This window comes from Quercus lobata, chromosome 4, assembly GCF_001633185.2.
Source record: "Quercus lobata isolate SW786 chromosome 4, ValleyOak3.0 Primary Assembly, whole genome shotgun sequence".
Classification (NCBI taxonomy): Eukaryota; Viridiplantae; Streptophyta; class Magnoliopsida; order Fagales; family Fagaceae; genus Quercus; species Quercus lobata.
Genome location: NC_044907.1, coordinates 53925815 through 54069993, shown reverse-complemented (window position 1 = coordinate 54069993; position 144179 = coordinate 53925815). Strand labels below are relative to the sequence as shown.

The following is a 144179-nucleotide window of genomic DNA, read 5'->3' as shown; positions in this document are numbered from 1 at the left end:
ATGAGACCTCTTTCTTACAACATGTGAACTCACATATTGTAAGAGATATGTCTTATAAGACCGTCACGTAGATAATTTAAACCAAACATTGAGTTGAAAAAATAACTAGTTTATTGTTTATTTAACAAAAAGAACTAAACATAAAGTTTATAATAATATATTCATAAAGCTAAACGGGCCATCTTATATTATATTTTAAAAATTGGACTCCCTTACATTTTTTGTTAGGTTTTTTTATTTTTTTATTTTTTAATGGACAGATGGGTAAGGGGGCGACCAACATGACAATCTTATTTGGGCGTGACCATTGTACTATAGTAGCATCCTATCCGCTAGGGCACAGGGGGACCATGGTAAGCCATATGTTGAAGTGATGGATTGTAAATTGTGGAAAAAAAAGTGGCAAGATCATGTTAAAAAAAATGGTGAATTGCGATTTACATTAGACCACTCCAATAAATGTGAAAAAATTTGACTAAAAATACTATAATTTTTTCTTTGGTAAAACTTATACTATAAATTTTACCATATAATATTAACAAAGTAACTTAATAATGAATGTAATTGATAAATTTCAAAACATAATAAATAAATATTTGAATTATCTTTTTATTATTAGTTTATAAAATATAAATAGAAAAAATTGTGGTAATTTTATGCTTTCTTTGTAGTATCTGTAAGATTTTAAGAAAACATTATGTGGCTCACATTTAAAAGATAAATGAAAACTCGTGTCTTAAGGATTTTATTTGTGAAAGACGTTATGGTAAATAATAATTTCTAAGTAACTCTCAATTGGTATAACCCTTTTAGTTAATAAAAATCTTGAAATTACAAATTTTAAACTCCTTGATAGAAGAAGGGTTATGGAACAAATATTAATTTAAAAGAGTTCCTAGTCTAACTTATATATAAAGTCTGTCTCTATCAAAAGGTAATATGTGAGGTAAACTGGTAAATGTCATAGACTAGAAGACACATTTTATATATATACACTATCATATAACGAGTCTTTTTTTTTTTTTCTCTAAACACTTAAACAACTATGGCTAAAGGTATATTTATTTTGCACTGCAACTCTAAATTTTATCTTACATTTAGTATCAAAGTCATCCTTCATCCTATGTTGTTTATGATTTTAGTTAATGAAAGGCGTAAATACACTTTTAGTCTCTACATTTTGACTTTTTTCCATTTTAGTCCCTATATTTTATTTTTACCATTTTTAGTCCCTAAACCAATTAACGCGGGACATTTAAGTCCTTGAAGCACTATTTCGTCACCAAACTAACAGAAAAACTGACAGATTAATAAAATAATAATAAAATTTCTAACCTTCTTATTTTTTTAAAAAGAAAAGAAAATATTTTCAATTAATTTTGTTTCTCTTTTTTTGGGAAGAACATGAAGAACATGTTTATGTTCTTTGTGTTCTTCTCTATAATCAATCTCCAGCAAAAAAAAAACCCTAAACCCAAATCCTAACCAAACCCCAAACCCATATCCCCAGTAAAACAAACCGCAAAAAAAAAAAAAAAAAAAAAAAAAAAACCTAAATCACCACCACCGAATCAAAGAACATGAAAATCAAACTCAAGCAAAAGAATAGAAACAATTGAAATCTGCCACTAAAAAGAAAGATTAAGGCCCATGAAAAACAACCCATCGATGACGCCACTCTTCGATCCACTCCGCCAACACCCTTCACCACTCTTTGCCTCCACTCCGTTGGCACCCTTCGCCTTTGTTCTAGTGGCACCACCATCAGATCTTGGCCCATATTGTCGTCGGAGAAGTCGCTGTAAGGGGGCCAAGGTGAGCCTTGTCACCGTTGCTCCGTCGCTCATTGCTCGGATCTGGTTTCACTAGAAACGCCATTGCTAAGATCTTTGATCTGGAATCAGTGAGAGTGAGTGGGGGCTTTTTTTTTCTTCACGATCAGGTTTTTGGGATGGCTTGGGGGTTGCGGTTTATGGGTGGGCTGTGGTGGCTGGCTGGCTTTTGCTAATTTTTCTCTCCGATTTGTGATTTAGGTGGCTGGAGGTGGCTGTGGTGATTGGGCATGCGGTGGTTGGTAATTGTTAGCTCGTATTTGCATTTTCTAGTATTGAGGTCAATCCAAACACTTGAAAACCCCAAATCACCACCATCGAATCAAACACTTCTAGCATTAGGGTTTGTTTTTTGCTTGAGATTGATTATAGGGAAGAACACAAAGAACATGAACATGTTCTTCATGTTCTTCCCAAAAAAAGAGAAACAAAATTAATTGAAAATATTTTCTTTTCTTTTTTAAAAAATAAGAAGGTTAAAAATTTTATTATTATTTTATCAATTTTTCAGTTTTTCCATTAGTTTGGTGACGGAATAGTGCTTTAAGGACTTAAATGTCCCACGTTAATTGTTTTAGGAACTAAAAGTGGTAAAAATAAAATGTATGGACTAAAATGGAAAAAAGTCAAAATGTAGGGACTAAAAGTGCATTTACGCCTTAATGAAATTTCTATTATTTACAATTGCCATATATTTGTACAGTAAAAGTTTGTATGCACTAATTTAATTTTGAGATGAAATTTAAGTTGTATTGAATGCAAATATAGAGCATGTGTACTCTAAATCCTAGAGAACAAGTTTTGTTTTGCATCTTTATTGGTATATGTGTAACGAATTACCATTGAGCTTTGAGACTGGAAGTATTAATTTGAAATTCACAAGATTATTATTTATAAAGAACTGGATGGGTTCAAAGATAGATATGTTGTAGGACTTTGTTTTCTCTAATCTTAAATTGTCCAAAGATAGTATTTGACAATATGCTAATGTGGACTAGTGGGTAATTTGACTAAAATACATGCCAAGGCACTTAAAGTGTTCATAAATTTGATTTTGATTTTGATATTCATCAAGTGCTCATCCAAGTATTTATGTTTATTTCCTGGATATAAAATCTTAATTATTTGGAAAATAATTTGTGACAATATGGTGGCTCATATGACAAACATGCCTCAATAATTTGTACAATTTTCAATTGTAAATTGCTTTAGAGACTATTTTTGTGGTCCACTATATTTGGCATGATAACACAAATCATTTTTATGTTTTGGAAACCGTAACGTTTTACAATAAATTATGGGGATAAATGTGTTGCATGTAAGTTTGCAACTATTTCATAAAGTTTATTGTTACATGTGAGATTTGGATCATTGAAGTGAGGAATTCGTTTAAGCGCATTTTAGGTTTCTTTGCACTTATCATGTTGTGAAATATTATTTCATATCAATTTTGGGTGCATACTGTCATGATCAACATGAGGATTTGTTGATCTTTATGACACTATTTGAAGTAGTGAAAATCAAAAGGACATGAGAGTGGCCATAGCATCCTAAACCATGATGATAATCACATCAAGAAATTTTTATAAGATCTCATTAGGAATAAAGGCATCTAAGTGGCAATTAATTCATGAAGATAATGACTTGGCCCCATAGGGAAATTATTATTTTTATTATTTAATTGGAATAAAATGGTGATGTAACATTAAGATGAGATTTTTCCTAGGCCCATAGGTATGGAAAATTTGATTCTTAGTGTTTATATATACTAGTTTTATGAATAAAGTTTTATAGCAAATCTATGCATGATGTGCCTTTGCCCATAGGAAGGTCGAATTTACTACTAAATTGACATTGGTTAATTTAGAATTAAAGTTTAAGTTTCATAGCATTAAAGTTTATTTTCTTTTGGTTTGTGGATCTATGCTTTGGTACTCATGTGGATGAATCACCCATCTCAATGAATAAAATATGTCAAATGAGAAACTAAGTACGACGGTGAAAGTGCTCTAATTGCTCAAGAGTAAGAACTTAGGATTTTATTCCTATAAAGCTAAAGGTGTTGTGAAACCTATTAATATTAATTTACAAGATCCATTAAGGAGGTTTGACTCCCAATAATAGTTATACTTTGCAAAAGTTAGGCATATAGGTATCTCACTAATGGTATATAAAGGTTCACCAACTTTGTTGCGTCATTTGGTTTTACTAGGCACATTATTAGTCAGTGTATATACCTTAAGATCAATTGGAGTAAATGTATTATTTTTACACCTAAATATGAATGACATACTACTTGGAAGTAGTGATCTAATTTTGTCATGTAAGATATCCTATATGCTATGAAGCTATAAGACAAGCATTATGGATAGGTCTTAAAGTTGTTGATTTTATGACGAGACCTTTAAAGATTTTTTAAAGATAACTCTACTATAGTTTTCTTCTCTAAGGACAATGATTGTAAAAGCCGAAATAAACATATTGACATAAAGTAACTCAGTCTAAGAGAGAATTTTAAGAAACTGAAAGTGTCCATTGAGTTAAAATTATTGACCTAATGTATGTTAATTTCATAACTAAAGATTTACCAGCAAAACAGTATAAAAATCTTTTGGACATATGGAACTTGTTATCTCATTTGGTGTTTAATTTCTCTCTAATTATTTTATGTTTTGGTCACATATTTGGTTAGTTTTGGAGTAGAAAATATATGAATTTTTTTTTGCACATAAAGTATATGTATTAAGTTAGATATATCTATGGAGATATATAATGATGATATATCCTTGGAGATGTATAAAAGAGGACCTGAATGGCTAATAGGTAGTCCATTCATAAAGAATTAATGGCTCATAAAGTACTTATGTAAGGATTAACATACATTATAATACATAGAAGGAAGTACTCATTATAATTAAGGGTATTATCGCCATGATTCATGTATTGAATTCTTTATTTGAGTGGGAGCATTTCACAACTAGTTGACGTGAGTAATATCATGGCCACATTAAAGTTAATACATTTATCAAGTAATTTAAATGTCAAGTGGGCCAAGTGGGAGAATGTAAGATTTTAAGAAAACTTTATGTGACCCACATTTAAATGATAAATGAAAACTCATATCTTAAAGATTTTATTTGTAAGAGACATTATGGTGAATAACAATTTCTAAGTAACTCTTAATTGGTATAACCTTTTTAGTTAAAAAAAAAAAAAAAAAAAAAAAAAAAAAAAAAAAAAAAAAAACCTTGAAATTACAAGTTTTAAACTCCTTGACGGAAGGAGGGTTATTAAAAGGGTTTCTAGTCTATCATATATATATAGCCTATCTCCATTAAAAGGAAATATGTGAGGTAAAAGCCATAAACTAGAAGACACATTTTATATATACACTATCATATAGCGAGTCTTCTTTTTCTCTAAACACTTAAACAACTATGGCTGAAGGTATATTTATTTTCCATTGCAACTCTAAATTTTATCTTACAATATCATGAAACGCAAAAGTGTTAGCCATGAGAAAAAAAGGGTTGTGGTGCTTGCAAAAGAAATTGACATCCACAACGTGAACTCCAACAACATCATTGACTCTAAGTAATGAGATCAATGACATGTCACAATAGAATAAAACTATTGACAAAACATTTTGGCGAAACTACAATATTGGTCTCTTAAGTTTACCTTGTGTACGCAATTGGTCCCTTAAGTTTTCAAAATGAGCAATATAAGTCTTTTTACTAACCGCCATTAACGGTGTTACTTATGTGGTTAACGGAACAATAACTTGACATTTTATTTTAATGATGTGGCATATTTTTAAGGTTATTACTTGATAGATACAAATACCTCAGTGTACTCAATCCACCGAGCGACGGAGGGATCAACCCAGTAACTGAGCTAGACCTTAGATCGAGCACTTGGAGTGCATTAAGTCTTTGGCCAAATCAGTCAGGAATAGGCCTTGGAAGCGAAAACCCAAGAGCGTTGAAAGACACCAAGCTTGTCAAATTGGCCAAAGAATCCACAGCGAACTATTGATTTAGAATCCCAAAACGGCTTCATCTCAACCCAGACACGTTGATTTCAGTGACCCGAATGTTATTTTAGTGACCCGAATGTTATTGCACCGAACCCCGGTCCAGTATCTACATGGGTTGAGCTTGATGGGCGGCTAAGGCTTGTTGTTCCCTCTCTCCCCTTCTCTATCTCGTGGCTGGGTGTTTTTTCTTTTTTCTTTTTTAATAAAAGCAGTGGCTAGGTGTTTACAATTGGTAGAAAATAGTTTTTTAATTTGGTAAATAATGTTTCTCATGTGTAATTTTAGTTTGTAATTTTTTAATTAAAAATATGTCACATCATTAAAATAAAATGACAAGTCATTGTTCCGTTAGCCACATAAGTAACACTGTTAATGGCAGTTAGTAAAAGGACTTATATTGCTCATTTTAAAAACTTGAGAGACCAATTACACACGCTTAAAACTTAAGAGACCAATTACCCATACATGGTAAACTTGAGAGACCAATACTATAGTTTCGTCAAATATTTTTATAATAAATTCACAATAAAATTTTGATAATAAGAGGTACGTCAATAGTATGCCTAAATAAAAACAAGCGACAACTTATCACATATACTTTCTCCTACTTTTGTGGCCTTCTCTGTACCTCTCTATTCTCTGGTCCAAAACACACCGTGCGCGTGCTTTATTAGAACCCTCTTATTATTTTTGAGTATATTTAATTTATATATACTCCTATATATATATTTATTAACAAATTATTTCTTTTCTTTTTCTTTTTCTTTTTATCAGGCAAATTATTTCTTTTCATAAAACAAAAAAAGCATTTTTCAAATTATTATTCAATTCCTTTGTTGAAACTTGAAAAGAGATGACCACGTGTGAGGTTTTGACAACATTTGTCTGCCTCCGTATCACTTTTTGTGAACTGTACTTCTTTTACCAAAATAACCTCAACTCTAAACTTATCCCCCTCTCCCATCCTTTATTATTGACTATTGTCTACTTTTTATTTATTTTTTATTTTTTTTATGAACATCAACTATAATCTTCTGTCTTATCATCTATGAAAACAAAAGTTAAAGTGCATAACTTTAAGTCTTTAATCCTAAAAATTCGAGATTATTTTTATTTTGGTCATTTATATTTTAAAATTAATATATAATATTTGATTATGTTTTCATTTTAATTTTTATGTTTTTAATTTTTAATTTTTTCTTTTTATATTTGAGTTAATTTTTGTTTTAACCCTTTATGAAAATGAAAAATTTTAAACATGAAGAGTCAAAATAGGCAAATAACATTAAGAGTCAAAATGAAAATTTTAAAACTTAAAGAGCTAATATAAAAACAATCTAGGCTTTAAGGTCTAAAGGTACACTTTAGTCAAACAAAAATTATACTAAAAGTTGTAATAATTTTAATAATTTCTAAAAGTATATTGTATTTACATTAAAATATTCATGATCATTCACAATATGTTTTATAAATCTTAAAATTTAATCATGAATCACACCTAATTTGGTAAAGATGGTTGATCAAAACTGATTAGTTTGCCTATATGTGCTATTCCCTCCTCGAATCACAAATTCATATTGAGTTACATGTATTTTTAGATTATATTGAAGTAGTATTCCTTCATCTCATATGAATTATGAATTCTACCATATATGGGTAATTAATATAATTACCCATTTTATATTACTTAAACCTTATTTTTTATTTGGCTTGTTTTTTAAAAGATAGGCTCATGATAAAACATGTTTTAAATTTTAATAAGTTTTCTTTAAATATGTTGTATCTATTTTTTTAAATAATTATATTAATAAGTCATTGAATCAAATAAATCTACGGGAAGTTTATAGTACCCATACCAAATTGTGTTTTCATAATAAAAAAAACTATACAATAAATTTCCTTTAAAAAAACTATATAATATATTTATCTATAAATAGATTGAAAATTGATCACAAATTCACAAAGATCTTCTAGAAACTCCCGAAAAATTGGTTAGAAATAAAGATAGATAAGGTAAAGATACATTTCAACAAAATAGGCGCACTCCTGAAAGGAATCTAATTTTGTGGAGTATATTCAATTCAATTATTCAGACAATTAGTCGGTGGGCCTTTAATTATTACAATTATCCTTCCATATATATAACATATACATGTAAAAGTTTTCTTTGAGCCAAAGAAGTCAAATGTAACCTTACACATGAGGCTATTTTCGTAACTCAAAAAGAAAAAGAAAAAAAAGAACGCACTTCTGAGAGAACTTTGAACTTTGAAACTTTTTCGTCGTGTCTGTAAAACTGTCAGCTTTCTCTCATATCCATGTATACTTAACGAAAATAAAAATCCACTGATTCTCTCTCACTCTCACTTTCACTCTGAACACTCTCATCTTCTCAGATTTCACGTCCTTTTCCCGGGAAAAAAAAAAATGCTCTCTTTTTTCTCACATACCAAACAATGAAGAAAAAACCCACTGAAAATATGTCACACCCACACACACACACACCACCACTTTGTGTGACTCTCATTGCTCTGCTTCTCATCTCCATAACCGCCACGTCAGCATCAAACGGCACGGTTCTGATAGTACGAGGAAACGCCACTATTACAAGCGTTAACGAAACATTCGAGCTTGGGTTTTTCAACACGAATGGCGACAGCAACTACTACCTAGGAGTCTGGTACACCTCGGTCACCCCGAAAACCTATGTCTGGGTCGCTAACCGCAACACCCCAACTAAAAACCTCGACACGTCGTCGTTCGAGCTCAACCGGTTGGGCCGGTTGGCGGTGAAAGCCTCGGAGAATGTCACGGTCTGGCAAAGCTCAAACCTCGAAGCGTCGTCGTTTTTCCAGTTTCGCGACGATGCAAACTTGGTTTTGCTCTCACCGGACCGCGCGGTTGCCTGGCAAAGCTTCGACCACCCGACTGACACGTGGCTTCCGGGTATGAACCTGACCCGAGACAAAGTGTTAACTTGTTGGAAAACCGTGTCGGATCCTTCGCCGGGTTTTTATTCTCTGCGGTTGAACCCACACGACTACGGTGAGTTCGAGCTTGTTTATAATTCTACCAAGGAGTACTGGACCACCGGGAACTGGACTGGCCAGTCGTTTAGCAATGTCCCGGAGATGAATGCGCCGTACATTTACCGGTTTAACTTCGTCGACCCGTTTAGCCCAACGGCGTCGTTTGGGTTCAAGGTGGTGCCGTTGGATCCTACTAGCTCCGTGCCGTTGAGTATGTTTAGGATTGAGTACGACGGTCGTTTGCATCAGTACACGTGGTCAAATCCGAACGAGAATTGGTACCAGTTTTGGGTTCAGCCGGTGGATATGTGCCACGTGTACGGTCTCTGTGGGAGTTTCGGGTTTTGTGGTGGCGGTGGGTCTTGTGAGTGTGTACCAGGGTTCAAGCCTCGAAACGACGCCGCATGGGAGTCCAGGGACTATTCCGGTGGGTGTGTCCGTGAGAACTTGTCGTGTGGTGGAAACGACGAGTCGTTTAGGGGAATTGGTACTGTGCGTTTTGATGGGGCGGTGGAGAAGTCGTTTTTGGGGGACAAGGGGAGTTGTGAGAGGGAGTGTTTGAAGAATTGTGAGTGTATTGGGTTGTACTACAATGAGAGGAGTCGTTTGTGTACGAATCTTTATGGGTCGCTTTTGAATTTGCAGAAATTGAATTACAGTGTTGGTGGAGAAAATATGTTGTATGTGAGGGTAGATAGTGTGAAGAAGGGGAGGAAAAGTTTGAATCTTGTGGTTTTGATTGGTAGCATTGTTGGGTCGGTTTTATTTTTGGGGTTTGTGGGAGTGATGGGGTTTGTTTTGGTTAAGAGGAAATGGAATGGGGTGATTGAGGAAGATAGGGAATTTGGGGTTCTGAATGTGAGGGTGTTTTCGTATAAGGAGCTTCAAATAGCGACACGGGGTTTCTCGGAGAAACTTGGGCACGGTGGGTTTGGGACGGTTTTTCAAGGCGAGTTAAAGGATTCTAGTCTTGTCGCAGTGAAACGGCTGGATAGGCCGGGGGGTGCGGAGAGAGAGTTCCGGGCGGAGGTGTGCACTATTGGGAACATTCAGCATGTTAATCTTGTGAGACTTAGAGGCTTCTGCTCTGAAAAATCGCACAGGCTCTTAGTTTATGATTACATGCCTAATGGTTGCTTGAGCGTGTATTTGCGCCAAGAGGGGCCTCATAATTTGAGCTGGGATGTTAGATTTCGAGTGGCTGTTGGTACGGCGAGAGGTCTTGCGTATTTACATGAGGAATGTAGGGATTGTATCATACATTGTGATATTAAGCCTGAAAACATTTTGCTTGATAATGAGTTCAATGCTAAGGTGTCAGATTTTGGGTTGGCTAAGTTAATTGGTAGAGATTTTAGCAGGGTATTAGCTACAATGAGGGGTACGTGGGGCTATGTTGCGCCAGAGTGGATTTCCGGGGTGGAAATTACCACCAAGGCTGATGTTTATAGCTATGGAATGACACTGCTGGAACTGATTGGGGGGCGTAGGAATGTGCAGCCATCCTCATCAGGCAAAGAGGGTGGAGGTGGTGATGGTGGTGGAGCAGGGGAGAAATGGTTTTTTCCTCCATGGGCAGCACAGCAGATAATTGAAGGCAATATAGGGGCAGTAATTGATAGCAGGCTTGGTGGTGCATATGTCTTTGAGGAGGTCAAGCGTGTCGCGTTCGTGGCTGTGTGGTGCATACAGGACAATGAGGTAATGAGGCCTACAATGGGGATGGTGGTTAAAATGTTGGAAGGATTGGTGGAAGTGACCGTTCCCCCAGCACCAAAATTGTTACAAGCACTGGTGTCTGGTGAGTCTTTTTGTGGTGTTAGGGCTGAATCCGGCAATGGGTTATCCTCAGGTAGTGGTTTATATGGTGTTGATGGTATGGCAGTTATGTCCAGTGGTGGCTCAGAATCATCTGTTGGTAATATCTCTTCCCCTGTGAATAAGAATGTGAATGCTTAATAATTTTGGTTGAGGTGGAGTAATCAAGGCTAATTGTATTTATGCCATTAATGCTTGTTGCCCCTCCCATCTTCTCAAATTTTGGTTGAGGTGGAGTAATCAAGGCTAATTGCATTGTATACCATTAATGCTTGTTGCCCCCATCTTCTCAAAGAGCTTCATTTTCATGTAAAATTAAACTGCACAAGCAAACCTTTTGTACACTGGAGCATGTTTGTAGATTTTTATCCTTTTCAAATGATACGCATATCATCACATTTTCTTTTTCCAAAATTTATGATCCCTCTAACCGAAAATAGGTGTAATATTTAAAACGCAACCATTAATTAATGGAAATGTATCTTTCTAAAATGCTCTTTGCTTTATATTAAGGGGTGGCAGAATTTTAATAAGAGGCTTCTTTGTTTGTTTTAATAAGATTCATAATAAAATAGAGGAAATTGCTCTAGTTTTGGAAATTTTCATTTATTTTGTGACAATCCAAAAAGGAAATCATGCCACTTATTATAGGACGGAGGGAGGATTTCTATTTAGTAAGAGAAACACTTGGTTTTGTCAGGATCTGAGTTTCACTCAAAAATAAAAAAGGATCTGAGTTTCACTAGAGATTGAATAGCAACTATAAGACAGCAAACAATGCTGGACTTTGATGGTCTTATAAATAATTTTCCTATTCAGTAACCACTCCCTAGGGCGTACAGTTACTGAGTGTAGAGATTGAGAGTCTGATACATGATTGCATGTAGATGAATTTGGGTCTTTGGTCTATTTTTTTTTTTTTTTGAGGAAGTCTTTGGTCTTTGGTCTATTTTTGAGTCCATAAGCATTGTATTCCTTTTAATGATTAGGTTAGGACTTGGACTAAGACTTGTGCTTGTGCTTGTGCTTGATCTCACCTATTACGTAAATCATGACCACAACTTTGACATTTGATAATCAAAAAAAAAAAAAAAACTTTGACATTTGATCTAGGTAGTAGATGCAGAGGGATATGCCATATTATTTCGCCAATAAGTACAGTTGCATCTGGCTTATGCCTTTTGCTTTTCAATCATATGATATAATGACCTGTCCCACTTTAGCCTATTGTGGAGTGCTGTCACTGCTGTGAATGTCTTTTGTCAAAGGTTCATGGGTATTTTTTTCATTACCTCCTAGTGCCAAAAAGAAAAGGGTCATTTATTCTCTGCATCACTTTAGTGTTCTCGTAGTAGTTGGATTACAGAGACATATCAAAGTATCAAACGTGCATTTTGATAGGACTGTTCCTCTGTCTTTTTGGTCTAGCATGCGCTATGATATAGTGGGATCAGACATCCCACCGACCTTTAAGATCTGGGGTTGGGCCAACCTTAATATATACAGGCCGGTTTTAAGATTTGAGCGAAAATACCAATTTGGCCTTTACATTTTATATTTATTATCAATTTAGTCCATACATTTTAGTAGCAGTTAATTTGGCCCGTGTTATTTTTACTTGAAGTAAGGTGAGTTGACGGTATGGATTAAGTATCCGTTTGGATACACGGCACGTTTACGCTTGTGTGTTTTCCTTCCTCTTTTTTTTTTTTTTTTTTTTTTTGCTTCAGCCGCAGTTGTTGACCAAGTTAGCAGTGAACAGTATAGTGTACCCGTGCACTGTTCATGGTCCTAAAAACTTCACCTTTAAGCAACTTTTTCATTAAAAATGGGTTCCACAGTACTATTCACACATTTAAAAATTATTTTGCTACAGTATTTTCAGTTTTTAGTTTTAACAAAATAAGTTCTATCCAAATGAATCCTAAATTGACTGCAAGTTGAAAATAATAGGAACTAAATTGATAGTGACCCAAAAATGTAGAGATTAAAATAGTATTTTTGCATAAAAATTTTCTTAATTTTTTAAGTTCCAATTGTTACTCTTCCTCCCGTTCAATTATCTTTTCTTCTTTTATCCTCCTCTTTTCATTGGATTGGCTCTGGCCTTTTTCTTTTAATTGATAATTTGATAGTTATAATGGGGAGAGAGATTTAAATACTAGATAACTTGGTAATATTAGGATGTACTATTTAAGCTAAAAGGTTCTTAGCAGCAAGATGTGGCAAACCAGTGAGGTAAAAAATGGGTTAGAAATGTGTCCAGTCAATTGAGATATGAGTAAGGTTTGAGTTGACTTGTATTTTTTCACATTAAAAAAAATAATTTGAAAACGTTTTCATTGACACTGATTCATGAATATACCTTATTTGGATGAGTATGATCCCTAATGAAATATTAGATTTAAAAGCATTTCATCATCATATCAATAGACACAAGCCTGAAAAAGCCGCTGAATTTCGAGAGATTAAATTAAATTATTTAGTTGAAGAAATGGCAATTCTATGCCAAATTTTTATAGTTTACATCCCATAATACATTAACACTAACTCGGAAGGAAAGCAACAACAACAATAATAGGCCTCTTTCTCGGAAGGAAAGCAACAACAACAATGATAGGCCTCTTTTTTTATGCCCCATTTATATAAAAAAAATGTTCACTTTTTCATCACAAACAAGGTAATAGGTAAATGACATTTCGAGGGCTGATTCATTATGTGTGTATATGTATATATAAACTGTGTAAAAAATGGGTCGAGTCATACGTCAGTCAAGTGGCTTGGGTTAAATTGTAAAAAACAGGTTGGGTCATGAGTTAACTTGCTTTTACTCCAAATCAAATTTTGCCAAGTCTTTTGGCAGCAAGTGGAGCAGGTTAAATTGGAAGTTTTGGGTACAATAATTCAGTCCCCTGGAGACTTCACAAGAAAACTGACTGTGCCTTCAAGAGGGCCATGCCATATAATCTCCTTTATCACAGAAGCTTTGCTCTCTCTCTCTCTCTATGCTTTATTTGCCAATTGTGGGCTAAATGCTTTGAAGTTTCGGAAGGGGAACAAAAAATCTTGCATCAGTCAGAAAGGCAACTGCTTTTCCTTATGAGTTTTTAAAAAATTTCATATAATAAAGATATCTCTAGAACATTTGTGAATTAGCATTACACACATTTTGTATCTGACCCACTACTATTAAGAATAGGCATGACTGTCTTTACCATTGCTCTCTCTAGCTTCTACCATTCGATCTGATTTTGCTCGAAGTTTGTACGGTTTCTAATTTTTCATAATGTCCATATGAATCCTGTCTTTTTTCATTTTTCTCTTGGTCCATCACAACAACTCTGTCCTCGATTAGCTCACTTGTTGACACTCACTAAGAAAAATCCAAGTTTTTCCTCCATAACTTGAGTCCATAGCTAAGCAATAATATATATATATATATATATATATATATATGATTTCTTTGACCAATTGTAAGTTTCAGTGTGTGGAACACATACATTATTATTATTATTATTAGAAAGATTATGTATACATTGGATTCTAATTTAGGCCGAAGAAGTGAAGGGCTTGATATAAAAGTATTGGTGACAAATTGATAATAGTCCGTATGAAAGTCGACGACTCGACAGTACAAAAGTAGTAGTGGTTGTGAGTTTGTTGAGTTGGTAAAATCTGGTATACAATTTTGTTTATATAAAGAGGACCGCCTCTTGACTCTTGTTCTGTGGTTTATATTTTATAACAACAAGGGACCGTGGACCAAAGGATTTTTCTTGGTTGAAAATTGATACCCAAAAAAAAAACAAAAAAAAAAAACAAATTTTGGCCATATATTTGAAACTAATTGTTCGAGGTGCCTTAATTTCTAATGAGTAATTACACAACTTATGCGTTACCAATTAACCTAATGTCAATTGTTTAAAACTAAATGCTTACCCATCCAAAAAAAAATTATGAGAGAGAGAGTAATTACACAACATATGGGTTACCAATTAACCTAATCTCAATTGTTTAAAACTATATGCTTACCCAATGAAAAAATTATGAGAAAGAGCACTTCATGACAAAGTAAAGGAAAATTGTCAATACTTGGGACAATTTTGAGTTCCCAAAAAAAAAATTTAAAAAAAAAAAAAAACATATTAGTGCAGAATGAAACCACATATATATTCCCATTAAAAAGTTTTAACTTAAATTTTTTTTCAAATATTACAATCCCCCACAAATCATAATTAAGTTTTTAAATTTGTGGAGTTATCAAAAAAAAAAAAAAAAATTGCACCAAAAGCTAATTATAACGTCAAAAACATGTTCACATACACAATCTAACATTTTTTTTTCAAAACAATTCCATCTTAAATATTTTTGTACTTTCATCTTTATAACTATCAACTCATGTAATTTTTGTTGTCTTTTAATCTTTATTGTGGAATAAAAGAAATATAAAGGCGATAAAAAAATAAAAATAAAAGAAAGACAAGATAAAGAAATATGGAGATGATATTGTATTCTATCCTTTAGTGGTCATCCAGCACATCATATTATGATAGATACCAAATATACAAATTAATGACATTTTTTTAGTTTGTCATTACAAATATTATTATTTTTGTATGTATTCTAATAAGTATCACTGTTTACTAAAAAAAAAAAAGTTTGTTATTTGTAACAAAACATTAAATAAAAGGAAGGGAGAAACAAAAGACTTACAACTTGTGGAACAAAATCCCTTATTAAATTGCCTTCCCCTAATATAGTAGCATGGGTGGCTAACGAGCCATCCACGTGAAAATGAATGGGAATGTCTTCAAAATTTTTTTTTTTAATTTTTTTTTTTTGTGAGTACTTATCTAAATAATTTTGATTCTATGAGTTCTATCTTTCAAGTTTTTTATTTAAAAAATAATAATTAAAAAAAACCCACACACACAATTTTGATGGTTTGCTACCAACAATAATAATAAATTTAAAAATAAAAAAACCTTCTTTCCATGACATGAGAACCAGTCAACTGTCTCTCTCTCTCGCACACATATGCTTGACTTTCTTTGGCCCTCCAAAATTGTAGCTAATAACACATATTAAAACACACAAACTTCAACAATATTAATCAGGCAAGAATACAGAAAGAGATATTAAAATTCCTCACATTCATCCAATCCAACATTTGAAAAGAAAGAAAATAAAAACAAGGACAAGGGGTTCATTAAAAATCTGCAAAAATAGGGGAAAAACAAGAAAATGAAGCACTCAAGGCAGAGGAAAGGACTGGCTCTAGTTCTTCCTCTGCAGGTTCATCACCTAGAGAACCATTGAAGTCTCAAAGTCCATCACATTTGATAGATGCCGGGTCCTTGGAAACTGCGGAGCTCCACCCTGCACCTACAACATTAATTGAGACCAATGCTGGAGATTATCCTCCTCCCAACAATCTTTATGACATAAAATGTATATGCTATGCAGAGACCACAAAGCTATGGTCAATTGCAGCCCCTATAGCATTCAACATTTTGTGCAATTATGCTGTCAATTCGTTTACCAATATTTTTGTTGGACACATTGGAAATATGGAGCTCTCTGCAGTTGCAATAAGTTTGTCTGTCATTTCAAACTTCTCTTTTGGCTTCTTGGTTAGCTTCTTTCAACATCTCTACAACTTTTCTCGTTCCTAGTCATACTTACATTTACGTCTTCTATTTTGTTCTTTATGGTTTGTAGTAAAATTTTATTAGTGTTCAAATACCATAGGTTCTTACAATTGTTAGCTCAGGTTTTACAATGTTTGAATGAATTCAATATTTTTATGGCCAAGGTTATCCAGTTTTGTTTGTATAATTTTACAAGTTAAACCACCTGCAATTTGTTTTTCTATGAAACCATTTTATAGTATCAATAGGGATTTATTTGGTGCTTCATTTGTTGCTAGGCAAGCGTAGGAAAGCAAATATGTTCTTAGAAGCCAAGAACAGATCAAAATCATGATGGATGTTATAAAATTTCTAGCTTTCTTCATTATTTTGAGGTCTTCTCAATGTCAATTGAATCATGACCTACTTTTTCCTGGATTTGCTTGATGTTATTAGTATTACTACCTTTTTGTTTGAACATTCTATTTAGTTGCATGCTTGCATTGCATGCAATGATGCAAAAAATGTTCATCTCTGTTATTACATCATCAAACCATTTATTTCACTCATAATATGCTATTATAATAGCTAAAACTATCTGAAAAATCCTAATTTTATAACACAAAATCGCAGTTTGGTATGGGAAGTGCACTGGAGACACTATGTGGTCAGGCATTTGGTGCCGGGCAAGTGGAAATGCTAGGGGTATATTTGCAACGTTCATGGATTATTCTATTTGTGACTTGTTTCTGCCTATTGCCTCTTTACATATTCGCAACACCAATCCTAAAACTCCTTGGACAAGAAGATGACATTGCTGAGCTTGCTGGAAAGTTTTCGATACAGATCATCCCTCAAATGTTTTCACTTGCTTTCAACTTTCCAACCCAAAAGTTCTTGCAGGCACAGAGCAAGGTTGGATTTCTGGCGTGGCTTGGTTTTGTGGCTTTAATTCTACACATTGTAATCCTCTTTATCTTCATGAAAGTGTTTGGCTGGGGTATTAGTGGTGCTGCTGCCGCGTTTGACATCTCGGCATGGATCATCTCCTTGGGTCAGTCAGTTTATGTTGTTGGTTGGTGCAAGGATGGGTGGAAAGGATTGTCATGGTTAGCCTTCAAGGACATTTGGCCCTTTGTGAGGCTCTCCATTGCTTCAGCTATAATGATTTGCCTAGAGATTTGGTATATGATGACTATAATTGTTCTCACTGGACACCTGGAGAATCCTATCATTGCTGTTGGTTCCCTTTCAATCTGGTGAGATGACAGTCAATTGAAAGAACTTTAGGACAGTGTCCTGAGAATGTTCATTTTTGTTTTTCTAAAAAAAAAAAAAAGAGAACATTCTCATGACACTCATGATCATGTCAACATTTTTTGAATAATGTTTAAAAGTGATTAATTCACAATTCTCTATCGACCAAAGTTTTTAGGATAAGAGGCAATTTATCATGGTATTAGAGCAGGGGGTTTTAAGTTTGTTTGACCCTGTCTCAACCATGCCTCTCATTTAAAAGTTAAAAATTCCACGTCCCCATTTAAGGATAAACAGTAGTGGAAAGGTAGTGTGCTTGCAAAATTATGGGAAATATGATACTATGGAACAGTTTGATGGATGCTAACTCAGAATCATTGGATAGTAGGAGCAAGAAATTGGGAGTGAAGCTATTTGAGTGTCATGAAATTAAGAAATTTGTTTTTCCAAAGTTACAAAACATTTTTTACAAGAAAATATTATGTAACATGTTTGAAAAATACGCCAATCACTCTTAATAAAACCAGATGTAAGATTTATGTTAGTTTCACTTCAACTTCCATATGAATAGTATTTGATTTTCTGAATCTATGCATAATCTCAAATTTTAATTTGTGCTTTATTTTTCTTGTTTCAGCATGAACTTAAATGGGTGGGAAGGCATGTTGTTCATTGGCATCAATGCAGCAATAAGGTTATAATAAAAAAAAAATTCTTTAACATCGTATGTTATTCTTCTTAGCTCACAAATTATATATTTTGATTCGTTTCCAGTGTTCGAGTTTCCAATGAGCTAGGATCTGGACACCCTAGAGCAGCCAAATACTCAGTCATTGTCACTGTCATTGAATCTCTTTTCATTGGGATTTTGTGTGGAACCATTATCTTGGTTGCAAAAGACCATTTTGCTATCATCTTTACTGGAGATAAAGAGATGCAACGGGCTGTTTCTCGTTTAGCTTTCCTTCTTTCTATAACCATGATACTTAATAGTGTTCAGCCAGTTATCTCAGGTGAAGGAAATAGTTATAGTATGATATCTGTACCCAAATGTTGTCTAAAACATGTAATGAAAATGCTATTATTGCAGGTGTTGCTGTTGGAGGAGGTTGGCAAGCCATAGTGGCTTATATAAACTTGTTTTGTTATTACGTTGTAGGACTCCCTCTTGGCTTTCTTCTCGGCTACAAAACTAGACTAGGAGTGGAGGTAAAGTACTACTTTTTGTTGTCTTTAATCCCGTGACTTAGGGTAAGTCACGGGATTTGAAATTATTCATATTGATAAGAAATCCAAATTCATACATGTATCATGTATGTATTGATTGAGTACAACAACAAAGTCTTAGTTCCAAAATTTTGGGATCAACTATGGATTCTCAACAAATTAGTTAAGGTCAGCCACATGTATATGTATTGAATTAGTAGTTGGCCTATATTGAAATTTTGTAAAACTTGTTATAAATATGTGTTTTATTATAATGTGTTGGTATTTATCAAAGTGAATGAGAAAGATGTAACATTAATTTTGAGTTTTGAATTGTAGATAGAGGTCATTAGAGTTGAACCATGCTGTTAAACTCTTCCATTCTTTCTTTCTTATCTTCTCTTTATTTTTCATAATATTTTCAAAATTTGACATCCATGGTATATCATGTTAAGAAACGGTCTGATACTGTGCTCTAGTATCATATACTTCTATTGTTTTATCTATTCTTTAATGGCTAAGTAGAGATATTTCATATGGTTCTCTCCATCTCTGAAAGTTTTGCAATTGGTCATTGTTGCTGTAGGGAATCTGGATTGGCATGATTTTGGGGACAGTTTTGCAGACATTGATCCTCTTGCATATCATTTATAAAACCAACTGGAACAAGGAGGTGAGAAATGATATTGTTTCACTTGCTGTAAGATTGTTAGGTAATAACTGGACATATAATACACGGCATGGACTAGAAAAGTTACCTGTGGAATTTAGAATGCTTAAAATAAATAATAACTAAATCTTACTATGAGGATCAAGAAATGACTGTCTTTAATCATTTTAATTGGAATTACAGGTAGAGATAGCATTAGAACGAATGCAGAAGTGGACTGGACAAGATGAAACATTTGGTTAAATATAAACCTCTTGGTTTCTCCTCTTCTTGTACACAAAAAATTTCATGATGTTGTACCTTTGAGTATTTATATGTCAAATTTTCATTTTGAACCTGTAGCGAAGTTCAATCTAATCTCAGGTAAAATTTTACTAGCCCTGCCTCAAATGTATAGGCATGGTCAACATTCAAAATTAGATGTGAAAGAGCTTCTCTTTTTGTGTATATAGAATGTGTGATGTGAAAGAGTTTTATTTAGTTTTTTTGTTCTTTGGATGAAGACATTGATGGTCTAACCTGGATATATATCCACCATAAGGGGGGGAGTTGCCATTTGGCTAAAGAGCCATTGGCCATGGGTGAGAGCAATGGTGAAGCTGCAATGGGGCAAGGGGAGCTAAACCACCCTCCCTCCAAAAAAAAAAAAAAAAAATTTATGTATGCTTATAAATATGAACGGGCAAATAAGTAATCAGAATTATCAAAATTATCACTCTAAATCTTAATTAAAATAGTACTTGAGACAAAACAAAAGTTAAACCCTCGCATTGCATCAGCATTCATGTAATTTTTATGCAAATGGAAAGTTCAAGTCTATTCTCAATTCCTCACTAGTTCTCATTGCTAACACCCTCACTAGTTCTTCTTCTATATTAAAATATTGAATGTCTTGAGAATCCTTCAGTGCCCTCATTACGTCCTTAATATTCTTCCACCGTAAATCCGACAACGTATTGGACTGTTCTAAAGTCATTCCCCTCATGTTCTTCAAGGTTAATCTAACCAAACCCTTAATGTCCAGATAGGTGGCTGCCTGAAAATAACAAAAATAGGAACACCCAAATGAGAGAAGATAATGATTAAGCCTGATAAAAGAGTGAAAAGTAAATGAAACTAGTCAAATACAACTTCCCACAATTAATTGACAGTAGGACCGACCAAAATTAAACCATAGTCACATGACAAATTGATAGCACTAATGAATTCAATTGGCAGAGGCATACCTCAAGATAATCAACATATCATCAAACAAAAGGTTCGCCTTTTTAAATTTTTAAAAACAATAAAACAAAACTCCATCTTTTTCCTTCTCGCTTCTTATTTTCTCAGCCTCAAAACACAAACTCAAGGAATTAAAAAAAAAAAAAAAATTCTTGTCTAAAATTCTCACCTTTTATGTATCTACAACCCCGCAAAAAGAAAAGAAAAGACACATACTAGTCAAAGAAAATAGTAAACTAAAATAAAGGAACAGGTAACAGAATGAATGAACCATGAAGGGCAAAATAAACATTCAGCCCATTAAATAATCCCTTCTCATTAGAAAAGTTAGAACATAACAGGATTCGAATTCCCCATATATTTTTCCCAGGGACTCTCTTATTTTCTCAGCATCCAACCAAAAACCCAAAAAAGAAATCTTTCTTATTTTTTTAATAAAAAGGAACAACAAGAAGAACAAAAATTGCATAAAAACACAACACAATCAATAAAAATAGTAAAACAAAAGGCCAAAGCAGAATGGAATTGCAAAAGGTTTTTTTTTTTTTTTTTTTAAGAAAGAAAAGTAAATCATAACAGGACTCAATTTCCCCATGTTTTTTCCTTGTCAGGTTGTCACCCTCTTGTTTTCTCAGCATCCAAACAAAAACCCAATAAAGAATTTATGTTTATTTTCATAAAAAAGAACACCATCAAGAAGGACAAAAATTGCATAACAACCCAAAAAACACAACACAGTCAATGAAAATAGCAAAAACAAAAGGCAAAACCAGAATGGAATGCGAGAAAGAGAAGGGTATGGAGTACGAACCACACAGAGCTCGTAGAGCGTGTTGTTGTCGAGGTTGACGAACTCGGCGTCCCAGGCGGTGAGTGACTCACCATGGGACTCGGAGGCATGTTTCTTGCAGTACTCGATGACTCGTGCGAGAATGTTGCTTGGTATGATCGGCAATGGGATTACAGGCTCGCCGGCGCAGTTGTATTCTTGGATCATCATGTTTTTCTTTATTTTCCAAGACTCCATGGCCACGTTCTCTTCCACCTCGAACGTGTCACCGTCTGAGCTCCTCAGCTTTATCATCTTCTTCACCTTCTTCTCAACTTCCATGCTTGTCGACGCCATTGTCGTTTTCAAACAAACACACAAACAGACACAAAGAAAACAGAGAGAGAGATGCAAGTTGAGAGTGTGTGTGACTGTGTGTGGAAGTGGTGAGGTATTTATAAGGGTTGGGTAAGGGACTAAAGGCGGTGCTGATTCAAAAAACTGAATTCCGAGACTGACTCGGAAACCTTTCCAAACCGAGTAATACATAAAAGAGGCTAATACAAATTTTTTTTTTTTTTTTTATCTAGATAATTTCCTTCTCAAAAAAAAAAAAAAAAATCTAGATAATTGAGCTTACATGTTGATATGTCATCAATTACCAAAAAAAAATAATTCTTTTTCAAAAAAATAAAATACAAAAAAATAATTCATTTAGAACTTTCCATACATAAATTTGTATAAAATATTGTTTATCATTAGATTAATAAATTGTAAATTACACCCTTAATATTTGTGGTGTTTGGATTTTATACCATAAAGTTCTATTTTATTTGTATAAGTAGTCTCCATCTATATTTTTCTATCAAGTGTCACATAAGCTTGTCGTACGTGTTTAGTTCATCCAATAGAGAGATGCCACATCATTTTTATTATTCATGTCATTTTTTTTGTTATTTTAGGCTACGTAAGTAATGTGACATCATTTTATTAGATAAACTAAACATACGTAAAATGTTTATGTGTCATGCACTTAACGGAAAATATGGGTAGATGGACTACTAATACAAATGGAATAGAACTTCAGGGGTAAAATCTAAATTCTAAAATTTTAGGGTATAAAATCCAAACATCTAAAAACTTTAAGAGTGTAGTTTACAATTTAGCCTTATTATTATCACCTAAAAGCCCAAAATATCTATAATTAAATGGTAAAGTAAAAAAAAATAATAATAATAACTTATTTATTTTATAGTTTTTATATTTCCCACAATTAAAAATAATATCAAAATTTTCTTTAGATGGTCTATTAACAAATGCGTGCCCAAGATCGCAATATGCAATCTCTATGATGCATACGCACACTAACACAAAAACCTAAATTCTACATTTTTTTATATATTGAATTAAGAAAAATATGAAGAAAATACTAAAAGCTCATTTGAATAGATCAATCCATTATGGCGCTGGCTAACAGGGGTTAAGTTTTAGCCTTTAAGGTGTGTTTGGTAAAGTGGATTTTAAGGAGAAAAAAAAAAACTTTTGGGAAAGTGTTTGGTTGGGAGAAGGAGGGAGGAAAATAATGGTAGAGCTCGGATGTTTTCTCTCCAATTCCACTAAAAGTTTTCTCCCTAAAATAAAAAGAAAAGAAAGTTTGATAGGTAAATGACGAAAATACCCATATGAACTGGGCGGACTTGTCCAATACGTTGTTGTTGGTTTTTTTTTTTTTTTTTGGGCCTGGTTTGTACATTGCCTATTTTTTTTTTTGGACGCTAGCCTCTTACTTCTTCTTTTCTATTTTCTTTTCATCTTTTTTCTTTTGATTTTCTGGGTAGACTTCGTCCAGTACTTTTTAAAAAAATATTTTTTAGACGTGATTTTTTTTTTCTAGACATATATATATATATATATATATTTTAATAAATTTAGGTGATTTTTTTCTGTCACTTTTTTGTTTTAATTGGCATTAGTTTTTAACAATGGTATATAAATAAATTTATACAAACATACACTTTTCATGCCTTCACTTTTCCACTTTCAACCAAACAAAAAGGAGGGAAATTAAAGAGAGAGAATAACTGAGATGAGATCTATGTGTAGGAAGTGGAAATAACTTCTTGTAGAGTAAAGAGACTGAACAAGACACTTGGGAATACATGGAAAAAATTGAAAAACATGTGGGGCCATTTGACGGTGGTGTTTAAGTGAGCATTTGGATTGCGTTTATTTACCCCATGTCTTCCTTTGGCGTTTTAAACTGAGGGACCCACGGCTACAGTGCTCTCCAAGATAAACGCCCACGACTTCAGAACAAACACAAAAATTTTTGGCTGAATGCATTGTTTCAATAAAATTGGGCATACGTGTACTGTTCCTTTTCTTTTCATTAATTTTTTTGGAAGAACTTGTTCTTTGTGTTCTTCCCAGAACATGACTATTCATGTTCTTGAAACCCAGCAAACCCATCAAAATAGAAGATCAAAATAGTGAAATCAAAACCAAGACAGAAGCCACCAATATGAGAGTAAACCAATCAAACTCATATGAAAAAAAATCAAAACCGATCAACCCATCAAACCCATATGAAACCAAAACCAAATCAAACCCATCAAATCCATATGAAACCAAAACCAAATCAAACCCATCACCATCGAGTTTCCATATCAAACCCATCAAACCCACTCTCTATCAACCCATCAAACCCACCACCTATCAACCCATCCACCACCACCGAGTTCCCAAATCAAGAAACTAAAACATTAGATCTTCATAAGACCAAACTCCATGAGAGAAAGAGGGAGGAAGCTCCACCTCGTGCATATCAAAAAGAGAGAGAGAGAGAATGGTTTAGGTCAAGAGACCATGCTCCCCATCTCTTCTTTCAATTAGTGTTGGGAACTCTTTCACACTGGGCCTCCAAGACCTAGATGACATTTCACTTCTCAATGCCGAAAAAGCTAAAGATTTTTTTTTTTTTTTTTTTTATGTTCAAATTTTTATGTGGCTACTGGGAAAGGAGTGAAATTATTAAAAAAAAAAAACAAAAACAAAAACAAATAAACAAACAAACAAAAACAAAAACGCTATAGTAGTTTCAACCCCAAAGAATCAACTGGCATTTAAAATTATTTGCTACAGTGTTTTCAGTTTTTAGCAAAATAAGTAGTATCCAAACAGACCCTAAGTATTGGCGTTCAAAATAATATGAAATTTGTGAATTAAAAAATGTTGTAAAAATACATATTTAAAATATTTAGGTCCCGTTTCGTACGGTGTTTAAACAACAAAAACTGTTATTTAAACACCATAATACGTTTTATTTTTTAATCCACACGTATTTCCATAAAACTTAAACAACGTTATTAGAAATCTTTTACCGAACGGCCTCTTATAATGCAAAAAATATGTTTAGTACCATATTTCAAATAATGTATTTAAAGATGTAAAAAAAATATAATTGTGTGTTTGACATGTGTATGTACATGTATTTTTTTAAAAGGATGACTATATTGTAAAAGAATACTATTTTATTTAAGGGAAAAAGAAAATTAAAAAATAAAATGACAAAAAGGTAGGCCCGTGGAAAAAAAAAAAAAAAAAAAAAAAAAAAAAAAAAAAAAAAAAAAAGAGAAGAAAGTTGAACGGTGTGAGAGAAAGTTTGGTTTCCACGTTTTTCAATTTATTTACAAAAAGATTATTCATCAATATTACTTAGAAACTAAAAACTGATATAAGTTTTTAAAATACATGCTTTAAACACCTTAATTTTATAATTGTAACTCAAACACTCACAATAAATAATTACTACCAAAGACTTTTTTTTTTTTTTTTGCCGACAATTTTTGTTGTTTAAGCATGGAAAAACTGTTGTTTCAACGTCATTACCAAACTGGCCGCCCTTAAACTCTGACTCTTCGGATTTATCACCTACCACCAATATTTTAATGTTTTGTTTATTTTATCAACCACTTTCCTTACACCAATGTGTCATTTACTGCATCCTTTTTTTTTTTTTGTCTAATCTTGTCAATTGCCATGCCTTTTTTTTTCCCTTTCACTTAATAAACCTAACTGAAATATTTTATAAACATGTTAATGTTATTGAGCTGAAATTGTGTTGAGACTTATTGGGTTAGTTTAGGAATATAATTTGCTTCAGTAAAGTTTAATAATAAACTATATACATGGGTTGTTTATCCCAAAAAAAAAAGACTATATGGGCTTTTAGCCTTTTACCAAAAATTAAATTTATAACTATGTACGTAAAAAAATTTTGTATATAAAAATTTAATTTTTTATTAATATATATGTGTGTAAACAAATAAATAAATAAATATTATATATATTAATAACGATAATCTCGAAACGGTACATCAATATCAACCGGTACCGAAATATTTTGTGATTCTAGATTAGTTCAAGATAAATTATAAATGATTTTAGTACTATGAAAGAACATACATCACAACTTTATTGAGTTAAAACTTAAACTAAATTTATGTAATAAAGTTTTTTTTACTTAATAATATTTAATATTAAGCTTGGGCCCCCTAGGAAAAAAAAAAAAAAAAAATTATGGCCTCGTTATTGTACATGATTTTAATTGTAAACTTTTAATTAAAGGATTATGTTGGATTTTCTATTGTGGAAATCACTCTTCATTTCTTTAGGATCACCTTAAGGGGGCATTCAGTTCACTTGATGTTATATCAAGGTGTAATGTAACATTCTTGTAATCTTAGATTCATGTAATCACATTGCCTTAATGTGAAATTAAGGTATTTGGTTCATTAAATTACATTCCAATCATAATTCAGGAAATTTATATAATTGATTCATAAACATTTTAGAAATAATTAAAATTATTATAATAATATATTGATTGAAAATAGCCTTAATACCAAAAAATGCCAAAATTACCCTTGAACCAAAAAAAAAAACCCCTTGAAAGACCCAAAAATGATAAAATTACCCTTAAAACCTTTAATTAAAATTATTTAAAAAAAAAAAACTTGAAATCTAAAAAATGGCCAAAATACCCCCTGAAATCTCAAAATGACCAAAGTAGTCCTGAAATATCTAAAATGACCAAAATACCTCCGAAATCACTCAAATACCTCTGAAACCTCAAAACAACCAAAAATACCCCAAAACCTCTTTAAAATGACCAAAATAGCCCCGAAATTTATAAAATGACCAAAATACTATGAAACCTCTAAAATTACAAAAATATTCTTAATATCACTAGAACGAGCAACCCCCCCCCCCCCCCCCCCCCCCGCGTCCCCCCCAAAAAAAAACCTCAAAACTAACCAAAATATCCCAAAACATCTAAAATGATCTAAAATACATCCTGAAATCACTAAAATGACCAACATGCCCTCAAATCCTCTAGAATAAGCAGAAAAAAAAAATAAATAAAAAAACCCTTCAAACCTCTAAAATGACCCAAATACCCTCAAAATTCTAAAAAATGACCATAACCCCTAAAACCTCAAAATGAACAAAATACCCCTGAAATCTAAAAAATGACCAAAAATGCCCACTAAGCCTCTAAACTAACCAAAATACCCAAAAACTTCTAAAATGACCAAAAATATCCAGAAACCTCTAAAATGACCAAAATACCCTTGAAACCACTAAATGACATAAAATAACCCGAACCTTTTGGTTATTTTGAAGGTTTTGGGTATTTTAGGCTAGTTTAAAATTTTCAAGGTAGTTTAGTCATTCTAATGGTTTTGGGGCATTTTGGTCATTTTACTGGTTTCAGGTTTTTTTGCTCATTCTAGAGGATTTTAAGGCATTTTGGGCATTTTGCAATTTTGGTGTATTATAATCATTTTACATGTTTTGGGGTATTTTGGTCATCTTAGAGTTTTTTTTTTTTTTTTTGGGTGCTCATTCTAGAGGATTTAAGGGCATTTTGGTCATTTTTACGATTTTGGGGCTATTTTTAATCATTTTATAATTTTGGGGGTATTTTGGTAATTTTAGAGGTTTTGGGGTATTTTTGATAATTTTACAGGTTTTAGGGTTATTTTGGTCATTCAAGAAGTTTTGGGGTAAATTTTGTTATTTTGAAGTTTTGGAGATATTTTGGATTTTAGTAATTTTAATTGTTTCGAGGGGGTATTTTGGCCATTTTAGTGATTTTAGGGGTATTTTTGGGATTATTTTTGTTATCTTAGAGGTTTCAAAGGTATTTTGGTTATTTTAGAGGTTTTGAAGGTATTTTGGTCATTCTAATGTTTTCGAGGTATTTTTGTCATTTTAGTGGTTTCGGGGTATTTTCGTCATTTTAGAGTTTTCAATGTATTTTCGCTCATTTTAAAGGTATTAGGGGTATTTTGATCATTTTTTAGGTTTAGGGATATTTTGATCATTTTTAGAGGTTTCAAGGGTATTTTGGTAATTTTATAAGTTTCAAGGGTATTTTGGTCATTTAAAAGTTTTAGGGGGTATTGTGGCCATTTTGGAGATTTTGAGGGCATTTTGGTTATTTTGAGGTGTTTGGGATATTTTGGACATTTGTGGTGCATTTTAGTCATTTTAGCGGTTCCTATAGTATTTTGGTCATTTTTTAGGTTTTGGGGTATTTTATAGGGTTTTTTTTATTATATATATTTTAGTAATTCTCATTAGTAAACTAAAATATTTTAGTATGGGCAATTTTGTCGATTCAATAAATTGTTACATCCCCACCAATAAGTAATGTAAGATCATCACCATTTAAAAAGGTGATTTGATATATTTTGTAATCTTAGATTATGATAATGTTAGAAAAAAATAAATGAACCAAACACCTTAAGGTATTATGCATCATATCAAGGACATATCACGGTGAATTAAATGCCCCCTACGTGATTATGTTTTTTGAGATTTTTAGATATTGAGGTTGACAGTTTTTGGTTCACCATAATGTGACCTTAATGTGAAGCACATTACTATAACGTGACATTTGATGTTTTCTAAGATTACAAAACATATCACACTACCCTAATCTCATTACCTTATTAAATGAAGTTAATTTTACATTACTTATTGGTAGGGGATATAATAATTTACACAATTGGCAAAATTACTTGTACTAATAAATTTTATTTTACTCTTAAGAATGACTAAAATACCAAGAAACTGCTAAAATACCCCAAAAGTTCTAAAAAGACCAAAATACCCTTGGAACCACCAAATGACTAAAATACACTCTGAATGTCCAAAATATCCCTAAAAACTCCAAAATGCCCTCAAAACCTCCAAAATGACCACAATACCCTCAAAACCTCTAGAATAACCAAAAACAAAACATGTCATCATCTCTGTCTAATGCTTGAGCCACTAGGCTAGGAAGACCAGAGAGAAGAATAAGCCCTGTCAAATTGAACAGAGTTTCCCATTGGGCCAAAAGATGAGTAGGGAATTACCCTCCCTATACACAAAAGAAAAATAACAAGATTTCAAAAGTATTAATATGCCCATTTGTATAATTGACTCATGTATTTTGTGCTAAAAATAGGGGGAGTCAAAGAGAGAAAAAGACTATTAGGTTGGCATGGTACTCAAGCACCTTAAGCATATATGCGGTACAAAAAGAGGGGCTAATCCAAAAGAGAAGCGTATACATCAAAAAACAAAACCTCTCAGGTAGGAGGAGGAGGTTCTTCCATCCAAATTACATCATCAAAGATAGATTTAGCAAACTTAGCTAAAGAGTACACCACTGAATTGCCAAATCACCTAACACATGAGAAAAAGCCTCTGCGAAGACCAACCACCCAGCATTTTTATTTCTTGCAAAATAAAGTAGTCATGAGTAGTCCATATCCGGTAGAGAGAGTTTTCTCATAACATTAATACTATATATATCATTAAAATCACCCATTAGGAGTCATAGGTAATTATGTTAGGTTGAAAAAGTTTTCATGGAGCCCTATAAGCGTTGTTCAAATTGAAAAAATATTTTTTTGAGAGTTTCAACCTATTGCGTCCGCTTCTGAAGATAGCTTTTTATCATTAGATAAAGACACCAATCAATTTTTGGTGTAAGCGAGGATTGAATCCTAAATTTTTTATTCAATCATCAGAGACTTTACCAATTGAATTAACTGGAATCCACTTCAAATTGAAAACTATGTTAAGTGTAAATAGATGATTTTTTTTTTTGGGACAGGAAAATATTTTGTTTAGTCAATAATACGAGGGTGCGATGCACAAATTAATTAAAAATTTTATTTTTATAAATATTATAGCAAGTTTAAATTAATTATCGTAATATACATATATATATATATATATATATTTTAGCTACTTGACACATAGACTACGTGTAGCATACAGGTTTTATTATATTAAAAAAAAAATTGAGAAGAATTAAAATATAAAATTCGATAGATTATAAACACAACTAAATACATAAATTAAATTTATTTTAATAGATGGAGAAGATAGTCAATTGGTACAACCATGACCTCTAGGATCCAACTTTTAATTCCTTGAAATTTTTGGTAATAGAATTTTAGTTGAAGTAGACTTTTAAAGTATTAAAAAATTAAATTATAGATTTTTACTTACCTTAAACTATTCTAACAACTAATAGGATATTTAGAGTTTTAGTTGGAGTAGAATTTTTATTTTCTTGGAATTCAGGTAATTGTGCTTTAGCTAAGTTAAACTATCCTAATAAGATAAACTAATTTAATGTTTAATAAGAATGTAGCCATTTTTGGTGGAGGGAAGATAGCAACTTGGGGCGACCATAATTTTTAGGACCCAAGTTTTACTTTTATTACTAGTTGAAACCCATTTTTCTTTCTGTTTTTGATAACTAATAGATGGATATATTAAGTGATCTTTCATACTATGAAGCATCAATAGAAAAAGATGATAAAAAAAAAGGAAATAATTTTTTTTTTTTTTTTTTAGAATTCTAAGTATTTTAACACACACACAGAGGGAGATGGGAGAAGATCTAAAAGAAACTGATAATAATGTATATCCAAAATGGCCTAACTCTTAGATACACAACACAGACTTAGGAAATATTGTAAAAGAACTAATCGTTGAAAAATAATCACATGAACCGAATTAAAAACTTATTAATGGAAGGGTCAAAATAATTAAAATAAAAGTAGGGGAATTAAAAATAACTCATAACTGGTTGTTATTATTTAAAATTTAAATTCTATCAAGAGTTATTGTGAAACATCATACCTATAGTATCCAACTATTTCACATTAGGTTAAACACATTTCCAAACTAATCTTGTACCTATTAATTAAGGTTAAGTTAGGTCTAGGTTCAGTATAAATCTACTTACATTATAATTTTGAAGAAAAAAAAAGTTGTGGCAATAGGTAATTTATTTACCGAAACCGTTACTTACATGGTATAAACATAAGAAATTAAATTCTATAGGGGCTTGGTGTAAACTCTTTGGCACCCTCCGATAAGGACATGCCACATCATCATATTATCAAAACATAAATGCATCTAATTACACTAAATAATATTTCAATAAACATCATATTTCAAGTTTTAAGTAAAAACTAATGTGGTGTTATTAGGTGTACTAGGATGTATTCAATTTTAAGTAAAATGCTGTGTTGTTTTGCTCTAGCACTTGTAGCCTATTTTGCTTTTCCTCAATCTTTTTGCCTAAGGAACATAGTGAATTTTTACTCCAAGCTAACAACTGCTTCCTACATTCTTTTATTTTGTTACACACCTAGAACATAGGACTCCCATTGAAGGAAACAGACCAAGCATTTGCAATTGTATCCTCATAGCCTTCATCCTTCACCCATGCTTCCTCAAAATGAAATCTCTTTTTATGCATCCCAATTTGAAATTGAGATTGCGTTCTTAATCGCACCCCAATGGCCATGTGATCGGAATTTGAAAACTTAAATGATGAACTTCAAAGTTAGGAAAAAGATCATACCATTCTTGGCTACCCCATAGTCGAGTCTAACATATACTCGATCCTGTTCATCTCTCCGATTGCACCATGTGAAGTGAGCAATTTTAAAACTAGGGGCAGAACTACCCTTGGACTAGGAGGGGCAATGGCCCCCCCAAAATTTAAAAAAAAAAATATTATTATATGTATGTGTATTAATTTTAGCAATTTTGTTCTATAAAATTACATTTTATTTCCCTTTAACAATATCATTAATTCTTTTAAGAGTAATGCTATATTCACAAACTTTTTTATAACATTTTTACAAACCTTTTTGGTAGCAAATTCTTATTGGTTCGCATATGGGCACACCACTCACATCATTTTTTTACTTAGGAGTAACCACTTATTACTTAAGTAATTTATAAAAAAAACCTTGCAGCTCTAGCATTTTCCTCATTTTAGTGACCATAAAAAAATTTATAGATCTAATATCTAAAACAAAATATACAAGCCCAAAAAAAGAAAAAAAAAAAGCACAACAACAAAAATTACTAGTAAAACTTAAAACAAAATTAAGCTCAATTAACTAATTTTATCCAAAATAAATAACCTTGCCCTTTAGAAAATTCTAAACAAAAATAATTTTGTTCTTACCTACAAAAGTAGCAGAATCAAAAGTTGAAATCACTGCACACAACCAACAGTAAAACCGCCCCTCCTAACTCAAAGTTCTGCCTCCGTCCCTATTTAAAACCCATGTCTCTTAATCTGCAATCATCCAACACTTCTCAAAAATTCTCCATTTGCCACTCACTCCTCGGTTCTCCTCCGTGTTTTTCATTCGCTGAAAGTATCTCGTTGAAGTCTCTAATGCATATCCATGGCAGTGTGACTTGTTGATGAAGTAGGCGCATCAAATTCCATGTCTCAATGCGCTTCAGTTTTTCAAGGTACCCATAGATGCCTGTCAATCTCCATTAAACCCCATCCTTCTCTGTCACAATAACATCTATATGGCTCTTTGACAAGGTTTTCAACTTCACATACCATTCTGAATCCCATAATAGAGCCAAACCCGTAGCCATTCCAGTTCTATCTACAAATAGATTATCTATTTTTAATTCATCTCTTACTCCTTTTGGGCGGGTTGAGAAATATTCTTTTTTCCTCTCAATGCACGATTGTCTCTTGTTTGCTATCGTGCGCTCAAGCTTTTTCTAGCCGCTTCGCGAGCTTTGCTTCGACGTCAGCCCTCATTGTCCCTTCATGGGTCTTCTTGTCTCCTTAGTGAGACCTTCAGCTACCTAGTTTGTGGGCTTCCCTTGCCACGTTTGTGGGCTCCGCGCCTTCAAAGGATGTCGTCGCCTCAAAATCTAAAGGTGCTGATCAACTTCGTTGTAGCTTCGAAGGCTTGTCAATTGTTGTGTGAGTTCTTAGCTTCATGGACCAACCCATATCTTGGAGTGAAGGGGTTGATTGTTCTTGTTAGTGAAAGGCACTATTATTTGGTCCCAAATGATATTATTACAATATTAGCAATCTAAAATAGCAATTACACACAAAACACAAAATATTTAAGTGGAAAATCCTTTCTCTTTGAAGGAAAAAATCACAGGATAAACTTCAAATAATTTCACTATTATCAAATCAATTACAATAATTCTTATGTATATCTTACGGCTAAAGAAAAAATCTCTCTTATTTTCTTTACTCACACACACACTGATTATCTTTCTCAAATGTGGCAACACTTTGCTCTCTCATTTTTATTTTCTTCTCCACACACAACTCTCTATCTTGGCTGTCTTCTTTCTTTAAGCGACTCCCTCTTGATTGCTCTCTTCTTCTTCTTCTTCCTCCATTTTTCTTTTCCACCATGCGGCACTCCACTCCTTACTTTGTATAATAAGTCTGCTGCCTCCGAAAAAAAAAAAAAAAAAGTCTGCTGCCTCACATCTTTTCCTAGGAATATTTGGATTCCTAACTCAACTTTAATTATAATTCTTGAAGAGCACTACTATTTCATAATTCTAATTGAACTAGGAGAGTTTAACTTCTTTTTTTTTTTTTTTTGGTTAAAAGGAAAGTTTAACTTCACATGGCTTGAAAGTCACACAAACATAAGCTCATTAATTGAGCACTACTTCGGTGTCGGCTGGACATTGGTGTCCACGTGCACCCAACAACTATGTGGCTGGGTCTTTGCAAAGTGGAATGCTTCTATATTATCTCAACAGTACCTTAACTTAGTTACAGGTAAATTTGTCTTTTAAAAAGTCACAGATTTAGGTGTTATTGTGTTCATTATTGAATCTCTCTAGTAAGGTGATTAAGGAAGCTGAATTATGAGTATCTTGAGACTTAATTGCCGTGGACTTGGGGACAAAAGTGCTGTTGGAGAGCTTTCTAAACTCATTAAAGTTCAACTTATAAATTCTGTCATGCCTTTGATTGAAAAAAAAAACTACTTTTAGCTTATGATAATTCTACTTGTCATTATGACTATTTAGGTGAGCATCTAAAGGTATTTCTCTCTGTTTCCTGTAAGTACTCCAAATCTATGAGTTTTATTTTCTTACAATGAGACTAAAAGAATTATTGTACTGGAATCATTTAAATATGTTTTTTAAATGCGATCCTTAATTACTTGTACTTGACTCAATCTTGTGCGTTCTGTTTATTTCTACTTATTGTGTTGTTAAGCTCACCCCTTTATATCTTTTTCTGATTGAGTTTTAATACATTACAGGTTTAGCATGCGGTGGGTGAATGTTTGTGAAGTTAGAGGCAAACATTTATAATTGCTCTCAACTTTTGAACTTGTTCTGAAAAGCCCAAAAAGAAATTGAACTCTTTCGAAAAGAACCAAAAAAAAAAATGTAACGTGTTATAAATAAAACCAAAAAATTAAATTGGCCCAAAGATAAAATTACCCAGCCCATTCCTTGCCCAGAAACACCATCGATCAACAGTTGTTCTCCTCAAAATGGACTTTCTTGGCCTCACACAGCAACGACGAAGCTGACTGATTATCTGAGAAATGAGTAGAACCATAGAAGCATGAAAGTCTTTAAAAGTGTGTTTTTGAGAGACAAAGAGAGAGAGAGAAGATAACTGAGATGAGATCTTTTTTTTTTTTTTTTTTAGATGAGATCTGTGTGTGGGAAGTGAAATAACTTGATGTAGAGTATAGAGACTGAACAAGACACCTGAGAATACATGCAAAAGATATATGCTTTTAAACTTTAAAGTTTAGTGCCATTTGGCGGTGTTATTTAAGTATTGGACCTATTGGTGGTCAAAATAATACGAAAGTTGTGATTTAAAAAAATATTGGAAAACACGTGTTTAAAATATTTAAAATGCAAAGATAGTTATGTGTTTTTTTTTTAAGTGACATACAATAAAAGAATGGTATTTTATTTAAGAAGAAAAAAAAAAAAAAAAAAAAGGACAAAAAGGTGGGGCAATGGAAGAAAAAGTAAAGAAAAAAAAAAAGTTGAAGTGTGTAAGAGAAAGTTTGGTCTCTTTTCAACTTATTTATAAAAATCTATTTAACAACATTATTTGAAAATAAAAAACTAGTATGATAAGTTTTCAAAATACACACTTTAAACACTATAATTTGATAATTGAAACTCAAACATCCATAATAAAATATCACTACCAAATACTTTTTTTTCCATAATTTTTAATGTTTAAACATTGAAAAATGTTTTCTGAACCGGTCGCCCTTCAACTCTACTCTTTGGATTTATCACTTACCCACCAATATTTTAATGTTTTGTTTATTTTATCAACCACTTTACCTACACCAATGTGTCATTTACTGCTTCTTTTTTTGTCTGATCTTGCCAATTGTCATGCCTTTTTTTCCCCTTCACTTAATAAACCTAACTAAAATATTTTATAAACATGTTAATGCTATTGAGCTGAAATTGAGTTGAGACATATTGGGTTGGTTTAGGAATATAATTTGCTACAGTAAAGAATAATAATAAACTATATACATGAGTTGTTTATCAAAAAAAAAATAATATATATATATTTATATGGGCTTTTACCAAAAATTAAATTTATAACTATGTGCGTAAAAAAATTTTGTATATAAAAATTTAATCTTTTGTTATTATATATGTGTGTATATATATTAATAGCAATAATCTCGAAACGGTACATCGGTATTAATTGGTACCGAAATATTTTGAGATTCTAGATTAGTTCAAAATAAATTATAAATGATTTTAGTACTATGAAAGAACATACATCACAACTTTATTGAGTTAAAACTTAAAGTTAATTTATGAAATAAAGCTTTTTTTTTTTTTACTTAAGAATATTTAATATTAAGCTTGGCCCACGTAAAAAAAATTATGGCTTCGCCATTGTACATGGTTTTAATTGTAAACTTTTAATTAAAAGATTATGTTGGATTTTCTCTTGTGGACATCCATCTTCATTTCTTTACGATCACCTTAAGGGGGCGTTTGGTTCACTTGATGTTACATCAAGGTGTAATGCTATATTCTTGTAATCTTAGATTCATGTAATCACATTGCCTTAATGTGACATTAAGGTGTTTGGTTCATTAAATTACATTCCAATCATAATTCAAGAAATTTATATAATTGATACATAAACATTCTTAGAATAATTAAAATTATTATAATAACAAATTGATTGAAAATAGCCTTAATACCAAGAAAATGCCAAAATTACCCTTGAACCAACAAAAAACCCTTGAAAGACACAAAAAAGATCAAATTACCCCTAAAACCTTTAAAAAAACACTTGAAATCTAGAAAATGATCAAAATACCCCCTGAAACCTTAAAATGACCAAAATAGTGCTAAGATATCTAAAATGACCAAAATACACCTAAAATCAATAGAAAGACCAAAATACCCCCAAAATCACTAAAATCACTAAAATGGCCAAAATACATTCAAAACCTCAAAAAGACCAAAAATACTGCAAAACCTCTTTAAAATGACCAAAATTTCCCCGAAATTTATAAAATTACCAAAATACTTTGAAACCTCTAAAATGACAAAAATACTCTTGAAATCGCTAGAATAAGCAACCCCCCCCCCCCAACCCCTTCCTGAAAATCTCAAAAATAACCAAAATATCCCAAATCATCTAAAATGATTTAAAATACACTCCGAAATTACTAAAATGACCAACATGCCCTCAAATCCTCTAGAATAAGCAAGAAAACTTGAAACCTCTAAAATGGCCCAAATACTCCCAAAATTCTAAAAGAAAATGACCATAATACCCCTATAACCTCAAAATGAACAAAATACCCCTAAAATCTAATAAATGACCAAAAATGCCCACAAAACCTCTAAACTAACCAAAATACCCAAAAACCTCTAAAATGACCAAAAATATCTTGAAACCTCTAAAATGATCAAAATTCCCTTGAAATATTTAAATGACCTAAATATCCTAAAATATTTAAAATGTCCAAAACACTCTTTAACCTCTATAATGAAAAAAAAAATATATATATATATATATATCTTGAAACCTCAAAAATGACCAAAATACCCTTGAAACCACTAAATGACATAAAATAACCCGAAACTTTTGGTTATTTCGAAGGTTTTGGGTATTTTAGGCTAGTTTAAAAGTTTCAAGGTAGTTTAGTCATTTAGATGGTTTTGGGGTATTTTGGTCATTTTAGAGGTTTTAGGTTTTTTTGCTCATTCTAGAGGATTTTAGGACATTTTGGCCATTTTTGTGATTTTAGGTTATTATAATCATTTTACATGTTTTGGGTATTTTGATCATTTTAGAGTGTTTTTTTTTTTTTTTTTGGTGCTCATTGTAGAGGATTTAAGGGCATTTTGGTCATTTTTATGATTTTTGGGCTATTTTTTAATCATTTTATAGTTTTGGGGGTATTTTGGTAATTCTAGAGGTTTCGGGGTATTTTTGGTCATTTTACAAGTTTTAGGGTTATTTTGGTCATTCAAGAAGTTTCAAGATTATTTTGGTCATTCAAGAGGTTTTGATGTAAATTTTGTTATTTTGAAGTTTTGGAGGTATTTTGGATTTTAGTTATTTAAATGGTTTTGGGGGGTATTTTGGCCATTTTAGTGATTTCAGGGGTATTTTTGGTTATTATAGTATTTTTGTGATTATTTTTGTTATTTTAGAGGTTTCAAAAGTATTTTGGTTATTTTAGAGCTTTTGAAGGTATTTTGGTCATTCTAATGCTTTTGAGTCATTTTAGAGGTTTTGGGGTATTTTGGTCATTCTACTGGTTTCAAGAGTATTTTGGTCATTTTAGGGGTTTTGAGATTTTTTTTTTTTTTTTTTTTTCATTTTTGAGGTTTCGGGGTATTTTTCATCATTTTAGAGTTTTCAAGGTATTTTTGCTCATTTTAGAGGTGTTGGAGGTATTTTTGTCATTTAAGAGGTTTTGAGGTTATTAAAAGTTTAGGGGGTATCGTGCCCATTTTGGAGATTTTGGGGGCATTTTTGTCATTTTGAGGTGTTTGGGATATTTTGGACATTTGTGATGCATTTTAGTCATTTTGGCAGTTTCGATAGTATTTTGGTCATTTTTAAAGTTTTGGAGTATTTTAGTGAGTTTATTATTATTATTATTATTTTATATTTTAGTAATTCTCATTAGTAAAATAAAATTTTTTAGTATGGGCAATTTTGTCAATTAAATAAATTATTACATCCCCACTAATAAGTAATGTATGATCATCCCCATGTAAGAAGGTGATTTGATATATTTTGTAATCTTAGATTACAATAACGTTAGAAAAAAAAAAATGAACCAAACACCTTAATGTGACATTAAGGTATTGTGCATCATATCAAGGGCATATCACAGTGAACCAAACGCCCCCTAAGTGATTATGTTTTTTGAGACTTTTAGATATTGAGGTTGACAGCATTTGGTTCACCGTAATGTGACCTTAATGTGAAGCAAATTACTATAATGTGACATTTGATGTTTTTTAAGATTACGGTAATCTAAGATTACAAAACATATCACATTACCCTAATCTCATTACTTTCTTAAATGAACTTAAATTTACATTACTTATTGGTGGGGGATATAATAATTTACACCATTGATAACATTACTTATAATAATAAATTTTATTTTACTCATAAGAATGAATAAAATACCCCAGAAATTCTAAAAAGACCAAAATACCCTTGGAACCACCAAATGACTAAAATACAATGTCCAAAATATCCCTAAAAACTCCAAAATGCCCTCAAAACCTCCAAAATGACCACAATACCCTCAAAACCTCTAAAATGACCAAAAACAAAACAACATGTCATCATCTCTGTCTAGCGCTTGAGCCACTAGGCTAGGAAGACCATAGAGAAGAATAAGCCCTATCCAATTGAACAAAGTTACCCATTGGACCAAAAGATGAGTAGGGAATTACCCTCCCTATACACAAAAGAAAAATAACAAGATTTCAAAAGCATTAATTTGCCCATTTGTATAATTGACTCGTGTATTTTGTGCTAAAAATAGGGGGAGTCAAAGAGAGAAAGACTATTGGCATATATGCTTAAGGTGCTTGAGTACCATGCCAACCTAGGGCTGGCCCATAGGCAAGGCCGCTTAAGCCATTGCCCTAGACCCTAATATTAAAAGGTCCCAAAAAGTTTGAGTGAATAATTAGTTTTTTATTTGAAAAAGAAAAAAAAAAAATACATAGGTGCGTTCTCTCACTCCAATAAAGCCTCTAAAAAATATGGGACAACAGAAATCTCACTCAATTGAAATGTTAAATGGTTTCACCAAAAAAACAATGGACTATACTGAATTACTATTCATGAGTAAGTCAACCTCCTATCCACATGGTTTATTGTCATTATAAGCTATTCAATTTCTCATCACATGATGCACACGAAACAATCTCTCCATCTCTCTCAACACTGAAATCATATTTAGAACTTACATTTCAACTATCTTCACCATGCATCTCGTTACTTAAGGTAAACTAAAACTCATATTTTTAAACTCTTATTTGTAAAAATTTATGCGTAAACCATGATATTTGATTGTTTATACAGAATAAATATGCCTACAAGAGTCCGCGCCCTCAACAAAATAGAAAGTATTGGCACCTCTCTTTAGGGGTTTTGATTATTGTGGAGTCGCTACTTATTTTTTATATATTACAAAAAAATAAGAAAAAAACTATAAAAAAAAAAAACACATAGTACATGAATAAAATCGAGTTCTTATTGATTTGAACATTTACAATTTATAGAAAGAAACTATACATGGCTTTGGTTGTAATTACAGTCTAAGTAAAGAATTACAAAGCTCTTTCTCCTAGTTACAATCTACCAACAATAAAGACTACTCTATGAACTTAAGATCTAGACTCGTGGGCTAGGTTATAGGATGGGAAGGTGTTAGGCCCCTATCCTACTTAGACAAAATCCGGTCTTCTAAACTCTAATGACCATTTAAGTACCCATGACCAATGATAAGCGACAGATTATGAAATGCAACATGTTATGTTAGTTTCTTAGATCTATGGCTAAATGTTAATTAGAGACCTCAGATCTACATTATACTCTTTATGTAAAGAATCAAATTTGATGTTTAATGTGGAAACAATGTTTTGAATAAAAATATGTAGATCTGATTTCAATTTTATAAAAAATGAGTTTCGGTGACAAAGTGAAAATCTAGATTTTAATAAAGAAATCTATGGTGAGAAAAATTCATATCTACTTTTAGATGTGAAAAAGAATGAGTTTATAATGAGAAAATTGCATATATGATTTTAGATGTGAAAAAGAATAAGTTTTAATGAGAAATTTTCAGATCTGATTTTTGGAAATGAAAAAGGATGAATATTTAATGAGAAAATTTCAGATTTGTTTTTAGATGTGAAAAACAATGAATTTTTAATAAGAAAATTTCAGATATGATTTTAGATGTGAAAAATGATGAATTTTTAACAAGAAAATTGCAGATCTGTTTTTAGATGTGAAAAAGAATGAGTTTTTAATGAGAAAATTTCAGATCTGATTTTAGATGTGAAAAAGAATGAGTTTTTAATAAGAAAATTATAGATCAAAAGCATTTAAGAACAAATAACCATAGATCTAAGATTATGCCATGAACAACCCTAAATCTACAAGGTCAAGCATGTGCATCAAATAATCATTATATTCTAATTATGGAATCAAAATTTAAAAGAAAAATCATGCTAGAGATTGATTTCTAATAAAGAAATAAACTTAATACTTGCATCAATGCACGGATGAATTCTACAGGAGGAATTACTTTAGAAGCCAAAGAGAATGGATCTCTTTGAGTTCTAAAGAATCATCGCTTAATAAAAAAGAAAATCTTAAAGTCAAACTTCCAGAGTTTCTTTAACGTTAAGGAAAGAGGGGTTTTGAATTTTGGGTTTTCTCCTCTATTTATAGAGGTGTATCGACTTAAAAAATAAGCTAGGGTTGCTTTAGAAGTTAGTAGACACGAGTTGGGTCAGATTTTATCCCAAAAAAATCGAATCTAATGAGTTTTGACCTGAACAAAATGTATCTGGACTAATCCTGCAATTTGTGCCAATTAGCACTGTTGAAGTGCTAATTGACACTCTCAACAATTTTGCCCAATTTTGTCTTCTTGCAAGTTTTGGACTCTTTCTGGGCGTTTTCCTGAGTTGGGAATTGTACTTGGATGTGTCTTGGACTTATATTCCTGATAAAATTCATCTTAACTTGATAATTAAATCTCTAAAATAATTATCTCAAAGATAATTGACCTAAAAACTTAATTATCAGTTCAATTTTAACATTGTCAGATTATTTATTTTATTCCCATGCAACCAAACTTATTTTAACAAAATAAACCACCAATCACAGAAACTCATTTAATTAATTTTAATTGTCGACCAATCAAAATTAATTTCAATTAATCACATGTGAACAGTTCCATCTAGATGAATGCATGCAGACCGTTGAAACTTGTTCTTGTGATATCTTTCGATTCGACCATCCGATTTGGAAACCGAACATAACATCATGATTGTTAAAACCTCAAGATCATTTTTATGATATGTGACGAATGACTTAAAGCATGAAATGCAATCATGATTTTTGGTTACTTAGAATGATTATCTTAGTCATCTCCCAAGGTTAAATTATGGGTGCGAAATTGAGTGTCTACAATGCCAAAATAAATCTTGCTTTGGTTATTCATCAATGCATTGAATTCGTATTTGTTTTGGCAAGTTGAGATTGTTAGGTGATATATTATTAAGTGAAATTGTAATAGTGTATTTGATAAAATTAGATTACTAACAATACTAGTTGCAATTGTTTTTACAAGAAGTTTTTTAAAATTAAAATTGATAAAATCCTAATTAACATCACAAGGAGATTAAGTGGATCGGCCATGCTATCAATTGATTTTTTTTTTTTTTATAAACCTAATATAAGAAGAATGAACTTGAAATAAAAAATTTATAATATGGAAAAATTAAATAAATATTAAACCAAAAAAGCCCTACTTATAATTGTTGCTTTAGGCCTCAAATTATATCAGGTAGACTGTGCCAACCATTTCCTAAAGTTATCCCTCAACCTTTTAGACCACTACCCTATTTGCAATTTGTGGGCTTGGCCCATGAGAGGAAAAGCTGTTGAAAGCAAATAGTGCTTTCAGGGCACATTTAGTAGACTGTAATGGTGATTATATGAGAATAAGAATATGTATTACAATGAATACAAGATGTTGTAATGTAATCCTTATTGATATTCATTTGTTTGGTGACAACACAAGAATAGAACCCTGAAGATAATGGAATATTTAAATCAAATTGTCTAAATTGTAATATTAGAATAACACTTAAGATATATTTTAGGAAGTATCTTACTCATATAATTATATTTCCTAAAAAAATAATATTTTTTAAATTTGAAAGAAAGATTAGTTATTTTTAATGACTTTTTATTTTCATAATTGTTATGTGTATGTGGGAAGTTTTTTTTTATTTAGAAATATATTAATTTTAGAAATTAATACACCTACTAAGGAATAACTATTACAACCATTTTAGAGAGGAATAGTTATTTCTCATTTTAAAGAATAGCTATTCATAAGGATGACTATTCTCTGTAACAAAAATATAACCAAACCACTGAATAGCTAATCATAGAAATAACTATTACATTATAGTGTCTATTATAATCTACCAAATATACCCTTAATGTGTGAATTTTAAGATCACGATTCATATTTCCCTATTTAATATTAATAATGAGCTCCTTGAGGATCCAACGAGCTTCAAAGAGTCTCTTTGTGAATCCAGCAAGCCTTTGTAGGCTTTCTACGTGTTGTTATGGTGTTTTGTTCTATGCTCAAGCAACTTAGTGCGAAAGATGGGGCAGGACTATTTCACAAAGTAATGAATTCTCAAACTTCTGTACTAGAAAGAAAAAAGTGCTTATTACACTATACTCACAAATGTTAAATAACATTAAAGTTGTGAGTTTAACTCATGTTTACAATTTCAAAATTGTGAGTTAAACTCACAACTTTGTGTTATTACACGCTTATGTAGATACACAATGTGTAATAAACATTGCCTGAATGAATGAAAAAGATGACGATTATACATTATTTTACAAATGGTAGCATACAGGTTTTTTTATATTAAAATATATTAAAAAAATTTAAGATTACAAACACAACTAAATATGTAAATTAAATTTATTTTAATAGATGGAGAAGATAGTCAACTGGTACAACCACAACCTCTAGGATCCAACTTTTAATTCCTTGAAATTTTTGGTAATAGAATTTCAGTTGAAGTATACTTTAAATTTTTTTAAAATCATATTATAGATTTTTACTTACCTTAAGATATTCTAACAATTAAGAGGATATTTAGAGTTTTAGTTGGAGTAGAATTTTTATTTTCTTGGAATTTAGGTAATTTTTTTTTAGCTAAGTTAAACTATCCTAATAAGATAAACTAATTTAATGATTAATGAGAATGTAGCCATTTTTGGTGGAGAGAAGATAGCAACTCGGGGCAACCATAATTTATAGAATATATATAATATAATTTAGTTGAGAAACAATGATTATACGTTACAATACACATGACAATTATGTATAATATTTACTTGAGACAACCATTGCTTCTAGAACCCAAATTTTTTTATATAGTATAGAAAAAAATAGCTTATAAAATATATATTCATAGATAGATATCTTTTTTCTCTTTCTATTTTTGATAACTGATAGATGGATATGTAAGTGATCTTCCATCCTATGAAGCACCAATAGAAAAAGATGATCAACAAAAAGGAAATATTGTTTTTTTTTTTTATAATACTAAAGTATTTTAACACACATATATACGGGAAGAGAAGAGAAGATCTTAAAGAAACTGATAGTGGTGTATATCTAAAAGGGCCTAACTCTTGGATACATAGCACGAGCGTAGGAAATATTGTAAAAGAACTAATCGTTGAAAAATAATCACATGAACCGAATTAAAAACTTATTAATGGAAGGGTTAAAATAATTAAAATAAAAGTGGGGGAATTACAAATAACTCATAATTGGCTGTTATTATTTAAAATTTAAATTCTATCAGGAGTTATTGTTAAACACCATACCTATACTATCCAACTATTTCACATTAGGTTAAACACATTTCCAAATTAATCTTGTACCTATTAATTAAGGTTAAGTTAGGTCTAGGTTAAGTATGAATCTACTTAACATTATAATTTTGAAGAAAAAAAAAGTTGTGGTAATAGGTATTTTTTTTTTTACCGAAACCGATACTTACATGGAATAAACATAAGAAATTAAATTCTATAGGGGCTTGGTGTAAACCCTTTGGCACCTTCCAATAAGGACATGCCACATCATCATATTATCAAAACATAAATGCATCTAATTACAATAGATAATATTTCATTAAACACCATATCTCGTTTTAAGTAAAAAACTAATGTGGTGTTATTAAGTGTGCTAGGATGTATTCAGTTTTAATTGAAAGGCTGATGTAATAATCTTTTATTGGATGGAAAATTATTGAATACTCCAGGAGTATCATAAATGCGTACTTCCCCTCTCACATGAATTGTGGGTCTCACCATAAATTTAATTAGTGGGACTCATAGTTATGTGAGAGAGAGGAATATGCATTTATAGTACTTCGAGAGTACCTAATAATTACCCTTATTAGATGATGTAAAACATGAGTTCATTCTATCCTTTCCAAATTCGAACTTTAAACATAAAAGCTTTATAGGAAGCCTTTATATAATTGAACTCCTAATATTATTATGATAATTCTCTCAAAAAAATATTATTATGCTAAGTACAAATTATTACATATCTCTATTATTAGTAACAGGATTCCCTATTTGGGTTTCAACTTTTTGTGTACTAAAATACCCTCACACAAATTCTTTAATTCTTTAAAATACCCTTAGCTTGTAGTTAAATAAAATTATATTAAAAAACACAAACCGGTTAAAAGAGTAATTTTTTGTTCCTAAGTTTTATGTTTTTTCCTTTGTCTTCTCCATTTTGCCTAAAATTTAAGACACTATCTTTATCTTATTTTTAAATATTATTCCATATTACATAATACAAACTTTATATATATATATATATATCACTTTTAAATATTATAACACTAAACCAAAAAAAAAAAAAAATTATTGCACGTGCAAAGCACGTGTGATGATTCTAGTAATATCATATGACAATGTTGAGAATTTTCTATTTTGAGTATCAAGAATTAAAAAAGCAACAAAAAAAAGTTACAAATACTGTTGAAACTCTCTAAATAAAAAGAAAGGAGATAAAGTGATAAATACAAAACATAATCTCCTGCTCATTTGATTTTTACTATTGTCAATAAAAATTAGCAAAACTATTATGAAAAGTAGTATCAGTGACAATTAGGTAGGATCCACTTGGTATAATTACAAAATTTATGACCCAACTTCTATTATGAAACTAGCTTATAACATGTGAAAATGCACAAGATTTTTATTTATGAAACAAACCAATGTTTAATGCTCAAAACCAATTATCAAAAGCCCACTACCAAACCACAATTCAGAAAAATGCTGGAAAATAATTTCAAAAGGGAAATAAAAAATTCAAAATCAAAATTCAAAGAAAAACTAAAAGAAATAAATTCTTTTTAGAGAGGTGATCGGCAAACATATATGAATCTACAAAGAGAATATGATAAATTATATTTGGTCTAGGGGAATAAATCATTAAATATGCATTTATATCTTTTTTTTTTGAGATAGTTTCAACTTATAGCATTTGCTCCTGATCTCTTTATTATTAGACCAAGACACTAATAAGTTTATGTGTATATCTTACAAAAAGATGTTAGTAAATTAAGAGTTAAATCATTAAAACATAAGTGATATAAATTAAAATAGCAGGATAGTTTATTTTAAAGCAGAGTTGAAAGATTAATAGATTTAATATTGAGTGAACAATGAATAGTACAAATATAAATATGTTGAAGAAAACGAAGAAATGGTAAGGAAAAAAAATAAACGGAGTGTTGTGAAATTATAGAAATATATAAAACAAAGTAAAAGAAACAAGAAATTTATATTGATAAACTCTTGTATTCAAGTGGTTATCTACAATTCTTTTGATCTCTCTTAGATATGCACAATAATAGTAAAGTAATCTCACATATATATAGAGGACCTTAGAATGCTTGTAGACTTTATGGGATAAGGTTGTAATAATGAATACACTTTTCAATATACATCTCCCCTATAGGCTTTATACATTATACATTTCACCATTTACACATCCCAAGTAACTTTTTCATTGTCCAAAGTTTACACATTCTAATCAAACTTTATTTCTAACACGGAGGAATTGTGAAGCAAACATTTGGATACTTACAAACAAGCCAACTAACAATTGTACTGCAACCGATACTATATACAAAATAGGAAACATCTAAATGATGACAAAGCAACAAAATTGCAAATAAAAGACGGGTTTAAACATAGTTGTAAGTTAATCAAAAAAATTTATGTGATAAAAAATATTAATATCATGTCTTGCTTGGGGAAGGCAAATCTAATCCATCAAAAAAAATCCCAAAACATAATATTACTTATTTAGATGGTAAACTTGCTTATTGTAGTTCTTTGAACGTTTTAAATAATTATTTCCTTGCAAAGTTGAACAAACTTGCTTATTGTAGTTCTTTGAACGTTTTAAATAATTATTTCCTTGCATGGTGTCAAGTTGGAGCAATCCAAAGTCCAAAATTATGACTTTTGGATTTAAGTTGTTGAAAAAAAAAAAAGAGTATCTTCCAATGACATGGTTCATAGTGTTTTTTTTTTTTTTTTTTTTTGTTGAGAATCGACATGATTCATACTATAAAAGTGGAGAATAGATGAATGATTGAGTTTTTGATACTTCATTTATGCTGGACTTTTCATTTTTTGTATTAAATAACTTACTTGACATAAAAATTTAAAAAAAAAAATAGATAGAATACCGGTTATAGAATTACTCTCTCTTAGCTCTGGTTTTTTTTTTTTCATGCCGAACTCTTCATCTTTTGTCAAAATTAGTTTTCAATTATAGAATTTAATTGAATTTTCTCTCACATTTGATTTTTTTTAAAGAGGAATATATATATATATATATATATGCAATTGCAAGGAATTTTTAGCGAAAATAGGCGTTTGAGAATTATGAAATTTGCAGTTTGAGCAATATCAATTAATGAATTGAGTTTCAGTTACTTTTTAATCAATAAATAAAGGAGGAAAAAGAATGGATCAACTTTATAACATGAACCCCAAATTGGTCCCAAATATTTAAGTCTAGATCTCATTCGTTAATTGTTAAACAAGTTATCATAAGCCATAAAACAACTCTAGAGAATTCGAATCCTTATATAATTCCAATCATGAATCATTTAAACAAGTCAAATATTCCAAATCTCCTGACATAATTAAAATTATTATAAACGGCCTTGATTAAATCTTAGACAAAAACAATTAGTGGGGACCCTAAAAATTAAAAAAAAAAAAAAATTGAAAACCCCAAAAGTGGGACCATTGAGCTTTTCTGATATTGACCAATCAAAAAACACACAATACACAACAGGCTTAACCCAACCACCTAGTTAATAATAAACCCTAGGGTAAAAAGACCAAGCTCACCCCCCCCATACATCTCATCCCATCATCCACTATAAATATATATTGTTGTTGTTGGCCATTTTTTATTTTTCATTCCAATCAAAACCCTAATAGCCCCCTCCTCTCTTGTTTTGTGTTTTTTTGGTATTTCAAAGAAAGAGGCACACTATAAAAAAAAAAAACAAGAATAAGAGAGAGAGAGAGAGAGAGAGAGAGGGTTATAATATTAAATATAAAAAAAGTAGAGAGAGAGAGAGTTATTGGTTAGTATTATAAAAAAGGTGAAGAAGGTCAAGAAGGGTCACCTAAATTAGCTGAGAAAAATTGAAAACCCAAAATCCAAAAACCCAACAGCCCCACAGCATAAGGGCTGTGTTGCCAAAAAGAAGGGAAAAAAACTAAACTACTGGTACGTTTTCTCTCTTTTTACAAAATTTTTACATTACTTCTATATCCTCCAATGACGTTTTTGGATTTTTAAGGACTATTGGTCTCTCTCTCTCTGTATATGTGTCTCTGTTCAGTACTTGAATTTTTAGTCCTATCTCTCTCTCTGCAATTAAGAGAGAGAAAGCGCGGGACATTGAAAAACTATTTTCATGGGGGTCTAAAAACTCTAAAAACTACTAGTTTATAATTAGCCTTCAAACAAAAACAAAAACAAAAAAAAATAGCCTTCACCCATTGAAAAATCTCAATCCTTTTTCCCGCCAAAAACTCGAATTCCAAGCATGACCCAGATGGTTAATCGGTATCTTTTTCGGTCTTTCATCTTCATAGTCACTTCATAACTCTTTCACATCCGTTTTTTCTCTCTGTTTTTATATATATTAATTTATGGGTATTTTTTTTTGTGCGTGTGTGTGTGTGTGTGGGTTTTGATGGCTTTTGTTGTTGAAGAAAGCAAAAAAAGTTTACAAAACAGAGTGTGATTTGGTTTTTAGGGTTTGAATTCGAAATCCAATGGCAGGGTGGTCGATGCTTGCTGATGGGTCTGCTTTAGATTGCGTCAAAACCCCAGAAAAGAAGCTAAAGCAAAAAGATTTCTGGGTCGATCTAAAACCGGGTTCCAATGGATCCGATATCCAACTAGATTCCGATAAGCTTCGATGCGAGTTCGAAGGGTTTCTTCAACGTTTTGGCAAGGAGATCTGCGGTCGAGACTGTGTTCGGCCTCTACCTCCAATGCTTGGAGATGGGCAGCGTGTGGATTTGCTTAAGCTTTTGTTTGCTGTGAGAGAGAATGGTGGGTACAGCGTTGTTTCTGAAGAGGGGTTGTGGGATTTGGTGGCATTAGAATCGGGGTTGTTGGGTCCGAATCTGGGCTCGACTTTGAAATTGATTTACATCAAGTATTTGGATCTGCTGGAGAGATGGTTGAAGAGGGTTTTTGATGATAAGGAGCATTTGATGGAGTTTCAGGATCAGATTAAAGATTTTTTAGCCAAGGTTCCGGATCAGAAGAAGAAGAGGAAGGATGAGGATTATCCGAATTTGGAATTAGAGTTTAAGGAGTTGAAGTCACGTGCTGATGGTGAGGGATTGTTGGCTTTGGATTCAAAGAAGAATGTTGAGAAAATTAGTGATGGTAAGAAAGGGGTGATAGTGTTGGATGGGGACGTGAATGGTGTTAGCCATGAGGATGAGAAAAAGGCGTGTATTGATTTGAGTGAGTGTGTAGTGAATTTACAAGACAATGGAAAATTATTTGACAATGACGAGATTGAGGGTGTGGTGATGCGTTTAGATGGAGGCAGTAAATGTGATGATGTAGTGATTTTGGATGCGACTACTGAGGAGGAGGGGAGTTTTTGTCGTAAGAGGAAGCGGGAGTCTTTATGTGGATTGCTAAACTGGGTTGTGGGGGTGGCAAAGGATCCTTGTGATCCAGCTGTTGGTTCAGTACCGGAATGGTCTGTGTGGAAGTCTCATGGGAAGGAGGAGATGTGGAAGCAGGTTTTGTTGGCTCGAGAGGCCATCTTCCTGAAAAGACAAGTGGAATCAAGCGCCGACCAATGGCAGGTATATGCTACAACACATTGTGTGCTCTAAATAGGAAAATCAGTTGGAAGCATATTCTAGTCATACATGTGTTAGATATTATATTCTTACCAATTAAAGAATCTTGTTAAAGCATTATACATGCATGTTTCTCTGTGTGAGTGTTTACTATCACATAATTTAATATTCAATTAGACGTTGTTTGTAATCATGTTTTTGTTATCACTAATGAGTATGCTGAGTAATTCATAGCAGGGCTGTATCACATATCCTGGTGGATGAGGCTGTCCTTCTAAGTTTGTAGCCCAAATAATCTGATGGATCATAGTTTTCGTATTATATGGCTTTGTTACTTTTAACTTGCTGCTATCATGTTAGGGTGTGTTATACAATTATTTTTTTGTTGCTGCTCATTTTGTCAATGTATTCATTAGCATGCTTTAGGATGTGGCAATTCTAAAATATATCAGATTCCTGCATTATCATGATGTAAGATTTGTATTTTTTGTCTTGTTCTGTTTTAGCATAAGCACGTTCAACTCCGAGTGGCTTACATTTTACCAATTTCTATTATTTTTATTATATTCGATTTTTTAGGAACATTATCAACTCATATAAATTGATGTTTTATCAATGTTACTTCTGCTAAATATCATAATGGATTTTCTAGCATTTTTGGTCATTCACTCAATGTCCAAATTTTAGCTACGTGCTCTTAAGAAATGATAAGAAGGAAAGAATAAAGAAATACTTTTTCAGGCATGTCTGGTCATGTAATATTTAGTCTTTGATGATTGTTTGTATTGCCAAATTTTATTATTGCTAATTGGTTTATTAAACTCATCCGCTTTTGCCAGTGTTATTTGTATAAGCACTATTGTTGTCAATCTATTACTTTTTAGAAACAATTCTGCGACATTATTAAAAATGATCACCCAAATGCATAGCATTTATGAGTACTTGAACACTAGCCTATATTCATCAATTGTCTTACTATAATTTTATTCCATGGTCTCTCTCTCTCTCTCTCTCTCTCTCTCTCTCTATTACTAGTTATAAGATTCTTCTCATATTAGTAGAAGTTTTTAATTGTAGGAGCAGTTGAAGCGCAGTTATTTAATAACCACTTGAAACTATATTTGAAAGTAATTTGAAGTTTCAAATCATTGGTCATTGTAAATTTTATAAATATGTTTCCTTTTTTATTTCCCCCCTTCTTATGTGTATAATGCTTGCTTTGCTTACTTTAGAACTTTAATAAAATTTCTTTGATTTTGTAAGAAATTAGAATCTTAAATCCATTGAATATGTGATGCATATTGAATATGGTTTGACGAATTTAAACTACAGTTCAAGTGGATATGTAATTTCTTAATTATCAATTGCCTGTCTATCTATAAACATAAGTTGTTGTAACCCATGTGATCTGCAAAAAAATTATTGAAACCCGTTTATAAATGGCATATAATCAAATATATACATCCAAATCAGAGAATTTGTAGAAAAAAATTAACTTAACTAAAGTTGGAATTTTTATGGAAAAGACCAAATGTAATTATATAGATTTTGTTTCGCTGTGTTTCTTTATTCTAATAAAAAATTAATTCAAATTGGATTCAACTAGCATATATCAATACTTAAATAAAAAATTTATTTATTATAATGATGATGTGGAGAAACATGGGCTTTAAAGTCACTATATATATCACTATTACTTATCAAAAGATATATTTCCCTATTGATAGATTACCATCACTAAATTAAATGTGCCTTAAGGGTATGACCAAAAATTCTTCCAAAATGGGTTGGTGAAATCTATTTTTAACCCATTACGTAACAAGACTTACAGCCACTAACACACTACTCTTGTTCTTTTCGTTCATGTTATTTTTGTGTTACTGGATTTACTGATGCAAATCTTTTTAAAAATTTATATGTGACCTTTTCTTATGTGCATCTGTTTCTTTCTAGAAAGTGGGACTTTGCTTGGTTCATTCAGAACTTCCCAGAAACATTGAAAATAAAATATTATTCTTGACAATATGATTGTTTCATTTACATGCCTAGAAAATAATCAATGGAAGATTGTAAGCATCTTTGATATTTCAGTAATTTGGACTGCCTTCAGCAAAGCTATTAAAGCACTTTTTAGGAATGATTTCACACCAATTTCATTTTGTTTGTTGTTAGAAAATGCCTTGCATTCTTGTTTAAGTTTTTGCTCCTCCGTCTGTCTACTTTCTCAATGGTCAAAAATGCCCTCACTCATTAATCGCAATAAATTAATAAAACTTCAAATAAGATGTTCAAGTAAGGAAAATAATATATTTCAAATACCTAAATTTTAAGTCACATTTAAAATTTAAAATACCATAGACAGTAAACTCTAACGAAAAGTTGTTATAGTGGTAACTTCAAAAACCCCACATTCCCCACTTTTTGTACTAGAACTGCTTATAACTATCTTTAATTTTCTGATTATTATTATTATTTTTAATTTAAAAAAACCTATATTTCTGACAAAATAAAAAGCCTCTGGACATGCGTGTAGCATGTGTGAACATGCTAGTTTATATTATGACTAATGAGTGGGATTGCGTTATGGTCAGTTCAATAATGGATGTCTCCTACAGAAACATAGAAGTTTCTTAAGTTCCAGCTTTATCCATGTGTTCAATGTTGGATATTATTGCTTTATCCAGGAGTTCAAGCTTTCTATCAGGGCTTTGTTTGATATGTCAATGCTTCAAATTTTTCAATGCTAAACTAATAAAAATCTTGTTTAAACAATATTGTTCAATATTTTTTTCAATTACTTATCAGAAAATATTGTTTAAACCCATTAAAATACTTTAACTGTCTCATGTGTCAAAATCATGTTCCCCATTTGTAGAAAACTCAGAAGATGCATCCATGCATGTATGACGATCAACATGGGTCAAATTACAATCTTAGAGAGAGATTCAAATGTCGCAAGAAGCTTCTTTCTGAGAAAACAATGTCTCAAGGACGAGCTTGTTCAGAGTCCTCATCAGCCTCTCAAAGTGAGTTGGACAAAAATCCTTGTACAGAAGGAATGGAAGATGGATTGGACAAACATTTGCCTGGAACCTCTGATACGTCCACAGCAGATTCAGCAATTGACAAATATGCTTCAGCACTAGAGAAATATGTCCCAAAGCGCATTCCTTATGGGCCACGTTTTGAAGCTAATGTGCCAGAATGGACTGGTGTGGCTTCTGAAAGTGACCCTAAGTGGTTGGGGACCCAGGTCTGGCCTTTGGAAAAAGGAGAGCACAGATATCTCATTGAAAGGGATCCTATTGGTAAGGGAAGACAAGATTCATGTGGCTGTGAAGTGCCTGGTTCCATTGGATGTGTCAAGTTTCACATTGCTGAGAAAAGGTTGAGAGTGAAGTTGGAGCTGGGCTCAGCTTTCTACCGATGGAAATTTGATAGGATGGGTGAGGAAGTTAAAATTTCTTGGACTGCGGAAGAAGAAAAGAAATTTGAGGCTATACTGAGGTCAACTCCTCCTCCTCTTCAGAAGTGTTTCTGGGATCAAATTTTTAAAATTTTTCCTACCAAGAGCAGAGCTGATTTGGTGAGCTACTATTTCAATGTATATCTTCTGCAGCGCAGAGGATATCAGAATAGAGTTACTCCAAATAACATTGACAGCGATGATGAAGAAGAATCTGGATTAGTAACTAATGGTAATGGGCATGAGGCAGACAAGTCACCATACTCCATCTTGTATTCCCCAAAGAAACCATATGCCAATTTTAGATAGCTTTTGAACGTCGATTACAATCAAGTGATTTAGTGAGAACATGAAGTCTGGAAGTTTTTGTTCTACTTTTGGTGATTTTCAATATAAACAACCTTTTGTCTGCTGTCAGTGCAGAATCAGCACTAAGTGAATATGAATATCCTATAGATTGAGGAGAAATTTTGAAGAAAAAGCTGACACATGGTGGTGGATGTTGCTAACTGTAGAGGTTCAAGCAGCTCTGGTGCTGTTGAAGTTCTCTTGGTTTGCGTGATTTTGGTTTTTACGATATGTTTTGTCTATTCATCATGATTTAGAACCTACAAAAAATACAGGTACTTGCACTTCTGTTATCTTTTTTTTCACTAGGATTTTGACAGCAAGGCTGACTAAGAATTGAAGCCTTACGAGTATAGTGGAAGAAATTAGAAACATGGTGTTCTGGAATCTGAATTGTAGTCTCTCATCTATGGGGGTAGATGCTCGTGCTATCATGAGGGTTTTTTACATGGTATAGTAATTGATTTCTCATTTGCAATTTTATTTGTTGTTTCTCAATTACATTTTGCTTAATCAGTCTTAGGTGAAAAGAAAGTATTTTAATGCCCTACTTCTAACCTAAGTAAAGCCTTTTATGGTGGAATGTTGCCCCCTTGCCCTTGTTCTTGCCTAGCTGAAGGCAATAATGGTGATACGACTTTCCAATTCCTTTTGATTATTTGAGTATGCTATTTAGAGTGGAAAAATTAGAAACATGGGGCATGAAAAAAAAAATCATTTCATATGTTCATAAAATTTGGACAATTTTGCCTGGAGTTTCTGTTTGGGGACTCAAACTGTGTTTTCCTTATTGCACTTTTATCAGGTTTGAACTTGGTGTTATATCCTTGTGGTATCCCTACAGTGATTGAGTAACAGATGGAGCTACTCTTGTCTGTAAATAAATGCCTAAATTGAATCCGTTGAAATGCTTTGTGAATTTGTTTAGATTATTGTGTATGAATATTCATTTAGGACATTTTTCAAATGATGAGAACCAGTTATATCTAACTATAGGTTTTGAAAGGTGGTGCTTATAAATTAGTATATGTTGTATTTAGAGTTAATATTTTTGAATCAAGGGATAAGATCAGTAGCTTACCTATCAAAAAAAGAAAAGAAAAGATAAGTAGCTAATATGAATGGTTTGATTTAAATTAAATTTGAACAGTACTTCGATATCTATTTACAAGAACAGGGGGTATTCAAATTGTACAAATTATCATGGAATTAAACTTATGAATTAAACTATGAAACTTTGGAGAGTGATTGAATATAGGTTAAAACATAAAACAATAATATCAGAGAATCAATTTGATTTTATGCTAGGATGATCTACCATGTAAAGTATTTTCTTACTTAGACATTTAATGGAAAAATAAAGAGAGGCATGAAATATCTTCATATGGTTATTATTGAGAAAACATATCCTAGAGGTTATGTGGTGTTTTTTTCTTTGGGGTTGGGGGGGTGTGTTGGAGTGGGGGGAAATTTCTTATGAAGTATATTAAGATGATTAAGGATATAGATGATGGAGCTTAAACTAGTGTGAGAATAAGTTGAGGCATCATAGGTGAGTTTCCTATTACTATAGGTTTGGATCAAGGATCAATATTAAGTCCATATCTTTTTGCGTTAATGATTGGTGAGGTCACTAAATCGATTCAGGAAGTCCCTCGGTGTATTCTTTTCGCAGATGATATAGTTTGTGGATGAAACTAGAAATGGAGTTAATGCCAAGTTAGAAATTTGATGATACACTCTAGAACCTAAAGGCTCTTGATTAAGTATGACTAAAAATTTTAGGTTTTTAAGGGTATTTTGTTAATCTGAGGTTTAAGGGTACTTTTAGTCATTTTAGAGGTTTTTGTCTAAAATAGAGTATATTGAAAAGTAGAAACAAAAAGGAAGAGGCGGTAAAACACAATTGTCAATAGATGCTAAATGGCTAGAGTTTTTGATATCTTATGTCAATAATTTATAGAAATGGAGAAGTCGAAGAGGGTGTGAATCATAGGATATGAGCACAATGGACAAAGTGGAGAAGCGCATCAAGAAATCTTGTGTGATTGTAGAATATCTATTAAGATGGATTTTTTTTTTTAATAAGATTACCGTAAGACCAACTTTGTACTATGATATTGAATATTGGGTTGTTAAGAAGTAATATATTTATAAAATGAGTGTAGTTGAAATAAGAATGTTAAGATTGATAGATGGAAATACCCAGAAAGATAGGATTCGAAATGAAAAGAACATCTTACTTTTGATCATTTCAAATCTACTATCTTTTGTGGGGGCAGTATTGGAATATGTGAAGATAATAAGATTTAGAATTTTAATGATGAAAGATTGAATTTATGGTTAGAGAAGCTAATTAATGTTATTTTAAAGCCACCCAGAAGTTATGAAAATGTTATGAACATATGTCTATTTTAAATGACACATTTTTCCCCTGTAAGAGTAAGGTGGAAGGAGCTGGCATGGATTCAAGATCCATTGTGTGTGGAGCTTGCTGATAGAAAAGTGAATAATGGTTAGAGAGGACATATATAACGTAACTTTACCAAAACTATGCCAAAAAACAAACTGTGAAGATGAATGGTATTCTTTATGCTCGGTGGACTTCTCTATACTTTCGAGTCTTGACATCCAACCTCTTTGTTAGTGTTTTTTAAAACATAACACAACAATTGCAATAAAATGGGTCAACAAATTTTAGAGACTTTCATTCACTAACCTATAAACATTGAAAATACTCATCACTAGACTCAACGACTAGCAGTGTCTCTATTAACCCACTCACTGCGACACTCCATAGCAAAAATGCCCACAAACAATGAACAACCCATCACGTAATTTTTTCATTTACGTTTGTCTATCATATATTTATAGTACTGTATATTATTTTTATTGAAGTATTAAAGATAAAATAAAAAATAAAAAAGAGAAAAACAAATTTACACTTAACTTGTCTGTTATATTTGATTGAACATAAACAATAGTTTACATTTTTTTTTAAGTGAAAAAATTGGCGATGTAATTAGTTTAGAAAAATTCAATATTCAAGTTTTTAAAGTGAGTAATTTAATGAAAAAACTATGATCAATTATAAATGGTTTTTAAGGGGCCTTTGTAAAAACTAGACTCCCTTGCGTATTTAAAAAGGTGTTCTACACTTCTTTTAAAAACGCGTGTTTTTAGGGTGTATGAGGCTGTTTGGTATTGTTTTCTAAATAATAGTTTTTAGTGTTTAAACAACAATAACACTTCTAGTACGTATTTCTATAATACTCAAATATGTATTTTTACAACACTAAAAATTGAACAACAATACTTTAACATTGCTATCAGACGGCCTTAAACAAATGCACTCTTAGTATCATTAAGAATTTAATACACAATTTTAAGACATAACAAAAAAAACTTTAACTTAATGTTGTGACTTTAGCTTGGCCCCTCCTAGAAAAACTTCCTGGTTGTTACGAGCTACCTTGGGGATTCTTTGTGTGTGTGTGTGGGGCTACAATTCAAAATACTAGGCTTAAAAGGATAAGGAAAAAATAGAGAAAAACACTTTGTAACCCTCCTATAACCAAAAATTCTCACATTCATTATACTTAGAAATTGCAATGTTCTCTCTAATTTAGCATGTGTTCAAGTAATCATCTTTCACTTAGCAACACTCTTCAAGTGCCCTCTTTCACCAATCTCTTACTATCTTCCTTATTTCATTTAGTATCTCACTAGGAGCAATTTGGTGCATATTATCTCTCTTGTATATTATCCTCTTGAACATCACTAATGTAATAGGTGATGAAGCACGATTTCACCTCGTCAGTATGTTCCTCATCAATACAATGGACGACCTGGAGTTTGTCAGTATGTACCTCGTCAGTACGATGGACGACTTGGACATCCTGTACCAAAGAAAGCACTAAGCAAATAATGATACCGGTTTAGGGCTTGCTAAGGACCCTTCGATATTTAAGTTAGCTTAAACTTTTTAGAAATCTGTAATCTGTAGAGTAATTTGTGTGTGTGTTCAACATGCCTCACTTACTTGTCTCTCCTAGTTTTATATAGCCTTTGTATGAGTAAATGCTCAATTTACTGGCCTTTCTAACATTGTACCACAGCTGGAGGATTTATGGCCTAATAATGAGCAGTAACGGCTCTGTGCTCATTTATCATTTGGACAATAAATGCTGTCTAGAACTAATGCGTTTACACTTGTCCATACTTTTACTTGTCATTAACATGGATGGTTTGCAATATGGATGAGTATTTTATCGCTATCCATTAGTTATGGTTGAGCTGGAGGCTCATATGCTCATTTAATTGCCATTTAACTTCTACATTCAATGTTCTATAACAGTTGTGTAATGATTAGCTTGAGATAGTTGTAATAGCTTTAAGTTGGTGGTTGGAAAGGTTGTATGTTCGTTACACTTGCACCATTTAAGCAAGGAGTTTATATCTAAGTATTAATATGTGCTTACGATTGTCCTTAGTAATGACAATCGTCTTTAGTAATGATGGTCGTCTTTAGTAATGACAGTCACTTTATAGACGACCATTTTACACTACTCATCAGTTGCCCCCTTTATTCCTTTGTCGTCCTTTGTTTGGACGAACATAGGAGTATGAAAAGTTTTTGGCAGTTCAATCTCCTCTTTGTGTCCTGAGATTCTCATCCCATCACATTTAATGCGAGGCGACTTTCTCGTCAGGTGATTGACACATGCCTTCTCTTCATTGGTTGCGTGTGCGAAGTTTTCTTGAGCTTTCCGTGCGCCTTGATTTTTGTTTTCCTTTTTAGAAAAACTGCTCGTCAGTTTTTAACCATGCGAATTTAATCATATGACTTACTTTCGCTTTGAGAATTTGATTGTCATTATGATTGTGCTTGTCGGTTTTTAACCATGTGAATTTAATCATATGACTTACTCTTGCTTTAAGAATTTGATTATCATTATGATTGTGTTCGTCGGTTTTTAACCATGCGAAGTTAATCATATGACTTACTCTCACTTTGAGAATTTGATCGTCATTATGATTGTACTATTTGGTTTTTAGCCATGTGAATTTAATCATATGACTTACTCTTGTTTTGAGAATTTGATCGTTATTATAATTGTACTCGTTGGTTTTTTAACCATGCGAATTTAATCATATGACTTACTCTAGCTTTGAGAATTTGATCATCATTATGATTGTATTTGTTGGTTTTTAACCATGCGAATTTAATCATATGACTTACTCTTGCTTTGAGAATTTGATCTTCATTATGACTGTACTCATCCAAATTGAACCTTATGTGCGAATTTAATCATATGACTTACTCTAGCTTTGAGAATTTGATCATCATTATGATTGTATTTGTTGGTTTTTAACCATGCGAATTTAATCATATGACTTACTCTTGCTTTGAGAATTTGATCTTCATTATGACTGTACTCATCCAAATTGAACCTTATGTGACGATTTTACTCTTATCGAGATTTTTATCGTGTACTTGGTTTTAACTTTTAATGACGGGCTTTCTTTTCAAATTTTTTTTTGAATGATAAATAATACTTTCAGATCTTTCAAGAGAACAACATTTATTCATGTGGGGAAAGATGCCCCCAATTCATTCCTGCTTAGAAAACAGTTTGATGAAAGAAAATTGAAAACGTCATTAAACTTGCAATAATACCTCTTAAAGTGCTCTACACTCCATGGATGAGGTAACTATTTGCCGTTGAGTGATTCAAGGTAACAAATTCCTCTTCTGGAATACTTGTCGATCTTGTATAAGCCTGCGTATTTTTGTTGTCATTCTTTTGACTGGGGGAACGATCCTTCTTCTCCTTCCTTTTGTGTTGGAGCTTGTCAATTTCTTCCATCCTTCGCTTGCCATCTACTCCATTTGCTGTTAATACATCCTATCCGTTCATGTACTTTTGGGCTTTGAACAAGAGGTCTATCATTGTAGTTGGTGGAGTCTTCCTTAGAGAGAAGACAAGGTTAGGATTGTTCAACCCTACTTGGAAGGTCATCATTATCACCTGATCGTTTGCCTCATCAATTTCTAACACTGCTTTGTTGAAGCGTTTTACATACTCTCTCAGGGTTTCCCCTTCCTATTGCTTCACAGTTAGTAGGTATGAGGTGGACCTCTTATGGTGTCGGCCCCCAATGAAATGGTGGACAAAAGAGTTGCTCAGCTGCTCAAAGTTCGTGATAGATGCTGCAGGTAGCTTGCTAAACCACACCCTTACTGCTCTTCTGAGGGTTACTGGGAATGATTTGCAAATTACCTCATCTGGGGTCTGTTGGAGGTTTAATATTGTCTTGAATGCCCCTATGTGATCTAGGGGATCCTTAGTGCCATCGTAAACCTTCAGCTGTGGGAGACGAAATTTGGAAGGCAAGGGGCACTCCAAAACTCTGGTAGTGAAGGGTGAGTTTGTCATCTTAATCATGCCATCAAGATTTATCGTTGTCTTTCCCTTCATGGCGTTATTGACTTCATCTAACTCCTTCCTCATGTTTTTCATCATCTGAACGTTGCCATGAGTCAACTGTGCGGTGTGCTTAGAAGTTTCTCTTCTACTATTTCCTAGACTATGGGCTTCATCGTCATTGTCATTGCGATTATGCCATGACTGTGATGTTTTTGTGCCCTTTGAACGCACTCTCCGCTTCAAGTCTTCATTTTGTTTCTTCAATTCTTGCACATTGGCTGTTAATGCTTGGATTTGTTGAGCCATCACCACCGGGTTCGGTGACACAGTTGTGGTAGAGTCCATCGGTTCTAAGGAACTTAGTTAGTAGAGAATTCAATGGCTTATTGATTGATAGCCTGTCGTTCCCCACAGATGGCACCAAACTGATGAAGCACAATTTCACCTCGTCAGTATGTTCCTCGTCGGCATGATGGACGACCTGGAGCTTGTCAGTATGTACCTCGTCAGTACGATGGGTGAGCTGGAGTTTGTTAGTATGTACCTTGTCAGTACGAAGGATGACCTAGAGATCCTGTACCAAAGAAAGCACTAAGCAGATAATGACATCGGTTTGGGGTTTGCTAAGGACCCTCCGATACTTAAGTTAGCTTAAACTCTTTAGAAATTTGTACTTTGTAGAGTAATTTTTGTGTGTGTTCAACATGCCCCACTTACTTGTCTCTCCTGGCTTTATATAGCTTTTGTATGAGTAAATGCTCAATTTATTGGCCTTTCTAATGTTGTACCACAACTGGAGGATATATGGCCTAATAATGATCATTTATCCTCAGCCCTTTAACATCTATAACGATCATTAAATGTGCATAATTGGATGGCAGTAACGGCTCTGTGCTTATTTAGCATTTAGACATTAAATGCTGTTTGGAACTAATATGTTTACACTCGTCCATACTTTTACTCGTTATTAACATGGACGGTTTGTAATATGGACGAGCGTTTTATTGCTATCCATTATTTATGGTTGAGCTGGAGGCTTATATGCTCATTTAATAGCCATTTAACTTTCCCATTCAATGTTCTGTAACAGCTGTGTAATGATCAGCTTGAGGTAGTTGTAACAGTTGTGAGCTGGTGGCTGGAAAGGTTGTACATCTGTTACATATGAACCATTTAAGTGAGGAGTTTATATTTGAGCATTAATGTGTGCTTATGATCATCCTTAGTAATGACGATCGTCTTTAATTAGTAATGACGGTCGTCCTTAGTAATGACAGTCACTTTATAAACGATCATTTTACACTACTCGTCAATAGGAGACCAACCAATACCCATATGTAGCTGTTGTGAATATCACCTATTAGTGAGAACTGAGAATTCTTTGGGCTCGACCTTGTCGAATGTGCCTTACAATATTTGTTTTGACAAAGAGAGAAAAATGGGTTACTCTTCATCTTTGTTGACGTTTTCGACTAATATAATTATCTCCTTTTACTCAAAAGTGGCATATGGAACTTCATCACTTCATACTATAGTAACTGAAATCTTGATTCAGACTGTAGGATCTAATATTTTCACAAAACAATCCAAATCGGTTCGGCAAGAAATAGGTAGCTACTGAATTGAGTTTTCGTAATCATGTGTTAGAACAGTTTTTTTGTGAACAATTTTTATTCTCATTTTTGCTTCATGTAGGAAAATTAATATTTCATCCAAAGTATAAAATTATCACATAAAATAATGCTTCGTTCACATAAGTCTCAAAATTCCAGTATTTGATTATAAAAATTGTGTCGCAAGAAATAATAGAAAAAAAATCCCTAGAAAAAAAAAAAAAAAAAAACTATCATGCATCAACAAATTCCATGCATAATATAGAATAGGCTCATTCATGAATTTCACATCAAATGACAAGAAAATCATATATAATAATGAGATTCTTGCATGTGTAGTACCAAAGATAACAATGAAAATAATTGTAGTACAAGACAATGATGATTATTCTCGCTGAAAATTCTCATGTGTAGTACCAAAGATAACAATGAAAATAATTGTAGTACAAGACAATGATGATTATTCTCGCTGAAAATTCTCATTGATATGAATTGTAATTTATATTGTCATGTATCATATAGTTGTTTAAATTTTCATTTCTAATAACTTCACATGATCAAGTATTGAAACTATGTTCATACATTTTAGGAGTAACTAGTGTGTAACTCTGTGCATAAGCACGGATATAATTAAAAACAATCACAATTCATAATTAAAATTATACTTTTTTTTAAAAATGTTCAAATTATACATAATCTTAGCCTATATCTTTTTTAAACCATACATTTCTAAAATATGTAATGATTTCTCATTATATATATATGATTTAGAATTTAATTGAATTTGAACTCTTCGATTTTTGTACTCAATAATTCCCCTACCACAAAAATCAAAAAATTAGAAGGACACATAGCACAAAATTGAATTCTAATTGAAATCTAATATAGAATCTAATTGGATATGGATTCTTTGATTTTTACGCTCAATAATTCACTTGGCACAAAAATTTGAAATTAAATGGGACATGTGGAACAAAATTAAGAATCCAATTGAAATCTAATTAAATTTTCTCTAAGTTTTGGCTATTAATATATATATATATATATATATATATTACAAATTATCTTTCTTAAAATATGTTTGAGTTAAATCTTATTTTAGTTTAATTTTTATTTTGGTCAATTTGAAAATGAATCCTAGTTTATCATTTTCAAATGTTGGTCTTTATTTAGTTAATAAAGGTTAAATGTAAATATTTGTTAATTTATCATTATTATTTTATGTTGCATATATCTTTTATTAATTACTTAAAGGGATGAATAGGCCCTTTTGTAAGTGCTAACTAGTGTTGTAAGTTTTGTATTCTCACTTTCTCTTTCTCCAACCCTTATATCTTCTGTCTATATTATCTATAAAAAAAATAAAAAAAAAAATTAAGGGATGAATAAATCATTTTTATTGGTCACTATGCTATAATAAAATAATAAGAAAAAAGCGTGAATCAATGTAAGGAAATGTTGACATTTATATCATTCAACTTTGCATGTAATTATCGATTGGACATTCCACATTCACTATAATCCAAATTGTACTAAAAATTTGGAACTTCCACATCGTCCAATGCTGCAGTCTCGTCATTGTAACCAACTTCCTTTGATTTTTTCTTCGTTTCTTTACCTTTTCAATGCATGACTTTTTCTATTTCCCCAACCACAAATGTACAAAATACAACCACGTTAGCAGCTACATAATGAAATATCCACAACATACACACATTCTAAACGCTAAACAAAAGCACTCCCCAAAACTCCTTTTACATCTGCGATGCAGCCTTTGGTTGAGAAAATTAAGAGAGATGTTTGCCATGTAAGTTGTGACCTATGACTAGTTTACAGTTTGGCCAATAAAAGTCACCATAATAGGCCCTAAGTGCCTAGTATATATGTGGCTATGATAAGGTAATAATGCAATGAATGCAAGGTAAGCCACTTTTGCTGGACTCTTAATTTGGTCAAAAGTATTTGCTATACTTTGCTTAAGTTGATAGGTTCCTTTTCTTGTATAAATCAAAATAATTAATTAGACATTGACGAGTACTAAATCCAACGCAATTACCTCACTTAGTTTTTTTTTTTCAACCCACTTCCTCTTAATCAAAAGAGGCCTTCTACCAACCTTGACAGCCTAGCAAGCCATCGTTCACGGAATTATGTAGGTATTTGAATTTTTATTAAAAATTTAAAACCACACTATTTTGATGTTAGGACCGCGGTTCTAATCAATAATCTTAAAGTCAATTGGTGTCACAAAAAGATGCATTTTGGTCTTTTAAAGGGCACAAAGCCTATGTATGTTGCACGAGGAGTTTTAGTGTGTTGCATCGGTAGACTGACTGTCAAGCATTAATGTCATGCTTGCACATGACAATGAATACAGGGTTAACGAGGTGGGCTTGTGGACCAATAAGGTCAACAATCAACCACTAACGACACTCGGGGGATTTGAATTTTTAACCTTGCTTTGATACTACTTTTTAGGACCACGATACTAACCACTACTCTTAAAACCAATTGGTGTTAGGAAGAGACACACTTTAGTCTTTTAAAAGGAACAAAGCCCTGCGTTTGTACATGTTACAGGCGTGCATGAATGGCTTTGTAATGCGTTGCATCGAAGGGCTAGGCTATCAAGCACCAATGCCACACTTGCACATGATAGCGAATACATGGGGTTAACCCCTGTAAGGTCAACACTCCATAGGGTGATTGCTAATTCCATGAGGCCAACATTTTGAGAGCTTATAAGAAATGGAATAGAAAAAAAAAAAGGATAGATCATAAAAGAATGGTTCAAAATAAACATTCCATCATAATTATTTCATTGCTTTGTACTAAGTTGCTAAATAGGAAAAATAAGAAAAGATTAAGTTTTCTCTCTCCCCTGTAGGAGCCCTTCTCTCTCTCAAGATACGAGCTCTCTCCCTTTACCCTTCCCTTGAGGACCTTTTCTTGGCCTACTCATCCATGCTAGTTTGGGTAGTAGCTTGCATAGTGTAAATCTATGGAGCAAGAAGTAGTGGATTGTCTTCAAAAGCTACAATTGACAAAAGAGGAGGAAAATGATATTGTCATAACAAATGTTGCTAGGTCGGAGCTAATTGAAGAATGTTCTTTAAGCCACTTTGGGCGCCTTCTCATTGACTGTCAATAGAATCAAAGAGCTTTAAAAAATACACTGAAGGTTGCATGGAAAATGGGGTCGGATTTAAGGATTGTTGAAGCGGGGAATAACATATTGCAGTTTAAATTTGGTTCTCTGTGTCAATTGGAGTGGGTTGAAAAGAGTGGTCCTTGGAATTTTGATAATAACCAGCTTTTGCTATGTCGATGGAGGAAAGGATTAGTAGCGGCAAATATTTCCTTTACCCACGCTCCTTTTTGAATCCAAGTTTGGGGTTTGCCATTTAAATACATGTCCGAGGAAGCCGGGAAAGAAATAGGAAGTGGCTTGGTAAAGTCATCGAAGTGGACAAAAGATCACTACAAGTGGAACAAGCAAAGTTTTTAAGAATACGAGTAGAAATACCCATAGACAAGCCTTTTCGTAGAGGAGGGAATATCACAAATGCAGAGGGGGAAAGAGTTTGGATCAATTTCAAGTATGAAAGACTTCCCACTTTCTGTTATATTTGTGGAATATTTGGGCATGATGATAAGCATTGCCATATGAGTCAATCAGGGGGGTCAAAAGAGAAGCAATATAGAGAATGGCTCAAAGTAGGTGGCGTGGTCAGGAGTGGAAGCAAGAAAGGAAACACAATAGGTGGCTGAAATTCAAACCCTATGGAAAGTGATGTAACAAGGTCCAAATCAAAAGGTATAGTAGAAAATCTTAGCTTATTAGTTCCAACAAGGGAAGATGAGGATGGTTGCCGGAATAGTAACTTGAAATTAGCAGTGGTGAATGCCTTGGAATCTGAGATACAAATGAGAAATTAAAATTTCTTTGAAAATGACAGTCTATACCGATGGGACAGGGTGGATGGGACAACACAGGGGTCGAGGATGGATCTGGAGACACGCAATACGGAGAACGAAACTAGAACTAGTCCAATTAAAAGGGTTGTTCAAAGAGAATGAAGATGCCATGTCAGCAGACAATTTTAAATCACACGTGCCTAGTGGTGAAGATCCTGAGGTGTCCAGCCCACTTAAGCCCAAGAAGGAAGCTAATAAGGATGGCCAACCAGAGAGTAAAGGCCTAAGTCCAGAAGTAGAAAATAACACAATGAGCTAGGGAAAGTGGAAGAAAATTGCAAGGGAGAAAAGTAAGGCCCAAGAGGTAGAGAAGATAAACAAAGGCCCAAAAGTTGGAAAGAAAAGGCTTGAAAGTATTGAAGCTCTTACAAAGGCTGAAGGAAAAGACCAGAAATGGGTTTGTGGGGAGGATGACAACAAAAACTCGGTTTTTCTTGATGAAATGGCAGTGGCTGCTAGGCAGCACCATCAAGAAAAATGAGGATTTTAGGATGGAACTATTGAGGGCTTAGGAACCCTCGGATAGTTCGTGTGTTGCGCAAGCTTGTGCAACGATGGGATCTTGATTTTGTTTTCTTTTTGGAAACTAAACAGAAAAAGAGAAGCTTGGAAAAGAAGAAGATGAGTGTTGGATTCATCAACGGCTTAGTTGTTCCAAGTTCGGGAAGAAGTGGGAGTTTGGCTATGTTGTGGAGAAAGGAAATTTTTGTAGATATCCAAAGCTATTTGGGGAGGCATATTGATGCCATTGTTACTGAAGATTCAGGGTTTAAATGGTGGATTACTGGATTTTATGGAAATCCTGAGGTCCATCGAGGAAAGGAATTGTGGGATTTATTAAAAGCTCTTAACAAAAAGGTTAACCTCCCTTGGTTGTGCTTCGGCGACTTCAATGAAATCGTATCAATGGAGGAGAAGATGGGTGGAGCTCGAAGACCACAAAGGCAAATGGATGATTTCAGAGAAGGAATAAATTGTTGTCGGTTCAGGGACCTTGGCTATTGTGGTCCGGATTTTACTTGGCGTAATATCCAAGAGGGAGTACACAAAATGTATCTTCGATTAGATCATGCCCTGGCTACGCAAGAGTGGATTGATCACTTTAAGGATATGAGAGTGCACCATCTTGTGGAATCTACTAGTGACCATTATGCACTTCTGATCACTGATTCCATTACCTCACAAAGCCCCCAGAAGAGAAGGTTCCAGTTTGAAGCAATGTGGACAAGAAGAGATGAATGTAGAGATATTATTAAGGCAGCTTGGAATGAAAGTGTAAACTCTAATACTCCAGATAGCATAGCAGCAGGTCTCAAGCATTGTGCAGATGATTTATCAAGGTGGAACAGATTAGTTTTAGGCCATGTTCTAAGGCAGATTCAGAATAAAAGGAAAATCCTAAGTGACCTGGTCTTGAGGGATCAAAATGGAAGCAATGGTAGTGAAATCAACAAGATCGGGAAGGAGATTAATGACTTACTGGATTATAAGGAGATCATGTGGCAACAAAGGTCCAAAGTACAGTGGATGGGTCTTGGGAATCGCAATACAAAATACTTCCACACAAAGGCCTTTGGGAGAAAAAAGAAAAACACCATTACCAAGCTCATGGATGAGAGGGGGACCTAGAAAGAGTCTACTTTAGGTGTGGCTGAAGTTGCAATTTCATATTTTGAGAAGCTTTATACAACATCCCAACCTAATAGAATACAGGAGGTAGTTGATGCTATTGATCCTAAAGTTTCGGTTGAAATGAATCAAAGTTTGATCAAACAATTCACAAGAGAAGAAGTTGAAGCAACCCTAAAAGAGATGCACCTAACCAAATCCCATGGTCTAGATGGTATGTCAGCTATCTTTTATCAAAAATAATGGGATATTGTTGGAAATGATGTGGCTTGCATGGTCTTAAATGTTTTAAATTCCAATATGTCTATGGCTGACATAAACAAAACATATATTACTCTTGTCCCAAAAACTAACAATCCTACAAAAATGGCAGAGTTTAGACCAATTAGTCTTAGCAATGTGATTTATAAATTCATCTCTAAGGTCTTAGCTAATCAACTTAAATTGGTTCTTCCTCGGATAATATCAGAAAATCAAAGTGCCTTTCTATCTGAGAGGTTAATAACAAATAATGTCCTTATAACTTTTGAGCTTATACACTATCTAGACCACAAAAGAGATGGCAAGGATTGTTACGTGGAAATTAAATTGGACATGAGTAAAACTTACGATAGAGTGGAATGGGACTTCATTGAACAAGTTATGAAAAAATTGGGGTTTCATGAAAAGTGGATTTGTCTAATAATGCGATGCATAACTACTGTCTCCTATTCTGTGCTCATTAATGGTGTAGTTCATGGTAATATTATACTCTCGAGGGGACTTCATCAAGGAGATCCCCTATCATCTTACTTGTTCTTACTATGTGCAGATGACTTCTCTTCTCTTATAAATAGGGCTGTAAGAAATCAAACAATGAGTGGTTTATCGATTTGCAGAGGTGGCCTCACGATCACACACCTCTTCTTTGCAGACGATAGTTTGCTTTTTTGTAAAGCTAATAGCCAGGAATGCCAGCAACTAGTTGAAATTCTCCACTTGTATGAAGCTGCTTCAGGTTAGAAAATCAACACAGATAAATCCTCAGTCTTCTTTAGTGCCAATATGGAGGAGGAAAAGAAAAATGAGACCCTAAATATTTTGAGGCCTATGTAAGACTCTCGACACAGTAAGTACCTCGGTCTCCCTTCAATCATTGGCAGATCAAGAAATGATGTATTTGTTGAGATTAAAGAAAGATTGGGAAGGAAGTTGTCTGGATGGAAGGAAAAAATTCTTTCCATTGGAGGTAGGGAGATTCTCATAAAAGCGGTGGCCCACTACGTACACCATGAGTTGTTTTCAATTACCAAAAGGTTTGTGTGACAAAATAGAAGGTATGATGAGAAGATTTTGGTGGGGACAGTGTGGCCAAGAATCCAAGATTGCTTGGGTGAGTTAGAGGAGATTATGTAAATCCAAGTTTAAAGGAGGGATGGGCTTCAAAAATCTTCAAGCTTTCAACCTTGCCATGCTAGCAAAGCAAGGTTGGAGACTTCTCATGAACCCAAACTCTTTAGTAGCACGAGTATACAAGGCTAAATATTATCCCATGGAGATGTCCTCAATGCTTGTTTGGGGTCTAGGCCTTCCTATGCTTGGAGAAGCATAATGCAAGGTTGGAGACTTCTCATGAACCCAAACTCTTTAGTAGCACGAGTAGACAAGGCTAAATATTATCCCCATGGAGATGTCCTCAATGCTTGTTTGGGGTCTAGGCATTCCTATGCTTGGAGAAGCATAATGCAAGGTTGGAGACTTCTCATGAACCCAAACTCTTTAGTAGCACGAGTAAACAAGGCTAAATATTATCCCCATGGAGATGTCCTCAATGCTTGTTTAGGGTCCAGGCCTTCCTATGCTTGGAGAAGCATAATGCAAGGGCTTGAGGTAGTCAAAAGAGGTACTCGATGGAGAGTGGGCAATGGAAGGTTGATCCATATTTGGGATGACAAGTGGCTGCCAACCCCCACAACGTACAAAGTTGTCTCCCTCCTCGAAATTTTGACAACTACCCCATGGTTTCAGCATTAATTGATTGTGATACCAGAAGATGGAGAGCAGATCTTGTTAAGTCCCTTTTTTTGCCGTTTGAAGCAAGAACAATTCTCAACATCCCAATTAGTTACAATCTCTTGGAGGACAAAATTATTTGGGTTGGCAACAATAAGGGTGTTTTTACTGTTAAAAGTGCCTCCTATGTAGCCCTTAATATGGTAGACTTATCTGAGGAGGGAGAAAGCTCCTATGGGGACCCTAGAGACCTATTATGGAAGAAGGTTTGGCACCTAAATATTCCATCAAAGATTAGAATCTTTGCATGGAGAGCATGTGTGGATGCCCTCCTAACAATGGCGAACCTGCAAAAAAGGGGGTATTGGGGAAAATGAGATATGTCCTTGTTGTGGAAAAGATTCAGAGACAATTTTTCACCCTATCATCAGTTATGAGGTAGCTAAAAGGGTTTGGGATTTTTGGGAGGTCCAAATTGTTGAGAACTTGCAGGGGCTATATGACATTTCTGATGTTGCTTTGAAAATCCTTGAAAAATGAACAACCCTAGACTTTGAATTATTCTTTGGAGTAGCTTGGTCAATTTGGTACAATAGGAATCTAATTGCATTTGAATCAATATGCCAATTACTAAGCCAAATCTGGAGTTTTTGCCAAAAGATTTCTTCATGAACATAGAAATGCTTGGGTGGCAGTGAACACAGGTACAACAACACAGAAAGGTGGTTGGACTCCTCCATCTCCTGGAATTTTCAAGGTCAATGTTGATGGGGCTACCTCTAAGGATGGGAGAAATTCAAGCGTGGGAGTTATCATTAGAGATTCATGTGGTGCAGTCATAGCAGCTAGTTGTAAATACCTCCAAGGTCAATTTTTAGTAGTTGAGGTGCAAGCTATTGCTGTAGAAAATGGTATTTTGCTTTCCTGAGATATGAAGATTCTTCAAGTTATTATTGAATCGGATGTAGAATCTACAGCTAACAGCATAAATGAGAGGTTCACTGATGGCAGCCTCAATAATCTGTACCAAGGCATCCTCTCTTTGCTGAACTGCTTCACAAGTTGGAAAATCAAGCATGTGAAAAGGCAACACAACAGAGCTGCCCATGAGCTAGCTCACCTAGCAAGAAATGAGGAAACTTCACAGGTGTGGGTGAGGGTCTTGATAGTTTTTACGGAAGCAATATAAAACAAAATTTATATTTTCATTTAAAGATCGTTGTACCACACAACCATAGATTCTAAATAGAACAAAATTACATACCTCTCTTAGCAACCCAAGTGTGTTGCCTCCCAAGGTATCATGTCTCTCTCTGTCTATTTCTTTTTGGGTTTTTAGAAGACTACAGTATCACTCAGTAATTCCGATGGCCAACCATTGATGTAATTTTATAAAATCTTATTTTTTGTTTAAGACTTCTACAACCCAAGAGAGAGATTGGACGTGGGATCCTTAGGGATCCTAATCTTCAGTTGTCGGATTAATTAATAACTTTTTGAATGTTAATGACTTATCTTGAAACTCTTTCAAAATTATTCCTTAATTTTCTCAACCATATCAAGAAAATTTTTGAACTTCAACAGATTGCAATAATGTCCATCAACACATTGCAATTGACCCCTGAAGATTAGAGAATTACAAATGAGGTCCCCTTACTTACAATTTTATTTCTATGTCCTTCCAGCACACTATATTCCCACAAGCCACTAGGACTGGATTAATATCATTGTCATATCCCTAGCTTATGTAACGCTTAATATCTTGATTTCATAATTTCTATTGGACTCCAAATTATCTTTGAAAAACTCTTTAAATATATATATACTGGTGGATTCATTGTTGCGCATTTACATATTTTTCTCATTATACACATAACCCAACGTGTTTTTATATAGCCTTTAAAATTAGCATCACCAGTTGACACTGTTAAGGTTATGTGCATAATAAATAAATATACACAAACCTCTTATGTTTAAGGACAATAGAAAATTTGTGATAGAATAACCTTTTAATTAATAGTGATATTGATCGGAACCAATTCAATGTATGTACTTGTTACATTACACTCACTTGTCTGCTTGAAGTCACTACCTCAATGATGGAGTAAATCATCCTATCATATAGCAGCACAACAAATGTAGGGTTCAGTGGTAATATTCAATTAATATCCACAACCTAGAACAATTTAATAATTTATGAAAAAACATTACTCCCTGTCTTTGGTTCCTTAACCATTAACATGATTTTTCTACAAATGTAACATCACATGCCACATTTAAACAATGAAATATACCTATAATAATTATGAATGTGAAAATAAAATTTTATTATCAAATAAAAATGCATACTATTGTTTTTGAGGGCACATAATTCTAACAGGTCTCCCCTCCAATTGTGCAAGAAGTGATTCAGGCAGAATGTATTTAGTAGCTCCTGTGCTTTGCTGTTTGTCATCTCTGTTATATTTCATTTTCTTTGGTTGGTTGAATACAAGTCTAAACTTCGAATCAAAAAAAAAAAAAAGGTGAAACATTTGTTAAAGATCCTTTAATTTATTCATTTCCATCTTCTCAAACAGACCTTAAGAACTAAGTCAACTTATGGGTTGGATGCAATTTCAGGAAGAATGACTTCTAATTGAAAGTTTGAAGTATAAGTTCTCAAATCATATTTTTGTCTCAAAGATTCTTTTGTTTGGTAAGAATAATTGTAACCTAAAATCTCCTTTGAGATGGGAAAATGGAGAAGAGAAACACAAAGAAATAGTAGACTCCTATCCTATTATTCTTCTGTAAGAAATTGAACAGAAAATTAGAGGCACCCAAGTGGGCTTGCCCCTTCATGCGTGAGGAACACCTATGTGTTTCTCCCTAGAGTAATGCGTTTGAGCTGTTACTTCATCCAACTTCCCACTCAGCCACTAATGGACTGTTTCTAAATAAACACCCTATGGCCTATGAGGTGAAAAAAAAATAGTGCAAGGGTGACTTCAAAAAAGCAACCAATCCATCTTTTAGTTGTTAAAAAATTATTGATACGATTTGGGTTGTTTATTTCGTGATTAAAAAAAAAGGTGCTTCAATGTTTTCGAAACTAGGGGTGGAAAGGGCTTTTCTGTGTCTTTTTAATACAATGGATGGGAAGGCCTGGTTTAAGTTTGGCCATGTAAGCATAGCTTCCTTTTCAAACAAAATGTGGACATTTTTTATTAGTCAAAAATTTTGGTTGCATCAAATCCTATCCTTATGGTCTGGATGACTCATATATTCATATTTCAAAATTCACACACATTGCACTTTTTTAATGAAGCTGCAACGTTAGGTAAAAATATATCTACATTAATGTTAAAGGAAGGGACAACACCTGTTACCTACCACTCACACACCGTCCATCATGCGGCAAATATTAATAATAAGTAATCTTATGCAAACTCAATAATTTTTGAGCCCACCATTTATATCATTTTATTATCTATTATTAACAATTTGCTACCGCATCAATCCTAAAATATTTTGTAAAAATTGATATGAATTTAGAGTTTTTAACTAATAACGTGGGATGGATTATATATATATATATATATATATAAATTTTTTCATAATTAAAATAATAAAGAGGGGCAGTTCAAATTCTAATTCTCCTATTAAATGCTAACAAGTTATACCGCTCTCTTGGCGGTGGATTTTGTTTATTCTATGGTATAACTTTGGAGTACCATAAACATGTTTTAGGTGCAAAAAATTGCCAAGAATTATACGTTGACAATGACTTTATTCAGAAGCATTGTAAAGCATAGTTTTCTTCCCTTTACAGAATTCTTTGTCAAAAAAAAAAAGAATTAAAAAAAAAAAAAAAAAACTTTAGACTTCATGGACTGTAGTCTCACATTGATAAGGATTGGACAAGGTTGAATGCTTATTTGTGCCCAAACCAACTTGAAAATTAATTTGTTACTTTGTTTAAGGAGTACTTTTGAACAATACGTATAACTTCTTTTATCGAATTGTTTGTCCAGCAAAAATGCCCCTTTGGACCTATGAAATATGGCGAGATGTTGCTGAAGAGTGAGCAAGGATGATTGTATGTGCCTGTAGACTTGACATCTACAAGTTTTATTCATTATAAATGAATAAAAAAAAGGGCACCTACAAGTTTCCCCAATTAATTATAAGCGAAAATACTATCTGATTATTATATTTTGAAATTATGGTCGATTTAGTCTCTAATATTTTCAATTTGTTGTCAATTTTTGTTAGTGAATTGAAAGCAGGGACCAAGTTGACTATAAGTTAAAAATAATATGGACCAAATCGATTACTACCAAAATATAAAGACTAAATTAATTACAATTCTAAATATAAGGACCAAGATGATATTTTGGCCTTAATACTCTATTTGTTTTGAAGTAAAATATTTTTAGAAAAATGTTTTGCCATTTTCAGGTGTTTGTTTGCAAGTAAAATATAGTCAAGTATATAAAATATTTTCCGTTGATCGTAAAATCCTTTATAAAAAGTTAGCAACGGTGTCGTTAGTTCGATGTTCGATGACTCTGCTTCGTGATTGGTGCCAAAGGTCTAGTGGCTAGTGACTTTGCTACGCCATTGGTACTAGCTGTGCAATGTTTGGAGACTTTGCTCTGGCAACTGGTGCCGGTTGTCTGGAGGCAGGATATGCCTCACCGTCGATCGATGCTAGTGGTTTGATGGCCAAAGACGCCACACAGTGACTGATATCGATAGTCTGGTAGCCAAAAACGCCACACTGCAATTAGTGTTGGAGGTCTAGTAACTAAAGATGTCATTTTGTCAACCGGTGTTGGTAGTCCAATCACCAGAGATAGATTGCTTTGACGATAATCGTCGATAGTCCAGTCGCCTAAGCCACCGATTTGACTGTGGTCCCAATGGTTCGATTACCAAACCTCCAATGCTAGCTGTTTCAATGTTGAGGCTTGAAAAATTTTACTTATTATACTGAACACATAAAAATATTTTACTGAAAATGTTTTACATGTATTTTTACTTTAAAACAAATTCAATGTAAATTTTAGCTTTTTAAAAAGGAATCTCTTTGTGGAAGCTGTGGAAGTACATCTGCTTTCTTTTATGATAGGAAAGGTGTATTAAATTGGTCTGAAAAAAGAAAAAAAAGAAAAGGTTCAACAGGAACAGGAAAGAAGACCCATAAATGTTAGATATGTGCTTCACCAACTCATCAAGCTATACCTTTTATATTTGTAACCCCACACGCTTTTAAAAGGTAGTAAGGTAAGGTAGCAGTCAAAGAGCAAGTTGCCTAAAGATCTTGGCCGCTCAATAAAATGTCTAAAAGATACAAATAAGTTGATTAGAATCTTGAACTGCCATTTTACTTTTGGATTGTAATGGTCTAGTTTGATATCATTTTGTGCTATTCTCAAGATGATGATAGTGATAATGATATTGGCTTCGCACCAATGGAAGCATGTAGTAAATCAATACAAATATTCCTATATGGCTATATTAAACCATTACCATCAATAACTAATTGATTGATTTTCCATTATAAGATTTGCAACTTTTTTAAAAAAAAAATTAATGATTTGCAACATTTCTCTCCCCATATTGAATTTCTTAACATTTTTCCCACTTTAAGCTTACTTTCTTTAAATTGGGGGGCTAAAACTCTAAGATCACCTTTTAGGTGCGGCATTTTTTCCACAGGAGAGTTTGCCATCTTTGTACTGAATTTGTTATTTTTTACCCAAAATATTTTGAATCTTATAGGATAAAACCTTTAAAAAAAAAAAAAATTTTGGCTTTTCTAAATTAATATTTCTAATTCAAAGTCAACTATTATGACTTATGAGTTATGAGCATTAGATGTGCCTACTTGTTTTATTTCTTATGAAAAATTGGGCTTAAGCCCTTATTTTTTCAATAAATTATTACATTTCATATTATGGATAAATTATATTCCAAAATTTCAAATTTATTAAATATAATTCTCAAAATATCAAAATAAATCAAACTAAAAAAAATAAATTTAATAAAATAACTTATATAAATAGTGAGTTGGGTTTGATTAGTTGGATTGAAAAAAATTATTAACTCAATTGAAGGCTCAAAATAAGCTTCCAACCCATCAATCCATGAAAATCCAATTCAAATTATTAGGATCGGCTGGATTGAGTTAGGTTAATTTTGTCAAGCTAGATACAAACTCCTACTGGAATGTTCCCAACCATCTAGACAAGGAAAAACAACAACAAAACATTACTATCAATCTTAATCGAATATCATGGTAATTCACAATCATCCTTTGTTGTCATTTAATAATACATATTTTGACATAGTTATTAAAATAAGTGTATTATATCATATAATATGTGTATATACATGTTGTTTTTAAAAATTTTATTTATTGTAAAAACCTCAATTACTCTAATTTTTATTTTTAATTTTCGAAGAATAATAATACACATAATAAGGAGAGTAGAGACGAAGGTCTTATATGTAAAAATAGCAATCCTACCTTAATTTTCAAATTTCTATTTTTTATTTCAAAACTCTAAAATTTTAAAAAGTGGATTGAAATTGAATAGAATGATATAAATAGATAATCAATATAACAAGGGTCAAAATTATATATATATATATATATATATTTATAAAAGAAGAGAAAAATGACTAAGAGTGGCAAGTGAGGAATCCTCAAAAAAAAAAGAAAAAAAGAAAAACCAAATTGCGGGTAGCAGTCAAAATAAAGATATAAAGGGTGGCAAGTGAGGAATCTTGAAAATGCAAGCAATCCACAAATGAAAAATGATAAAAATATTAAACTATTATTATGGGTCCTAATTGGAAAAATCTCTTTACATTATTATCTCGTTGTTTCACTCATTCATGTCTGAACCGTTTTTTTTTTAAGCTTTGCTTCTGTCAGTTGGACAAGAAACTCATCTCTCTCTCTCTCTCTCTCTCTCTCTCTCTCTCTGAACCATAGAAACAAGAAGAAAAAGAAAAAGAAAAGTATCAAAATATTCAAAGAAAAATCATGTCTTCCCCAAGCAAACGCAGAGAGATGGACTTGATGAAACTGTTAACCCTCTAATTAATAATCTTTCTCCTTTCTTTTTAGTTCCCTTTTTTTCCTTTAATTTTGAAATTTGTATTTTTCGTTTTTGGTTTTACTAGGATGATGAGTGACTACAAGGTAGAGATGATCAATGATGGCATGCAAGAATTCTATGTAGATTTCAATGGACCCAGTGAAAGTAAATCTTCAATACCCATATATATGCCTTTTTTTTTTTTTTTTTTTTTTTTTTTTTTTTTTGGTATTTGTGCATGAATTTCTGAGCTTTCCAGTGGTTGCTATAATGGGTCTTTGCTAGTTTTGCTTCATCTTTCTAAATTTAGCTATTTTGACCAAATTTAGATATTATGAGCTCTTGATTTAAATATGGGTGATGAGAGAAAGTTACAATTATCAATTTTTCTCAACTGTAGTTCTTGGAATTTCTTTTTAATTCTTTGATTCCCTTACTTTATGTAATTATTTTTAAGTCTTTGTACTTGCGTGCTTTTTTTGGTTTTAGAAAGCAAATTAATTTAGTATGTTTTGAATTCTATATTAGATATACCATGGTCTTTTAGTTGAAATCTATATCCATTTTAACCCTGTATGTTCAGCAAATCGAAAAAAAAAAAAAAAAAAAACCCTCTATAGATTACTAAGAGACTTCATGTTATAACACAGGTAGATTTTTTTGTTTGCTTATTTTTGTCCATAGCTACAGAAGTTAAACTAGACTGAAATGGGGCTTTACATAATTAAGAAAAGGAGATGTATTTCCCCAATTCATATGATGAATTCTGGCAGGTCCTTATCAAGGAGGTGTGTGGAGGATAAGAGTTGAGCTACCAGATGCTTATCCATATAAATCTCCCTCCATAGGCTTTGTTAATAAGATCTACCACCCAAATGTTGATGAGATGTGAGTATATAAATGTTATAAGTATGTGTTTTTCTCAACTGGGTTGTTTACCATAAACATTGATTTTAAGAGAAACATTGTTCAAGACTGACCATCTTGCTTTTATCAATTTCAGGTCAGGTTCAGTTTGTTTAGATGTTATTAATCAGACCTGGAGCCCCATGTTTGGTAATAAAATTAATAAGGCCTTTTACTAAAATTAAATTTTCTATTCTCCAGTTTAAGGTGGTTTGTGCTTCTGGTCTTATATGTTGACATCCATGTTTTACAGATCTAGTAAATGTTTTTGAAGTATTCCTACCACAGCTTCTACTGTATCCCAACCCATCAGACCCATTGAATGGAGAGGCTGCAGCTTTGATGATGCGCGACCGAGCTTCTTATGAACAAAGAGTGAAAGGTATTGATCCATTTCAAATTTCTAGTTCCGGTTCCTGATGCCTGCATTGTAATGTTTGGTAAATTCTAGAGCAGACGTAATGGGCATGTTTGGTAATTTCTAACTTTCTAAGAGCATTGGTAATGGGCATGTTTGGTAAATAACCGCACAAGAGCACTACTTGTAGTAATAATATGAAAGCGTGAACTCAAGGTGGCAGTGTTACAGATGAGTCGTAAATTTTGGAAAATTATGGTTAGATGAGAAGAGAGAGAAGACTGAGAGAGGAGAAAAGTTAGAAATAGCTATAGGGTTTAATTGCTTAGTCCCTTCACTGTAGCATATATTTATATTAAAGTGATATGACACAATTTCAAGCTAATACAAGAATAACAGGCCACTTATAAATAACCACAACTAACACTGACAGTTACAATGATGGTGTGGAAAGGGTGGTGCTTGTGGTTATAACTGTTGTGGTTTTGGTATTAAAGATGGTGGAGGCAGTGATGTAAGGGTGGGTGTTCGTGTTGATCTTCTAGAAGTGGTGATGTCCCTGGAAAGGTATTGATAATGGTCATAGTAATGGTCAAATAAGAATGCCAGAACTTTTTGCTTCTGAAAGCAACATAATATTTCAAAAATTTTGTCTTAAAGTCCAAAATACAGTCTGTACTTTAATATTAATTAGTTCCTTGATGCTTTGAAAATACATTACTAAATATGTCTTTATTTTCTTTTCATCATTTTATATTGCTCTCTGAAGCAATAATAGTATTTTCAAGGTATAATATACTAAATGCATCAATAGTGGAGTTGGTATGGTATGGCCTAGCTCAGTCCCTCTTTAACTAAATCCTTTTAATTCGGGTGCATTGTAATTTGTAACTGGACAACTTTAAGCAAGTTAATTTCGGGTTTGGCTTCTAGACCTGAAATCCCATTTGCATTTGGTCAACATATATTGTTGGGTGAGTTTTGGACTGGGTCTGGTGATAGGATTCAGTTCAAATCTGAACTAAATATTGACTTTGACTCTGCCTATTGCCAGATTTAATTCAAAGTTTTCTGTACACAATTTTTGTGTTGAGAAATTTGAAAAGAAGAATCGTGATAGAGGTTGGAAAAGAAATGGAGTGGCTCACTTTAGCTATATGAACGAACAAAAAACCCATCTTGTTGTCCATTATGGAATTCCTAATTAGTTTCTGGATGCAGCATCGTGTTTTATTTGTTTGCAATTATGATTTTGCTAAATTATATAGAGCAGTGTAGTAGGAAATTTTCAACTACAAATTTCAACAAGAATGTTCCATGTCTCTGTCCAACCCAGAGTTTTACCTTCCAATTTCTGTTCAAAATTTGGAATGCAAAGATAAAATAAGATATTTATTCCATAGCTTTGGAGAAGAAATGAGTCTTGGGATTAAGGCCACATTGCATGGATTACCAGCACATCCAAACATGATGTCCTGGTGGTTTTGAAACCGAGGCTAAAATTTTAGCTGAATATCATCCATCCACCTGCAATGAGGTTGTGGTAATTAAGTATGAGAAATTTTAGCTAGTTACCAGAAGTTGGTCTGATTGCTATAAATGTAGATCAAAGGTTCAAAGGCATAATCCGTGGAAGGTCTTTTTTGGCTTAGGGATCATGTCAAATCTCCCTTGCAAGCCTCTATCTGGTGACTCCTGCTGGGAGTTTTTATTGATAGCTTTAATGTCAAAGATTTAGAATTTGTTTCTTATACCCATTTCTTCCATTTTCATCTCCAATAGTGACGGAGTACATCAGCTTGAACTCCATGTTGGTTATATACACGTGAGTGAAGTCCCACATTGAATAATAATGAGAAGAGTAGGTGGTTAATATAACATAATTGGCTCAAACTCATTAGGGATGGCAAGGTTATAAAGGTCCCTTTTGCAGTTGGAGCGGTGATGAGGTACGTGTACTTGGAGATCTCACAAGTGTGCATCGCACAAGGCAAGCCTAAAAGGCCCTCAAAAATGATCCTAAAAGAATGCCCAACAAAGGAGTGTTGCCAATGATGCTAGATCATAGTGAGGCATGAGCTTCCCATGGACATGGAAGTATGGGCCGAGCTGCAAGGTTGACACATGATTCTCATGGATAGCGTACAAGAGTTTCATGTATGATGCATTGGTGAAGGAAAAGCTCATAGGCAAGGGGAGCGGGCAAGACTTGTTTGTGGACCACATAGAGGTTTGGAAGTCCATAGAGAGGCAATGATTTACACGAGGGGGAGATTGTTGGGTATACACATGTGAGTATCATGTTGAATAATAAAAATAATGAGTGGTTAATATGATATAGTTGGCCTAAACTTATTAAGCTTTAGGGTTAAGAGGTATTTCTATATGTTATATTAACTACTCAATTGGAGGCTTCTCAAGGTGTTATCTCCCCAAAACTCAGTAGTTTAGCTACTCTTCTTGAATATTGTGATTGGCCAGGCATTGAAGAGAGATGCTGCCACCTTCACCCAGATAAGCTTATTTTTATCTTAAAATAGAATGTACAGCTTTTTAAAAGCATCAATTTTTTCAAGGTACGGCTGTCTTTTGCACAATAAGCAAAATAAATTGATGAAAATAAGCTCATCCAAATACTTGAATCTCCTATATCATATAGGACAAGGTTTAGCTTCAACATCTAATTGGTATGAAATTTGACATGTGTGTTAAGAATATAAAGAATATGCAATTTACCTATAAAAAAATAAAAATGCAATTTAGCTGTTAGATTTTAAAAATATGTAGTCATGTTAATTTTTTTAGAGGGAATTTAACAATCAAGGGAATTTAAGGGTGTTTATTGGTGAAGGAACAGATCTATGTGTTGACATTTATAAGGAACCAAGAAGTTTATATGCTGCAGGTTGTACTATCCTACACCAAGAAACATAAGTGAAGCAATATAACAGCAATCTAGCTGTTGTCTCTTTAACAAGCAAGGCTCAATTTGAGCCTTTGGGCTGTGTCATTTGCTTTAGACACTTCTATATACTGATGGGTTCTTGAAGCATTTGGATAACACAACTATTTTGTTTAATTCTTTTTTTAAGTTATTTCAAAAGACAGTCTCATTTATTTTTTGTTTTTTGTTTTTGTTATCATTTTGTCTGACGCCATTGTACGCAGCATGGCATTGAACTTCTTGTCTAGACCAAACATTGTCTCCATTTATCTTCAATACCATAACCTTGTGCTGATATAAGTTCATGTTGTTTGTATTGTCTCACAATGTAGAATACTGTGAGAAGTATGCCAAGCCAGAAGACATTGGGGCTGCCGCAGAAGACAAATCTAGTGATGAGGAGCTGAGTGAAGATGAATCTGATTCCGGTGATGAGCAAGTGGCAGGCAGAGCTGATCCATAGGTGTTCATGGCCTGTCCTTTAATTGTTTCTCCATCTGTACATGGTGTTCTAGCTTCTGTTAATTCAACCCCAACTCCAAAGAATAGACTTGTTTATTGGGTCTGGAAAAAGTTCCCTTAGCCTCTGTTAGTTTCCTGTCATTTGTAAATAATGTACCATAGATTTCATGTTGTAATTTTTTCATTTGCTTCTTTGTTGTTGGGATTTCAATAAAAGCATGGTATTTGGTGATTGTAAGTGCGGTTGTACGATATTTAATCAAGTGCAGGCACAAATAAAGTTGCGTGTATGACATACATACATATATAAATAAATAACTAAAAGGTAAAAACAAAAGAAAACAAAAAATTAATGGGCGAAACTCAAATGACAGCTAAAAAAAGGCAGTATTTACAAGCGCTGATGAAAGTAGTTAAAGCAAATATTATTACAATTGTTCCTGAAGTACCTAACCCTTAAAAGATGGGGGACTTTCATTCTATACCTTGTTGAAACATTATTTACAAGTATATTTCAAAGATTATAGAAAACAGATTGAGGCCTTGTCTTCCTAGCATTGCTAGTAAAAATCAGACTCTTCTCATTCCAAGAAGATGCAACAACCACCTTTCCTGGACCATTGAAGTTGACCTTATGAAGGCATTACTCTGTCAACTGGGATTTCATTCTGCACTAACTCACTGCAATTGGTGTGCTTGAAAGTTTGTGAAGTGGGTTAGAGAGTGTATCACCTGTCCAAGTTTTTCCACAGCTATTAATAGCTGCATGCATTTGAGTAGCCTGGTCCCTTAGAATTACTCTTGGGATTGGAGGAAAATCCTTAAAATTAGGGAATTTATTAGACCTTACCTAAAATTTCAGGTTTGGAATGGCTCCAGCATATCATTTGGCACAAACATACATTGGTATCCTAGTTGTCAGTTGTTGGTGGAGGGTCGCATATCTTAAGCGAGAAGATCGTCACATTACTTAGAATTCACATGATATTACTGTTCTTGTTTTCTTGTGTCAGTAGAATAACTTTTACTTGAGAATTTACATGAAGTTTGTAGCGTTAATCTAATCCTAAACCCAGGTTTAGGGTGGACTTTCACATGAGTGTAGACGTCACATTTTGCAACTAGGGTCGATTCTTTTATTAACGATAGAATAGCAATCACCAAAGATTCGTCACCTCCTTGTTTATTGGTGCAACAGGGAAAGCTATAAGGGCAAAGGTATCTTGAAAAATGTTAACTTCTCCTATGGATGAAGGTGCGTGATTGGAAGAAGGCAGCCATGATTAAACATATCTGGAACTTGCTAAGAATTGGATTTGTTAGGTTTGTTCCTAGGGTCTGTTCAGGGTTGAAAGAAGTTGTTGCAGTTTAGGCGAGTTGCTTGGAATGGAGACTTAATCTTTAATTTCCCTTTTGCAAGGTAACTGGTATTTAGAGGGTCCATTGTATCTAAATGCTGAAAGTAGCATGGATGCAAAACTTTCATCTATTATTCAAAATAGTGTGGACTGCTTCAAATGGGGTGTTTAGTTGTATTTCTGCTTTGAGAAGAACTTAAGACTTAAAAGGCAGTAGGTGAAGTGGTGGAAATTGATTTGGTTTTCACATGCATGCTTTTATTAGGCTGGCTGGTTATTAAAGACAGAAAGCTACTAATAAGAAGAGGAAGTCCAAATATAGAAGCAAAGTCGAGTCAATGATCACTTGCTCTTTGATTGCCTCTTTACGAAAAGAATCTAGTCAGCTATCTTAAAAAGATGCCAGTTTATTAGGGGAGGTTGGTTGATTGGATTATGAACTACAAGAGGCTGCTGAAAAGTTGAAAGGCAAGAATATTAAAAGCATTTTGTCAAGGACTCGAAGAGGCTTGTAACTCAATTATTGTTAGGTTAAAGCCAATATTTATGATGTCAGATATAGGCTACTGTAAAAATCTTGGTTAGTTGAGTAAGCATTCCACAGCGTTGTGAAACCGTCTGTTTGTACGTTGTGAACCCATCTGTTTGTTGTTTGTAGCTATGCTGTCTTATGAGACCGTCGCATAGAATGTCCTCACAGCATTCGAGTGTGTGAGACGTTCCATAGGATACTTTCTTATTGTCTTGAGTAGCAACTCTATTTGGTTGGTTTGAATGAAATTGTCATTAAAACAAAAACAAAAAGAAAAAGAAGATTAGAAGGTCCATGCTTGGATTAAGCTTGGTTTGCGTGGGTTCTCCAATCTCCCGTTACATAATAGTGCAAATACGTTTCAATAACTCAAAAAGGATGTCACATTGAGATTGCTTAGTAAGGTTAAAGCATAGTTGAAAGATGTATGATAAGCCTGAAAATTAATATGAAAGCAAATCTATACAAAGGCTTCAGTTATCCAGGGCAACATAATACCTGCAAGGGGCAGATACAAAAAACAAAAAAACTATTTGATTCTTAACCATGGTAAGAGATGTAAAATACAACAGAGGAACAAAGACCCTATGCTATTATTAACAGTATGGCTAATTTCCACTAGTACAGGCAGCGAAGGCCCCTCTAATAATAAACTCAGCGCCCTGAAGTTAATAGGAAGAAATTTATCCATTACAATCATTATACCTCAGTCATAGATGGCTTGGCCTCCTTTTTCCAGAATCTGTCCTCAATCTCTTTACAGGATTTGCCCAACCAACAGACCCACCATCCCCATTTGCCGGTTGAGCAGGCTGGTTGGCCCATCCTTGCGGATGGGTGCTTTGTTGGGTCTGTCTTGTGTCCTTGGGTACTGAACCTGAACCAGGACTTCTCATACTACGTCCCATGCTAGGCGGTGAAACTGGGCCGGCTGGTCCAGTCCTAGGCTTCACCGCCGACTTCTCCCTGTCTTTTCTCTTCTTCTTGCATATTACCAGCTCTCCTGGATGTGTAAGAAGTGGGGAATCTTCCTGTTGAGATTGCTCTCGGCTACTGCCAATTCCACTCCCAACCCTTGATTCCTTCTGGGACATATGGCTTCTAATTCTTGTCTCGTCACCACTGGAAACGAGTCCACGCTGTGGTGGCTTCTGTGGAGGGCCTGGATCAGGTTCCACCTCATTTACCAACTTGTGTCTCTTGCTTGGGCCAACAGCTGGCTGTCTTGGGGATGGAGCAGCAGTGGTAGTAAATGGGCCAGAAAAAGAGAGCGCATTTCTGGCTTCTCGAAAATCTGAGTCCGGAAATGTATTCTTCAAGATATCAAAAAAGAGATCATGCACTTTCCTTGCTTCAGATCTCACCTGGGCATTATAAACAGACAGTGAGATCATGATTTCTTTATTTTCATTTTTTCAGTATAAAAATCATGAATTCATTAATGAAATTGGGAGATTCCCCCGGCCCTAAATTATTGTAACATTATTCTTGGCAATGCAAGTAGAAATTTTGGACAAAGTTTAACTACAAAATTGGTTGTAGTTTAAGGCTACATCCTTACTCAATATCTTTTTATTGAAAGTGAATTTTGACAAATTTACAATTGGATTACAACTTCTTCTTATGACCTCCATGCTTACAAAATTTCTAGAAAATTAAAGAACAATAGCTATTTCATCAATAAATTGTTTAAATTGCAAGTTTTTGTAGTTTAAAATTATGAATAAAATATAATCTTATAGATCATATAGTAAATAATATCCGATTAACATAAAATTTGACATGTGTATGAAGAAAGCAAATAACATGTAATTCAACAGTTAGATTTTCAAAATATGTAGTAATTTTTATTTTATTGAGTAAGGTTGTAGCCTAAGACTACAGTCAGTTTTGTAGCTAAACTTCGTCAAAAGTTTTTGGAATTCTAGAAGCACAAGAATTTCCAAAACATAGGCATCAGAATATGAGAGGGATGAGGGATGTGTTTGGCAGTAACTTCGAGAAAGAACTTGTTCAAGCTATCCTAAATAAATTAAGTAGGGCTAATATAAAATTATACATAATAAATTCTCATATTTCAGATAATTAAGTTCTATGATTTACTGATTAATTGCAAAAAAAGAGCTCAAAATAAAAACAAGAATTCAGAACCTAATTAAAACAAGAGTTTTAAACCTAGAATTTGGATCAAAATTTTTAAAGAAGGAAAGAAGATAAAAGAAAAGGAATACACAAGAAACCATATCAAAAGTAGGATATTAATGCAATGCTAGGGTAAAATGTTGTAGATGAGCAATCATACCTCATGTGAGAACCCATAAAAATGCATTGCACTTTTCAACATGAACTGCACATCAAACACAAGGTCCATAACTCCATTATACTCTAATCTGTCTATACGCTGATCGATCTTTCGTAAATCCAAAACATTATTTCCTGATCCACCCGTGTACCCAGAGTTTTCAATCCTCTTCCACAAATCTGTTAGCAGAGGTATAATTTGAGGACCTTCCTTACCTATTTTCCTTTGAAGCTTAGTGATTACACTCTTGCACTGCAAATAGAAAAAGTTTGGGTTTAGTTCTTATTATGTAACCAGACTCGGGCAAGGAAAAGAGAAAATAAAAAGATTAAAAGTCAACACTAGTATTGTAAGAGGGAAGTTATTCTATGCAAGATTTCCAACTTATACACCAAATCGCATCATATTAATATTAGACTTTGATGCTTAGATGGGAAAAGTCCTTATAAGAAAGCATGATAGAAGGCTGTGTCCACCAGACCACTTTCTCTAAATGACCTCAATATCACCATCCTATGATTTATAAAATTTCCAAATAAGTATAATGCTTGTCCCCCAATAATCAGAAGGTCAAATTGTCAATGAAATTTTACTCTTTATGTACAAAACGCTAGGCATTTTCCCTAAATTAGTAAGAAATAATACTAGATACATAAGGAAACCAGAGATGCTGATAGCATAAATAACATAAGCATGAAGCTTAATCTTAACAAGTAGTCTATGATTTTAATCATTTTATTCATTCATGGTTGGTCTAAAACAATTACTAAATTAAGTTTTCACTGTGTCCACATTTATAATATGAAGATTTCAAGTATCATGGATATATGGTCAGTTCAGCAGGCATACCCTTCTCTGGACATTGTCAGGCATCTTAGTGCCATAACCTGATGTCCCACTTGAATTCATAACTTTACCATCCCAATTTTCTCTTGACTGTTCACCATCTTCTGCCGGAGTAGACACGCTATTCAATCTGCTAGATTTTGGTGAAGCATGCACTTTTGACGTACTAGCTATTCTCCTTGATGGCAAATTTCGCCTACTTTTTGAGGATGAATCGGCTTGATCATGTTTAAAGACATTGGGCTCTCCATATGTTTTTGTTTCAGAGTCAGCCTTTAACTGAGCTTGATACCTATTGTCCACTTGGAATGGCAACAGAGACGCATCTCCTCGTTGGAAAGCTTGTGTCTCACTACCAGACTTCTCCTCCGGCCTTTCCATGGTATGACGGGGACGAACCCGAAGACTACGTTTTCGCTTTATTTTGGGTTGCAAAACCTGTTCATCTTCACCTTCATCACGATCATGATTCCAACTTCCAGATTGTTGGTGGTCCATGTGAGAATCTCCAGATACTGCAATTTCCCCTTCCTCAAGTTCATCTGGCTGGAAAAATGTTAACAGAACAAAAATGAGCAGATATAAAAAAATTAACCAACTGACAATAAATCATCCATCCATAGAGAATGAAATACACATACCAGCCTTTTTGGTTGAGAACCTGGCCTAGCATCTAAAGCAGACAGGGACCCAAATTTCTGAGAAGAAATGGAAGGCGATACCCTCCTTTGTGCCACTCTTCGAGTTTCTGAGGATGATCCAGAGGAACCTGCTTCTTCTACTGTGAGATTATTTTTTGTACTTTCTGAAGCCCGGGGATACTCATATCCACCATCACAAACTGCACCCTCCTCTTCTGATGGGTCTTTGTTGATTGGTGGTGCCCCAACAGCACCACTAAATTCATCCTCTTCAAACTCTCCAATTTCTCCCTCTTCTTCATGAACAGAATATCCATTTCTCTCATCAGAACTTGCTTCAGAGTATTCCCCATTTTCATCATCTAATTCCTTGTAGTTAGGATGCTTTTTCCCTTTTGGGCGTCCCCTTTTCCTCTCAGTCTTAGGAGAAGAATCAGAACCCATTTCACTAGATTCTACAACAATATTACCAGCAAATAAATTGTGCTTTGATGGTCTTTTGGAAATAGCGGCAACAGTGGTATTTACTTCTCTAGTACTTGTTCGAAGCCACTTAGGTACCTGGTCATACCTTGTCATCTCCTCAATCCAATCCAGTTCCTCATCCATTTGATCAAATAACTCAACTTCCTCTTCGCTCCTAGCAATCATGCGATTGACCTGCTGCAGTGAGGGAACATCATGTAAAGTTTCTTGATATCTCTCCTCATCATGCAATAATGTTTCCAAAGTCAAGCGTCTCTCCTCATGTGTTGTTCTCTGGTCAAAGCGTCCAGCATTAATAACCTCATCAGCCATATCAATTTTATATTGTTGAATGTTGTTCCTTATCAGGCTCTCAATAGATCCCATATAACGATCCTTACCAGCAAGGTCATCCTCCATATCAACTGTACCTCCACTTCTTAGCTCATCTTCTTTCTGATGGCTAGAGATTTTATCAACAACTGCTTCCATATAAATGACTTTGACTTCTCTTGTCTGTCCAATACGGTGGGCTCTAGCCACTGCCTGCTCCTCATTTTTAGGGTTTGGATCAGGATCATAAATGATAACTGTGTCAGCAGACTGAAGATTAAGACCCCGACCAGCTGCACGAATACTAAGCAAGAAAATGAAGCAGTCCGAATCAGGGCTATTAAAATCCACAATAGCCGATTCACGATCTTCTAAACTAGTTGTTCCGTCGATTCGCCTGTAGAGAAGTCGTCGCCATTGCAAGTATTCCTCCAATATATCAAGGAGTTTTGTCATTGTACTAAAGAGAAGTACTCGATGCCCAGTTCTCTGAAGTTTGATAAGAATTCTATCCATGATCCACAATTTCCCACAAGATCTTATGAGAAAGTCCTTCGATAAGTCATTGAAATATGGGTAATTGAGCAGAGGATGATTGCAGGCTTTCCGAAGCTCCATACATCTGTTATTTAAAGTTCTATACACTTTAGCCGTGTAAATTGGGTTCTTTTGAGCCCTGCGCTTTTCATCTTCAGGATCAACCCGAAGAGTACCAGTGGATTTGATCCAATCATAAATGGCACTCTGAATAGCTGACATCCTACATCTTAAAACTATGGAAACCTGCAATCCAACATTGTTGTTAGGATCAGTGAAAATAACAGATATACTCATATGACCAACTAGGACTGCCACAATGATACCTTAGGTGGAAGTGAGCCTTCAACATCTTCAACACGACGCCTGAGCATAAATGGCTCCAGAATTTGATGAAGTCGGTGTATGATGATGACCTTTTTTTCAGTCTCAAGCCAATCATCCTCAGCATTCTGTGTAGGACCTTCCTTTTGAAAGGGCTTTGAGAACCAATCGTGAAATGCTTTCCGATTATCAAATACTTCTGGAAGAAGTAGGTTTAAAAGTGACCAGAGTTCCTTCAAATCATTCTGCAAAAGATAGATCACTCCATGTTCAACTAAACTCAATGACTTGAATAAAATTACAAGGAAGAATATAAATGATCAAGTAGATCAATAATTTCTTTGTAGCTTTCAATAAAAGCATTCGATTTATAGCGATAAGTTTAAACATATAAATAATGAACCTTCACTTTTATTCTTCATTCAAGTATATGTGAGCAATCTTTCCACTCCTGACTAAATTCCAACTTAGATAAATGGTAACAGAATATGTTCTTTTTGTTAGAGGATCAATAACAAACTTTCCCAATCATAAATCCAGATTACTACCAATCAAAATTTTGAAAAATAGATTCAACCTCATATTAGCACATAGAAAGACTGATTTAGCAACAATGTAAGAAAAAGTAGCCAAAGAGTGATAGAAGAGGCCACATGCTCAATCGCAACAGTCCCAGAAAAGGCAGGAAAGGAAATGCAGATATGCAGCTCAGAAACTTAGTGAAGAGGTATTATGTGTTGCTTGTTCAATAAGTATACTGAAATTTCTTCCTCCATGCTTATAGGTTACAGAAGGAGCAGCTAAAAATAATGGCATAGACTGGATTTGATCATATATAGAAAGCAATTCATGGTTACCCAAGAACTAGTATCCAGTTTTGAACTACACTCAGGACACCTTTAGTTAAAGCTTCAGCTTCAGTTAAACCAGCCAAATTGGTTTGCCAACCAAATGAGTGAGAGTTGTGCATGTGTGCACATGTATATTAGATAAAGCAATATTATAAAGAAAAAAGAATACTAATAAAGTTATATTGAAAAGCGCAGCCCTAAAAATGCCGTAAATAATGTTACAAGGAAAAACGAATACTAATATAATTAGGGCTATGCAAAGTCATAAGGTAAGAGAGACGTATTAGATTTTTTTTTTTTTTTTTTTTAAGATACACACAAAAATAAATATATGCATCTGTGTCAAACAATGTCTAATCACCATGAATTAAAAACTGTTGTAACAGACCTGTAATGGCGTCCCAGTGAGAAGCAAGCGCCTCTGGCAGCGATATCTATCAAGATCACGTGCTAAAACTGATTCCCTGTCCTTCATCCTTTGTGCTTCATCAATTATGATATACTTCCAATCAACTTTTGAAAGTTTTGCACGATCATACATGATGAACTCATAAGTTGTCACAAGGACATTAAATTTCATAGCACAAACCTCCTACAGAAAAATTAAATAATTAAATAAATAAGCAAAGTAATAACAAAAATAAGAAGTTATGAAATTTATTATAAAAAAAAAAAAAAAAAACATAAAGATCAAGCAAATAAGCAAATGCATCCTTCTTACTTGAGAAAATAATTTTGATCGTTGATCCTTCCCACCAACATAAAAAATGCATGACGCAGATGGCAGCCAAGTATGGAGCTCACTCTGTAAAGTGAACTCTGTCATGTTAGATACTAATGGAAAAGGTGAGACTCATTAACATGGAACACAAAATATACTAACCTTCCAATTTACCAAAACAGCATTTGGAACTATTATAAGATGTGGGCCATAGTTCCCTTTGAACTCCATCAAGTAAGCAATCAATGCCATTACCTAGATAGAGAAGAATACAATCAAATCTAACTTTTACAGATTTTCAGGCACACTAACAGGCTCAAAAGTCGAAATAACTAAGGCTAACTTTCTGATTTGTGCACAACTAGAGAAATCACCTGCACAGTCTTCCCAAGACCCATCTCATCTGCCAAGATTCCATTTAATTTATTGTTATACAAAGAGAGCATCCATTGCAACCCGACCTGCAGAATCATACACACAATGGATTAAAAACTGACTTGCTATATAAAACAGAGTACGAAAGAGCCTTTAGCAACCTACAAGTTGATAGTCCCTCAACGTTCCAGCCCTTAACATTGAGGGTTGCCTCATGACCCTTTCATTCACAGCGTGTGCAAGAGTATAATACCTGGTGACAATAATGAGGAAAAGTTACATGTACAGCACAAGGGAGCCGAATCAAGAAAAACAACAATTTACATATCATTCTCTTAATAAGTTGAGCTTAATCAAACTAATAAATAAGAGGAACAATAACTGCAAAGCCACATTTTGAATCCACAGATAGTAAAAAAATTCTACCCAATGGAGCCACCCACCCCCTTGGAACTTTATAACATGAAGCATACAATTAAACAAATAAATTTACTTACTTGCTAACAGATGTATCCTTAGGTGCATTCATTTCCATGAACTGATTTCTTATCATTACTTCCTCCCCAGCACAAGCCGCTGCTGCCCTAACTTCTTCTTCCGAGAGACCCTTTTGCCAGCAAAAAGATAAGTAAATGAATCAGAAACACAGAATCACCAAACACAAACAGCTAATGAATTGGGAAGAAATGTCTTTTGTTCATAAACAACTGGAATAATTTTTAAAGATGAGAAATGGGGAAACAAAAAAATAGACAAATAAAAAGGATGCTTTTGAGAGAAAATAAAAGTATGAGGGGGGCAGGGGGAGCAGGAGAAAGAGATACAAAGCATGCCTGCAATCGTGCAGCAGCTGCAGCAGCATTTGCTGCTTCTTCCACTTCTTGTTGGTTTTTGGCAGCTGTTATTTTACTTCCCAGTTTATGTAGATACTCTTCAGTCTGAGTCAAGAATGATGAAAGAACAGCATATCTCTCTGCAGCTTCACCTGGAATGCTTGTCTGTTGCTCTAGCAACATCTCCCTGTACCTTTCAACGTCATTATTTTTCAATGCTTCCATCCTCTTATTCCTGTCATCATCTTTTCTTTTAGAAAATTCTCTCAACATCCTCTCATGATATTTGGCAACCCCCCTATTGCGGGCAGTTCGTGCATCACGGATGGCCCAGTGAGCCTCAAGAAGCTTCTTACGCCACTGAAATATGGATTTAAGTTGCTTCTCTCTCATAGCTTTCTGAGAGGCCTGTACTTGTCTACTAAGCTCCAGTCGCTGACGCTCACACAGCCGAACAAATTTCCTATATGGCCTGTCAGGCATTGCCATTATCTCTTGTTGCTGTTGATCAATTTCATCCCTTAACCGTGCCTGTATATCTAAAAGTCGAAGCTTTTTCTCTTCAATTTGCAGCCTCAAGACAAGATCTGGCCGAATCCTTTTCCTCTCTAAGTTCACTGCCAGTAAACCACCAATCTTTCTTAAATTTTCGGACCTTTTCTTGGTAAGCACTTCCATGCCTTCCTCAAAAAGAAGATCTTTGACATCATATGCCAATGTTAGATTATTATTGTTATTAACCATCATTGCCGACCCAAAAGAGTCATGTTTCCTAGTGAAAAAGGGGAAATCAAATAGGGGCCCATGATACTTTCTAGCGGAGCCAGCGTCTTTTGGCTGGGGGGCAGTGCTTGCTTGTACAGGTTTCTTAACTTGCACTGCATCAGATGCAGCTGCCGGTGGTGCAATAGCCTTTCCCTTATCCACTGGGAAATCACTTTTAACAGGATTTCTATGAATACCACGTTCAACATCCTGATCTGATTTAACAGAAAATACAGAGGATTGCTGCTCATCTTTTCCAGCAGATGCCACTGGTGTAGGTTCCTTCATTACAGCCGGAACACCTTGCAAATGAGCTGTGCTGATGGTTGCTTTCTCATCTCCCACAAAAGCTTCCTCTTTTGGGAAAGTTTGTCCATTAATTGATGCCACACCAGTTGAATCCTTCTCATTGGACTCTATTTGCCTTGGATAGTCTGCTGCCATGTTCCCAGCTGATTTATCCTGATTATTTCCTCCTGCAGCAGGATTTTGCTGCTGCAGCTGCAACTCGAGAGGTGGTGGAGCAATAGCTCGAAGTAGTTCTTGAGGCAGACCAGGATCTCCTTTCTGTCAAGCAAAAGGAAATAAGTAACACCATCCACTCAGAAATTGTTACAAGACCAAAGACTATTCAAGAGGAAAAAGAAAGGCAGCAAGAGATGACAGACAAACTAGCACACACGCGCACGCACACACACACACACACACACACACAGAAATAGATGTTCAGACCTTCAGCCGCCTAAATGCTAGTATTTGTGCTTTAAGAACATGCAATTGCTGTTTGGTGAACCCAAAGCGCTGTTGAGGCGTCTGACTAGACGATCCACCTGGTGAAAGGATGTTATTGCCAGAGCCCCCATCATTTGTAGGAGCTGCTGCTTGTGGAGAAGATCGATTTAACTGCCTGAGGTACTGCAACTGCGAAGCTTCTGGGCTACTTAATGTATTTTTCACACTCAGAGAATGATCCACACCTTGGCTTGTGTTGGCAGAGGACTGAGGGGGATGCATTGATGGCATTCCATTACCAATCCCAGCATGCTGTCTAGAAGGCACCTGATTCTCTCTGCCATGAGTACCAAACTGCTGCAATGCATTGTTGCTAGCATGGTTAACCATGCCAGCGTTTGAAGTCGAGCGAAAAGGGCTGGCTGAAACAGTCTGCCTTGCTTTTGCAGAGCCAGACTGCCCAGATATATCACTCGATGAATTAGCATGGGGAGAACTCTCACTCGCAACTGATGGAGAAGTGACCTGCTGCTTTGACACTGGAGCAGGTAATGACTGTGCACCCATATTGCTTTCATTTGCCTTTTGTTGTGGAACCATCCTAGACTGCATCAATGGTATGAGCTGTGCCATCAAGTTGGCATTTGCCGGCAGTGAGAGATCAATATTACGCTCAAGTGCCCACGAATGCATTGCCTGCAACTGGGCAGACATGAGCTGGTTGTTTGACATGTTTTGCATGCTCTGCTGAGCTTGTGGTGCTTGCAAAGGCCTCACCATATTTCCAGGTACTAATTGTCCATGGCCTGTCAGCTGGGTTGAAGGCTTTGGCTCACTCCTCTGTTCAGAGGTAGGTTGCTGCCCTTGATCCATCTGCTTTTCACCACGACCAAAATGTTCAGATGAGTTTTTAGATGATGATGCCTGAGCCTGATTAGGCCCCTGCATGGAAATGAGATCCTGCATTTTCAGATTTGCCATTCGCATGTCCTGATCCTTCCCTGGTGGTGGACCTAACATACCCATTTTAGCATGATGCTGTGATTGCATTGCCAAAGCTGATTTTTGTTGAGCTTGAAAGGCATATTGAAGATAAGCTTGTTGAACTGGACTTAGCATTTGTTGATCAATAGCTTGACTTGTATTCTGGCCCTCATGGGGGGAACTGTGTTGTTGAGCCAATTCAATGAATTTCCTAGACTGTGGAGGCAGTTGCATAGAGCCAGGAGATGAAGCAAAGTTGTTCCCTCCTAGAACCCCTTGGAGACTAGCTTGATATGCTAGAAAGGCTTCATTCCCTTCAGGTTTTCTATGCAACTGTTGTTGTAATGACTGCATGAACAATAAATGATACATACTTAAATCCAGTTATCATTCCATGAGAAAACCCCATTACATTAATGACTCGAGGTTGAATTATATATATATATAATAAAAATAAAAATAAAAATTTATCCCCAACTTTCATTTGCAAATTTTTTATTCCAAATCAATACATGGTAATGATATGGGAGATGCAAACATCAGTGACTTCGCATAATCAAGAAGGCAAAAAAACAGAAAAAGCTCCAAAATCAATACATACTGTTCCTAAAATATATGAAATTATAGAAGTTATGCAACATACATTCAATATGTAAGTGAGCAATACAGAGAACCGTGACAATCTATGAAAAGAAAAAAGAAATAGAAAATTATGTCCACCAATGAATTGACATATTTATAAATATATATTCATAAGAACTTAAGCAATAGTTATGATTATGAAGTGCAGTAGTCCAGGGCATCAATGCTCAACAAACAGAGGATGAGACATACATTGGAGGTCAACAAAAAGTAAGAAAGAAAATTGTGGATAAGGAAAATTTCTAGAAAATTTACATTGAACAAAAATACACAGAGGACTAGGACCTTGAGATCACGTGGATTAGCCAGCAGAACAACTTGAGACATTGTGTGGAAAGTGCAATATTACAGCTCAATACATCATTTTGATCTTATTTCCTAAGATCAATAATGGCAAGCTGTGACATTGAATTCATGGTACCACCTTTTTCTGCTGTTAATCAACTTCTCTCACTTCAGTAAACAAACCCAAAATCCATATTCATGTAAACCATCTGTGAGCAACTTCACAAACCCAAACAAGGGTAAACCTAATTTGACCTCCATATCCCATTCAACATATTCCAAATTATATATCAAAACCATGAAAAGCATAAGAAACAAATTATAAAGAAAACAGACACGTTCCCCTATAATCTAACAACATATGTGGTGCTAGGCAATGAATACCGAAGGTCATTAACTATATTCAAGAGCAGAACCCAAGTATAACTCATCCCCCTCTAGAGTTGAGCCGCCTGAAGTTGAAGCCCAACAAAAGCTAAGCATCTCAAAGTTCAATGAAACCATCAGTTCCCATTTTCTTCCAAATTAAGACATGCCAACTTTGTCTCCTAGAATAACTCTTCAGACTTGGTTAACCAGAAAGTCAACTAAGCAACTAACCAATAACCTGTGTACTATGGTAACTACACCACACAACATAGTATATTAATTACAAAAATTCATTCCCACTAGTTTCCAACCAAAAATAAAACAAAACAAATTCCAACTCCCAAAATGTATATACATAATGTGACAATCATCAACCCCCCCCCCCCCCCCCCCCCCCCCCAAAAAAAAACCATTAATGACACAAATTCACTCACACCCATTTGCCAAAACACTCCCAATTCCAAAACCCACATCCCCAATTCAACAAATGTTCCACCAAAATCCACTCACACACTCACACTCACACTCTAACACTCAACACTCCCCAACTCCAAAACCCCCCCATTTCCCAATTCAATCAAAATTCTCACAAAATACACAATTCAATTACACCAACAAGCTCTCACCTGCCTAGACCCCAGCTGCTGCTGCTGTTGCTGTTGTTGCTGCTGCTGCTGCTGTTGCTGCTGCATCGAATCAAACCCCATGTGCGGGGTCGACACGGCCGAAGACGAAGAGGACGGCGACGCAGCCGATGATGTGGATGCCGCCCGCCCCGCCGGTCCCACCCGGCCGGGCCCTCCCCCTCCTCCACCAGATTGCATGCAAAATCAACCCAAAATTCACAACACACCCACTAAACCCCACAAACCCACCAAAACTATAAATTTTTGTTTTTTCTTTAAAAAAAAAAAAAAAAACACTTTTAGAAAACACCCTCCAAAACCCACTTCCCAAATTTTAAGAAAAACCCATATAAGCCCTCCGATCCCAACGTTCAAAAAAAAACCCCACCTCTGTCTCTCACTCACTCGCTCATTTTCTCTCTCTAAAATTGCAACAAAATTCTCTCTCTCTCTCTCTCTCTAAAAAAAAAAAAGCGAGATTTTCGGAAACAACAGAGAATAGAATAGATCTCTGTGACGGAGAGAAGCGCGAAGTTAACGGAATCGGTGAAATTTCTGACTCTCTCTGGCTTTTTTGCACGCGATCCGCAGTTTTTTCCAGTCAAACCCTAGTGGGTTTTTTTTTTTTTTTGGTACAATAAAAAAAATATTGGTAATTTGTTTGGGTTTTTTGGTTTTTTTGGTTTTTGGGGATAATTTTTTTTTTTTTTTTGCTGTGATTTGGTAATGGCAGAGGACTTTCTGGATTTATGGGTGTGTGTGTGTGTGTGTGTCTGGGAGTAGGGTCGCGTTTGGGTACAGTTTGGAATTTACAGTAAACGGTAGTGTTGGTTTTTTGACCCTTGAAATTGTGGTATTATCAGGATTGCCACAACAACACCACAAAATTCTTGCGTGAGGACTTGACCAATCCCCAACCCCCTAAATACACATGCCAGTGTCAAATCAAACTGTACACTTTTTTCTTATTGGCAAAATTATCTTTTTATGGAAATTGTTAGGTGTTTTCACTAATCTCGACCCACTTAGGACACTATCATATATGGTGCCGAACCACCTCGGCACTAGATGGGGGCATATCACAACTTTGAATTTGCAATGTGATGGTGATGGGTTGTGATGACTTCTTACCATCAGGCCTTGTTCGCAAGTGGTTTTATTGTTTTGGACCATAGAGAGTCTAAACTTATTATTTTTCTCCTTTTAAATGAGTTTCTTTATATTTATTCGAATGCTTGACAATTTTTGGGCGTGTCTAATCCATATTTCTCATAAATTAGACGATTTATATAGATGAATTTCTTAAATATATTCTCAAGATGCTGATTAGATGTTTCGAAACTAGGAACTCATGAATCTTAAGTGTTTGAGGGTCTTGAATAATAATTGAGTAATAATATTACTGTTTATACTATTAAATGCCCATTTATGGACATTTTATTTTATAGACGTATTTGGCTTAAAAAACAGCTATACTTGGGGGTGAAAAAAGTTTTATAAGTTGGATCAGAATATTCACACTTGGTGTTGTACACCAATTTACATAAGCCAAAAATATCATTTTGGTTCTTACATTTTTTGGATTACTGTCAATTTGATTTCTACATTTTAGTAGTAATCAATTTGATCCATATTATTTTCAACTTGTAGTGACTTTGATCTCCATTATTTTCAAATTGTAGTCACTCTAGGTCCAAATATGCATTTTTTTTAGTTTCCAAGTTGATATTTGTGTCTACCAAAGTTGGAGACTAGTAAATTTGATTTTATGTTTTGGTTGCTCATAAAGTGCAAGAAAAGTTATGATTTGACAGTAGAGACCAAATTGATGGCAAGTTGAAAATAACAGGGGCCAAATTGACTACTACCAAAACATAAGGACCAAATTGATAATAACCTCAAAATGTAGAAATCAAAATGGTTTTTTTGTTGTTGTTGTTGTTGTTCCTTTACATAAAAACACCCTTTACACCTAGTTTTGCATCATTGTTCAAAATTTTGGAAAATGCACAATTATCTTCTAAATATATAAAGGAACTATAGTTTTTTACATCTTTTATCTTCTGTTTTTATTCAATCTCTTTTCTCTTCGACATCTCTCTCCTCTCTCCACCATTTATTCACAAATTAGTTCTCTCTCAAAATCAAGCTGAATAGATATCGTCATTTGCTTATGGGTCAATATTATTGATCTGAAGCCATTAATGTCACAAGTTAGAAGTCGTTGGTTCATTGCCATTGTTTGCTATAGTGGGATCACATTTTGGGGTGGGAATGGGTTTATATTTGGCTTTTGGTGGGGGGTGAATTAGGCAATAATGGGTTTGGGTGGCAATGGGTTTCGGGTAGATGAACCTAATGAGTTTAGGCGGCAATGGGTTTAGATGCCTTAAATCTGCAATGGCTAGGGCCTGTTTGGAATGTAATTTCAAGCAATAGTTTTCAATGTTTAAATACTGAAAACTGTGGTTCTAACAAAAAACAATGTGCTTGGTAAATGTGTTTTTTTGAGTGTTTGAATTACGTTGCTCATTTTAAGGTGTTTAAACACTGAATTTGGAAAACTCATCTTACCAGTTTTTAGTTTTTAAACAACGTTACTCAACGACACTTTTGTAAATATGTTGAAAACTATGGGCCCACTTGATTAGACAACACATAAAGTTTCATTCCTCAATTCCAATCAGGGTGCCCACTTGTCAGCTTTAAAAAAAAAAACACAAATATCAAACACACAATTATGTTTTTTCACATACTAAAGCATTATTTGAAATATAATACCAAACACATTTTTTACTTTATGAATTTTGTAAACACGTGTTTTTATAACACTTTTTAAACCACATTTTTCATATCATTTTAAACAACAATATTAGAAAAAAAATCGTTTTAATTATTTTAATTTGATGTATTGTAATATATCAAATTAAAATAATTTGATATAAAAAATTGGATGTACCATATATTACAAAAGCGGTTATGTAAATAGAATGACTTTTTGATAGGTTAAATTTATTTATTTTTTTTTTTTAAGAAAATCATGTGTAAGTGCTCTCATTTTAAGTCAATTTGTAAAGTTTTTTTCTTTTTTTGAAAACAAGTCAATTTGTAGCTAAACAAATGATTCCTCACTAGAGTTGTAATAGGAGTCCCCTCAATCAATATACCCTCTATATAAGATTTATTACATTTTTATTTATGCAACTTAGTATATCGGATGGGTCTATTTGGAATATACATAATTTTTAGAAAGATGGTATTTAATTGAGAGGAAAATAACGAGTTTTTTCACGGATACGCATTTTGTCATATACTATTTTAACATAATTTATACATATGTTAACTTGTGATTATATTCCATTACTTACATATAGTAAGAACTACTACTGGTCTTATCAAAAAAAAGAACTACTACTGGTACTTATAAAACATTAATTCAATCAACACTTGGTACTAATTGTTCAAAGTGTTAGGTGTGTACAAGGCAAGGGTGCACTTCTCTAGACCTTTTGAAAGAACTCGAAAGTCAAAAACTCAAAAGTCAAAACACTGCATCTATACAAATGGCCCACCAAAAAGCACCTGCGCGTTGAAATATCAGTGATATCCCAACAAAAGAAAGAGATCTAGCCCAAAAACCTTGTTGATGTGCAGCTGTATTGCTTCCTTGAGACTCAACTAAGGGCTATTTGGATACAGTTTATTGTTGAAAATTAAAAACTAAAAATACTGTAATGTAATAATTTTTTTTTTTGAGAGAGTAATGCAATAATTTTTAAATGTGTGAATGATGTCGTGAGACCCAATTTTAAAGTTAGATTTGCATTTTTCTGTATTTGCGGATCCCATAAACAATGCACAGAACTCAACTAAAAAAACGCAGACGCACAGTTTGCCGCTATCCAAACCCAGCCTAAATTCACATTTCTCATATAGACTTTTGCCTTCAACAGAATGTCATAAAATTGTGCCTTCATTTCTCCAGCTTGAGGACTTTCCATTTTTCCATTCAAAATAATTGCCTTCTTCTAGGATCAAAGTTTCAAACAAATCTATAAAACACTATTATAGAAAATTTTAAAAATTTACTTCATTGGATTAAGTAAAATCATCTATAGTTTTACTTTTATGTGTATGCTTAATGGTATTGTACGATTGGTTCATAAACTTTTATTCAACTGAAATTTCATGTATTTTCAATAAAGATATCCAAAGTTTAAATCTTCATTCTTACTTAAGATGTATAAAAAAAAACAGTAATATAATATTGTGCATATGATCCGAAAGGTTTTCTAAAAAAAAAATTTAATTTATAATTTTCATTCAATTATTGATCACATAAAAAATACTTATTATTAATGATTCAAAATTATGCACCTTTATATGTGTGTGTTGAATTTATAATTTTTTTTAATAAAATTTTATTTTGTAAATTTTATAAACTACTTATTATTAAACAGTTGAAATTACAATAAAAAAATCATTATATACATAAATACTTTTAACAATTCTCTTAATAAGATAGAATTGTTTTAATTTCATTGACTAAATTCAGTTTTTAATTGTTTTCTTCTAAATATTTTTATTAGAAGGAAAAATGTTCTATAATTTTCAGCTTAACTGGTAAAATCTCACATTAGTTGTGTATGTATAGTGTCCGCTATTTATAATCTTATTCTACAACTAAAAAGTTAGGTATTTTTGTAGTTGTACTCTGGTTATGTAATGTATTATAAACCTGGTTTAAAACACTATTATTATTTTCATGTGTGTTCTAATAAATATTACCGTTTACTCAAAAAAAGAAAATAGGGATGTTTATCCTGCATTGATTGTGTGTGTCTAGCGTCCGCTGTTTATAACCCCAGTCTACAATTACAAAAGGGTCTAACCTTTGTAGTTGTACTCTGATTATATAATGTATTATAAACCCAGTTTAAAACATTATTATTTTCGTGTGTTTTCTAATAAGTATTACTATTTACTAAAAAAAATCTAGTTAAATCTATTCTTTTCGAATAAGAGATTTGGATTTCAAACCTTGCGTATACTCAAAACCAATTGGTATTTTGGGTTTAATGATAAAGAACAATCATCATGAAGTGAACTTCATAATAAGTTGAAATTTTATCATATCATAAATTAAAAAAAAAAAAAAAAAAAAAAAAACAACAACAACAACAACAACAACTACTACTACTACTATTTTTTCCTTAACAATTTAGGTAATTGCTTAAGACTCAAAAAAAGAAAGTCTCATAATTTTGATCAGTATGATACTATACTAATGTAGCAACCACAAATAAATTATAGCTCACATCTATTTACTTTTTTGTTCTATGTCTAGTTAAAATTGGAGAAACTCATATATCTTTTTCTCTCTTTGATTTCAGAAAGTCTATTTCATGTTGTGTGTTCACCTTGGGAGGTGGAACCATAAGTTGGAGAAGTGTTAAGCAATCTTGTATTGCCAACTCCAACGTGGAAGCTAAATATGTTGCTGCTTGTGAAGTGACAAAGGAAGTTGTTTGGCTCAAGAAGTTCCTTTATGATCTTGGTGTTGTGAGAATGGAGTAAGTTCCTATCACATTGTTCTATGACAATAGTGGAGCGGTTGCACAATCCAAGGATCCAAGAAATTACAAGAAAGGAAAGCATATTGAAAGAAAGTATCACATCACTCGAGACATTGTTGCTCGAGGAGATGTAATAGTAGTAGCAAAGATTGATAATGCAAATAATCTAGTAGATCGCTTTACCAAAGCCTTGCCCTAAAGGACTTTTGGGTCATATTTGGAAGGAATGAGAGTTAGATTAGTGCATAATAGTCTTTAGGGCAAGTGGGAGATTGTTAGGATATGTGCCCTTTAAATCCTATTGTATGATGCTATGTATGACATTATGTATGATATTATGTTGTAATTAATAAAGTTGTTTTATTATTATCTAAAATAATGATAACATAAATATTTGGACATTATCATATAGTCCATAAGATACATAGTATGTGATTTAGTCATATCTTTATAAACTTAAAATTTTAGTTCGTCTGCAAAGACTATAACATATCAACTAAGATGATTTGTCTTTATCATGGAAGTGGAGACTTTTAGTTGATATGTTGATATGTTTTTAAGTGTTAAGACATATTGAACTGAACTGCTGTGAGATTTATTATTCTACTAACAACTGTCAAATGAATAATAAATCTCACGACTTCTATTTACATAAATTCTCAATCCTGTGAAAATAATGAACCTGATCATGAACTGTAGGTTACTTTGATATATCATGAATGAGATCTAAAGTCACGATCAAAATCTTAGTATATTGGACAGCCACATTTAATGTTGAAGGAACATATATTCTCAAGATGGAATTCATAATCTCTTAACAGAGATATAAAATATTCTTTTGAAATAAGTTTAATGAGTTTGGTTATTCAGAGTATTAGGTCTAACCACTTTAGTAAAGAGTTAATAAAGTATATATTTATGAAATTGAATTTCAAAAATATATAATGAATAACTTAAAGGATTAAATCGGGTACTTAAGGATTAAGATGTAGTAATCTTCAAAATGGCAATCAACATTCACGTCTTTGTATTATTACAAATATTTTAATGAAGGGGTTGAATGTATAACAAAGTCTTGGGATATAACTTATTAATAAGGCCTAGAGTGAAATTATATTTATATAGTGGTATTAAATATAATTAATGGTAATTTTGGGCTTGACAAGAGTTTACAGAAAGGCCCAAAACTTATTGGAGCTAGTGTCTTATTTGTCCCTTTTGGTCCCATTTCAAGCCATATACTAAAGTCTAATTGGAATGAACCAAAAGGCTAGCTCAATTAGATAATTTGTTATATATAAGGAGAAAAATATACAGAATTTAGTAATGCATTGTAATGTATGAAAATAGTGTGTATGTGAGTGTAAGCAACTCTCTTATTCTCCCTTGAACACATACGTGTAAACTGATTAAGAGACCACACTTCTTAGGCATGAGTGGAATTGGAGTGAATATTAAAAGTGTTCCAAGTACTTCTAATCTTTGGTTTTGAATTTCACTGCACCAAAGTACACTCTCTTGTTTTTAAATTCTGAAATTTACATAGTACATGTTATCAATTGCAAATGAAGCAGATTTGTTAATTTTCCGTTGCGTATGTTTTGTATGAGATACAAAACTGTATTTTCCATGTGTTTTTCCTACAATTTGCCTTGTCAACCATCACTCAACTATCCTATCTGTGCTACAATGAATTGGAAACTCCAATCCATCTCTTGTAGGATTGTTTTTTTGCTAGATAGATTTGGCTTACATTTCCCCACATTGCTCATATAAAAAATTTACATACCTGGTGTAAATTGAATTGTACTGCTATTGCTATTGCTATTACCACTTCTAATTATCTTCCTTGGAATATTGTGTTTGCTTTTAATCTATGGTCCATTTGGCTAGGTCGAAATTCTCTTATTTTTAACAACCAAAACATACCCTTACAAATGATATGACAAAAAGCCATTGATCATGCCACAGAATTCTTCTTAAGTTCTATACCTTCACCTTCTTTTCAACATCCCACTAACATTCATATATCATGGACACCTGCCACACACCCTTCTATTACTATCAACACTGATGGAAGCTCTCAAGGTAATTCAGGAGAATCTAGAGCAAGCGGGATAGCTAAAAATCATGCGGGTAATTAGCTATGGGCCTTCTCACTACACTTAGGAAAAACGAATAACACAATAGCTGAAGTATGGGCAATCCATGAAGCTTTGAAACTAGCTTGGAATCGAAATCACAGATTTGTTAATCTACAGACTGACTCTCTTCTAGCCTCTAAATGGATTAACAATGATATGGATTATCCACCTAAATTTGCTAATTTGATTGTGGATTGCAGGTGGCTCCTAGCCAAACCTTGGGTTTTTCTAAAGTGTGATAGGTCACCTGTTTCTAATTAATTTTATTATCAATCCTAGGTTAAGAAAAATGTCATTTTTCCTAATCTAATGTGGATGGCAAAAAAATTTGATTTTTAGGTTCGGAAGTTTGGTTATGTGTGGGGAAAGTTTTAGGCACCCCACAATGCCTGTCCCAAGGACAGTCTTTTCTTTTGATAAAACCTTAATTTTTAGAGATTGGTAGTAAAAACATGATTTTGGTGTTGGCTTTTGGGACTTTGCATGCATGGGAGGATTTGAGGTTTTGGCTTTTGAAAAGGTTTGGTCTCAATCTATACTTTCCTAAGACATTCGAGCATAGTGCTAGATTTCCATCGTGAAAATTTGGTGAGAAGTCACCTTACTTTCGCGGCGAAAATTAGGCATTGCTAGCCTTAAGTGAAACAGATCGTGATAGTCACACTAGAAAAAGGCAAGCAGGTATATATATACATGCATCATGCACAATGCTAGCACACAGAGCAGGAAAGTAAATGCCTACATTCTTAGAGTATGGCCCAAAATATAGGTGCAGGAAAATAAATAAGGGTCGCCATACTCTAGAGATGAGGACGAATGGTACAAAACATGATATATCTAATACAAACCATCTAAGGGAGAAAGGGAGGAGGAAGGAGGGGGTTTAAAGAGTACATAATCAAAGGGAAAATGCTAAACTCCTAAACCTACTGATTGCAGTCACTTAGCTCGACTACATGCTCGCGTCCTTGCCCCATATGTGTACGTGCAAAGGCAGAGACAAGAAAACCAATAAACAAGCAATGGAAGGAAAAGCATAGATAAACTCATAAAAGCACAAAGTCGCAAAGCAAACAAGCAAAATAGATATGGCAAGCACATCATGTGACAAAAGCAAGAAAGCTAACCAACAAACAAAAAGGGCAAACAAGTAAGGAAAACACACAAAAGGGGGTGTCCGTGAGGGACAAATGTAGGTTTGGATCGAATGTCCATGACTTCATTGTGTTGAAGCATGGACGACACACTAGCAAGCAAGACTCATGCATGAACATGTAAGCAAATGTGTAAAGATGCATAGAAAGCCAACGGGTGGCGCAAACAAGCATGGTAAGCATATCATCACACGGAGCAGAAAAGAGAGAGGTATGCACGAAGCAACCGGCATCACGAAGATGCCTCCTAAGTGGTTACATCCAGAAAAGGCCTCATGGGCATCAGATGTAACCACACAACCACAACCCGCTAAGGGCGTCAAGCATAACAAAGCCTAGAACTGGAGAGGCTAGCACGGAAGATAAAGCACAGAAGTAAGCAAGCATAGACATGCAAACGGGTGATCCAAACCCTTTGATACGGGCCAAGGTATATGGATGATGACAAAGACTGCAGGGTCTAGATCGGGTCCTATCGACATGGCCAAAACATAAGAAAGAAAGGTAAAGCGACAAAAGGGCTACAATAGCACATGGCAAGACAAACATAGCCTAGGTCTGAGCACACAGACATGGCACGGAGCACATAAGCACATAGAAAATGGCATAAAGCAAGCAGAGCACAGATCTAAACACACAAGCATGTAGGAACATAGATCCGGACATATAAGCATGTGAAAACCTAGATTCGAGCACGCAAGCATGTAAAAATGTAGATTTGGGCATAGGCATGGCAACGCGTGTGTGAACATGTGAAAGCTAGCACATAAACATAGAAGAAGATGAATCCAAGCATATAAGAATGTACGGATGCGGATCTAAGCATAAACATGGTAAAAAGCGTACAAGCACATAGATCCGAGCAAAGCATAACCATAGACATGGTATCAAGCACATGAGCACATAACCCTAACATCAAAACAAAGCAAAAAGAGGAACAAAACAAAGGAAACATGGTATAAAACCCTAAGCATGTAGATCTAAACATGTAAGCATGTAAGGACATAGATATAAGTACAAAACATGGCATAAAAACTCTAAGCATGTAGATCTAAACATATAAGCATGTGAGCAAGCATAAGAGAACACAGATCTAAGCTAAAAACATGCTAGAAACAAGATAAAGCAAGAAACATGTCAAAGAAAGCATCAAAGCATATTATCATGGCAAAAAGAGCAAGAACAAGATTTAGAAGGTTAGAGGTGTGGATGATAGCTAAAAAGCTACATCCACACCCCTAAACCCCAAATCCAAAGTGTAGAACCAAGGAAAGGAAGATTGAGTGCAAAAGCAATACCTTGTGTTCTTGGTGAAAAGGGAAGAATCAAGAGATTTTGATGTGTTTTTTGGAGTGTTTTTGGGTTTTTTTGGCATTTGGGAGAGAGAAAAAATGTAGAGAGCAATGGGCAGAAGGCAAATTTCAGAAAAATGTGTGTCCTCCCTATCTAGGGCATGCTTGGGGCTATTTATAGCCCCGGTCGTGAAAATCGAGGCGGCGATAGGGTTGTTGGCGGCTCTTCAAGGGTTGCCAGCCTCAAACCTCCTCTGATCAGGCTGATCTTAACACCCTTGGATAGATTTTCATTTTCAGTTTCTGAAAAGGTATGAATTCAAAAATCCAACGATCAGATCAAAAGTTATGGTTTCGGGAAGTTAGCAGACGTGGTTTTCACAATTTTCACAGTTTTCTCGATATCTCTACTGTTTTAACTCTGATTTCGACCCATGAATAGTCGTTGGAATAAGAATTTGATAATATTTGCAATGAAATTGGTTTCAACTCATCCTGAAGGCTGGATAAAAATTAGGGTTTTTGGTAAAATTGTGGAAAACGTTGTTTTGTGGAAGTTTGGACCTCGTTTGACCTTCGGTTAAACCTAGAGTTGACCAGTTTCATTTTGGTCATTTTAGCGGAAAAAGGCACGTCATTCTAGATGTCCTTATGGCCTTGTAGAGAGAAGATGAAATTTTTGAATTTTCGAGATTCGGCACACAATTCGAGGGCAGACAAAATACTGTATCAACACTAGCCTGTGTTGTTTAGCTTTGTTTGTTTTTTGTTATGTGTTTATTTCTTTTCAATTTGGTATGTACCTTAAATCAAGGGTCTAGTCACTCTTGTTTTGTTGTTTAAACTCTGTTTTGTGTCTATAAGTTTATTTCCCTTCCATAAAATTTCCCTTTTATGCACATAAAAAAAAAAAAAAAAAAAAAATTGTCAACGAAGATGGCACGTTTAGGTTACATTGGCCATTCTCATTATTGTTCATCATCATTGGGAAGCAACCTCTCTTAGTCTTTTCTAAACTACAAATATCTAAAGATTTAAAAAGTAATAGGCCTAAATCTAAATGCTCTCTCAAATGTCAGATACCCTTAACCAGAAGCAATTTAAGCAGTCAGCATCAACAACATTTTAGCATTTTAAGCAGAGCCAACAAAGAGAGAAAATCTGTCAAGTTATCTAATTAGAGAACATTTTTTTGAGTCATCAAAGCATAGGGAATATCAATGTTAAATTGCTACCCTTTTATATAGTCAGTTCTGTCATATAACTTTCAAAATCAAACCTATTTTAGTACCTCCATTCCATGAGATTTTCAAGACCCTCATGAGCAGGAAGTAGAATAGTATCATCAAAAGTTGGAAGACTATTTTTTAATATATAAACTCTTAGATAAAATTATAAACAAAAATTCTAGTTAGTTCAATTAATAAAGTATGATATAGAACAATCATCATACTCATCAAAAGATAAAAAAGAATAATCACCATAGAATTGATTCTATAAATTCAAATCCTATTGCATCTTTAAAAAAGAAAAAAGAAAAAAAAAAAGATTGGCTTCATGAGAGTAAAACATTCCCAAAATGTTGATAATCACCATTCCTCTTGCTTTATTCTTCTTCTTCTTTTTTGTTTTTGTTTTATATTTATTTTTGCTCGCGTTTACCAGTTTCATTTCTATTAAGTATTTAACTCTGCTCACATACTTGATTTTTGTTTTAGAAAATTTTATAACCAAAGCACATGATGTTCATCTTATATATATATATATATATATATATATAGAATTGGAAAATATTTGAGTATACTTCATTTTCGTAGGCCCATTCTTGATTGTATTCTTGAATCTTGATTATATGCCTAGTTATTTTGCTTCTTTTTAGTTATTAGAGGGTCCTATTATCAAATTTACCTGGGCAGAGCCATGGCCTAGAGAAAGCCCCTGCAATTTGGACCAAGACTCCTAGAAAAGATTTTGAGTGAGGCCCAAATATAACCGTGAAACATCCATAGTTGATTGGGGCTTGGAAATCACGATTTACATTGATAAAATTGTTGCTTTCAAGGGTAACCATCATATGAAACCCTTTTTTTTCCCAAACAAACACAGCCAAACTATTGTCAGGAACAATTATTGAATTGTTGAAACCTATCTGATCAACTATTGCTTTTTATCCCTCAAAATATAACTTTAATTCCATTAAAAAGACTACATCAAGGTTATAATCCTTGATTAATGCCCACAAATTATCAACAAGAAAATTCCGCCATACTAGATACACTCTTAGCTTCTTTTGCCTGCCTAGCTTTCATTCTAGCCAGCACATTCGAATTAACTTTCTTAGAAGAGGTTGGCCTATGTTTCAGGGTCCAGCATAAGGAAATTAGTCTCGGCAAGGATACTTAGAGGTGAAATTAAAAATAAGAGTGAAGGAGTTAGTCTTAAAGATCAACAAATACCTCGAGTTGAAGGGGAGGGGAGGGGTTCCGACGGTAGTAGATGATTCTAACAAAGCTCAAAAGAAAAAAGAAAAAAAAAATCAACAAAAAAATTGGACAATTATGTTATTGGAAAGAATAATCATATCATAATGTATTGTTTGGTTATATCAAGGGCCTTAGTCTTTGCGTGGTTGAGAGGATAAAAGGAAATGATGGAAAATGTTAGGAGAATAGAAAATATTTCAATTTTCCATCATGTGTGTTTGGTTAAGAGAAGTGAAATGATAAAAAATTAATATAATTTTTTCTTTTTTTATTGAGAAAAAAAAAAGTGATCATGAAAAAAAAAAAAATATATATATATATATTTATAAATTTACTCTTCTACCCTTTTAAGAAGACCAAATAAGGAGAAAAAAACAAAAAAGTGGTTGGTGGTTAACATTATTAGAAGGGCATTACTTCAAAGCCCCCATTTTCTTTTTCATTTTTTCCTCAAGTTAGAGAGATTAGGTTTTGGTGGGCTTGACAAAAAACACCAACCACCTATTTTCCCCTCTATTTTTTACCTTTACCAAACAAGGGAAAATGCTACTTTCTCCCTGCTTTTTTTTTTTTTCATATATTTTATCTAACTGGTTTTCATCCTAACCAAACACTACCTTTAGATTCTTTAGCAAAAATTGTCACATATTTGATAGTTTTGCTAGAAGCTTTCTTTAAAACTCAAAGATAAGCTAAAATTGGAATTTCGAATTTAAGCATTAAACCTTTTTTAGTGCATTATTTTCAGCTTTTAATTGAAATAATGAATTGATACAAATGTCAATTGCTTATTATTATTTTTTTAAATGAAACTCAATGCCCACTTTTTTTTTTAGATACCAGTGCCCACTCATATTTTGAGAGAGAGAGAGAGAGAGAGAGAGTACTAACTATAACAATAAAAAAGGGGGTAAATTATATAATCCTATCTTTTACATCAATTTTTAATTTAGTCCCTAACATTTCTATTGTATCAATTTGGTTTTTAGCCTTTTCGCATTGTGTCAATTTGGTCCTTGTCGTTATCTCATTGGATGGGAAAATCTGATGTGTCAAATGAAGTAATAGAAAATGATTTTTCTTATCATATCAACTGTACCACCATGTCAAATTAAGAAATAAAAATTTAAAAAAAAAAAAAAACAAAAACAAATTTGATGTTCCCACGTGAGTTCATTTGGAGGAAAATTCTAAAATCCCTAAACTCTCTCTCTTGTTAGATCACTACATCTCCATCTACCTCACCCTCACGAGAAAGTATACAATGTTTTGGTAATACTAAATCAGTTTCAGATTCGGTGTTTCATACCCAATAAATGATTGACATCTGTCCAAAAATAGCCACATCAGTTTACTCCACTGACTCAAAATAAAAAGACAATCTTTCCCTTAAAACTCTCTCTGTCTCTACTGTCCTTCCTCATTCAAATTAAATTCCCAAAATCAAACCTTGAAGATTTTTGAAACCTTGGCACTTACTCTCTTCTTCTTCTCTTTCAAATCTAATTCCCAAAATCAAGCATTACTCTCTCTCTCTCTCTCTCTCATATCCAAACTTCCTTCCATCCACAATTGCCTCTTCCATTTTCTTGTCGCCACACTGCTCTTCCCCCACCTACGGTGCGAGTTCTCTTAGTCACTGCCGAGCATCACCGGTCCAACCAGACCGGTCTTTATATCCTCTGAAAATCGCCTTTGCTCTTTTTCTCTAGCATCACCGTCGGTTTGGAGAACTCGCCCCACTGTCACTCATTGATTCCGACACCTAACAATGCAAATGGATAATTTTCCTTTCTATCTGTTTCTTTTTTAGTACTTCTTCACATCTTCTTTTTTCATTTTCTTCTTATTTCTTTGCAACTACAGATAGCTTTTTCACTTATCACAATTTAAATTTTTTAAAAAAGGAACATTTTAGTGTAGAAAGTAGATAGATAGGAATGCTAAAACCTGAAACATGTTGTATATTTGATATCTTGAACAAGATATATATTTATTTCTGATATATATGTCCAGCTTTTGTGAAACAAAGAGTTGAAAAACTCATTAGGAAATTGAAACTGATTTGTATCTATTTGAATTTGGCATTGGTGCAGGGATGCGACGCTTTTGTTCTATTGGGTTTGTTGAAGTAATTGATTCCAATAATTAAAATTGCTCAATTGCATATTAGTTTTCTTGATCACCGTTGGAATTTTCAGATTTTGGTTCTTTCCTCGTAATGATTTTTTTTTCCCGAGTTTGTGGTAGGTTTTTAATGGAATTGATTATGTCAAATAGTGTCTTCCTAAAGGTTTCCTCTAAGGTATAAGTATTCAATATATTTTTCTCTTTGTACCTATTTTTAAGTTGTTCATTCAATTTTTTTTTATTATTAGGTTAGACTACTAATGGATTTTTCTTAAAAAGGTTCTTGATGCAGAAGTGGACAATGGTAAAATAGAAAATTTCGAGAATGTAGTATTGGGTGGATGCAATGAAATTAAACATGGGCTACAAGTGAATTTTGAAGAGGAAGCTTGTAATCTTTCAATAGATTATCCCATGTTTGGCTTTACAAGACTTGAGTTTAAATTCTATATTTTTAAACGTTTAATAGAAGAATTCTTTTAAAAAACAATTCTACCTTTTTTTCCCCTAATATCATGTTTTTTTAGGACTCAACCAAGAGATTATGAAGTATGATGGACAACAATTTTGGTTTTTATTTTTTATTTATTTATTTATTTTTTTCAGAGGATACAAGACTAAGGTTTACAAATATTTAATATATGCCCAACAATGCAGAGGATACAAGAATCAAGTGTCTTAACTTTGAAGTCAAGAAACGTAAATTGTATTTGTAATGATGGAACATTTGTAGTCAAGGATCAGAAAATTTATGTTAGCTAAGATGATGTGTGTATTCTCTTTAAAATAGCTTCTATACTTGTAATTGCCAATTTGCAAATATTATCTTTAAGCCAATTAGGATATAGTAAAGCATGTCTGAGTTGTCTACATTATATAAACTTATGAAGAGGTGGATTTTACCCTAACAAGAGGTGGGGGGGGGGGGGGGGAATCTAAAGTAAAGATGGTAATATGATTTTGAGCAAAATTTTATGATTGCATATAAGTTTACCCATAAAGCTCAATTTCAAAATTGATGTATTAAATTGCTTTGCAAATTGATCATAATTGTAGGATTTGAGAATAAAAAAAAGAAAAAGAAAATTGAATGTGCTAAACACGTTGCCAACACAAATTAGAGAGCACATCAATGTATTTAGTTCATCTCAAAATGGTTATATTTTTCCTATATTGAACAAAATAAGTCATTTGTAAGAGGTTGAAATTAAACAACAGAAAATGAAAACACCAAAGCCATCTCCAAGAATATTTGCAAATTGTCCAAATGGTAAGACTTGTATTCACCCACTAAAAATTATCAGCATTTGCGTTAATGAATTTTACTACTAAAAATACAAATATTGAATCTGACATGTTTGTGTAGCTTCATTAGTTACAAATAGTATCCAAAAGAACTGATACAAGTTGCACTAATGAATTTTACCACTAAAAATACAAATATTGAATCTAACATGTTGTGTAGCTTCATTAGTTACAAATAGTATCCAAAAGAATGGATACAAGTTGTGTTATCAATTGTTCAAATTGTTAGACATCCTATCTAAAAGAAGACTCAAGTCAAACACGTCCAAAAATCTTGTCCGCTAGTTGTGGATACGACTGTGTAGTTTGCTATCAAAAAATTGTCCAAAAAAGTTCTCCATCATACTTCACCAACTTGTTGTAGGGTCCTGGGAAAGAAAAAAAAAAGCACATGTTATAGGTCATGTTTTTTTCTCCCTAATGTAAAAAGTTTAAAGTAACAGAAAGTACCTAGCTCAAGGGTGACATTAAGGTACTTTCTTGAAGCATTCTTGTATAACCAAACATGGGATAACTAGATAAGCAATAGAAATCTCCAAGGGAAAGAATGATGATTGAACATCTCCTAAGAAAAAGAGGAAAGAGTGGTTAAAGCTAAGAAATAGAATGATTAAAATAGTAGTATTGACATACCATGTCTCATAGAACTAGCTTGAGGAGCTTGTGAAGTAGTTGCTTTTTTTCACTTGAATTTATTGATGCATTCTTGTAGAGTTAAATATGAGATAAGCAATAGACATCTCCAAGGAAATGAATGATGATTGAACATATCCTTAAAAAAAGAGAGGAAATAGTAACAAATAAACTTAACAAGCAAAGTTATTATACTTTTGCATCTAATTTATTATACTTTTTAGAGTCAAAAGAGTCTTCAAACTCTTTATAACCTTGTTTTGAACATAAATTCTCATTGCCTAATAAGCAATAACACCAGCAGCATTTCGTGTAAGTCCTTTTCAAATGCTAAACCCCTTGTTTAAAGCATATTTATTATAAAGATTATATGCTTGGAACTCACTTGAAGTCCAAGTTTAATTTCTAAGTATTCGTCCAAAATTAAATTCTCATGATTTTCACTTTTATCATTGTCACCAATTGAATCAAGAGCATTTTCTTAAAAATCCATCACTAGTCTAGCCTAATCATGAAAAAAGAATATTGAATGAACAAATTGAACAAACAGAACTCATAATTTTATAATAACACAACCAGGGACTTAAACTAAGAAAAGACAAAGGAAGAGATAGATTAAAAACCTTAGTGTGGACTATTAGAATGAGACAGTTTATTGGAATCAATTCCTTCAGCAAACCTAACAGAACAGAAGCATCACATCCCCGCACCAATGCCAAATTCAAAGAGATACAGATCAGTTTCACTATCCTAATGAGTTTTTCAACTCTTTGTTTCACAAAAGCTGGGCATATATATCAGAAAAAAATATATATCATGTTCAAGATATCAAATATACAACATGTTTCAGGTTCTAGCATTCCTATCTATCTACTTTCCAAACTAAAATGTTCCTTTTTAAAAAAAATTTTAAATTGTGATAAGTGAAAAAGCTAATAATTTGGCGGCTGGGATTCAAGCGCTGGCCATGGGTGTGTTCAGGGCTGCAATCACTAATAATTTGTTTGGTGATGGTAGTGGTTTCAATTTCTGAATCTAGTCCTAGGGTTGTTTTATGTTTCGGATTCAGAAAGTGAAAAGTGTGTGATGTTTTATATATGTTTCATGTCTAAAAGAAAAAGGTTTGTTTTTATGTTTCGATTGTGTGAATGTCTTTCTTATGATTGTATCGGTTTGGATGGAGACAGAGGAGAAGGAAATATGGCAATATATGCCCATTTCCCTCTTTACTGTTCCCCATCTAAACTAGAGGTTCAAACTTTGTATTTTCTTTTCAAAAGTATGTAATTTGATTGTTGGTTATGAATATAGAAGTATGGTTTTGTGTTTATAACTTCTGTTCCCAAGAAAGACTTGGTATTACTGAAATATGGTATACTTTCTCCACCCTCACCCTCACTCTCACTCTCACTCTCAACTGAGTCAAGATTTAGGGCCTTCTCTTCGTCGTCTTCATCATCATCAGATTCATCATTGGAAGATTTCATCCAAGTACATACAAATGCAGTCCCCAAATTCTAATAGAGATGCTCTTGAAGCATTAGAAGAAGAAAGTGATATTTTTCCAGTATTAGCTCTTCTAAATTTGAAGATAACAGCAATGGCACTCCAGTTTCTGATATAGGCCATAAATCAATGGTTAGTAGAGTATTGGCAACTTAGTTAAAGTTTTGATCCTTATGTGTTTTGGTTGATGGGTTTTGAAGAAATGTGAAATTTAGGGTCTTTTATACATTTTTATTAAATAGACTATAAATTTGGATGTTAATTGTTGGTTAATTAGTTTGAAGTATCACATGGTTACTTTCTTATTTATTTTTTTGGATTTGGGGACGGTTTTTTGAATCTGGGATTTGTATCAAGTTTTACCTAGGTTGTGTCTGCTCCTTGTACATCCACCGTCAACATCTCCGTTAAGTTCTTGAACTTCTTGCTAGTCGTAATCGTTGTCACTGCCATAGTCTCGGTGGAATTGGACTATGAAAATTTTGAAATTGGAGGGAATTTTTGTGGGCCTTTTTCTTGAGAAATTATAAAATTTTAACTTTGAACTCGTGCCAAAATAAATTTTTTTTTTTTAAGAGCCTGTTCGGTAAGAGATTTTTAGTAACGGTATTGTTGTTTTGTGGAAATATGTATAAGTGAAAAAGTGTGTGGAAATACATATAATGTTGTTTAAATACTGAAAACTATTGTTTAAACAATAGTACTAAATACCTCCTAAATTTGACATAGTGGTGTAATTGGTAGTTGATGTGGTATAGAAATTAATTTTTTATTATTCTATTTGACACATTAACTTTTTTTATCAAAGAAATAACAGCAAAAACTAAATTGATACAGCACTGAATGGTTAGAGACCAAATTAATACAATTAAAATGTTAAGGACAAAATTGATAAATGATGTATAGGACAGGGACCAACTTTGTAATTTACTAAAAAAAAAAAAAAGAATAACCATTAATTGAATTCAAGAATGAAAATACAAAGCAATTTTATTATGTCCCCTTTTGTCATGTCTTACATTTAAAAACTCTCTAGCAATTTTGATTATCAAATAAAGACAACCATTTTAAAGCACCTTATCATTATAATTTAACAAACACTATAAACGCAAAACTTTTTTATGTTAAAACTTTTAATGGCAGGAACTTTACAACTAAAACTCTACTTCCTATGTTTCTCAAAAAAAGAAAAAAAAAAAAAAATCTACTTCCTACAAAAATATCAAACAAATCCATAATTATCATGAATCCACTAATTTCCACCTCTCCTTCGGATATTGCTACTGGATTGGTCTTTGCTCATTGGACATGAGGTAGGTAGGTATTGTTGTGGGCTAGGGCTTGTGAAGATAACCCAAGGAGATCTTTCAGATCATTTTCTTTACTAAATGCATCTAGTTTTTCTTGAAATGTAGGGAAATTTCATTTTTTTTTCTTACAAAAAAGAAGAAGAAGAAGAAGAAGAAGAAGAGAATGCCCTTGCTTGATTAAATTAAAAAAAAATTCGTGGTCGTCCTTTTTCCTTGTAATCTAAATCAGGACTTCCATATTATGTATCAATGTATTTTATATCATGTTTTAATGTATCTTATAATACTTAAGTCACATGGAGGAAACAACTTAACTTTTTTATTATTTAAACAAAATAAATTATAGTAGATGTAAACATAAATAATGAAAATTCATTTAAATTTTTAAAGACTTTCGTTATAAAATTTTAACTGTAATATTTTTAAAACTTTTTAAAACAACATGTTTTAATATGTTTATAGTACACTATACGACAAAAACAACATGCAACACATATATTGAACCACATGACTCCAGTACACATGTAAGACCCAAGTTTTAGTACATAGTATCTGATATCAACCTCAGTTGTTTATTATGCTATAACAACACAAAATTCTAGCCCACTACCAAAAAATAAAAAGAAAATACATTGCTGCATGTAGTATTATAGTTCCACAAGAGAGCTTTCCATTTTTGTTGAGCAAGCCAATCAAAATCTTTAGTCAACTGAAACTGGTTGCATGTTTTCAGCTTCTTTCCTCAGCTCTTCAAACAGGACAGATGACAAGTATCGCTCCCCAAAACTTGGATGAATAGTCTGAAATTCAAACAATCAACAGCCATTTATGGGCGTTAATACTTGAATCAAATTGGTTACATAAGAACATAAACACTAGAGATGCTGATAATAAACAACACCATTTGCTTGTGTTGATTGAATTAGAAGCTTTTTCACAACCAAAACTGGTGATGTGTAGAGAAATGAATTTTGGAAACAGAATTATTTTTTAGAACATAACCTTATTCACATTTCATGTATTAAGATAATAGACAAAGTTGATCTTTATAATTTATTTGCATATCCTGAAGCTGTCTTATGCAAAATCAATTGGCTCTGATGAAAATAGTTAAAGGGTATTCATAACTTGATAAAAACCAAATGAAATTAGAATATATGTTTCTCTTATTACCACAATAAGTTTGCCCTTGTTCTCTGGCATATTAGCGAGTCTGAGTGCTGCAATTGTATTGGCTCCAGATGATATTCCTACCTGCATTAACCAAGACGATCGAAGTTATAAAATGCATAATAGCATTCCAGATGTCATCTTTTTGGGTCCATCTGGGGGTACTAAAAAGATGTTACTGAAGCATAGAAAGAGTCCTCCAGTAACATCAGTTGATATAATTAAGTTGTGAGCACCCATGAAAGTGTAGAGATATATATACTTCAAAGAGTTATTTGAGCAATTACCATAAGTCCCTCCTTCAATGCTAATTCCCTGGCCATATTTATTGCATCTTCGCTACTAACCTACCAGATAAGTTTCAACATGACAGTTAGGGAAAACCAAAACTATTAGCAACAATACTATATTCTTTTTAAATTCTTTCTGTCATTGCTAACAGCATCACCAACAACACTTACCTCAAGAACTTTTTCCATTACATCCATGTCCAAAATATCTGGTTTGAACCCAACCCCATTGCCAGTAATCTGATGAGGACCTGATTCAAAATTTCAACAATATTAGAGTGTTAACTTCTCTTACCAGGACAATGTATCTACAAAGGCATAGAAAAACTTGAAAGTTACAAAGTCTGTATCTTCATTACTTTTATAGTCTTCCATTATTAGAAATCAGCTGGATGAAAAAAAGATAAATTTGAAAAATTTTCAACTTTGTTCTCTTCAGAGGTTATAAAAAAAAAAGGAACTAGATAAGAAACAAAATAGCATGAATTTTACCTGGTTTACCACCATTCAATACGTTACTTTCTGCAGGTTCTACTCCATATATCTACAAGAAATCAACTAAAATATTAACAAGGAATGAAACAGAATTATAAGGGTGAATGTGGGCAAAGCATGAATCATTACCTTTACATTCGGATTTTGGGATTTAAGGTACTGTCCGACCCCAGAGACAGTGCCTCCACTACCAATTCCCATGACAAAAATGTCAACTTGTCCATTTGTATCTTCCCATATCTCAGGACCTGTAGTTTCAAAATGCACCTGTTTTCCATTTTGAGGTCAATCACATATCCACCATCCACTAAGCAGGAGAGGATGAATAATGTATATACCAGATTCGAATTGATTCTAAACTATATATAATTTAAGATAATTATGTAGCATAGAAAATTTTATCCTACATGATGCCAATAAAGACTTTTCAGTTACAGGAGAAAATTAAAGGCAGGATTAGTTACCAAGGTGTTGGCAGGATTTGAAAATTGCTGGAGCATGAAAGCATTTGGTGTAGATTCCAAAAGATCATATGCCTTCTTAACTGTTCCCCCCATCCCCTTGGTGGGATCAGTGAGAATTAAATCAGCTCCAAATGCTCTCATAGTTACCCTCCTCTCCAAGCTTGTGTAAGAGGGCATGGTAATAACTGCTTTGTATCCTTTAAGGGCTGAGATAAATGCCATACTGATCCCCATATTTCCTGACGTGGGCTCTATCAGAGTTGTCTAACATAACATTTATACTAAATTAGACAAACCTGAAGCTGCAGTATAAGTTTAAGACAAAAATATCTGATAACAAGGCAAAAATAAAGAGATCAATAAGTTAAATATTCAGCTAACCTTCCCAGGGGTAATTAAGTTTTTCTTTTCAGCATCCACAATCATGGCATGTGCTGCTCTATGAACAGAAATAAACAAAACGATTATACATTTTAATCATAAAAATGTAGTCAGTAATATGTGTTTTAACAGTAATAACAAGAAATATATGCAAGTATATCTATGATTATGAGGAGGAAAGAAGATACCTGTCTTTGATGCTAGCAGTAGGTTGCATCATTTCTTGCTTGACAGCAATATAAGCTCCACAGCCTTCAGTGACTTTGTTAAGATATACAAGAGGAGTTCGGCCAATGAGCTGAAGTTGGTTAAAAAAAAAAAAAAAAAAAAAAAAAAAAAAGGTTTCATTCTATTAGATAAGACAAGCATAACTCAATGCCAATGGTCAGGAATAAGGATTAAAAGCACAACAAATATCAATGTCACTCAATTAAGTTTGGTCAAATCCATTCTACTCTTGCAGCTTCAATAGCACACATTCCTTTTAACTTTCTTTTTGGTTAAACTCTTATTTGTTGATTCTGTTTTCTAAAATGATAATTAGAGCTTTGTATCTCCCAACCAAGTCATTGAAAATTAGTTTAGACACTACTTTTTTTTTCCCTTTAGGGCAGGGGAATCAATGTTAATTTGGATGAAACCTTGAAGGTATCTGTTTGGTTATGCTGAATAAAGATTATTATTATTATTTATCTGGAAAAAAAAAAAAAAAGACAAAATCAATCGATCAAGAAAAACAAGAGTACCACTCACCATTCTATCTTTATGTATATATCTTGTATAAGCAAAAGGTGTATCTTGAAAATTATTTATATATATGTCTGGCATAAGAAGAGGTGTGTGTAATGTAAAAAGAACTTTCATAATCAGGGAAAATATAAACGTAAAAAATAATTTTGCCATGTTAGTTCTAAACCAAAATTTGAATACAATATAGATCTGGCTCAAAACTTGTGCAAAAGTTTAATATGCCATGCATATTAGATCCTGGTGAGTTATGTAAAAAAAGGGGAAAAAAAAATAAGGCTTAATTAAGGGCAATTTTTAATTGCTTCATAATCTTTTAACTGTGTATCCAATTTTCTATCATTAGGGACTTAAAATAGATTTGCCAACTTGTTTGGTTAAAATCACTTTTTGTCTAACATCTAAAGCAATTAGGTTGGCTAAATGCACACTCTAGCAACTAGAATTTGGATAATGACATTCAAAGATAACATCATGTACATGTGACATTAGGACAGAATACAAATATTATTCACACTTGGCTGAGTTCTTTCTGCAAATTAAAGCCAGTTATTTGAGATTGGCCTAGCCTTCTCAATTAATAATACGTACCGCCACATATTTAGGTGGCACCCTTTTGTGACCCGTCCCTTACACATAAAATGCAAAAGGCCATACTATTTGAAAAGGGCATAAGAGAAACTACAAAACAATTGGGTCCATTTCTTATACGCAGACATGAGAACAAAGAGCAATTTTGTTCTTGCTGGCTGCACAACTTTTACTTTTTGGTGAAAGGCACTCTCCTTTGTGGAACCCACTTTAATGTAAAGTAAATGACTCTAACCTTTCGAATACACCAGGAGCCTAATCCTCCCCCACCACAAAATCCCTTTTCATGATAAAATGAATCTACCTAGCAAGTGGACCTTAACTCTTACTAATTTTTTATTTGGCCAATTTTTTTTTTTTTTTGTAGAATCTGGATAGTATATGAGGCAGTAGGAGCCTGGGATTTTAAATTGAGAGACAAAATTAAATTACAATAATGAAAGAAAAATTAATTAATATAAATAAAAAATAGACCAACATTAAACAATTAAACAAAAATTTAAGTATTATAACAAAAAATAAAAATATTAAATAATAAAAATTAGAAGATTATATTTTGGAGAGAAACTATTTTGTGAAACAGCTGTGTGGAGCATTTTGGTAGATCCTACACACCCACTTGTGAGACCGTCAAACCGATACTTAGCGAAGTGGCACACTACAAAGTAATATAATTTTTCTAAATTTGGGTGTTTCTTTTTTAATGTAATACCTTAACATTTAAAGGAACTATTTTTAGCAATTGGATTAGATTAAATGACAAAATCGAAAATGAAATTAATTTATAAAAATTAATTGATATAAATAAAAAATAGACCACGTTAAAAAATTTTAAAAAAATTAAGCATTATAACCAAAAAAAAAAAAAAAAAAAAATCTTAGGACCATAAATTAGAAGAAAACATTTTTCGGGAGAAAGTATTTTGTGAGACGACTTTTTGTACAGTATTTCTCTTACATTTGGTAGATTTCACACACCCACTTGTGAGACCAACATGTCACGAAGCAGCACGCTATAAATTAATATAATTTTCTAAATTTGAGTGTTTCTATTTTAACCGTAAGACCTTAACATTTAAAGACATCATTTTTAGTAATTGAATTAGACCCTCGGGGACAGGGAAATGTGAATCGTGATTTCTTCTTGGCTGGACCCATGTGCCCATGATCCCCTAACTCTCACGATCTGAAACTATTGTGAGAATGGCACTCATTTAATCACGTGAAATAATCGATTGTAAATACTGCATAATCACATTTACATAGGCGAATCAATTATATACAGGATTTTGTCGGGTTAGAGGGAATTGGGAATTGCTTTTTTGGATTTGCTTTCCCGTGTGCCACCAAACCTTTTTGTTAGTAATAATTATAAGAATTTACTAATGGATGCCTTTTCAGATATTGATTAATAATCAATTTAAAAAAAAGTTTACATGAAGAAAGAAAAAAATAATTAATATTTTGATAATTTTTTTTATTTTTTATAAAAATAGTGTCAAAACTTTCTTAAAGTGAATTATTAATCATTGTCTTAAGGGTATTTATTCGCATAACCCATAATAAGGGTCGGCCCTAGGCCTAGGCCACTTAGTCCACCGCCTAGGGCCCCTATTAGAGGAAGGCCCCAAATTTTGGGGCAAAAATTGATATATTTTATGATAAAAAAAAAATTGGAGATATAGGAAAAAAAAATTAGTTTTATAATTTTCTTCTACTTTCAAGAAGTCCCAAAGTATTGAGTAATACTAGAGATAATGCAACTTTAAATACATGGGCTTTACAAATAGAGTGATGCTATAGTTTTACATATTGTTTTACAATATTCTTACAAACTGTTATTGGCCAACTTCTTACTGGTTCTCATCTGGACCCATTGATAATATCACTTTTTTATTTATCTATAATTATTCTTCACATCATTAATTTGTTAAAGTTTTTGTAAAAGAATTTGTACTTTAACATTTTCCCTTACAAATATATGTGTTACTATGTGTTACTACTTGCAAGAAATAATTCAAATAGAAAAATGCTAGAAATATTATTAATTTTACTTGAAAATTTTATAAATTAATGTAACAATTAATATGATATGTGGATGTCAAAAACCTATTAAATGCATTTTTGAATTATTTTTTGTGATTAACGATACATCTTTACAAGCCTCATGTTGTAAAATTTATAATATCCCTAACATCATTCATTCAAATACTTGTTTATTATATTCTTGAAGTGTCACTAATCGCATTCATTTCTACATTATTTGAAAGTTTTTTTTAGTAAAATTTGTTATATCTTTAGCATTTTTCCAAAAAAAAAAACATATTACAAAATAAAAGAAATAGATTTTTGTTATAAAAAATTATGATATTAAATACTAGTTAAATTTTATTTAAGTGATAACAAAAAGGCTCATTTAAATATTTCGCCTTAGGCCTCCAAATTTGTCAAGCCGCCTCTGCCCATAATTATATACTTTTCTTTAAAGTGGGTTTGACTTACTTTCATTATTTTTTTTAAATGAATCTCCTTTCATTTTAAAGAAAGATTGACATGTTATTCATTAACTAAATAAAATATGGAGATTAACACTCACTATTAATAATAATGGTATATTTAAAACAAAATTACATTTCCAGTTAAAAATAAGCCAATCCCCTTTAAATTAACACACAAAAGTCAGAAAGACACCACAAAAAGTAAGCCTAAAATAACAGCCCTATGACGGGGCAGAACTCAGTGGCGGTCAATCCGCGGGGCTCAGGTTACCTCCAACCTTGGATAGAGATTATTAATATATATATATATATATATATATATATATTTGGTAACGTATGAATTGAAAAAGCTGTCGACCTCAGCAAAACAAATTCAATAGTATAATTATATTGACCAGCGCATTGTGTACTTGAAAAAAAAAAAAAAAAAGAGAGGGAGAGAGAGGAGAACACAGCTTATACAAATCAGTAGTTGAATTCAATTAATAAATCTAAGATTCAACATGTTCTTCTTGTATTTTTTTTTTTTTTTTTGAGAAGAAAAAATGATAATACTTTAATTATTAACTTTTTTTGGATTAAAATGTAAAACTGATCCTCCATCTTTTACCTTTTGTCATTTTAGGCATCTAATTTTTAGTTTTTTAAGTTTTAAATTTTGTTAATTCAGTCTTTTTATTAAGCGCTACCGTCTAGTAGCCAAAACGACACAGTTTGGACTTTTTTGTTTTTTTATTTCTTAATTAAAAAAATAGCTGAAAACGTTAATTACCACACACCAAAAAAAAGAAGAAGAAGAAGAAGAAGATAAACTTAGGGGAACAACGTCGTCCCCTGGCGACTGAAAATAATCTTAAATTGCCCAAACGTTAAACTTTGAGAAGTGAGAATGCAAAACAAACACACAAAATTAATAAAATTTAGTCAAAACCCATTTCAAATTTGCCTAGAAGAACCATAAAAATGTTATCTTTAATAATACCTTGATTGTGATCTCTGGCTTCATGGGCTTACCAGCACCCAACAAAATCAAAGAAAAGATAGTGTACAGAATGAGAAACCCAAGCACAAAAGCAAGAACAAGCAACAATGAAGAAGACCCTTTACACGTTCTTCATCTTCAAGAATATCACACTGGTCCTTCCATGTCTTCTGTCATCTTCTCCCTTTCCCTATCTCTCACTCTCTCTTTCTCCCTCTTTCTTTCTCGGTTTCCCCCTCAGCCCCTTAACTTTTTTTCTCAGAGAAATCGGTTTCAAGATGTGAGGCTAGGTATCGTATCGGTGGGTGGGGGGGGTGGGGTTTTTTTTTTTTTTTTTATTGTTTTTAATTAATGTTTTCAGTTTTTTAATTAAAAAAAAAATAGAGTCCAAAACTGTGTATTTTGGTGAGTAGAAGATTGAATTAATAAAATTTGAGACCTAGAGAATTAAAATGACAAAATTAAAATATAGAAGACTGAAATGACAACATATAAAAGTCAGAGGATAATTTTACTTTTTAGTAGTCAGAGGATAATTTTACTTTTTAGCATAACTTTTTTTTGATTAAAAGTTTGAAATCATTAATTTAAACCAACACGAAAAGGTCAGGAAAAAAAAAAAAAAAGATGAAGAAAAGAAGCTAAGGTTCTACAACTAGAGGCTACATATAACTTTGAAATTCTACAAAATCTAGAGAGAGAGAGAGAGAGAGAGAAATTACTTGAGAAACTTCTTTTTTGATATTGTTTCCTGGAAGATCCTTTGGGAGATCTCTGATTCTCTGAACAAAAGGGGAAGAATCAAAAACAGCTTGGGACGAGAGTGTCCTCTGCATCATAGTCATAGAACCATTGTATGCAACGAATCTTTTCTTCAACAAGCTCCTTAAAGCTGCAGCCATTGATGCAGAGGTTCTAGACAAAAACACAAGCACTGAACAAGTACGGTAGCGATAAGAACCGGCTGCTCTTGCTCTTGCACTTGCACTTGCAGTGAGTCAACAATTGGACAATGAGTCAAGAGTGTTTAGGTATGTCATATGTGGTAGTGGTACAACCCTTTTTATAACGTTTTTGGAAGAAGATTATTGGGTCACGGTGATTAATTCATTTTATATGTTCACCAATCTAGAGAATACGACTCTTTTTTTCGTTTGTTTGGGGAAGTGTAGGGAAAATCTGGAATAGCTAAGCATTCAGGAAAGTATGTGACTGCAACTTGGTGAGATGAGATGGATTAACGGTCAGATGCATGCACTGGTCCCACGGTATCATGATGTGACATTCCAATAAATGTAGAGAGGTAGCCAATTTGAAATTGTTTGGATTGAGGACTATCCATTTTGTATTTCCAATCACTGCAAGAAAGAATATGTAGAGGCATTATGAGTTGATACTATTTGAAATAAAATTTAAATAAATGATAATTTTAATACAATAATATATATATATATATATATGTGTCATGTAATAAAAAATTTATGCTTCAAATATCTTGTAATAATATATATATCATCGTGTTTGTTATTGCAATGATAACCTCGTGATTATAAATTATATATATATCTTGTAATAATATATATATATCTTCGTGATTATAAATAATTAACAAAAATAATTCAGATCAAATTATTTCAATAATATATTCGTTAAATTAGATAATTATTCCATACTTGTCATTGCAATTAATTGTAAAATAATGGATATTAAGTTATTGCAATGATAACCTCGTTGCAATAAGCTATCATTTCGAAATTTTCATTGTAATTAAAAAAAAAATGATATCAAGTTATTACAACGATTTCTTCATTTTAAATTATTTTAACAAATTTTCCTAATGTAATAAGGTATTAATGCTTCTATTGAAATTGAAAAATTTATCACTTTTAAGTTATTATTACAACAACTTTTAATTTATAGATGTGATACTGAGCTTAATCCTTCTATCCTAATTTTTTTTTGTTTAAAACTTGATATAATAGACATTTTAGTGTGGTGAATATTGTTGCCAAAGAGAATGTGTAACTATTTATCTCGAGAAACCTGCTTCATTATCATTAACCAACATAGGCCAAATCAGCCTGAACAATACATTGAATGAAATTTACCTTTTCTTCCACAATATATATATATATATATATATATATATATATATATATATGTATCAATCACTTTTCGTTAATTGCTTATAATCACAAGTTATGAAATTAGGTGTGAAAATAAATGTGCCCAAACTATTGTTGTACTTGTTATAGTCTATGAGTATGTTTTATCAAAATAAAATACTAAAGGAAATCAGACAATGGTGTAGAATAACAAATTGCATTTGTGTAATTTTATGGAGTAGAAGTAGGGTAATAGTAGTAAATTATAAATTATATCCTATAAATCTGACATATTTTCAATCCATATTTAATTTTATTTCTTTTCAATATAATCATTTTTTTCTATTTTTTTCCAATTTCTCTAGCTATTAGTTTTAATATTTCACAATGTAAAAATAAAGGTTTTTTGGTGGACTTAATGGTGCTGATTAAATGAAAGGACCACATTGGAGACAAATAGAAGTTAAATAATATAAATGTAAAATACAAATTATTAAATTGAAAAGATGTCAAAATTAGAAAGTGTAATTCATCATTTAACACAAAAAATGAAAACAAGTTTCCTTTTTCGGTAAGTAGATTAGTATATGTGTTTGGCCATAATTATGTTTTGGTAGCTTATTTACTTAATGTTGGAGTATTTTTATAAAATCATTATAAATTAAAATATAAAAATTATAAATTCATTATATTTTAATTAATGATTAAATTCTTATTTAAGTGAAAAAAAATGAAATCAATTTATTTTCAATGATAACATATTGGTTTCAAATTAAATCAAAATGGTAATATCATCATTTTTTTTCTAATAATTTTGTATTCATTTGAGAGTTATTTTCCATTATTTTTAACATTACCATATTTGATTCAGTATGATTACCATTTATTATCCATTTGATTGGATAGATTAAGGCCTACTTTTTCTTTTTCTTTTCTGTGTGTGTGTGTGTGTGTGTGTGTGTGTGTGTGTGTGTGTGTGTGTGTGAGAAACGGCCTACTTACCAGCCAAAGAAAATTGTGTGGAAAAGAAAAAATAGTTTTTATCATTAAAAAGTTGTGAGAAACGGCCTACTTACCAGCCAAAGAAAATTGTGTGGAAAAGAAAAAATAGTTTTTATCATTAAAAAGTTGCTCAATTTTAATGAGCATATTAATAAGTTCAAAGTTCAAACAACTAGTAACTTATTGGCTTTTAATCCTCAGTTCAATGACCAACCATTACTGTTCTTTGGTCAAAGGTTTTAATACATAGACATTATGATAGCCATGCCTTTTTTACCACTCATGTAATTAAAGTCCCGTTTGGTAATGTTGTTCTAGTAACGTTGTTTGTATTTTTAAAAAATACGTGTGGGTAAAAAAATGTGTGAAAATACATGTAATGTTGTTTAAACATTAAAAACTGTTGTTTAAACAATGGTAACAAACGAGCCCTAAGTCTCCCACACCCCGCCCCCTCTCCAAAAATGTTTTAAAATATATTATAGCTGCTAAAATATACGTTCTATAGAATTTTTATTAGAGCTGACCCCTCCAAATGAAACTAACTGCCCCCATGTGTCTTTCATTGCTTGTTTCATTCAAATTTACTTAATTATTTGACATTTTTTAGTCTTTTCCCCATCTCTCCTCCCTCCAACACATTAACAAGCACACAACTTTATAAGTTTTACAATTTTAATCACTTTTACTATTAGCTTCCTTTAGAAACTACTTCACCTTTTCAATATGTATTTTCCAATGTTCTGGGGGTTGTTTGGTATGGGATTTTGAGCAACAATTTTCAGTTTTTAAACAATATTACACGTATTTCCACATACTTTTTCACCCACACGTATTTCTAAAAAATACAAACAATGTTACCAAACGGGCCCCAGTCCTTCCAAAAGAACTTATCACTCAGTGCAAATTTTCTTCTAGTCTTACATTAACTCTCTTTAATCTCTTTACAAAAATTCATTAGAGCATTGATGAGTGGGTCATACATACAAAAATAGAGACACACACATATATTTTTTGCGAATCAATATGATTATTTAGTCTTAACTGGCTTCCCCAAAAACAAATTTCTAGCTCAACCCCTGCATAAGCTCTATACATATTGATGGTGTAAACATTGTGAAGATACAACCTCCTACATTTTGACAATTAATTCTTTATCTTTTACAAATGTGTTATTATATTATTATATTTTTATACACTATATTATAAGTTTAAAAAGTACTATTTGAGAACTTCCTATCCTATAAATGGTGTAGACTTGTAAAGAATATATAGTTTGGTGGTTGAGCTATTGTAATTCATAATATAACACAAAAGTTTTCAAAGATGGACAAGTTCACGTATCAAGTCGTGAGTGGTAGAGTTGTACACCACCACTCATGACTTGTCAAGTAAGCAAGTTGTGGTAAAAGTTGTGATTCTAACATTACTCTTTTTCATTTTTTTAAAAAATAATTTTTTGCTAAACCTAGAGGTAGTGGCGGCTTTGGGTTTTCTTTTCAAGGGGGTTATTAAGAAAAATTTAATAAAAAAAGAACTTGAATATATTGAGTTATCGATAAAAACAAATCACACAAATACATGATATTTTACTATTTCCTTCTACAAGTTTTCATATTTTGACATCATTATGAGTTTTTAATATCTATTGTCAATGTGGGTAGGTATAACCATTTTATTTTGTAAAATTTGTATAAAATTTTATATTTTTATGCAATTTTCATTATTTATTTGTCATTGTTTTTATAAAAATATTTTAAACTGAATGACAAAACTCAACCCACGTGCATTGTATTAATTATTGATCCAAAAAGCCACACTCATCCATACATATATAAATAATATACTCTGATTATGGGATGGATTGATTTGTGTTGCTTAGTTTTGAGTTGCACTGATTTATGACAAAGCTTGCAATATTTAAGTCAGGGTGTGCAAAAACATTTTTAAAGGTAAATTAAACTATTAAAAAAATATTTTATACATATAATATTTTTTAAAACGCCAATCAGGGGTTCATTTGAACACCCTGAAGCATTAGTAACACTGCCCCTGCTTAGAGAAAAAGACTAATTAAAAACAACAAGAAATTTACTTTATAAAAGAAAATTTTATTATTTTGATATATATAAACAGCAAGAATTAGAATACTATACAAAAACGTATAAATTTATAACCACTATTAAATAAGGTGGCGTTACATACATCTTTAAATTTGTGAAAAATAAATCTTGTTCATGAGAAGTCCTTTGTCCAATATAGCAAATAGAGAAAATTCTTATCCCACTAAAAGTCCTCATCTCTGACCTTTTGTATGAATATTGGATCTTGAACCAACTAAGTGAAATCTAACGTGATTGATGCATATAAAAAATTATCCTTAAAAAAAGAAAAAACTACATTTGTCGTTTATGTTTACAGATGACTTTTTTTTTTTATTGGGGGGGGGGGGGTGCGCGGGGGAATGAGAGAGGAGTTGGATTTGTACTCAAGTAACATGCTTTAGTGATGTGTAACAGGGGAGAAAAAAAAAGGTTATAATTTAAGAGAGGAGAGAAAGTTGAGAAGGGGGGGGTGCGCGGGGGAATGAGAGAGGAGTTGGATTTGTACTCAAGTAACACGCTTTAGTGATGTGTAACAGGGAAGAAAAAAAAATATAATTTAAGAGAGGAGAAAAGTTGAGAAGGGGGGGGTGCGCGGGGGAATGAGAGAGGGTTGGATTTGTACTCAAGTAACACGCTTTAGTGATGTGTAACAGGGGAGAAAAAAAAAAGGTTATAATTTAAGAGAGGAGAGAAAGTTGAGAAGGGGGGGGGGTGCGTGGGGGGAATGAGAGAGGAGTTGGATTTGTACTCAAGTAACACGCTTTAGTGATGTGTAACAGGGGAGAAAAAAAAAAGGTTATAATTTAAGAGAGGAGAGAAAGTTGAGAAGTCCAAGATATTAGTCTCAGTAGTCATAAGATCTAGGAAAACAATTTCAATAAGATCTAGGAAAACAATTTCAATTTTGTTACGTAAATTCCAGGCATCAAAGAAGTTGAAAAGTGTCCTTTATACCTAATTTTGTACTATTTTGTTATCTTGTGTTTGGCAAAAATTAAAAAATCAGTTTATTTTACTATTCAGTTTATTTTTGTTACTATTTATGAGTTTCATTACACATTTTGATACTATTTATGAGTTTCACTGTACTATTTCAGCTAACTTTTATCTTTATTTATAATACTTTCAGTAAAAAAATTTTCAATTTTAATAAAATAAACGGATCCCAAATAGAGCCTTAACGAGTCATTTTAACTATTCCTCAAAAAGGGGAAAAAAAAAAGAAAAAGAAAAGAAAAGAAGTGATAGTAAGATATTCAAAGATCGCGGATCCAGATAACAGTAACACACATATTATATAAGACCAATTTTTTTTATTATTAAAACAAATAATTATGTAAATTGTTAAAATAATTTAAAATAAATAACGATTTTTTAAAAATCTTTTTGAAATGGCTGGTAATAGAGTTTAAATCAAATTAATAATTTAAACTTCTTTGAATTTTAGTAATGGAATTTCTTTTAAAGCAAATTATATTAGTGAGCCATATGATGAAAGCATATTTAGCACCGCACAACATTTTAATAGATTGGTTATCATGCGGTGCGGTGCCATTGGCTTTCATATTTTTTTTTAATATATATATATATATATATGTTAAATATATAGTAAGTATATTTAATCTATGATAAATATCTATTTAATACATGTTAAATATGTAAAGTATTTATAAAATCTATATTAAATATAAAATAAAACTTATATACTAATAGGTGTGGTTTTTTCAATACCACTTGCAATGCGGTGTGGTTACTCCATTTTGTGGGCTATTTTGGTCGGTTTATGTGCGATTATGTAGCCCGAGTGATTTCATGAACACCCCTACATATCAAACTATCTATGCTAAATATCTAACTTTTGATGATATTTATGTAAGCTATCCATGTACATAGTTGTTGGGGAGTAGACTTCCTTTCAACAAAAAAGCATGGAAAAATTATTATTTACGCTTGTTTTATGCATTTGATAGTATTTGGTGTTTGTAATATTCTAGTGAATAAAAAAAATATTGATCAAGTAAAAGTACCCCAAAAAATCTTTCCTTATTTATACATAATTTTTTTAATTTTTATTTTATATAAGATATAAATTTTGTTTTAACTTAATCTAAGTATATATGTGTGTCAATTTTTTTTCTTGAAGACTTGAATCCCGGCTCTTACTCCCTTATACCCTTCAAGAACTTTGTATTTGTAGAATGACCATTACGCACAAGGGTGCACGGTGGTTATACATAAATCTTTTATTTATTTATATATATACAAGAAGTTCAATCTAGGTGTATATGTGTGTGAAGCTTTCTTCTGGAAACTTGAACTCTGGCCCTTACTCCCACACCCCACAAGTATTTAATATTTATGGAGTGACCATCGTGCAAAGAGTGCGCAGTGGTGGCAGTGCTGGCTGAATAGTGGAGCAAGAAAGGCGGTTACTTAAGGCCCCAAGTAAAAAAAAGGCCTCCTAACCAATAGGGTTATTTATAATCAATAAATAAAATAATATTTTTTTACCAGATGAAAAAAAAATAGAGAAAAATGCAATATCCACAATATTTTTTACAACACTTTTACAATTATGATAAATAGCAGGTTGTTACAACCTGTTATTGATGGCAAAAAAATAATTATAGTGACATTTTCAAAGATATATATAAAAAAAAAAAAAAAAAACTTAAAACCTAGGATCTGTTGTAAAAAAATATTGTGAATGTTGTACTTCTAAAAAAAGTAAGAATAATAATAAGATTTTAGTTAGCAAACTTTTACTAGTTCTCGTCTAAGTCTACCACTAAAACCATTATTTTACTTACTATTATCAATCTACCATATCAATAAGTATGAAAAATTTTGTCAAATTTTTTTTGTTTATAAAATTTCTTTAAAAAAAATTCTACGTAATTTATGTTAATTAGTAGTAATTTTGCATCTAAAACAAGATAATCAATTTTCGCCTTAGACCCCAAAATACATCAAGCCGCCCCTGGGTGGTGGTTATACATAAATCTTGACAACACCGAGTTTTGCATCACAATTAACTCATTCCTTAATTTTTGGCTAAAACTTCTTAAGAAAACCACAAAGTAACAACTCCTCCTATTCACATTCTTGTCACACGCTTTGTTTATTATCTTTGCACAAAGAAAAGTCCCTTTCACTCACGAGAAGGGACTATCATAAATATTCACGTGATCATCACATGTTTTTCTTGAATAGACGTACGCGAACTATTTGCGTGGCTTGGGTAATTATACCAAATTAGTTTCCAACAAAAAAATTCAATTGTTTCGATTGAGATAGAGATTCATTACAACTGATGGGAAAGCTTTTGATAGTATGCTAAATAACACTTAACAATAATAAATTAATGAGTTAGCTTATATTTTTTGTTTTGCTGAATATATGAGTTAGCTTATTAAGGAAGCTAATCTCCAACAAATTGATATTGTATTTGTAACGACTTAAGGGAAAGCGCTAGCCATATCTGCGCTATACCTCAAAAGGATTAGTCACAATACCCGATGTGGGACTTATCACACACCTACACACATCACACAATCAATCAAATTGGGGTATCACAATATTGAGTTACCTTAATCATTTTTGATTGAGTTGAATTTAGAGGGTCAGGAGTACATGTAATGAAGATCTCCATGAATAACATTAAATTTCAACTTTGCAAGTTCAATGTAATTAAATAAATAGGTTAAAAAGGCCTAGAAGTATAATATAAACATGTGCCAACTCGATACTCGCCACGGGGTGTTTCAATGCTAGCTTGAGGAAACCAGGGAGGGTGAGTGTAAGGGAAACTTGGAGGGAAGCAAAAAATCTGTGGTGGGTACTCTTATTAGATGCATTGATCCTAATGGAGGTGGCTATTCTGATGTTGGAATGAATGCATCTAAAAATAGGGGTGATGATTCAAGTGTTTCAACCAATTGTGGCCTTCAACTTTTAAGTGTCTTCACAGGGAATGAAAATGGGGGGTTTTCAGCACAACCTGACAATGGTACTTGGGAAAGACCAGACAAAGGAGATAAGTTTGGAGATTAGATGAAATTTGAGGATGGAGGCGAAGCTGATGCTTCCTGCTGATGTATACTCCTCCCTAACCCTTGTATTTTTAATGAATATTATAGTATGGAACTGTACGGGTGCTTTGAAGCCCTACTTTCAAAAGTATGTTCGAGAATTGGTGCAGAATCATGACCCTGAAATTCTAGTGGTGATGGAGACTCGGGTTGGAGGGGAGAAAGCAAGGGCGATTACTGATAATCTCCTGTTTGATGGAGCTATACACACGAACACTATCGGGTATGCTGGTGGTTTATGGGTTCTTTGGAAGTCAAACAAGGTGGAGGTTTCTTCCTTAGCTAGCACAGAGCAGGAAATTCATATAATAGTGAAGGTGCGACCCTCAAACCTTAGTTGGTTATTTATTGCTGTGTATGCTAGTCCTAGAAGTGTTGCAAGGCACATATTATGGAATAATCTCATTAAAGTTGCAGATCTCCATAACATGCCCTGGGTGATAGCAGGGATTTTAATGAACCTCTCATGGAGGACGATAAGTTTGGGGGGAGAGCTGTTAGTGTTAGTAGGTCCTTGTTGTTTAAAGAATTTCTTGATAAATGCAACATGATTGATATTGGGTTTTCAGGTCCTCGATTCACCTGGCCAAATAAAAGGGAAGTCCAGGCTTTGATTCAAGAAAAAATTGACAGATTCTTTGTTATTCCTAGTTGGTGTGTTATGTATCCTGATGCTAAAGTGGTCCACCTCACAATATGCCACTAGGATCATTGCCTCATGTTATTAGAGATGCAACCGATGGAAGCAAATAGAAGGGAGAGGCCGTTTATGTTTCAAACTTGCTGGTTGTCTGATATTACCTTTCCTAAGGTTGTCTCTCAGGCTTGGAGTCAAGTTCCTAGGCTTAATGATGCAATCAATAAATTTACAAAGGAAGCTAAGGTTTGGAATAGAACTCAATTTGGGAACATTTCTGCTCAGAAAAAGAATATTATGGCCAGACTTAATGGCATTTAGCGATCTATTTCTTTTAGACCTTCCACTTTTCTGTTAAATCTTGAAAATGAGTTGCTAAAGGAGCTGGATAGTGTGCTGGCTTAAGAAGAGGAGTTATGGGCTTTAAAATCCCGGGTGAATTGGATGATCCAGGGAGATAGGAACACCACATTCTATCATGTGTCCACACTAGTTAGAAGGAAAAGGAATAAAATTATGACTATAAAAAATGCCAGTGGGATTTGGTTGTGAGGAGAATGCTGTGAAAGAGTTCATTCGGAATGGCTTTGCTAACATTAACACGACATCCCTTGCTTATGCCTCGGCCTTATTCAACACTAATTTCCAATGGCAGTCGAGGCTTTTAGAGGAAGAGAAACAAAGTGTTAGTGGGGGGGCTTCAGAAGAGGAGACTAAGTCAGCCATGTGGTCTTTAAAACAAGGTTATCAATTCTGTACCATACCGGCCGGAATATATTGTACCGGCCAGTAATCCGGTACACTCGACCCTCCTGTTTCGTACCGGAAAAAATACCGGTCGTACCGACTAATTTCGGGCAATACTGGCCGGTACAGAAAAAAGTTTTTTTTTTTTTTTTTTTTTTTAAAGTTTTGTCATTTTTGAATTTTTGTTAGGACAGAATGGTAATTTATTTGCATTAACTTATTAGTATTATTTGTTTTCTTAGTATGCAATGGTAACTTTTAAGTTTTCTATTTTTTTCCCCCTTTTCATTGATACTAAAGTCTAAAACCATGAATAATTAGTTTTGAATTGAGGAAATGTTTTATGGTAAACTTTTATATTTATTATAATATATATATACACAGACACATACATACATATATATATATATATATATATATATATATGTATATATTTATAAATATAAAAAATAGCGGTAAACTCGAAACGGTACATCGGTATTGACCAGTATTCGAAATATATCGTACCGGTGGCCAAACCGGTACGGCTTCCAGTACGGTATTGACATCCTTGCTTTAAAACCCTTCAAATCCCTAGGCCCGAATGGGCTGCATGCAAGCTTTTTCCAAAGATTTTGGCTGGTGGTGGGGAAATCAGTGATGGAGGAAATTAAGCTGGTCTTTGCTGAAAAGAGAGTTTCGGAGTATTTAAATAAAACCCATATTGCCTTAATTCCAAAAATCCAAGGCTCGGAGATGTTGGGGAATTATAGGCCCATCAGTTTGTGTAATTCTATGTATAAGGTGATGACCAAGATCATTGTGGCTAGGTTAAGACCTCATTTAGGGAAATTAATCTCTCCTTTTCAAATGGCTTTTGTGCCAGGTAGGAAAGGTTCTGATAATGTGATTATAGCACAAGAGATTATCAACTCTTTAAGCAAAAAGAAAGGGGGAGTTAGGTATATGGTGTTAAAAATAGATTTGGAGAAGACGTCTGATAAGATCGAATGGAGTTTCATTAGAGACATGCCCACTAGAGTCAACCTCCCAATAGATCTTCGGGACATTATCATGAGTTGTGTCTCCACGGTCTCAACTTCAATCTTATTCAATGGAGAGACACTTGATCCGATTTACCCTTCTAGGGGGATAAGGCAAGAGGATCCTTTGTCCCCGTATTTTTTTATTCTGTGCATGGACTATCTTGGGCAATTGATAGAAGAAAAATGTCATGCAAAACTCTGGTAGCCAGTCAAGGCTTCCCAAAAAGTGGCCCTTCATTCTCTCATCTTCTCTTTGCTGATGACATTTATTGTTTGCCAAAGCAGATTACATTAACTACTCAGCGATTAGAGATGTGCTTGATGAATTTTGCAATCTTTCCGGGCAATCTCTTAGTGAAGCTAAGTAAAGAGTATATTTTTCTCCAAATGTTGACAGAGATACTAGGGAGTTGTTAAGTGATATCCTTGGATTTGCATCCACTCCTTTGCTTGGAAAATATTTGGGGTTTCCGTTGAAGCACACTGGCAGGTCAGCTCAAGCTTATAATTTTATTCTTGATAGAGTAAAACAAAAGTTGTCGGGTTGGAAAGCGAGCATGTTATCTTTGGCTGGTCGAACAGTCCTCATACAAGCTTTATCGGCTGCTATTCCTTCTTATGTTATGCAATGTTCCTATCTGCTTGGAAAAATTTTGGATGGGATAGATAGGGTCAACCGAAATTTTCTTTAGGGGTCATCAGAGGAAAAAAAGAAAATTCATTGGATTGATTGGCAAAAGGTTACCAAGCCAAAGGAGGAAGGGGGCCTTAGGCTGCAATCTGCCAAAGGAAGAAATCTTGCTCTCCTTGCGAAACTAAATTGGAGATTTCATTCTGAAGGAGAAGCTTTGTGGGCTTAAGTTTTAAGAAGAAAATATTGTTCCGGAAGAAGAGTGGGTGCTGCTAATCCTCATAAACTTCCTTGTTCTTCTATTTGGGCAGCAATGAAAAAGGGGATGGACATCTTCACTAAGGGTAGTAGATGGATGGTTGGCAGAGATAGTAATTTGAGTGTGTGGCACAGTAATTGGTTGAGCAAGTGTACTCTCCGAAGTGTTATCTAGGGCCCACTTCCTCGAGAAGTTAATCAATTGGAAGTCAGATTTTTTATGAGATACGGGTTGGGACTGGAATAGACTATCCTTTGAGCTGCCATTGGATGTTAAGATGTTGATACAAGCCACTCCTTTTGTAATGACAAGCAGGGGAAGGGATAAACTCGCGTGGGCTGATTCTCCTCAAGGTACTTTTAACTTGAAAAGTGCCTATAGGATTGCGATGGGGCATGAGGAGAATGCAGATTTCAGTGCTGGTTGGATCTGGAAAGCAAATACCCTCCCTAGAATTAAAACCTTTCTCTGGATGTGTGCCCATGATAGTATTAGGGTTAGGAGTTGTCTCATGAAGAGAGGTGTCTGTGTAGAAGATCTATGCCCCATTTGTCAAGAGGCACTGGAATCAGTTTTTCACGCTCTTCGTGACTGTTCTTGGGTTAAACTAATGTGGTCTAAGTTGGGGATTACAGAAGCAAATCAGGTGTTTTGGAACAGTGGGCTGCTACATTGGAATGGAAATCATACAGATATGGGGGCTAATACGAGTGTAGCCATGAGGCTGTCGTGGAAAATCAGGCTCCCTTTTGCTGTTTGGAATATCTAGAAAAGCAGAAATAATATTGTTTTTCAAAGGAAGAGGCTGAATCCACATAGGCACCACAAACAGCTTGATAGCTGAACTATGGGGTCTAGGGGAGGGCCTTATGATATGCTGCAATCTTAACATAGACTCTGTCATTGTTGAACTTGATGCAAGGGCTATTGTGGATGCTATCAGTAATGATCATTATGTAAACAATGCCATATCCCCTGTTTTGGACGACTATAGATTGCTGATCTCCCGTTTTCACCGGATTCTTTTCAAGTACTGCTATCAAGAAGCAAAGCATTGTGCAGACAGCCTAGCTAGGATGAGCATCAGCCAAGAAATTGATTTCGTTTCCTATGAGAGCCCACCTGTGAATGCTCTTAAGGCTTATGAGGATGATTGTAATGGTTTTTACTTGAGCAGGCTGTGTCCTGTTCCTTTTGTTTTTTCTTAGTTTGTTAATGAAATCGTCTTAAACCAAAAAAAAAAAAAATCTTCAAGCAATATCTCCCCCAGATTAAAATGATTGAAATATCAATATATCCAGTTCTTATTTATTTATATTTTTTATTTTATTTTTTTGGTGATAACCAAACTAGTTCTTATTCGACTCTCGTGTCGTGAAACACTTTTTCTATGAGAAGTGGACCAAGTGGTTCTCCTGTTCTTATTCAACTCTCGTGTCGTGTGGCACTTTTTCTATGAGAAGTGGTCCTTGGTGGCGCGAAAGGTCGAATATTGAATGGGTCAAGATCTCCAGTTACACTAAGAACTATTGAAGTGGTTGCTCTTGGCTCCCCAACAATAAAAAGAATGATTCTAATCTCTCCTACAATATCCACAGGAATACAAACAAATCAACGTTCTAAAATATTTTTGGATAACATATAAAAAACTTACTCAAATGTTGCAACTAGCCAGGGAAAATAAAATGTACTTTTTTTAAAATAGAATGATAGATAGCATAATTAACTTAACACAAGTTCTGTTAAGAATCTCGTAATACTTCTTAATTTTTTTTTAACGTAAAGTGACGTGAAAGCACCCCGGGACGTAGTTAGATATGGACTTGGAGGCAATGGGCCCCCTCCAAATTTTTTCTAATAAAAATATTAGTATATTAATACGTACTAATTTTAGTAATTTTGTTCAATAAAATTACACTTTGCCCTCTTAACAATGCCATCAATTCTTTTAAGAGTAATGTTATAGCTAAAAACGTTTCTATAAAATTTTTACAAACTATTGAGGTAGCAAATTCTTACAGTATGTTTGGTAGACTATAATAGACACTGTAATATAACAACTATTTCTATGATTTAGTTATACAGTTATTTGATTATAGTTTTATTACAATAAATAATCATTCTTTATAAATAACTATTCTTTAAAATGAAAAATAGTCATTCCTTACAAAAATAACTGAATTCCTATTCCTTCACCTAATAACATGCTCTATGTGGGAGCCTTGGGGGGAAAAAAAAAAAAGTTTATGATAGAGATGATGTCTTATTGCAAACATTGTTGACAGGTGAGGACGGGGAGGGAATTAAAAAAGAGGAAAAGAAAAGATTTTAAATTTATATTGGGTGCTACTTAGGATTTCAAGTAATGTTACATCTATAAAATTATCACAATAACTTTACAATAAATTTTACGTGGCATATATATATATATATATATATATATTATAAGGACTGAATTTGGATTGGACCCAGTGTAAGATTGGGTTTAAGCCCAACAAGCCCAAATAATGAATTTATAGAGTGTGGGTGAAAAAACTAGTTTTACTCCAAAAGATGGAGAATAAAAGTTGCTGAATTAAGATTGTTGAACACAAGTAAATAAGAAAATCTGTCCTCGGCATGACCTAAGGAGCTTATGTTATAATATCTTGTACATGAACAAAGTTACAAGAGTTCACCGTATTCTTACAAGGATTTCTTGATTTTTTCCGATCTTTTTCTTTAGGCCACCTTCTCATGCTATATACTACAATCTTGGTATCATTTCTACCATACACGTGTAGGTTGGATTCTAGGAACTCCATCTTGTCCCATCCAACACCTCCCAGAATTATCAACTAGTAGCTATAAGACTGCTTGATCACTGTTCAGGTATCACCCCCACATTAATGCAGTCGGAGAGTTGGTTGAGAGGCATTTAATGTGGAGGTAGCAGCTTTTGAAGATATTTGTTACGACCCTTTGCTCATCCTTTATCCAATGCCCAACTCTTAGTTGTGATGCAACGTTGAAGGATGCTTGGGATGATAAGACATTCTTACCAATCTCGGATCCCCGTTTCCAAGATGAATTATCTCCTTGGACGTATTTTGGACTATTACATACAATCTTTATTTCTTCTTCTTATACCGTTCCCATTATAACCTTTTTTAACCATCCTCGGATTGGTTGATATCCTCGGATTGGGCCATTGGCCCAATCCATACAGTTTTAATATTACCTTCTAGACAGTTGCCCCCCCTCCCCCCCCTCCCCCCCCCCCCCCCCCCCACACACACACATATATATGTGTGTGTGTGTGTGTGTGTGTGTGTGTAAAAAAAAAAAAAGTATGCATGCAATTTCTTTGAAAAATTTAAGTAGTATATAGGATGACTCATATTTTAGAGTTTGGGTGTGAAATTGTTATAGTTGGCCCCTTCAAATTTTTGGATTGGTTCAAATAGCCCAAAAGAAACTAATCACCTAACCCTTTCTTTGGGCCTCTGGCCCCTCCATAGTCCAAATACAACACAATAAAAAATCCCCAAATCACCAATGTCATAATTCAATAATTCATAACCAAAAACATCTCATAGAAAAAAAAATTCCCTTATGGGGATTACAATAATTTATATGACTCTTTTTAAATGATTTATAAATTATGGGAAAGTCAATTATAATATTGAAATTTTTTTCAAAAGGTAAAATGCAAAATTCTTTTAGAAGCCAATATTGATGATGTAGCATTACCAACTCTTAATATCCCAAATTTTAAAATCCTTAAACAAAGTTTTGAAAACTTCATTAGTGTGATTTTCAGTTGCATCCAAAAGTATGAGTTTATCATATTGGTGAGTTGGTCAACGTGATAAAATCAACATATTAATTCCAATTACCAAAAATTTGGAGATTCGAAGTCCTTTTCTTTTCTTTTTTCTTCTTCTTCGAAAATGTTAGAATATCATATTGTAACTTTCAACTTTTTTGGTTCATATTATTTCCTTCTTGACTTAAATATTTAGGAAATAAAGTCCAATTGTTTTGTCTAGCATGATTTTTTTTTTTAATAAACCATGTCACTTGAAATTTTTTTGGTTCAAGCTTTGGCCCCCCCCCAGGTTCAAACCTTGGTTTCGTCCCTGTATGTATAAGATGTATAGGATTATGTATAGGATTCAAACTTATATTTAAATATGCCTATTTATTACTTGTAAATTTACGTTACTGGGATGGTTTTGTTATGATATTGGAGTAGTTTTGTTACGCTATGTACATATTTGATATGTATAGGATTCAAGCTTTTGTATATTATTTATATTTTATTTATCAACTTCAAATTTTGATTGTTAGTATTTTAGCTACATTATAATTTGTCTTGTCTTTTTAGATATGGAATTAAATACACTTGATTCTTAAGGTTCTTTAAACGAAAGTATGTGGATTCCTGTTGAAGATTTGAAACTAGTGGAAGCTTTGGTAGAATATCACCATAAAAGGGAAGGTAACTCTAAAAATAAGTTTAAGTTTGGATATTTGAAAGTCTTTGGAAGGAAAGATTTATACCAAATTACCTAATGTTGGATTAAGAGCAAAACTAGATATTGAATCAAGATTGAGGCCTTTGAAAAGATTGAGAATCTTGCCATTGTTCAAGTAAGATTGTAGTTTGTTGGTCAAATTTTACAACTATGGGGCACTTGATTGAAGACCCACAAGATTTTTTGAAAGACCGATTGATCACTGATACAGCTACTTCTTAATTTTAATACATTGGAATGAAATCAATTTTATTTACAAAAAAGAAGAAGAAGAGAGATTGGGTTTATTGGAGATCCTCTGTTCAAGATTGGTTTGTTAAACTAATTTTATTAAAAGTGTATTTGTAATTTTATAATAAAGGTATTTTAGAAAATCTAATTTAAAATGCTTTTATACCATTGTCTTTGGGGTTCTAATTTTGTATTGTCACCAAACAAATGAATAGTAATAAGTATTACATTACAACATCTTATATTCCTTGTAATATCTATTCCTATTCCTATGTAATCACCATTATAGTCTACCTAATGTGGCCTTATTGGTTTGCATACTCATATTACTTTTTACTTACCAATAAGAGCATTCTCATCAAAGGTGCTAAAAATGCTAAATGTTATTTTTAGACATTTTTAGCACCTCAAATGATAAAAACCCATTTACATCAAGCATACTAAATCTTAAAAATTTTAGCTCCCAACTACAATAGAATCTCATTTTTGAGATCCCACTATAGCAAGATACTAGAGTTTTTTAATATTTTTTTCTTTTTCTCTCTCTCACTCTCTGCTTTCCTCTCTTTTTCTCTTTCTCCTTCTCAGCCCACCATACGCTCTCAATCTCAGTCTCAATCTCTCTGCTTTCCTCTCTCTTTCTCTACGAGCTAGTGTGGCTTTTAATCTTTCTTTGATTGCTGATATTTCTTATCTCTCCGTAGGACGAGTTGATTTTGTGGGTGGTGGTGGATCATCCTTGTTCGTGATTTTGTGGGTCTAGGTTGATTTCATGGGTCTGGGTGATAGTGGTTCGGCAAGTGTGGCTGATTTTGGGATTTGATTTTGGCAGATGTGATATGATGTTAGTGGGTTTTGTGGTTGGGGTTAAGATTGGGGTAGGTGGGTGGTGGTGGGTTTTGGTTAGGGTTGAGATCGAGGTGGGTGGGTGGTGGGTTTTATAGTGGGTGGTTGGGTGGTGGGTTTTGTGGTGGCTGTTGGTATTGGGGTGAGGCTGGGCTATGGTGGTGGGGTTTGGATTTGTAGGTTGTGGGTGGCATTGATGGTGGTTCGGATTTGCATCTGGGTTGTTTTTGTTTTTGTTTTTCTAGTTGATGGTGGTATAAGGATGTGGGTTTGGGTGGTGATAAGGTTGTGGGTTTAGGTTTGTGATTTTGGTGGCTGTCGGCTGGTGGTTTTTGTTTTTGTTTTTGTTTTTTTATGGTGGTGGTGGCTGGCAGTGGCTAGCCGTGGGTGTGGTTGTGATTGGGGTTGTTTGGACTAAGAAGAAAGTGGTGGGTTTCATTAGAGAAAGAGAGAGACACAGTGGTAAATAAAAATAATATTATTTAAATGAAGTTGTAAAAAAAAAAAAAAAATAGAATGTTTGATGTTGGGTGTATTATAAAATGGTATGTTAAAATTGAAAAAGTAGGATTTTTAGATGTTAAATGCTAAAATATTTGCAATCTTTGATGAGAATGCTCTAACCACTTACCACTTACCACTTTAGCTATTTGTTAATTTTTGTAGTTTTAGTATTTTCCACCTTTTAAAGGCCAAAAAAAATTAATAGTGAGTTCCAATTAGCTTAACTGGTAAAGTCTTTAATAGTTGAATAAGAGATTTGATGTTTAATCCCTGCTTACACAAAAAATTAATCGGTGTTTTGGTCTGATGATAAAAAGTATCATCAGGAGCGGATGCTATTGGTTGAAACTCTCTTTCAAAAAAAAAAAAAAAAATCCAAAACAAAATATAAGAGCCCAACAACAAAAATTATCAATAGTCAAGCTAAAAAACATTAGGTCCAATCAACTTATTTTACTCAAAATAAACAACCTGGCTCTTTAAAAAGTTTTAAACAAAAAAAAAAAAAATATATATATATATATATATATATATATATATATTCCTTATCTAGCACGCATGCAACAAAAACAAAATTTAGATTTTCCTCATAGCAAGCAGCAGAACTGTCACCCCTAACTTCAAGTCCTAACTCCATCCTGGCTCCGTCCCCGAAAGTATCATATTAAAGTTCCATACATAGTCCAGCGCAAGACTAGTAGATAGGCCCACAGATATATTGTCTGAGGAGATTCGTAATCAGATGACTAAAGATGAGTTAAATTCTACAATTATATTACGGTAAAACTAAACCAAGTCCTCGAATCGTGAACGAACTAGTCCTTGTAACCCACCAATACGGGTTGCATATTCCATCATGAACGAGCTGTGTAGTCCATGTCATATAGTGAACTCTATATATATTACTGTTGTTTCTATTTTAGAAATTATAATTAAATGTGCAGTGCTCGCAGTTGCAGGCTAATTATAATTAACAATCATCTTTTCTTTTTACCTCAATCGCAGTCGTTGTAACTTGTAAGGAGCGTCTCTAATTCCTTGGCGTTTTATGCGCTTTCTCTATCAACTTGGGTTTCCAACAAACTGTGTAGGAAACAATGAAGAGAAAGCTAGAGAATACAACACATACTAGTTAAAATGGTTTTGTTCTTCGTAAAAACGAATTGGAGATGTTATGGAATTATTCATGGTTCTAAACTCAAGTTTCCTCAATATATTTATAGATAAACTCCATTTCATTCTTTGTATTGTATTGTTTGCTTTCAAATGTTCAATCAAAATCTTATCCTATAGAGGACTTTATAAGTTTATAATACTTGTCGAAGAATTCTCTTTATACTAATAATTTGTTTCATAAAACTTTTAATCCCAATCAACAAAAGAATTTGTAAGGACTAGAAAAGTGGTCCAATACTTTAAGCCCAATACAATAAATTTGTAAGAGAATGGGTTTTCTGAGTCAACTGCAATGCTAAATAATTACAGGCTTGAGAGTAACAAGACTAACACAGTTAATATGAACGCAAGAGACACAAATTCAATGTAAATTATTCCTCGGGCAGGTCCGAGGAGGGGTTGTTCATTAACAATCAAAATTGATTCCTATACCGTCAATTTTAGTTTTTCTCTCTCTCTTCGTTTGTGGAATGTTCCTCCATTTTTCTAGAGGGGTTCCTTTTCTTATACAACCCTTTTCCATTGCATCTTAGCCCTCCATCTGTACGTTTCAAGGGAACAATTCGGATGCTTGTTCCATCAAGACCCTTCTGGAGATGGTAGAGGAGTTGTGAGCTGTTGAGTCATTGTTCAGGTGTCTTTTCCTCATAAATGCGGCTAGCTCAGGTGGTGCAGAGCATTGAATGCGGAGGTGATAGCCACCTTTCTGGATATTTCCCTTTTCCGTTGCTTGCATGACTCTAGCCTCTTCCATGGTGCTTCACTCTCTAGTGCAAGGAGCTAAGTATGGTTCTTTCGAGGTGCGTTTGCTCCTCGAGCTCTTTGGATGACGGGTCTAATAGCCTCCTTTCCTTGAACCTGTTTTTTCTAAGTTTAGCTTGGTTCTGAGTGGTCTTGATGTCCCTCTTCCTCAGTGTTAGCCCACATGTCGAACTTGGGTTGACACGTGAATGGGTCTTTAATCATCCTTGGACAGGGTCCATGGACTTTAAAATGTCCTTGAATTACCTGTTCCTGCAGAATCCATACACAAAAGTGTTCTCAGTATTTAAAATATTCTTTTGATTAAAATCTATCATTAAAAGTTTTTTAAAATTAATTAAAAGATTTTCATTATTTGTTTTTAAAGGGATTGAAATAGGAATAACAATGGGCACCGGCTTGGTGAGCCTTAGAGAAGGTCCTATTGAAATCATGTGCCCAATGGTGGTAACATAAATAGTATTGAAGATTTCTATCCAATATTGGATTGACATAATTATTGGGGAAGGGAGGGGATCTTGGCGCTCTTGGCTTTTAAAAATTTCTCTCATTTGTCTTTTTTTTTTTTTTTTTTTTTTTTTTTTTAAAAAGACCCCCTAAAAAATAAAGATGCCCTATAAATCTTTTACTCGAAGATTGTATCTTTAAGGCTGGCGCTTTAACTGATCTTGTTGCCAAACCAATCAAGATTTTCTAAAAAAGTGTTGTCTTGTCTAAGCCTTTGACAAACTAGCATTGAGGATTCCTATCCGATATTGGATTGACATGATTATTGCATAAGGGAGGAGGTTTAGGTCCCCTATGCTTTTAAAAATTTCCCTCATCTATATAATAACTTTTTTAAAAATTTACTAATGCTTCCTATTCCACTGGGAAAAAGAATTTATGGCTCAATCAATGGATCATGGATGTGATGTCCTGGTCTTGTGGCCAAACCAATCAAGATTTTCTAAAAAAGTGTTGCTTGAGCGTCCGTCAAACTAAACTCACATAAGTATATATTGCGCCTCTCTCATCTTCAATGATATTTAATGCAGTTGAACTT

At 33.3% G+C, this 144179-nt stretch overlaps 8 protein-coding genes and 1 long non-coding RNA gene across 15 annotated transcripts; 5 read left to right on the top strand and 4 right to left on the bottom strand.

Annotated features, from left to right (window-relative positions):
- The first annotated feature begins 8108 nt into the window (after positions 1-8108).
- LOC115987116 (G-type lectin S-receptor-like serine/threonine-protein kinase SD2-2) lies at positions 8109-10983 on the top strand. Its single transcript, XM_031110587.1, has one exon. It carries the CDS (start codon positions 8328-8330, stop codon positions 10857-10859), a length of 2532 nt encoding a protein of 843 aa, XP_030966447.1. The 5' UTR covers positions 8109-8327; the 3' UTR covers positions 10860-10983.
- A 4948-nt stretch (positions 10984-15931) lies between these two features.
- Positions 15932-19927, top strand: LOC115985454 (protein DETOXIFICATION 34; the record flags this gene model as incomplete). Its single annotated transcript, XM_031108388.1, has 7 exons — positions 15932-16351; positions 16982-17607; positions 18243-18299; positions 18380-18618; positions 18696-18814; positions 19398-19484; positions 19665-19927. Coding segments are annotated over 7 exons (1608 nt in total), but the record flags the coding sequence as incomplete, so codon positions are not given.
- A 273-nt stretch (positions 19928-20200) lies between these two features.
- LOC115988154 (SKP1-like protein 4) lies at positions 20201-21877 on the bottom strand. The gene is made up of 2 exons (XM_031111797.1): positions 21517-21877; positions 20201-20517 (listed from the first exon to the last, which is right to left on the bottom strand). Exons 1-2 carry the CDS (start codon positions 21829-21831, stop codon positions 20275-20277), a joined length of 558 nt encoding a protein of 185 aa, XP_030967657.1. The 5' UTR covers positions 21832-21877; the 3' UTR covers positions 20201-20274.
- A 25810-nt stretch (positions 21878-47687) lies between these two features.
- Positions 47688-53897, top strand: LOC115986362 (AT-rich interactive domain-containing protein 1). Of its 5 annotated transcripts, none has more exons than XM_031109268.1 (3): positions 47688-47990; positions 48552-49603; positions 52476-53897. In XM_031109268.1, exons 2-3 carry the CDS (start codon positions 48560-48562, stop codon positions 53373-53375), a joined length of 1944 nt encoding a protein of 647 aa, XP_030965128.1. In that variant the 5' UTR covers positions 47688-47990; positions 48552-48559; the 3' UTR covers positions 53376-53897. The 5 variants fall into 5 exon arrangements, with proteins under 5 accessions (XP_030965128.1, XP_030965126.1, XP_030965129.1 ...); XM_031109266.1 differs by having other exon boundaries at positions 48526-49603; XM_031109269.1 differs by lacking the exon at positions 47688-47990 and adding an exon at positions 48011-48332.
- A 12160-nt stretch (positions 53898-66057) lies between these two features.
- On the top strand, positions 66058-67065 carry LOC115985453. The gene has a single exon (XM_031108387.1). The coding sequence runs from the start codon at positions 66058-66060 to the stop codon at positions 67063-67065; it is 1008 nt and encodes a 335-aa protein (XP_030964247.1).
- Positions 67066-75877: 8812 nt separating this feature from the next.
- LOC115987099 (ubiquitin-conjugating enzyme E2 4-like) lies at positions 75878-81059 on the top strand. Its single transcript, XM_031110558.1, has 6 exons — positions 75878-76140; positions 76237-76316; positions 76925-77039; positions 77155-77207; positions 77311-77439; positions 80692-81059. Exons 1-6 carry the CDS (start codon positions 76097-76099, stop codon positions 80820-80822), a joined length of 552 nt encoding a protein of 183 aa, XP_030966418.1. The 5' UTR covers positions 75878-76096; the 3' UTR covers positions 80823-81059.
- A 2065-nt stretch (positions 81060-83124) lies between these two features.
- LOC115986593 (ATP-dependent helicase BRM) lies at positions 83125-96233 on the bottom strand. Of its 2 annotated transcripts, none has more exons than XM_031109774.1 (14): positions 95343-96233; positions 92437-93768; positions 90940-92271; positions 90604-90713; positions 90272-90359; positions 90106-90192; positions 89894-89986; positions 89732-89815; positions 89399-89602; positions 88162-88404; positions 86501-88081; positions 85863-86405; positions 85014-85265; positions 83125-84075 (listed from the first exon to the last, which is right to left on the bottom strand). In XM_031109774.1, exons 1-14 carry the CDS (start codon positions 95538-95540, stop codon positions 83422-83424), a joined length of 6801 nt encoding a protein of 2266 aa, XP_030965634.1. In that variant the 5' UTR covers positions 95541-96233; the 3' UTR covers positions 83125-83421. The 2 variants fall into 2 exon arrangements, with proteins under 2 accessions (XP_030965634.1, XP_030965635.1); XM_031109775.1 differs by lacking the exon at positions 95343-96233 and adding an exon at positions 94348-94445.
- Positions 96234-111458: 15225 nt separating this feature from the next.
- Positions 111459-113367, bottom strand: LOC115987938. 2 transcript variants are annotated; one of them, XR_004091266.1, is made up of 3 exons: positions 112683-113367; positions 111877-111991; positions 111459-111794 (listed from the first exon to the last, which is right to left on the bottom strand). It is a non-coding gene; the product is annotated as an uncharacterized LOC115987938 (long non-coding RNA). The 2 variants fall into 2 exon arrangements; XR_004091265.1 differs by having other exon boundaries at positions 111877-113367.
- Positions 113368-115350: 1983 nt separating this feature from the next.
- On the bottom strand, positions 115351-123668 carry LOC115986890 (bifunctional L-3-cyanoalanine synthase/cysteine synthase 1, mitochondrial). The gene is made up of 10 exons (XM_031110251.1): positions 123216-123668; positions 117864-117973; positions 117676-117733; positions 117295-117558; positions 116960-117097; positions 116828-116879; positions 116507-116586; positions 116333-116392; positions 116049-116129; positions 115351-115675 (listed from the first exon to the last, which is right to left on the bottom strand). The coding sequence occupies exons 1-10, from the start codon at positions 123393-123395 to the stop codon at positions 115577-115579; spliced, it is 1122 nt and encodes a 373-aa protein (XP_030966111.1). The 5' UTR covers positions 123396-123668; the 3' UTR covers positions 115351-115576.
- Between the last annotated feature and the right edge of the window lie 20511 nt (positions 123669-144179).

Bases quoted from the DNA above. Each gene is read 5' to 3' on its own strand.
- LOC115986593 (XM_031109774.1), bottom strand. From the start codon at position 95,540: ATGCAATCTGGTGGAGGAGGGGGAGGGCCCGGCCGGGTGGGACCGGCG. The intron at 85,266-85,862 runs GTATGCCTGCTG...TTCTATTTGCAG, and splicing joins CTGACAATGTCCAGAGAAGG to TGCAAGAGTGTAATCACTAA. The intron at 84,076-85,013 runs GTATGATTGCTC...TATAATGCCCAG, and splicing joins TTTATGGGTTCTCACATGAG to GTGAGATCTGAAGCAAGGAA.
- LOC115987116 (XM_031110587.1), top strand. From the start codon at position 8,328: ATGAAGAAAAAACCCACTGAAAATATGTCACACCCACACACACACACA.
- LOC115987099 (XM_031110558.1), top strand. From the start codon at position 76,097: ATGTCTTCCCCAAGCAAACGCAGAGAGATGGACTTGATGAAACT. The intron at 77,208-77,310 runs GTAATAAAATTA...CATGTTTTACAG, and splicing joins GACCTGGAGCCCCATGTTTG to ATCTAGTAAATGTTTTTGAA. The intron at 77,440-80,691 runs GTATTGATCCAT...CTCACAATGTAG, and splicing joins TTATGAACAAAGAGTGAAAG to AATACTGTGAGAAGTATGCC.
- LOC115986890 (XM_031110251.1), bottom strand. From the start codon at position 123,395: ATGGCTGCAGCTTTAAGGAGCTTGTTGAAGAAAAGATTCGTTGCATAC. The intron at 117,974-123,215 runs GTAATTTCTCTC...AACCAACTTCAG, and splicing joins TCAAAAAAGAAGTTTCTCAA to CTCATTGGCCGAACTCCTCT. The intron at 117,559-117,675 runs GTTAGCTGAATA...ATGTTATGTTAG, and splicing joins ACTTAATTACCCCTGGGAAG to ACAACTCTGATAGAGCCCAC.
- LOC115985453 (XM_031108387.1), top strand. From the start codon at position 66,058: ATGAGTGTTGGATTCATCAACGGCTTAGTTGTTCCAAGTTCGGGAAGA.
- LOC115988154 (XM_031111797.1), bottom strand. From the start codon at position 21,831: ATGGCGTCGACAAGCATGGAAGTTGAGAAGAAGGTGAAGAAGATGATA. The intron at 20,518-21,516 runs GTTCGTACTCCA...TGTTATTTTCAG, and splicing joins CGCTCTACGAGCTCTGTGTG to GCAGCCACCTATCTGGACAT.
- LOC115986362 (XM_031109266.1), top strand. From the start codon at position 48,545: ATGGCAGGGTGGTCGATGCTTGCTGATGGGTCTGCTTTAGATTGCGTC. The intron at 49,604-52,475 runs GTATATGCTACA...CCCCATTTGTAG, and splicing joins CAAGCGCCGACCAATGGCAG to AAAACTCAGAAGATGCATCC.